We start from the raw sequence: 141869 nt of genomic DNA, 5'->3' as shown, positions 1-141869 counted from the left end.
CCACAAGCCAGGCATGGTAGTGCATCCCTTTAATCCCAGTACTTGAGAGGTAGTAGCAGACAGATATCTGTGAGTTCAAGGCCAGTCTGTTCTATGTTCCAGGAAAGCCAGAGCTACACAATAAAATCCCATCTCAAAAAGCAACAACAACAACAAAAGAGGCCAGTTGTTCGATGATAGAATGCTTATTAAAAAAACACAAAGCCCTGAGTTCAAAACTTAGCACCAAAAAAGGAAAAAACATAACTAGAAAATAGCTATGAGGAAATCTGGTAAGATGAGAAATTAAATCAGGAAGGGAAGATTAAAGCCAGACATGGTGGCACACGCCTTTAATCTTAGCACTTGGGAGGCAAAGGCAGACGGATCTCTGTGAGTTTGAGGCCAGTCTAGTCTTCAAAGAGAGTCAAGGACAGCCAGGGCTCTGTTACACAGAGAAACCCTATCTCAAAAAAAAAAAAAAAAAAAAAAAAGAAAGAAAGAAAGAAAAAGAAAAAAGAAAAAAGAAAGAAAACTCTCAGCTGGGTATGGTAGTGTACGCTTTTAATCCCAGCACTCAGGAGGCAGAGGCAGGTGGATTACTGTGAGTTCAAGGCCAGACTGGTCTACAAAGCGAGTCCAGGGCAGGCAAGGCTATACAGGGAAGTCCTATCTTGAAAAACAAAAACAGAAGGAGAAGGAGAAGAACGAGAAGAAAGAAGAAGAAAAAAACAAACAGAAAAAAAGAAAACTCTCGAACTAGGCATGTAGCTCAGGAGTAGAACACTAGACTGGCATCCATCAGACCTCAGGTTCATTCCACAGCATCACAAACAGGAAAATCTCATACAGGAAGAAATACCTTAGAAATCTAAGAATTCCCCCATCAGCCTTTATAAAAACAGCCTATATAAATAATGTATCATGTAAATGATACCATGTATAGAACACAATTAAACTCACATACCAGCAAAAATAATCTTTGCTTTGTATTTCTGGATGCCTTTCACAGTGTAGCCCCAACGACGAGCAAGCTTACAGGCAGTCTCTCCAGCCTCCACTCCTATTAAAGAAAAAATACTCAGATTTGTCTCATGCTACAAATTATTAAAGAAATGAGATCAGCATGCGGTGCACAACTTAAACCCAGTTACTTGAGAGACTAAGGCGGGAAGATTGTAAGTTCAGGGCCAGCCTCAGCAAATAATAAGATGCTAAATAGTTATAAATAAAGAAACAAATGATTGATTTATTGGGAACTGAACAAAAATGGGACTGTTTTACCTGTATTCATAGGAAGAACTTTGTTGTAGTTGAAAAGCTTGGTAATGTACTCCTCATATTCACCAAGGACATTGTTATAGAAAGCCCGAGATGTTAGCGTGAGTTTGTCCACCTGGCTCTTCATGGCATTTATGATCTTGGGGTGGCAGTGTCCTTGGCTAACAGCACCATAAGCACTCAGGAAGTCGAAGTACTGCCTGCCTTCTACATCCCACATGTAAATGCCTAAAATAGAGAGGGAAGGAAAAGAATTTGAGTCTCTGTATGCCATAAGACCCCCAAAATGAAGCCTGATTTTTTAAGCCCTCTAAAAACCTACATATGATACTCTACTTGGTATACCTTATGCTTAAAACTTGGCTTCATACAAGCCTACTGAGCTCTGATTTAGGAAGAGGTATTAAAGCTACATTTTATCTGTCTGACTTTTTTTTAATCTGTCTGACTCTTAAACATATTTAACACAACACTATAAAAAGACTGTAATTCTGTCATGGGTTTCTTTTTTGCAGGGTGGGAGCTAGTGGTGAATAAGCACATAAAAATATACTCAATAGTGAAATTCAACATGATGCTCCACAGCTTCCATTCCAAATGGCTAGTCTAATGGTATAGAAGTTTACTGAGATATATAGACTTTGGGTCTAGTTAATTTCAGAGTGTGATGTTATTTTTATTTGCAAGTTTTCTATAATAAGTTTATTTAAAAGAAAGCAAGAGGGAGGAAGGAAGAAGGGAAGGAAGGAAAGAAGATTGTAAACGCTTTACCACCTTTAATTTCAGGAGCCAAAAATTTGAATTTACAAAGAAGTTACATAAAAGAGACAAAAGTCTTGTAAAGTAGAGACTACACCTAACAGGAGTATTTGCAAACCATATGCCTGGGAAGGACTTAGTGTCCAGAACTCAATGATAGCAGCAATAAAAACCTCCAGGCATGGTGACACACCTATAATCCCAGTGCTGAGGGAATAGAAGCAGGAGGATCAGGAATTCAAGGTTAGCCTGGACTAAGCAAGACTCTGTTTTTAAAAACGGGCAAATAACTTACTAGTGTTTCCTTTAAAGACACACAGATGCTAATATGAACATGGAAAGACATACAACCATCACCAGGCATTAGAAACATGCAAATCACAACAAGGGGATACTAGTTCATACTAGTATGGTTATGGTTTGTTATGGGAAAAATGGGGCAAAAATATAAACAATTTGGAGCTTGCATACAGTGCTAGTGGAATGTAGCAGGGTGAGCACCTGGAACTCTAGCACTTGGGCAGCTGAGGTTGGATGAACACAGGTTCAAGAGCAGCCTGAATGACACAGTGCAAGCCTGTCTCTCCACCAGTACCAAAACAGAAACAGAAACAGTACAGCTGCTCCAAAAAAGAGTTAGCAGTTCTCAGCTGAGGAGATGGCTCAGCTCTTGCTACGCAGGCATGGCAAAAAGACCTGAATTTGAGTCCACGTCCCCCATTAAAAAAAAAAAAAAAAAGCTGGACATGACCACACATTCCTGTAATCCTAGTACTAAGCACAGAGACAGGCAGATCCCAGGAGTTCACTGGCCAGCCAGCCTAGACAAATGGTGTTTTTCATGTTCATTGAGAAACCCTGCCTCAGGGGAATAAAGCAGAATGTGAGTGAGTCAGACACCTGACTTCACACACACACACACACATGGTTTTTTAAGGTCGGCAGTTCCTCTACAAGCTAAGTATAGAGTTACTACATGACCCAGCAATTCCATTCCAGAGATCAAGCAGTGCCACACTTTAAGAAACACTGGCAGCTGGCATGGTGGCGCATGCCTTTCATCCCAGCGCTTGGGAGGCAGAGGTAGATGGATCTCTGTGAGTTTGAGGCCAGTCTGGTCCACAACATGAGTCCAGGACAGCCAGGGCTACACAGAGAAACCCTGTCTGGTGGTGGGGGAGGGGGAGCAGACAGGACAGGACAGGGACCCACACAGTTAAATGTCTAGGAGTAGAAAGAGCTAGAAAACAAGGTGTACATGGTACCTTAGTCACTTAGTAATGGCTGAGGGAGCCCTAACTGCAACAGACATTCAATGAGGCTTGGACACAAGAAAATACAACTAATTCTTGTAACAAATTTCAAGCAAATGCAGGGTGGATTAATCCAAAACATACCTTTTCCTCTCTCCAAGGCTACAGGTAAAGGATGGTAATTGTGTGCGCCATACTTAGATTCCCGTTCAAAAATGTACTCGGAGGATGGCGGGCCTTGCTCGGTCTTCTTAGTTGCAACAGATGCAGCAGAGGTGACTGAGGCGTGGACTCCTCGCCGCAGAGCAGCAACGGTCTGCAAACTTGCTAGCTTGGAAAACATTGTGTGGGTCCTTCAGGAAGGGAAGGGCACAGCCTGTCCAAAGTAAGGAGACGGCACTGGGTGAGAACCTTTCCAGTTCATCTCATGTCTGCTCATTTGTAACTGCCGAGCATCCAGCCAGGATCCAGCCTTAGCCTATCAGAGGGTGCAGAGTTCAGGGCAGATAGCAGAGACAGGGTGCTAAGTCAGAGGCCAGAGCTGCTTTGCTGGGTGGCCGTGAGTTGTCACGGGGTAAGAAGCATGGGCTATAAACCATCCTTCACTTTTTAAAAGCTCAGGCTGATCTTTAACTCTAGGTTCAAATGACCTCTGGAGCTAGGACCACAAGCAGCACTTGCCTTAACCTCTCTCAGCCCTACCCTCGGCCCTCAGGACCCCTACCTCTATTCCCTATTTTATGTAAGTAGGGAAACAATTAATAACAAATGTGGTGTTAACCTACGTGAGGTAATCCCAGAAAATGATCACTACAATTTCCAGGCTAGCCTGGCCTACCTAGTAAGCTCCAGACTAGCCTCAGCTTCTGTCTCAAAATAGAAAGAGCAAGGCGCAGGATGGGGCTAGAGAGATGGCTTAGTGATTAAGAAGATTGCTGCTTTGGCAGAAGACCTGAGTCAGCACCCACATGGTGGCTCACAACTGTTTGTACCTCCAAGGGATCCAACACCCTCTTCTGACCTCTGCAGGTACCAAGCACCCACATGGTACACACACATACACACACATGGCAGGCAAACATTTAATACATATATAATAAAATTAAATAAATCTTTTTGAAAAATAGAGAGAGATAGGAAAAAGAAACTTTTGGAGGCTGGAAAGAGTTTAGCACTCAAACTACACAAGATAAAAATCTGTCATTTATCATAAATACCTAAAACAACTGTAAGTCAAACTCAACATAAACAAAGGCAAAAAGACTTGTTTTGTACTTTGTTAAGAGTCTTAAATTCAGGGCTGGAGAACTGGCTCAGTGGTGAAGAGCGCCACCTGCTCTTCCAGAGGTCCTGAGTTCAGTTCCCAGCAACCACATGGTGCCTCACAGCCATCTATAATGGGATCTGATGCCCTCCTCTGGTGTGCATGCTACATGTAGGCAGAACACTGTATACATAATAAATAAATCTTTAAAAAAAAAGTTTTAAAGTCCACGCCAGGCACGGTGACACACACATCTGTAATCCCAGCACTCAAGGAGGCAGAGGCAGGTGGGTCGCTGTGAGTTTGAGGCCAGCCTGGTCTACAAAGGGAATCCAGGACAGCCAAGGCTACACAGAGAGACCCTGCCTCAAGAAAACCAAGAAAAAAACATGTTAAGTAGTTATGGTAACAAACACAAATACGCAAATATAACAGATGAAAGTAGGCAACTCATAAAGAATCTGTTTTGCTAGGATGGCTCTTTCTATAACCCCCACACATACACACAACATATTAAGAAGTATCAAAAAATCAGCTGTTCAAAGAAAAAGCAATTAAGACCAAGAGAACATCAAAGTCCAAGCAGCTAAGTTAGGTATATGAATTTCCCGAACATACTGGTGCCTGCTCACATTATTTACATTTTTCAGAATCGGCTACTCTCTCTACACCAGTTCTAAAACCAGCCCCCAACAGTGTCCCCCAACTTCTGTGTGCTCGGCTCACCACTCAGATCATGGTAAGACCCTGAAACAAAGACTAGAGTAAGGAAGGAAATTCAATAAAAAGGAAAATAAAGGCGTGCATAGGTATCATGTCTGGAAGCAGAGAGGGAAAGCAGTTTAAGATATTCTAGATTAGGGGAAAGTTACTAAAAGTCAGGTGTGCTCGGAACATCTACATCTCCTTTTTTTAAAAAGACAAATAGCTAATTCATGTTTCAACAGAATTCTCTAACAAGTCAAACCATGCCTAATCTTAACATTCTTGACTGAGTTGCCAAATCAGCCGATCACGATCATGGGGCTTGGCTAACTTCCTTTTCACCTTGGCTCTCGCTCCACACTAAAAATCCAGGGAGGTTCAGGAATTTGCAATTACTAATCAAATGCCAGAACTTTTCCCACGGTTCAGACCAGAGTACAGATTTGAAACTCAAGATCTAAGGACTGTCTTGAGAGGGTCCCAGTGACTCCTAAAATAAAATACGCAATTATATACAATGATACATTTCCCTAAGGAAGAGGTCTGCAATTTCCACAGATTTTCTCTCAAACTAACAAAAGCAAAGCAAGAATCACTAGACTGGAAATGGTGACTAGCAAAAATGTCTAACTGTACTAAAAGTACCAGTCTCCAACACCACCACTAAATCTAAGACACCGATACATCATTTCGTTCTAGGCCCTTTACAGTCTACAAAATAAATCCTATTTGAACTATTAAAAACTTAAAGTGGCATTAATTTCTGCCTAGCAAATAAGACTAAAACATGCTGTCTCAGATATTCCTTAGTGGATGCACTTAGATACATACAAGCAAAACATTCATACACATAAATAAAATATGTTTGGTTGGTTGGTTTGGTTTTTCAAGACAGGGTTTCTCTGTGTATCCTAGGCTATCCTGGAATAAATTCTGTAGCCCGGGCTAGCCTCAAACTCACAGTGATCCACCTGCCTCTGTCTCCTGAGTGCCGGGATTGCACAAATGCGCCACTATGCCCAGCTAAATACATTTTTAAAATAAACTTCTATTGACATGGAAAGATGTTTTAGGACATGTTTAAGTAAGGGAAATAAAATTATATACACCGGATGTTCAACTATGCAAGGAGTAATAGGGAAAACTGTTAAGGAAAGAAACACAAAAGTCACTCTACTTTAAACATGACCATAAATTGTATTTACAGTCAGAAACACTGAGAATGAACTTGGACATGGGTCTGAGTTCTTGACAGAGACTAAGGCAACAAGCAAAATCTAATTAAAAGAAAGGGATCTGGTAAGGTTTGAGAAAAGAATGTGCTTTAAAGAAAAGTACAGTCAATACTCCTAAAACATGGGCAGCCTTGGATCCACCAGGTCACCTGTTCTTAGGAAAAGGTTCAAACTTTAAAATATGAAGTAATCTTATACTTTTACTACCAAAGTCTACAGCTGTGATTTTTCAATAGGCAGAAAGACACCTGGTTACAGGGGGGAAAAAAAGTCCTAAAAATGCTTTTAAAGGTGTGTTTTTACAGGTTAAAATAAGACTGCAAGTGACTGCAGAAGGGGGCTGGGGGTTTGTAATCCCAGCACTTGGGGGAGCTGAGGCAGGAGGATTTCCAGTCCAAGGCTATACTCACCTGACCCAAAACAAAATAAAGACTGAAAGGGGGAAAACAGATTATCTAAACTCATGTTATCTCAATTTACACAATAATTACCTGCTCAGCTAGAGTATAGATATCTGCCGGGTCCCCTCAACTTTACACAGAATGATTACAGTCAGTAGCCTAACAGAAACATTCAAAACATTAGTAACACTCTCAAGTTCTCAAGGTAGATCTCAGGGGTATTTAACCTAACTGGGGAAGGTCCCAAGCTGCACAGTCCATCACATACCAGAATCTAGTGCAAACATTTCTATTAAAGCGTCTCTGTGTTCAAGTACTGAGCTTAGTACTGTATAAGAAATATTAGAACAAGCCGGGTGTGGTGGCGCACGCCTTTAATCCCAGCACTCGGGAGGCAGAGGCAGGAGGATCGATGTGAGTTCGAGGCCAGCCTGGTCTACAAAGTGAGTCCAGGACAGCCAAGGCTACAGAGAAACCCTGTCTCGAAAAACCAAAAAAAAAAAAAAAAAAAAGAAAAGAAAAAGAAAAAGAAAGAAATATTAGAACAAAATGAAATCAGGCTTGAAAGTAGCCATCTTCTCTTTCAAAGGGGCTTGGGAAATGGGATTGAAACCCTATCCGTGAATCTACGTGAATGTGCCACTTTTTCTGAACTCCAATTTCCCCATTTGTGAAATGAGGCTGAAGCCATTGCCGGGTGTCTGGAGGAGTTCATGGTAAAGGCCAGGCTCAGCACAAAGGAGTCATTCATTAGGTTCTCTTCTGCTCTAAGTTCACAGGAACACTAGCCAAGTTCTACAACTTAAAAAACACTGCCACGGTTTCTTTTTCAAACTGGAAAAGTTTTCTTTAAAACAATAAAAGTGAAATCTTCTGGGGCTGAGGATCCGTTGGTAGTGTACTTGCCTAACATGTAGGAAGCCTTGGATTCCATGTCCAGCACCAAATAAACTGAAGAAGCAGAGGCAGGGGGATCAGGAGCTCAAGACATCCTCAGATACACAAGAGGTTAGAAGGAGTCAGGCATGCTGGCACAAGCCTTTAATCCCAGCACAGGGGAGGCAGTGTCAGATGGATCTCTGTAAGTTTGAGGACAACCTGGTCTACATAGGGAATTCCAGCCCAGCCAGGGCTACAAAGTGAGACCTTGCCTTAAAACAAAAAATGTTTTAAAAAGATAAAATAAATAGAAATTAGACAAGAAAATTAACTACTTACAAGATTACCATTAGCTGGGGTTGAAGAACAAATAGTTTAGTTTCACAATTAAGCTTAGTTGTTTAGAGGTTAAGATGTTTTTATGTCTAGATAGATGTTTTAAGTTGATAGAGATGAGATGTGATATTGAGTTACATTCAGAATTTTAGACTCACCGAGATCTGAAAATGTTTTCTTCACGGTTGCCAAACACAAACAACCAAAACACTATGAATGTAACACAAATATAATTCCTGATTGTTCTCTGGTTCTTCTTGCTGTATGTAGTTTATCTTATATATGTGTAATAATATAAATGTATTATGTACAAAGTAATAATAAAGAAAAAATTTCAGGCCAACATTGCTCCCTTCCCTATCAGCCCAAAGGAGTATTTCCACTGTACAGGTTCCACTAAGGGCTGCATTTGGAAGAATTTGTTTAGTCTGCCTTATTAAATAACATTTTCTTAAATTACTCTAAAATAACCATCACTGTGAAGTCATCCAAAGGCTATTGAAAATACTCAGCTTGAGAAGTAAATTTGGTTTAGCTATTGTCAAATATTTACTTTCCTACGGTAACCATTCACAAAGACAGGCCTTAGTTTTTGAAGTTCTGTCAACAAAAGCTTTGTTTTACGTAACCAATATTCTGGCTAAAATTCACCTCAAGTGCGTCACTGGCAAACAGCTAAAGTAATACTACTGGAAAATGATTGGACCAACTACACCGCACCCTCCACACACCTCCAAATCACTGCCCATTCATTATTATTTTTTAAAGTATAAAGTTTGGCATGTCCTCTAGAACGCAGCAAAGAGCATGAAATACACACCCAAATAATCATAAATAAAAGTAGACTGGAAAGAAAAGATATGAGGCAGGAAAAAAATACCTTTAAAAGATATGTACTCGTTAAAGTTTTAGGGGCAGGATGAGATGGCTCAGCAGAAGACCAGAGTTTGTTTCCCAACACCCATGTGGCACAACCACGGAAAACTCCTGTCCCAGGGGCATTGGAACCCTCTGGCCACGGAGGGCAGCTGCATTCCTGTGCACATGCACACACACTTTAAAAAATAAAAAAAATCTGAACTACGCTTCCAGGCTACATAAAATTAATTTACCTACAGAGTCTCTGTCAATCTGACAGAGAATAGTTAGGATGGGGCAATCGGAGGTTACTCAGTTGTCAAAGCCACTTCATTCCAAAAGCACTCCTTCTTGACACATCTACAAGGTAAATGCACTGCCAGACATGATGTAGGCCTGAGGCAAGGCTTGCTGGCAGCAAGAGTTCTCCAAAATTAGACTGGAATTTACTGAGGTTCAGCATCTTCTGCTCAAGGCCTAATTGGGGGGAGGGGGAGGGGGGTCTTCGTACTGAGAGCCCTGTAGGCCAATCCCTAGCCACCATCTCATTATAACCTGCACGTCACTTCCTCGATTCTCTTATTTGGTTTAAGGCTGGAGAGAAGGTAGGGAGGGGATGGACAGGATCTGCCACGGGGCACAGACGCTGCAGGAGGAACTCAGTCTTGGTCCGCACCAGCGCCCCCTCCCGGTGTCGAGGCCAAGCGTCCGTAAGCCTATCGCCAGGGATCGGATCCCTGGCATCCAGGCTCCTCAGGTGTCGCACGCCCTCAACACCGCCTTCTCGAAAGCCGATGCTTCCAAGACCTTAGGCGAGTGCCCCAAGGGCGGCGAGCCCGAGCCTTCCCTGGCTGGCGGCCGTGCCACAACTCCGGCCTCTCGCCGGGCCCGCCCCGCCCCGGGGATGCGCCGCGCCCTAGACCGGTACAGCCCCGCGCAGCCCCGGCTGAGACTCCGGAACCCCGAGCCGGTCCCGAACCGCTTCCGCCCAGCCCCGGCGCGAGCGTAGTACCTGACAGCGTCCGCTAAGCTCGACCGAGTGTACTTCAGCCACGAAGCCTGAAGGAACCGCCCGGCGCGTCACGCCGTTTAAGACGACGTGTCTGCCCTGCCCCCGCCCGCTCTCGCAGCTCATTGGCTGTGGCGGAGGGCCGCACACCAATCACGCAAGGCTCTCCCTCGCCCCACCCACCCGGCCTTGAGCCATGGGGCACCCAGCTCAGCTGCCCTCTCTTAGTGAACTGTCTGCCTTTGCGGTTGCGGCGCCTGAGCTCTGGGACTGGATTTAATAGCAGTCCGCTTATTTTACAGGAAGAGAAACAGAGACCCGAAAGAATGCTGGCCTCTCGCTGCGTTTCCCTAGCCTAGGGACAGACGCTCCAGAGCCTTTCCTAGTAAAGCCCCTTGGGAGCAACACAATCTCTTAAATGCTGACCTTGAACCCTCACGTGCCAAAATGGCAAACGCAGCTTACTGGTGCTTCTAGAATCTTCTCTGCAGCTGTAAAATACTGCCCAGATGTTAGTACCTGTTGTTATTAGTGGTTGGAGTTGACAGCTACACGGTGCAGACTTGCCAGCAGCCCCTCCATCACTGTGGTTAAAACTCAAAACCCAAAAAGGATATTGCAGAATAAATAGAATTAGAAGGTGTGTAGGTATCATCTTGTTTGTAACAGTCGTTATAAGTCAGAAAACATGCAGAGAGGGACCAGTGAGTCAGGGAGAGCCATTATCAGTCTAGGTATACAGGGCTAGAAGTGGGGTTTCTAGAAACCAAAGAGGAGAGACTACATCCAGGAAGTTGGGAGCTAGGCATTGGATCTCCTGCCTGTTTTTTTTTTTTTTTGTTTTTTTTGTTTTTTTTGTTTTTCGAGACAGGGTTTCTCTGTGTAGCCTTGGCCGTCCTGGACTCACTTTGTAGACCAGGCTGGCCTCGAACTCAGCGATCCACCTGCCTCTGCCTCCCGAGTGCTGGGATTAAAGGCGTGCGCCACCACCGCCCGGCCTCCTGCCTGTTCTTATGTGCTGAAGCTACTAAGATACCATAATCCTAAGGAGTCTGTTTAAAAAAAAAAAAAAGCAGGTATTGCACACTTTTAACCCCAGCACTCTGGAGGCAGAGGCACAGGCAGTTGGATTTCTGTGAGTTCAAGGCCAGCCTGGTCTACAGAAGGAGTTCTAGGACAGTCAAACTACACAAGAGAAACCTTGTCTCAAAAAAAAAAAAAAAACCAAACCAAAAACGAACAAACAAAGACAATCCCTACAGTCCAGCACCGCTGGACACATAGCAAGATCAGAAAGAGGAAGTGGAGCAGGATGTGTAAGGGTGAGGAAATCACTCAGCAGGCAAAGAGACTGTTGAGCAAGCATAAAGAGACCAGAGACAGGTGCCCCAGCACCTGCATGGATGCAGGGTGGACAAAGAGGCCCATTGGAATCCCAGTGCTCAGGGAGGTAGAGACAGAAAAATCCCGAGAGCTCTGGCTTCAAATGACAGCCGTTGTGGAAAACACCAGACTTTGCGCGCCCACACCCACGCAAACACTCGTACACATACACATACAAAGACTAGCTAAAGAAGATGGTGATGGAGAGACAAATGGAAAACCTTCAAAAGCTGTAACAGGGCGTGTCTTAGCTGACAGGCCAGTGGGGGCAGGGAAGTAGTGTGGGCTCAGAGAAGAGCTGTGACTGGCAACTTCAACATCTACAAGAGCACAGAGCAAGCCTCAGAAGGGCTGTGGCCTTCCTGGGCTCATCCTGTGCTTGGCCAAGGTCATTTTCCCAGATCATGACCCTCTTGGGCTATCCTTATGATGGCAACGTTGTCTTTTAATTTCTTCATTGCTCTCACACCACTTACTTCGGTATCATCAACCTCCTGGGGCAAACTCTGGGCTCAGAAAGGAACAGTCTGCAAACATGGACAAGTGTATGAAGCCAGAGTCCAGGAATCTCGTTATACCTTGGCAAGCAGGAGCAGATGAGCTAAGTGGAACATCAAAACATGTGGCAATACTCACGGGACGGTGCTCTTTGTTGAAAATGTTTTCATAAGCACGGAACCTCTGAGAATGTCTGGGTTTTATCTCTTCTCACTTATCAGAGAAAGGCATTGGGTACAAGGAGCATGATAAAAAAAAAATTTATGATTTTCCTCCTGCCCGGTTTTTTTTTTCCCCTTCTAATCACTAACGGTAGCCAAGAAAGAACAACCTGCACCTCAAAGTTGCCTTTTCTCACCAGGAAACAGAGCTGCTCTGAGTGCATTTGCACAATCGAAAAACATGTAGGAACAGAGCACACACAGCCGGGATTGTTGAGCCTTTAGCTCTACCAACAGATCCAAGCAAATGATGCCACAGGAACTGTAAAGCCTAGCGATGAAGGACAACTCTATGCTCACAGAGACGGAAGCCTGCATGGGTCTGCACCGGTCCCCTGCTGGTATGATTGTTAGCTTGGTGTTCTTGTGGGACTCCTAGCAGTGGGAGTGGGAGGTGTCTCAGACTCTTTTGTCTTCTCTTGGGACCTGTTTCTTCCTACTGGGTTCCCTCAACCAACCTTGATATGAGGGTCTGTGCCTAGTTGTTTGGTTGGTTGGTTGGTTGGTTTTTGGTTGTTGTTTTTTTGGGTTTTTCGAGACAAGGTCTCTCCGTGTTAGCCTTGGCTGTCCTGGACTCACTTTGTAGACCAGGCTGGCCTTGAACTCACAGCGATCCGCCTGCCTCTGCCTCCCGAGTGCTGGGATTACAGGCGTGCGCCACCACTCCCGGCCTGTGCCTAGTTTTATTACATCTTCTTATGCCCTATTCTATGGGTCTTCCTGGGAGGCCTGCTCTTTTCTAAAGGTGAATGGAAGAGGAATGGATGGGAAAGACGGGAACTGGCATGAAATACAGGGGGTGGGAGGAAAGGAGGGAGGGGAAATGCTTTTAAAACAAAACAAACAAACAAATAATTAAAAACAATCCTACAAGCAGATACCCAAGACCCATGTTATATCCACAAGTTAATCTGACAAGTGTCCCTTGAATGCCATAAGTGTCTGGCTCTGTGAAGTTTCATATCAGATGAACCAATGTGAGAAGGGAGGGTAAACAGACCACTGAGAAATGCTCCTTCGATAATTATGAACAGAAATCTTGCAATCTTGATTGCATCTCACATGGAAAAGGAATGAATACTTTGGCTTCTGAATAGACAATCCTCAGTATTTGTTGACTAGAAAACCAAGTGTGGTTTCCAGGCATGGTGGCACATCCTGTGGTCCCAGCACTGGAGAAGCAGAGGCAGAAGAAGAAGAGACAAGTTTGAGGCCAGCCAGGGCTACACACACACACACACACACACACACACACACACACACACACACTCACAGTCACACAGATACACTCACACATACATAGAGACACATACACTCACAGACACATACACACACTCACTCACACTCACACACAGACACACACACACAGTCACACAGATACACTCACACACACATAGAGACACATACACTCACAGACACACACTCACTCACACTCACACACAGACACACACACACTCACACACAGACACACACACACTCACACACAGACACACACACACACTCACTCACACTCACGCCCAGACACACACACACAGAGGCTGTTATAACACAAGAATTGCCACACACAACACCGGGGCACCAATCTGTAAGATGTTGATGGTTATGAGGATGTCACACCCAAGACTGGTCAAGGCCAAGGACACAATGGACTTGGGAGCCTAACTGTGACATTGATCTGTTTCTAAGGCAGGCTTTTTATGGAAAAAAAAAAACCCATAACCAGATAACAGCCAGGTAACCAGGTGGGAATAAAGGGGGAGAGCAGCATTACATCATTTTGACCAGTTAAGCACAAGAAGAACCGATTTTGTCCTAAACACAACGTCCAAGCAGCTAAACAAAGCATTTTAAGCTGATTGGCTAGAACCTAGGGTAGGAGAGCTCTTGCGGGTGTTCCAGCTCTCTGGGGGTAAAGAACACAGCAGGATGCTGCGGCCTTAACTCTAAAAGAAAATCATTTATCTTTAACCCAGGTAGAACGTGCATTTATCATCTATTGTTTTATTCTAAGCAGCAAGCATTGAACCTTCCTGGTTTCAGGCACAGCCTGAGAACTTGAACTGAATTTCACCTTATGATCAACATCAACATGGAGATTTGGAGTCACAATAGTTTGTTTGTTTGTTTGTTTGTTTGTTTGTAATGAATTTATTATTGTGTATACAGTGCTCTACCTGCATATAAACCTACAGGCCAGAAGAGGGCACCAGATTACATTATAGATGGTTATGAGCCACCATGTGGTTACTGGGAATTGAACTCAGGACCTCTGGAGGAACAGACAGTGAGTGAGTGAGTGCTCTTAACTGCTGAGCCATCTCTCCAGTCCCTCAAAATAGTTTCTGATAGGCTAAGAGTTAGTGTTAACAGAAGAGCTACAGTCATGCTGGGAACTAAAGTAGGTCTCAACAGAGAGTGTAAGCAGGTGTTATCAGGTGTAAGCAAGTGTAAGCAGGTTACAGAAAGCAACGTGGAGACACAGCTCAGCAATTAAGAGCATGTGCTGTGTTCCATTCCTGGCACCCTGTTCAGATAGCTCACAACTGTCTAAAACTCCAGCTCAAGGGGATCCGACGCCTCTGTCCCCCCACGTGTACCTACCCACACACATGTGCACATAACTGAAAAATAATAAAAATATATTTTTTTGCTGGGTGTGATAGTGCATGCCTGTAATCTCAGCACTCGGGAGGCTGAGGCAGGCTGATCACCGAGTTCGAGGCCAACCTGGTCTACAAAGTGAGTCCAGGACAGCCAAAATAGCACAGAGAAACCCTGTCTTGAAAAAAACTAAACAAAACAACAACAACAAATTATATATATAGAAAGACAAAAAGAAACAGGTAAAAGAATATGTTATGAAGGTGCCCCTCCACCCCAGTATTTCACTGTTCACCTTATTACTTGCTATTAGTATAGCCTACATAGACTTGGGCTTCAAACCTTTTGAGGGGGGCGTTTCAAGACAGGGTTTCTTTGTATAGCCTTGGCTGTCCCAGACTCACTTTGTAGACCAGGCAGGCCTCAAACTCACTGCAATCTACCTGCCTCTGCCTCTCAAATGCTGGGATTAAAGGCATGCACCACCACACCCGGGAGTCAAACTTTTTTTTTCCAAGACAGGGTTTCTCTGTGTACCCCTGGCTGTCCTGCATTCGCTTTGTAGCAAATTATAATCATGCTAAAAAGATGTCTTCTCAAGGCTGGAGAGATGGCTCCGCTCCCTCTGAGGTGGGGGAGGTATTTATATCTGGAGGTGAATGAGTGTCCTCAAATCCACTACACCAAATCCAGCCGGAGCAGGGACAGCCAGATAGGGGCAGCTGGAGAAGGCGGTTCTTAGCCTACGTCTGAACTAGAAACTATGGGCAGACTGAGAAACTTTGCAATTCAAATGTCAATCTTGACTTTTAAGAGTGCCTGTCTGAAGTATCTATCCATCTCTTTGCCCCATAGCTGAAGCTAGGGGTCAGCCTACAGTGCCAATCCCTCCCATTGTAAGACCCTCCCCAACTCCGCAGCCTGCAGGCATCTTCTCCTCCTCTTCCTCTTTCTCCGTGCTTCCTGTCTACTGTTTTATTTTGCTCCTACATTGTCTCTAGTTCACTGTCTATGTCTGATCTTCCAGTATTAGACTACTTTGGTTGGTTGGTTGGTTGGTTGGTTGGTTGGTTGGCTGGCTGGTTGGTTGGCTGGTTGGTTTGAAGACTCAGGATCTCACTATGTAGCCCTAGCCAGCCTTGAACTCTTACCTCTGTCTCTCAACTTCAGGGATTACAGGTCGGGACCACCACTCACAGCTCTGTGCTGTCTTACCTAGGAATCATTCTTTTAGATCTATCGCTGCTCATCTTTATGGCCCTGGGCGGCAACTAGAGGCAGAGCAGGTGGCCATTTATAAAAGGGTGGGTCCTGGGGCCCGGAGCTCTTCCAGGTACAGAAGAGTAACAGCTACTCAGACCAAAGTCCTAAAAGCCTGGCTTGAAGAAAAAGTGAGGCAAGTGTTTCTTACCCATATGTCTCTGCTGGCCTTGTTAAAGGACAGTCATGTGCTGAAGAAATGCCACATGAGTCTAATTTTAAAAAAAAATGTGCCAGGGAGCTAGAGAGATAGCTCAGTGGTTAAGAGCGCTGCCGGCTCTTCCTAAAGGTCTTGAGTTCAATTCCCAGCAACCACATGGTGGCTCACAACCATCTGTAATGTGATCTGGCCTAAAGGTGTACGTGCAGGAAGAACACTCAATACATAACAATAATAAATAAATATTTTTTTTAAATGTGCCAGGTCTCATGTATCTCATGGCATCTAACTGTATGCAGCTAAGAGCAAACCTGGACTTCTGATCCTCCTGCCTCTACACAGCTGGTTAATGCCGGACTGAAACTCAAACCAGGAGCCGGGCGTGGTGGCCACGCCTTTAATCCCAGCACTTGGGAGGCAGAGGCGGGCGGATTGCTGTGAGTTCGAGGCCAGCCCGGTCTACAAAGTGAGTCCAGGATAGCCAAGGCTAACACAGAGAGACCCTGTCTCGAAAAACCAAAAAAAAAAAAAAAAAAAAAAAAGAAAGAAAGAAAGAAAAAAAAAAAGAAACTCAAACCAGGACTTGGCACATGCTAAGCAAGCATCCCCACATCCCCAGACTGCTCTGAACACATTTCTAAGATGGATGAAAGAGAGCCATCAAGGCACAGATTCTTCCCATGGATGCTGAAATTGGGAAGGGAACCCCTGAAAGAGATTCAGAGAATCCCTATCCACAGAGGACACACTGTATGCCTGGAACACTGAAGAGAAGAGAAACTTCTAGAAAAAAAGATGGAGGAAAAGCAAATCAATTCAGGTCACTGAATAAGAAGGAGGGCCTATTATTTAAATCAGTTCAAAAGCAAACATTTAGAGAGCCAGAAGCCCAGAAAGGTGGCAAACTTCTGTAATTACAGCTTGTAGGAAGTTACCTAGGAACGACTGCAAGTTTGAGGACATTGTAGGCTGCAAACATATGTGTGTGTGTGTGTGTGTGTGTGTGTGTGTGTGTGTCTATACATATATGTATGTATAGATACACATATACATGAAGACCCTGTTTCAAAAAAATAAGTAAATTTAAAAATATCCGTAGTAAGCCAGGCGTGGTAGCGCACACCTTTAAGCCCAGCACTCAGGAGGCAGAGGCTGGCGGATCGCTGTGAGTTCGAGGCCAGCCTGGTCTAAAAAGCAAGTCCAGGACAGTCAAGGCTACACAGAGAAACCCTGTCTCAAAAAAAAAAAGGGAGGGCTGGAGAGATGGCTCAGTGGTTAAGAGCACTGTATACATAATAAATAAATAAATAAATAAATAAATAAATAAATAAATAGTTTTTTAAAGGAAAAGAAAAAAGTGATATGCCAGCTAGGCATTATGGCACATGTCTTTAATCCCAGCACTTGGGAGATAGAGGCGGGTGGATAGAGCTACACAAAGAAATCTGTCTCAAAAAAATCAAACATACACACACGTATGTACATATGGGACATCATCAGAAGAATTGGAAAAAGCAGCAGGAGTCTATACGTTTGAGGCCACACTCAGTCTACACAGCAGGCTTCAAGGCTAGGTATTGAGAGCCTGTCTCCAAAAAAAAAAAAAAATAGAAAGAGAGAGAGAGAGAGAGGAAGACAAAGAAGAAAAGAAGAACGAGAAGAAGAGGAGGAGGAAGAGGAAGAAGAGGAGGAGGAGGAGAAAGGGAAGGGAAGAGAAGAAGAGCTGGAGAGATGCCTCCATGGTTAGGAGTACTTCCTGCCAAAAGAAAAAAGAAAAAAAAGAGCACTTCCTGCTCTTCCAGAGGACCCAGGTTCAATTCCCATTCCCAGTACCAGCATAGCCGCTCACTACTGTCTGTAACTCCTGTTCCAGGGGATCTGACTCCCTCACACAAATATACATGCAATCAGAACACCAACACACATAAAATAAAAATAAATAAAAGAAAGAAAAAGGAGGGGATGGAATTATTATTTAGACTAGGAATAAAACAGTGTGAAGTGAAATGTTTGGGGAAATTTGGGGTTGTTTGTTATTTTGTTTTTTGAAACAGGGTTTCTCTGTGTAGCCTGGGTTATCCTGGACTCACTTTGTAGACCAGGCTGACCTTGAATTCATAGAAATCTGCCTGCCTCTACCTCCCTAAGTGCTGGGATTATAGGCATGCACTTCCATGTTTGGGGAAATTTAAAGAGTGCACTAGTTTTGAAAATATCACATAGTTCACAAGTTGAAGAAGAAGATAAACCTCAAATACTAGTTAAATATTTACATACTTATCAATTTCAATACTAAAACACTCAATGTATTTTGCAATAATTTTTTATGGATTCCACAAAGGCTGCCTCTCAGGGTTGAAGTCTGGATAAGCCTTTATGGCTTTTCTTTTGAGGACTTTGTCTCTGTAGCTGAAACTCTGATTAGAAACAAGCTTAAAAGGTCATGATTTATTGTTTTTTTTTCTTGATATTATTAACTGGAATATAGGTTTAAATTCTTTTTTCTCAGCATTATTACAGTATGATTGACAAGTCATAATTTCAATTTGTAGTTGATCAACGTGCGCATTGTAAAAAGATTACCATAGTAAGCTGACGCCAGGTCCAATGTAGTCCATTTTCAGATTCTTGTTCTGTTGTGCTCTGCACAAAGTCTGTTTTGTGTTTTTTTGTTTGTTTGTTTGCTTTTGTTTCCCCCCATTTATTGTGTGTGTGTAGACAACCTTTGGGAATCAGTTCTCTCCTTCCACCATGTGGGCTCCAGGAATAAAACTTAGGTCTTGAGGCTTTACCCACTGAGCCGTCATCTTATTGGCCTGGTTTAACATCATCATTAGTATTGCATTTATTTATCTTGTGTATATACATGTCAGTGCACACGGTCCGTTTTTTTGTTTGTTTGTTTGTTTTTGTTTTTTGGGTGGTTTTTTGTTTTTGTTTTTTTTTTGAGACAGAATTTCTCGGCGTAGCCTTGGCTGTCCTGGACTCACTTTGTAGACCAGCCTGGCCTCGAACTCACAGTGCTCCACCTGCCTCTGCCTCCTGAGTGCTGGGAGCCGTACTTTATGTGTGGCGTCAGAGGACAACTTTTGAGAGCTGGTTCTTGCTTATCCACCTTACTGAGGCAGAGGTCTTTCTTGGTGTTGCCCCTTTGTGGCACACTGCAGCTGGGCTCTCATTTTTCTGCCTCCCATCTCCCTCTGGGAGAGCCTGGCACACCATCGCTACCTCCAGCTCTTCTACAAGGAACACCTGCCTTTTGCTGCATTGCTTTTTACCCACTCAGCCATCTTGCCATCTCCAAATACTGTTTACCTCTGTGCACTTTGGAAATCACCTCATGGATAGCAATGCCAGCTGGGACACCGAGTCCCTGAGAAAATCTACGGTGGTGGCTGTGTCCTGGCCTTGGGAGCAGCGAGTGCTTCTCTTTTCCTTTGAACTGGATTGTCTCCAAGAGTATTTTAGAGGTAATTGTGACTCAAATCCTTGCATTAGAGGTGAGATTTACACCTTGCCTGCCACATTTTATTTTTATTTTTAGGCTTTTTGAGACAGGGTTTCTCTGTGTAACAGCCCTGGCTGTCTCAGACTTGCCTTGTAGACCAGGCTGGCATCAAACTTAGAGATCCACCTGCCTCTGCCTCACAAGTGCTGGGATTAAAGGTGTGTGCCCCCACGCCCAGCTCTGCCACCCCATTTTTAATTGAAAAAAAAAAAAAACTTCTCAGACATGGTGAATTACTGTCTTCCTGGTTGCCGTGGCAGAACACCTGACAAAAGGAACTCGGGAAGGGAAGGTTTATTTTGGCTCCTGGTTTGAGGGGACAGTGCGTCACGGCAAGCACGAGGCCGCTGGGCACATTGCATGCACAGTCAGGAAGCAGAGAGAGACCTGGTGCTCAGTGAGCTTTCATCTTTTTATGCAGCCTGGGATCCCAGGCCAACGATGGTGCCCTCCGCATTCCAGGTGATAACCCTAACCCACTTAACCTAAAAACTCCTTGATTGATATACCCAGAGATTTGTCTCTAAGGTGGTCCCAGACCCTATAAGTCACATGCAGTCATCGATATAAAATGATATATAAATAAATCATCAATATAAGTCACATAAATCAAGATAAGTCATCACACACGGTCTTACTCTGTGGTCCGGTTTGGCCTTGAACTCACAGCAATCCTCTTGTCTTGTGCTCCCGTGTGCTGGGATCGCAGGCATGTTTTAATTTATGAGTGTGCAGGGCTCACTGATGGATCTGAGGGACTGAGTAAATCCTGAGTTGAAGGAGGTAAAACTGTGACCAGCCTGCTGGTGAGTCTGTATGTGGTCAGTAACCTGAAAAGCTGGGGGAGGGGAGGGAGAGAGAGAGGGGGAGGGAGGGGGAAGGGGAGAGAGGGGGAGGGGGAGAGAGGGAGAAAGAGGGAGGGGGGGGAGAGAGAGAGAGAGAGTGCTGTCCTCTTACTTTACAAGGCATCAATATAACACAAAGATCTGTCTGCTTGAATAAACTGGAGAAAGGCGACTTTTTTCTACTGAGAAGGCTGTACCGCTCCACCACTAACTACATCTCACTGCTGCTCCTTGCAGATTACATAGCCCCCATTGCAGACTTCACTGAGCTAGCTTTCTCGGGCCACTAACCATTGCTCCCATGTTATTTTCCCAAAGGACACTTGTGACCAACCCAGGGAAGTGGCCCAGAGCCTCACTGGACAGATCACCAAAATACAACTTCAGTTCTTCCCACGTGTCTAAAGACATGCTAAAAGGAGACTTGGAGACCTCTAAGTTCTGTAAATTGGAGAGCCTGAGTCTCTTTTGAAAAGAAAGATTTATTTTAAATTTTTAATCGTGCGTCTATATCTGTGTTGGGGTCTGTGCAGGTGCCTTGGATGCAGGAAGTATTGGATCCTGCTGGAGCTGGAGTTACAGATGCTTATGAGCTACCTGATACAGGTGCAAAGAACCGAACTCTGGTCCTTCGTAGGACTATGTTCACCTAACTGCTGAGACCTGCTCTGTCGGGGGTGGGGGTGAGGTGTTTGTTTGATTTTTTTTTTTTGAGGTTTTATCTTTTAATTCTCCTATGGTATTTTTCTATCCTCAGCCAATCAATCCTTTTAGTTTGGTAGATAACATATTTGCTTCATTTACAAATCAAGGCACACACACACACACACACACACACACACACACACACACACACACTGCCCCATTCAGCCATTTCCTGGGCAACCCTGTATGTAAATTCCATCAGGATTCTTCCAGAAAGTCTTTTTTTTTTCCCCCGAGACAGGGTTTCTCTGTGTAGCCTTGGCTGTCCTGGACTCACTTTGTAGACCAGGCTGGCCTCGAACTCACAGCAATCCACCTGCCTCTGCCTCCCGAGTGCTAGGATTAAAGGCATGTGCCACCACGCCCAGATATAGAAAGTCTTCATGTAAATAAAAACAAGCACAATTCATTGTTTTCTTTACTTTGAAACAACTGAGCTAGAAGGTAAGATGTGTCCTTTGTACCCCCCCCCCTTTTATAATTTATCTCTCTTGGGTGGAGGTTGGGGGATGGAGGGGGGGTGGGTAATTCACGGGATATCACGCATGCTAAGCATATGCTTTACTGCTGATCTACTTCCCAGTCCTTGCACTTTGCCTTTTAATATGCTCGGAGTTCTCTCTGGGTCAGTGTGGAAAAGAACACCTTCATTCTTTTGCTTATTAGCCCTTGATTGTTGGACATTTGGATAGTTTCCAGTTCTGCTGTGACAAACCGTGTCATAAGAGATAACCTTGTCTCTGACATTGCCTGCAGGTTATCTGCAAGATTAAAAAAACAAGAAGCGCTGTCGTAGGGTCAAAGAACCTGTCTACAGTCGCAGTTCAAAGCTTTAACATTTCAATCCAGGGTTGGAAGGAGAACAAAGCCAGCCATTCAATAAACAGTTTGTGAACTGGGGCCAGCCGCTCAGAGACGTAGAGCAGGAACTATTAGAAGTTGGAAAATGTAAAGGCAACAATTTTGCTGTGATCAACATTTTCCTAAATAACTCATTTTTAAATTTTAGTCTGTGATAAAAGAAAAGGGAGAAATCCTTTTCACTTTTAATTTTCAGGGGTTTTTGTTTATTTGTTTGTTTGTTTTCTTTTGTTTTTGAAACAGAGTTTTTCCGTGCAGCCCCTGCCTGTCCTGGAATTCACTCTGAATCTTTTCCCTGGAGCTAAGAGAGCCGCCTGCTTTTGACTCCTGAGTGCTGGCGTTAAAGGCATTTGTTACCACACCTGAAAAGAAATTACTTCAAAGTCCATTAAAATTTACTAGAAAAAAAAGATGTTAGAATTATTCATAAAAATATTAATATTTCTAGTATGCCCAGATCACTAGATCCCCCAAAGACCACCAGGAGTCCGAAGCCGGATGTAAAAGCAAGGGGTCTTTATATAAACTCAAGCCTGACCTCACCAAAGCAGCAGATCAATAGGAGAGCCCTGACATAAGGCAGGGTTCTACCATGGTTATGGCAAAGAATAGGAGTTTCCAGTTTGGCAGTTACAGGATTGGTTGACGTTTAGCAAGGTTGGGTTGCCTCTAGGGGATTGGTCGAGCCTGACCTCAGAATGCTTAACATCTGGGCACCTTAAGTACTTTCCTCCTGTCCCCTGATTGGCTTAAGCCTAGGGGGGTTCTTTTTCTGGAACAGTTTGTGGTTTTTACAGTAACTGGGGTGACCTTGAGGACAGGCCTAAGATGAAGTCTAGAGACAACATGGAGTCACAGTGGCTGGGGTTCGGCACTTCCGTTATCTGTAAACTCAGCAAAAGTAGGAAAATCGGGACATTGAGGCTACCCCCTGCACTACATGGAAAAATTGTCTCCAAAAGGAAAAAAAAAAAAAAAAGCCAGAGAGGTAGAGGCAGGCAAATCTCTGGCTTGAAGGCCAGCCTGGTCTACAGAGTAAGTTCCAGGACATCCAGGGCTACACAGAACAACCCTGTCTGGAAAAACAAACGAATTTAAAAAAAAAAATGAGAGAAAGAACTTAAATATTTAGAGTTATAAACTGCTTCTTTATTAATGATGTGAGATGTCCATTCAAATTATTTTGAACATTTCGAACTTTATTTAGTGTGTGCGAGCTCATGGTATACGCTACTGCAGACATGTACAGATCAGATGGCGACTTGGTGGCGTCAGTTCTTCTCCTTCCACGTTTACATGTATTCCTGCACTGCAACTCTGGCCATTAGACTGGAACAGCAGGCACTTTAGCTGCTGAGCCGTCTCACTGGCCCTCAGATGATTTTTGCATCTAGCAAGGTTTTTTTGTTTGTTTGTTTGTTTGTTTTTGTTTTTTGAGACCGGGTTTCTCTGTATAGCGTTGGCTGTCCTGGACTCACTTTGTAGACCAGGCTGGCCTCGAACTCACAGCGATCCCCCTGCCTCTGCCTCGAGAGTGCTGGGATTAAGGTGTGCCCCACTGTGACAGTTAAAGAACAAAACCAAAAAACTAGACAAACCAGTAAATGAAAGCAAATTTCAAATATTTAACTGTGATTGACTGAATATCAGCATATACTGAGTTGAGAGAGATGAAAATTTGGCCAAACACATAAATGAAATCCTGAGGACAATAAAACTAAAAACCTTATCTCTGGTGAATGAGGAGACTGTGCCTATCCACAGAGGTGCTAAGAGGTAGTGAGATCTCACTTGCTACAGAGCTGGAGTCTATGCAGCCAAGTGTCAGTGATTACCCTGTGTGCCAGGGAAGAGGTTTAAACTGAGATGGGAACACACAGGAAGATGTGTTAGACATCCTGCATACTCTTTTTGTTTTGTTTTATTTTTTGTTTGTTTATTTGAGAAAGGATTTCTCTGTGTAACAGCCCTGGCTGTCCTGGACTCACTTTGTAGTCCAGGCTGGCCTCAAACTCACAGAGATCCACATGCCTCTGCCTCCCGAGTGCTGGGATTAAAGGCATGTGCCACCACGCCCAGCTATATTTATCATCTTGTTATTCTACTCCAAGCAGCAAGCATTGAATTGTGCACTAGGGAAGACAAAAAGGCCTGGACGTGTCACCGTGTTGGTGGGCCTCAATGGTGGCAGCCCCAATCCTTGGTTGTTTAATCCTTTTTTTTTTTATTGCTATGAACCTATGGATACATCATGGCAAGAAGATGTAGAAAAGGAAACCAATTCACTCCATCGGAGCCAAGAGACAAGAAGGGAGGGCCTAGGGCAAACTTTAAAAACTAGCTTCCAGCTGGGCATGGTGCCACATGTCTTTAATCCCAGCATTTGAGAGGTAGAGGAAGTCAGATCTCTGAGTTCAAGGACAGCCTGGTCTATAGTGAGTTCTAGGACAGCCAGGGCTACACAAAAACAAAAACAAAAACAACAGCCTAACTTTCTCCCACAGGGCCCCACCTACCCCCTGAGTACCCTCCCAGCTCCCAATAGCATCTCAAGCTGGTACTGAGACTTTAACAAGTGGCTTATGGGGGACATTCAAGATGCAAATTATAGACAAAGGAAACTACAAGCTAAGGAGAAAATAACAAGTGTTGCCAGCATGAGAAGAAATCATACCTCATGTGCATTGCTGGCGGGAAAGTGAAATGGAACAGAGCATGATTGAGTCTGTCAGCTCCTCACAAAGATGGTCTAGGCATTAATATAAGGACAGGGGAGGAGCAAGGGGACACCCTTTCATTCCAAGCTGACATTTTACCGTAACTTCAGAATACTACACAGCTCTTGAGTTATTTCAAAATATTTCAACTGCCAGGTGTGGTGGTGGCACATACCTGTAATCCCAGCACTCAGAGAGGCAGAGGCAGGAGGATCTCTGTGAGTTCGAGGCCAGCCTGATCTACAAAATAAGTCCAGGATAGCTAAGACTACACAAAGAAACCTTGTCTTGAAAAAAGCAACATATGTCTGTCTGTATGTATGTATGTGTATGTATATGTATATATATGTATATATACACATGTATATGTGTGTATATAAATATTTCAACCACAATTTGTTTTCCTATACCAAGTACTAAGCCTAGGGCTCCATGCATGTCAGGCAGGCTCTCTCCTGGCTGTATCCCCAGCCCCTTAATCAAATTCTGTATATCATTGGCAGCCCATGCATAGTTTAGACAATCCTAGAGTCATCAGGCTCACTTCTGATCTTTCTCTACTAGCCATGCTACCTTGGACAAGTCACCTCCTGTCAAAGATTCAGTTTATTTTACTAATAAGTGGGGGAGGGAGTCACCAGTTAAAGACTTGACCAGGCACTTCACCAGAACAGATATACAAATGGGCCAAAGGCATTTTTGATCATTTTTCTCCAGGAAATGAAAATTAAAACCAAACAAGGCACCTGTCTTTACCTGACAGAATCAATAATCAGTAGAATGGAAAAAAAAAAGCAATCCGCAGTGTCGGGAGGGGCACAGGGCTGTAGCTCAGCAGTAGAGTGCTTGTGTAGCATGCATGTGGGAGATGAGCGTGGGAGTGCGCAGTCACTGACTTCACCCACACAGGAAGACTGATGGTTTTCACTAAATCTAGACTCTGAAGTTACGTGTTATCAAAGGACTTGGTCTACATGTCAGCCTCAAATTGGAAAGTTGGCAATTTTCTTCTTTTTTAATATTTTAATTTTAATGTGCCTTAGTATGACAGTGTCAGATCTTAGAGTTACAGACAGTTGTGAGCTGCCATGTAGGTGCTGGGAATTGAACCCGGGTCCTTTGGAAGAGCAGGCAGTGCTCTTAACCACTGAGCCATCTCTCCAGACCTGTTGGCAATTTTCTTAATAATAGTAGAATGGTACGTAGCTAGGTGTGGTGGTGCGAGCCTTTAACCCCAGCACTTGAGAGGCAGAGGCAGGCAGATTGCTGTGAGCTCAAGAACAGCCTGGTCTACAAAATGAGTCTAGGACATCTAAGGTTTTCTCAAAAAACAAAAAAGAAAGAAAGAAAGAAAATGGATAACTTGAAACATTCATCTAAAATAAATCACCAACACTTACAAAAGTGAAAATCTATAGCTACCCAAAGCAACATGGAAGACACTAAAAATGTTGAACATAAAGAAGCCAGGCCGGACACACTCAAATAGAATACTAACTGTGTGAGTCTCGCTTTATTTATTTATTTATTTATTTTAGTTTTTCAAGACAGGGTTTCTCTGTGTAGCTTTGGCTGTCCTGGACTCACTTTGTAGACCAGGCTGGCCTCAAACTCACAGCGATCCACCTGCCTCTGCCTCCTGAGTGCTGGGATTAAAGGCGTGCACCACCACTGCCCGGCTGAGTCTCGCTTTATAATGAGAAGACGTTCAAAGTCATTATTTTATACACATCTTGTTCCAGGCCAGCATAGGCTATACGAGACTCAGCTGATGAAGAGGAAGGGGAGGTGGTGGGCTGGATAGATGGCTCGATGGTTAACAGTACTTGCTGTTCTTCCAGAGGACCAGGGTTTGATTCCCAGCACTGTTTGGCAGCTCACAACTGTCTGAAACTCCAACTCTGGAGGTTCTGATGCCCTTTTCTGGCCTCTGTGGACACTGCACACATGTGGTTCATAGACATACATTCGGATAAACACTTATACACATAAAATAAAAATAACTGTTTTCAAGTACTTCAATTTATACACATCTGCTATATTCACTTTCCTGGATGGTTATTACACAACAGAGTAAATAAGCAAATGTTTCATAAACAAATGGCAGGATTAGGCATATCAGCGCTGGGTACTGAACCCTGGGCCTCACATATACTGGGCAACCTCTCTAACCACTGAACCACATCTCCTCCCTTAGGGCCAACATTGTTTAAGTCCTTTTCAGCTAGAATGACATTCTACCAAGTACTAAGTTAAGTGATTCCCATATAATTTTTCTTTTCTTTTTATTCCAAGACAGGGTTTCTCTGGGTAGCCTTGGCTGTCCACATTTTGTAGACCAGGCTGGCCTCGAACTCAGTGATCTGCCTACCGCTGCCTCCAGAGTGCTGGGGTTAAAGGTGTGTGCAACTACACCTGGCCCCATATAATTTTTCAAGGCTCCCTTCTATCACCTTCTGTGAAAGACCTTATATTGAGGAAACTGAGGCAGGCACAGGCCACAATTGGCCAAAGTCATGTTTTCGAAGACCTAGTGGCCTTAAATCCAGCCTGGCTGCATTCAGAAGCCATGATTTAAACTATGATTTCCCACCTTAGATGAGACCCTGCTGAACCACAGCGTGAGAGAACCAGCAAGGGTTCTGGCCCACGTGTGTCCTCTAGGCTGCCTACCTTTGGCATCTTCAAGCTTTCCCTCACTCTGAGGACCTGTGCTTCTCACTGAATCTGTGTAACAGACCGTGTAATGTCAATTTCCTCTTAAGTATATCCAGCACTTACTACAGTGCTTACGTTATTCTCCCCACAGGAGTAAATGCTAGGCAGTTTAGAGATGGTTTTCCATTTCTTTTTTCTTTTCTTTCTTTCTTTGTTGTTGTTGTTAGTTTTGTTTTGCAGATAAGTCTAACTCTGTAGCCTAAGATGGCCTGAAACAGCCCAGCCTAAAGTTAAACCCATGGCTGCTCCTGTTACTTCACCCTCCCAAGTGCTAGAATTACAGCTGTACGCCACCAAGCCTGGCTGACGCAGTTCCTAAAAAGCTCCCACACACAGCTGAGAACCACAGTGACTCCTAGGCCAGCCTGGTTTACACAGTGAGCTCCTAGACAGGCAAAGCTACATAGTGAGACTCTGTCTCATCTCTTTCTTACAAAAGGAGAGAGAGAGAGAGAGAGAGAGAGAGAGAGAGAGAGAGAGAGAGAGAGAGAGAGAGATTTCTCTGTACCTGTCTAATGGACCAGGACTCTCTTAACATGAGAAGTGTTCCCTACTTATTCCCTTTTAAAAAAAAAAAAAAGTCTCCCTGAGCTGGGCAGATCTCTGTGAGTTTGAGACTAACCAGGTCTACAAAGTGAGTCCAGGACATAAGACTACACAGAGAAACCCTGTCTTAAAAAACCAAAACAACAACAACAACAAAACAAAATAAAAATGGTTCCCTGGTTACATGGCTTCAAAAGTGAATCAAAAACTGTCACTTTTGCCGGGCGGTGGTGGCCCACGCCTATACTCCCAGCTCTCAGGAGGCAGAGGCAGGTGGATCACTGTGAGTTTGAGGCCAGCCTGGTCCAGGACAGGCAAGATAACACAGAGAAACCCTGTCTCAAAAAACAGTTACTTTTACCCATAGGAAGCTATAGCCAGTAAATGGTTAAGACTTTTTAAAAGGTGTCTGCCAGGCTCTTGGGTTGGGAGTAAAATATTAGGAATTTACATCCTAGAGACCTGATGAGTAGATGTTGATAGAGTCAGTAGATCAGAAATTTAAAAAATTTTCAAAGATGTATTATTTTTCCTAGAACATCCCTGGATGAGTCTTTAAATTTTTCCTACAAATGTACTTAGTTTATGTACATCTAGAGTTAGGGATCAGTAGGGAAGGATCATTATTATTATCTGTTGAGTGTTAGCTGGTGGGAGAAATGGAGTGGGTACACACACACACATGCACACACACACACACACACACACACACACACACACACACACCCTCTGATGATTATAAAACTGCTTAAAAGCGTTGTTAATAATGAACAAGGACTAATTCATCAAACATGATTTCAAAAAGAATTTATTTGGCCAACACATCAATAGAAACGATTCTGAGGGGTGAGTTGGAACATTACCGGGCCTTTTAAAGCAAAAGTCCAAAGTCACACACTTCCGGCATCACTCTTTGACCACCTGTGGAACCTCCTCTGAAGCCTGTGACTCTGGCACCTGAGAGGGCTGGAGTGAAATGTTTCCCACATAGTACAGAAGCCTGACCTCTTTGTTCAGATCTGATCCTTGCACATTTGAAGTTATCTGTCCACAGACATAGAATGTTGCTGTTGAGAGCACATAGTCACTGAAGGAGTGTTTTATCAGCATGTACAGTGAATAAAACGGTGTTCATTTCTAATCTCATCTGGCACCAACTGTCCTTTGAGCAGTTACAGTGTAGTGTTTGGAGGAGTTATTTTTCAGAATAAAAGGAAAAGAGTCTTAATTACCAGTTATACTGTGAAGGAATGCATACGAACCTTATTAGCGAACCAGAACATGAAATCTGCCTTTCAGTTGAAAGGGAACATTTCCTATCATTCCTCATAATAATAAAGCTATGTTTCATGATTATAATGTTCATAATTCCAGTGTGTGTGTTTAATTTAAAGCTATTGGTCATTAAGTTTACTTTTTTTTTTAATGTAACAGGCTGCCAAGGATTAATAGTAAGGAATATAGTACCCATTTTGGCATTGGCTGCCTTCAAGCCATTAAGAAAGTTAAGGATGTAACACAAAGTGGGGTAGGTGGGGTCATCTGGGTCTCTGAGGTGTGACTGCAAGACCAAGTAACACAGAAAGCTAGTGAGTACTTCAAACAAAACTGGCAAGGGGAAGCAGGGCGTGGTGGTGCACGCCTTTAATCCCAGCTCTCGGGAGGCAGAGGCAGGTGGATCGCTGTGAGTTCGAGGCCAGCCAGGTCTACAAATTGAGTCCAGGATGGCCAAGGCTCCACAGAGAAACCTTGTCTCGAAAAACAAAAACAAAAACAAAAAAACAAAACAAAACAAAAAACTGGCAAGGGGCCTTGCGGAGTCCCGTAGCTAGAACGTGTGTACCTTTGAATGCATTCCCAACAAGGTTTGGGCTCCACAACAGCTCTTCACACTTGGCAAATATTTCTTTTCCAGACCGTTACAATTTTTGCTTGTTCACCATTGTGGGGCGGGGGGGGGGGGGGGGGAGAGGAAAATCTATTTAGAATAAGAATTGTTTTCAAGTCAGAATATCAGGTAATCTAAATGTTATGTTTGTGCTTTCAAAAATATAGTCAAATGTCTGACGGCAAATGCTTGCAGCTGGAGCGTGCTTTGCTCCAACTTGTCAGTTTGGAAGTCCACGAAGGTATAGTAGGATGGATAGATGAACACCAAGCTCTGCGCATCACAACAGCTCACACACGGACTTCAGGAGAGCCTTTGGGTCACCGCCACCCTTTACTATCCTTTTGTGTGTGTGTGCAGTTCCGCCACTGCTGTGGTCTGTCCAAACTGTTCTTAAAACCTACGAGGCAACAAAGTTGTGTCTTTTCCGGGTCAGTCTAGGCACAACGCTGAACAACTTCCGGGCACACGTAGAGTCCACACACAGAGAGTAAGGTAAGTCACATTCTGAAGAACAAGCTGGGTAGTCCGTTAGTACCAGTCAGTACCTGGTTCAAGTCTGAATCTCAAAGGAGGAGTCAGAAAGGCTGAGTTATGCATCTTAAAAACAGTCCGCTTGATAGCTGCATCTGTTTTGGGTCCAACTTGCCCAGGCTTTGTTTAGCATTTGGGAGAAGCACTGTGTTGAGCCAAGTCCACCTCCAGGAAGGAAAATCACTCCTCTGTGTATGTACTGCAACCTTTAAAGACTCAGTCCTCGGTGCTAGTAGCTGGTGCCCAGGGCATCTTGGCTCCCTCTGGTCTCCGTCCTGGGAACCCTTATTAGCCTGGGAGTGGATACCCGGATACTTTAAAACTAGAGCCCCTGGAGTAAATGAAGAGAAGAGCGAGGTCCAGAAGCTGGAAGATTTGAAGTCAGCCTGGTCTGGAACACTTTCTCCACCCTTCAGTGGCCTGTGTGGTTGGAGTCCAGCAGATGGCTTCTCCTCGCCCTCTGGTGGCGTCACCGGCAGCTGGAAGGAAGAGGTACACAGACACCAGCACACCAGGAGGGGGCGGTCAGTGCCTCTCTGTAAAGCAGTGACCCACTCCACCATACTGGTCACGGTTAAATCCCAACTGAGCTGCAGTCCCGGGATTCATAAGTGTGGGGCATAGAAAGGGGTCAAGTAGGAGGGCCCAAGGAAAGGACTGAAGGGACTTCCAGTGGCGGCGGTCGTCAGCGGGAAGGAGGAGGCGGGGAAGAGAACGTTGGTCGCGGGATAGGTGGGGAAAGTCTGGAAGGGCAGAGTTCCAGGAACCGGTGGGCCAGGACTGCTCCCAGTGCCACTGCTGCAGGTTCCCGCCACCGAACCTGGTGTCCCAGTCTGGGGCGCACCGCCTCCCGCCTGCACCGCGCCGTCGGCCCCTGGGTTCTGCTTCTTCCACTTGGTCCTGCGGTTCTGGAACCAGATTTTGACCTGCGTCTCCGTGAGGCTAAGCGACAGCGCAAGGTTCAGACGTTCGCACACCGATAGGTAGCGCGTGGCTCGGAACTTGTTCTCCAGAGCCACGAGCTGCTCGTAAGTGAAGGCGGTGCGCGCTCGCCGTGGCTTGGTGCAACTGGGCTCCGCTCGCCGGCGCCGGGGCCGGGGGGAGCCGGGAGAGCCCGGGGACGCTGCGAGGCCGTCCGCGTTGCTCTCCTCTGCTCCCGCCGTCACCGCCCCAGCCTCTCGAGAGCCCGCGTGGATTCCCTGCCAGCGTTCCGGCCGCTCCTGCCTCTGCACTCGCTCGGCATCCTCTGCCGCCTCCTCCTCCTCTTCCGCCTCGGAGCCCTCCAGGGGGGACGCGGGGCCAGTGCCTCGGCCCGCAGCATCTAAGAGAGAAGTGGGAGATGACCAGAAGCCCGAAACAACTCTACCAGCCGCGTCCCTAAACCTTCTTGTCCTCCTCCAGAGCGCTCGGCTTTGTCCTTGATCCAACTCCCAGTTTCTTCCCTCTTCCCACTTTGCCCTCTCCGGTCTCCAATCCACACACCCTAAAGAGCAGATTCAGGAGTACCATGTGCTCTTGCCCTTTAGAAACCTGCCACTAACTAGGCACCCAAGAAGTATGTTGGATGGCACCCGACATCAAGAAAGTATAGTGACTTTATGGAGGAAAGAGCGGAGTCGGTGCCATATGGAAATGTCAAGTGCATTTACTATAGAACTTCCCAGTCCCTAGAAGCCTATTTTGGTGTGCGAATCCTAGCAATTAAACAAGAAGTTATTAAGCTCCCCTCCCCCCAAAAAGAGAAATTCCCCTTTTCCCATCTTCTCTCTCCGGCCGTGTTAATAGAGTTTCAGATTTGTCCGGGGCCTGATCGATAGATGTCATCTATTAAAGGTAAGTTTTAATCGAACAATATTAGGATCAGACAGGGAAAGGGGGTTTGAAGTCAGTACTGCAAGCTGTGGGCAGGAGATATGCAGGCGCCAGTAATAGAATATCGATCAAGGAGTTAGGGGGAGGGGGGCGCGGCCCCACAGAGAGACCATGCAAACAATTCATCCAGGCCCGCGGCCGGGACCCAAGCCAGGCCACCAGAGGCTTCCGGAGCCCCAGACAATCTCTACCAAACTTAGAAAAAAGGAGCAGGGGACTCTGCTCCATACAGCTTTCCCCAGGACCTGAGTCCCTAGACTTTTAGCGTCCGTCCCCTCCCCCCCCCCCGTCCCCCTGCAAGTAATAATGCCCACGTCCCACTCGGCGTGAATCCTGCTGCCTTAAGTCCTTTCAGACACAAACTTTCCCGATCCCTTCCTTGACGCCCACCAACTTCAGGTGAAAAGGTCTAGAGAAAGACACCCCCCCCCAAAGCTTCCTGTCTGCCCACCCCGAGTCCCTTGCTGGGTCCAGGAAAGGTGAAGGCACGGGATCTGCAAGTGTTTCCGAGTGGTTGAAAATAAGCACCTAATCCGGGCAAAGCCCAGGCCTCGATTAGCTCATACATAAAATGGGAGTGGTGTTAATGACACCATATACTTGGAAGGCGTTTTCATAACCTTTATCCCAGCTCCTCGCCCAGGTTCTAGCACGTGGAGAGCGTAATACATTTCCGTTAGCTCAGTGAGCTTGAACTACTTTATATGCGAGCCAGTCAGAGCTGTGGCGCTCGTCCATTGAGCAGGTCTTCAGGAATGAGGCACATACCTGCCCTGGAATCTCAGCCTCGTCCCTGCTTCTATCCCCTTCCAAGGAGGGATGCTTCACTTCGCACCTGTGCGGGCGCGCTTTCTCTAGTTCCCAGGACACACACACACACACACACACACACACACACACACACACAATCTTGGGTGAAATCACCTCGCATTCTTACCAGGTGTCTCCTGCGACCGGATCGGATCCCCGGGACTGCCGTCCTCCCCTGCTTCCACCTCCGCTAAACTTTTCTTGGCTTCCAGGGCAGCGAGATGCACCGGCGGGAGCGCAGCTCCCGTAAATTTCTGCGGATCCAAGATGTCCAGGACGGAGAAGGAGATCTTGTGGTGAGAAGGGGCCGCCTTGGCCCCGCCGCCGTCCTGCCATGCCAGCATGTCCGCCTCCCGCGGGCAGGAGGTCAGTCGCGCCGGGTACGGGATAGGCGTACGCGGCCTTATCTTCCGCTGTGGCCAAACCACAGCCCTCCAGCCGCGACCTGGATTTTCCCCGCCAAGTAAAGCTGGAGAGGGGGGCAAGGAGGCGGGGCGGGAGGAGAGCAGCGGGGGACTGCTCGAGGATTGGCACTTGTGCTGGCCAGACCCCTGCCACGTGCAGGGAGCGCTCGCAGTCGCCTCGGGACTATCCTGCGCGGCGCGGGGACAGCTGGTCTGGACCAGAGGGACCCTCACGCGACAATGCGCGCTCCCGGTTCTAAGGGTCACCGCTGCATGCTGCGTGAGCGTCCTCCCATGCTGCAGAGCCGCGTGAAAGACGCAAGGGAGGCTTCCATCTATGGCATCCCCTCTACACACACATCTACCTGGCTGAAGTTTACTTATTTCACTTGGGGCACTTGCCATCTGCCTTTCACCGGGAGATGCCATTGAGGCCAAGCCTGATCGCTTCGCAATGATGGTGGGTGCATCTCATACCCCATCTGTGAACTACCACAGTAACTGCTTCAGGCCCATTTACTTAGAATTTTAAAAGCTGTGTGTTTACAGTTTACAAAGCCCTGGGGCTTTCTCACTGGCTTTTGATTTTCTAAGCATCCCCCGTGAGGTGGGCGTGGCCTGAGACCTCGGTCTGGGTTTCAAAGACTGGGAAACAAGGTTCAAAGATGATTTGCCCAGGGTCACTGTGGGTGACAAGAGTCTGGACTGGGCCAGGGCTTTTTCAGCACACTCTACTGTCTTGGGATACGTAGGCAAAATAAATAAATAAATAAATAAATAAATAAATCTACATGAAGAAGAGACTTCTTTCCAAGCAGAAGGCTAGCAGGGCTAGAAGTCAAAGAGGAGTTACACGGAAGATGATTGTGTCCAGCCGGGGAGGGCTGCGTGCTCAGGGCCAGGTGGCTTGGCTGAAGGTGGCGGCCCTCCTTTCGGTGACACAGTGCCGTTTTCGTTGGCCACCAAGACTTCTTCACAGTCACAGAGTCCACCATTAACACCAGAAACTGATTCTCTGGGTTTCTGACCCCGCCCCCCATCCTCTCCCAATCCCAAGAAGGGAAAGGTTAAAAGATGCCCGCTGGTTTGAATTTAAGATCAGAGAAGAGAGACGATTAAAAATGGTCCCATCTGCCCTCAAATCTCCAGGGAGGACAGCCCGCCATCAGCCATGAGGGAAAGCCTGCACTAGCCACACCCTTGGGAACATTGCTTCTTTTGTCATCGCTACGACCTTTAGGCGTTTGTTTCAGCGGCAAATTCTGAAGCATCCCTTACTTAGAGCCACCTCCGGGCCCGCCGCTCCTTTCTTCTTTTGCCCCTTGCGGCTCCCAGACAATGTCTTGGCAATTAATATTGTCTGAGCAGGTAAGAAGTAGGAAGAGGAGGGGACTCTTTCTCACGAAAGTGCTGGGAGCTGCTAATCCTATCTGTTATTAAAGAGGTGGGGGTTGGGGGCATCTCCTTGTAGCTTTTCTCATTCAAACCTTTCAGCCCCTCCCAGGGGTGGCCACCATATTCCCCGCCGACTTTAAAGCCTTGCCGAAATTCAAGCCAGCTCCAGTCCTAAAGCTAAAAACGGATTGCGCATTTAAAGCGAAGGAAAGGAAGTGCCCAGTCCAGGCCCACTAGAACACCAAAGGGAGTATGTGCCATGTGAAACTCAGGAAAAAGACAACCCAGAAGCCGAGAGGCCTGGCTCAGGGACAATGCCTGTAAACCACAGCTTCTTCTGGAATGCACAGACTTTGTTTTCTGTTTGGATAACCCTTTCTCACTTAGTTCTCACATTTTTTTTAAGTCTTCCTAAGTTTTCTTTTTCTTCCCTTCCCTATTGACCCCAATTCCTTCTACCTTTTCCATTTATACACACACACACACACACACACACACACACACACACACACACACACGAGTGTAGTTTTTCAAGATAGGTGGAACAGATCTGCCTAAGGTGACTCAAGAATTGATAAAAAAATATTTGTGTTTTTCTGTGGTTCCCTCTCTTATCCTTTTCTTTGGGAGGAACATAGGAATGGAGAGTGGCATTCCAGAGAGCACTCACATCCCAAACCGGAGGAACAGGAAAAGCCCCAACCCCAGGAAAGCCATGATCACACAGAACTTGGATTATTTCATTGCACTGCCTTTTGTTGTTGTTGTTTAAATTTACATAAAGTTTTTTCTTTCATATGATTCATCTTTCATTTGAAGTCTATGGTGCTAGATACAGAAAAGGAATAAAAAAAAAAGGAAGTAACAAATTGGAGAGAAATTCCAAGAACAAGGAGAGGCCATATTCTGTAACCTGAAGACCCTTAGGCACACATTCTTTTCTTTTTTCTTTTTTGGTTTTTCGAGACAGGGTTTCTCTGGGTTAGCCTTGCCTCTCCTGGACTCGTTTTTTTTTTTTTTTAGACCAGGCTGCCCGTGAACTCACAGCGATCTGCCGGCCTCTGCCTCCCAAGGGCTGGGATTACAGGTGTGCGCCACTGGCTAAGCACGCCTTCCTGTGATGGTTTTTAGATTCCTCTCTTCATTTTTCTCACCATTTCTCCTGTGTGTGTTCACTGCAGATGAAACTCCAGGAATTCTGTTTAGTGCTTGGCTCTGGATACTAAATGAGATGGAAGCAGCACTGATGTGTCTTCTACAACACTGTCTCACTCAGCTCAGCTTACAGACAAAGACCAGAGCTTGTCCTTCTGCTGAGGGGAGTGAGGAGGCAGAATTTCCTTCTGAACACTTGTATTGCCTGTATGGCAGTGAAACCTCCCTTCAGGCACCCCTGGGAGATAAGCTTGACTCAGTAACGTTCTGACACATTCGTTATCCGGTGTGTTTCTATACAATACATATGTTTACATCTGGCAAGTCATCTTCCCTCTGTGCATGAAGTTGATTTTGGGTTTTTTTTCTTTTTCTTTTTCTTTTTCTTTTTCTTTTTCTTTTTTCCCCTTCCCCCTAGCCCGAGCATTAAAATTCTGCTTGAGTGCTGTCTTTAAATTGCTTTGATGCTAGGTGGGTTCCAACTCTGACCTGTCCTGATGGCAAGTGATGGCTGTAACAAGCCCAGGATCAATATTCATAGCGGGTGTCCAGGGCTGATAACGCTATCCAAGACAATGTTGGCTATCGGTGTGGACAGCTGAGATATTGCGCCATTAGGGATGTTGTGTTAAATAACCTGATCCATTTCTGGGGCTATTTAATGAATTTCACAGCTTAGATAGTATCTTTAAGGAGATGGCAAAAGGCTATTCCGGAGGCACTGATGCAAATCAATGGTGCCAGGCTTCTCAAGCGATTGCACAAACAAAGTGGCCTGTAATTCCAGCACAGCCTGGAGAGGCGGCCACCCATCCTGGGAGCAGGATTAACAATAGAGAGAATGTGCAGTTTATGCAGAGGGAGGGTGGGCGATATTGTGAGCTGCATTAAGGTCCCTGAGATAAAATCGTATGTTCTTGAAATAAATACAAGTGGAGTTTGCTGTTTGAGCCAGCCCACAAGTTAGGACATACATGCCAAAGGGACAGCTTCATCAAGCACAGGCCGAAGGGAGGTGCTGACTATAGAGACAGCCATGGGTACATCTACTTGGGTACTCAGCTGGCTTTCCCCAAGAAGTGTTTCTTCCACTCAAACCTCTCTATGAGGTGGGAAGAAAAACGACACTGGATTTTATTTTATTATTTTTATTTATTTTATTTTTATTTTTATTTTTTTTTTTTTTTTTTTTTTTTTTTTTTTTGGTTTTTCGAGACAGGGTTTCTCTGTGTAGCCTTGGCTGTCCTGGACTCGCTTTGTAGACCAGGCTGGCCTCGAACTCACAGTGATCCACCTGCCTCTGCCTCCCGAGTGCCGGGATTATAGGCGTGCGCCACCACGCCCGGCTTATTTTTATTTTCGAGACAGGGTTTCTCTGTGTAGCCTTGGCTGTCCTAGACTGACTCTCGAGGCTAGCCTTGAATTCAGAGAGATCTGCCTGCCTCTGCCTGATGAATGCTCCTGGCTGACACTGGATTTTAAAAGGAAGCTACTGGTAGCAGAATAAGGGTTTGTTTACCTGACCCCAGGCCCTCATTACTAGAATTTACAATTAAAGACTATTGTTTACATCCTTACTGGAGCTTGGAACTCTGATTGCCAAAGAAAGGCAAGTACCTCTTTAAAAACAAAACACCTCAGAGTGATGTGCAACACTAGCACTTGGAAGACAGAGGCAGGAGGATTGTTGCAAAATTGAGGCCTTTAAGTTCTATTTAGTCTGAGCCAGCCAAAGTTGCATAAGAAAACCCTGTCTGAATAAAACACACGTAAGTAAATAAAACTGAAAAACAGCAAACCCCACAAAAACCCTTAAACCACCTAGGAGACTTGAGTTGTGAGAGATATGTTCAGAATGTAGCCTTTCTAGGCTGGAATCATTGGAGCTCTTGGCTCAGCTACTAGGATGCGTGCTTTGCATGCATGAAGTCATTGCTTCTTAGAACCTTGTTAACTTGATGGTGCACACCTGTCACACCAGCACTTGGGAAGGGGGTGGGGGCAGGAGAATCAGGAGTCCAGGGTCATCCTTGGCTACTTATGGAGTTCAAGGCATACATGGCTACATGAACTGTGCCTCAAAAAATATTTTTTTTTTAAATTGAACAAATAAACTGGGTGCGGTGGCACATGGCTGTAATCCCAGCACTTTGGGGGGGCAGAAGCAGATGGATCTTTGTGAGTTTGAGCCCAACCTGGTCTACAAAGTGAGTCTAGGACAGCCAAGGATACAGAGAAAAACTTTATCTTGAAAAACAAAACAGAGGGAGGTATGTTTGTGTTATGGAGATCAAGAATCGGGGTAAAATTTTGCAAGCCCATAAACCACCTGTCTCTGGGCAAAATACAATCCAGTTAGGCAGTTTCTTGTAAGGCACAGAGGTCAAAGCCCTCTATCCCCTGAACCCGCACCCGCATCCCCCCCCACCCCGCCACACCCCCACAGGCCCTACCCCCCTTCCCCCCCCCAGCCCATCCCCGAGTCTGCTAGATTTCACAGCTGTCCTTGCTGTAGCCTAATAGAGCTGCTAAGCCAACTGAACAAGCAGGGCGTCTGTGAGACCAAAACAGGAACAATATACCTTGAAGGGCTAAAGGGTTTGTTTGCAATTAGAACAACTAAAAGGGCTTGCCTAGTGGCACAAGCCTTTAAGCCCAGCCCTTGGGAGGCAGAGGCAGGTGGATCTCTGAGTTCGAGGCCAGCCTGCCTGGTCTACATAGTGAGTCCAGGACAGCCAAGGCTACACAGAGAGACCCTGTCTCAGGGAGAGAAAGAAAAGTTCCTTCTTTGTCCTGTGTTGTCCCAAGTCCTTGCAAAATAAGGTTTCTAATTGTAATTAAGAATAAGCTCCTGGCCGGGCGTGGTGGCGCATGCCTTTAATCCCAGCACTCAGGAGGCAGAGGTGGGCGGATCGCTGTGAGTTCGAGGCTAGCCTGGTCTACAAAGTGAGTCCGGGACAGGATAGCCCAGGCTAACACAGAGAGACCCTGTCTCAAAAAACCAAAAAAAAAAAAAAAAAAAAAAAAAAAAAAAGAATAAGCTCCTGGCTGGGCAGTGGTTGCAGGACAGGAAGATCTCTGTGAGTTCGAGGCCAGCCTCTACAGAGTGAGTTTCCAGGGCAGCCAGAGCTACAAAAAGAAACCCAATTTAAAAGAAAAAGGAAGTTCTTGTTTCTTAGATTCTGATGCAATCCTTACCCTTGTTCTTTCTCTTTCATCCTATCTTTTTGTTTGGTTTTTGGTTTTTGGTTTTTGAAACAGGGTTTCTCTGTGTTATCTTGGCTGTCCTGAACTTGCTTTGTAGACTAGGCTAGCCTCGAACTCACAGTGATCTGCCTGCCTCTGCCCCTCAAGTGCTGGGAATAAAGGCGTGGTCCACCACACCCAGCTCATTGTATCTTTCTAACAATATGTAACAACCAACCCTCTGACCCCTGTGAACATCTAACCCTGTGAATGTACAAACAACCCCACCCTGAAACCTGACTTCTTTGTTATATAGGCAAAGTTTTAGGCTGGCAACCAATTCAAAACGTTGGGAAACAGGTTCTCAGAGTGGGTGGGTACACCCCCTGGGTTGTGAACCCAGACTGAAACTAGCTCTCATCTCTCTGCTCCCTAATTGTAGATTGTGGTTATAGCTGCCCCAGGCTCCTGCTGCCTCCACACCTCCTCTTTTTCTTCCATGACAGACTGCATCCTCAAACTGTGAGCCAAAGCAGACTGATTTTTCCATGAATTGTTTCTTGTTAGGCAATGAGAAGAGAAATTAAAACTATTTCTATGGTATTTCCATGGCTATTTTGGTTCAAGAGATGCAAACTAAAATCCCTGTCCCTGATGTCAAATGAGCCATGTGTTGGTTTCCTGTCCATGCATGCTACCTTCTGAAAGGCTCCCCATCAATGGGACAGATAGTAGGGAGGGGGACATTTGGGCTATATGACCGCCTATTCCTGGCCTGCCTAATAACTAAATTGGGTTCTGTCAGCTCTAGCAAGTGTGCTGGACATCCCAGTAACCTCAGTCTCCCAAATGCTGGGATTATACCTGTGTACCCAATGCCTAACTTCATTTTGTAAATTACAGTATTGTTTCAAACTCTCCTTCTAAATGTTGTTTGTTTTTGAGACAGGGTCTCCAAAACCATCATCATAACCATCCAGAATGAGATCTGGTTCTCTCTTCCTGTCTGCAAGCAGAACACTGTAAAGATATTAAATAAATAAATCTTGTGGGTTTTGTTGTTGTTGATGTTGTTGTTGTTGTTTGATTTTTTATTTTTATTTTTATTTGTTTTGGTTTTTCAAGATAGGGTCTCTCTGTGTAGCCTTGGCTGTCCTGGACTTGCTTTGCAGACCAGGCTGGCCTTGAACTCACAGCAATCCACCTGCCTCTGCCTTCCGAGTGCTGGAATTAAAGGCGTGTGCCACCACTCCTGGCTGCAAATAAATAAATCTTAAAAAAGAAAGAAAGAAAGAAAAGAGGTGGTGCTCGGATATGTTGTGGGTGGAGGTGGAGAGATGGCTTTAATGGTTAAGAGCACTCGCTGCTCTTACAGAGGACTTCAGTTTGATTCTCAGGACCGACACAGTGGCTCACAGCCACCTGTGCCTTCAGTTCCGGTGTATACAATGCCTTTATCTGGCTTCCTTGGACACTGCACACATGCGGTACAAATACATACACACAGGGATACATTCATACACATAAAATTAAAAAAATAATTTTTTTAAGAAGAAAGAAGTAGGACTGGAGAAATGGCTCAGCCATTAAGAATACTTGCTGGGCTGGAGAGATGGCTCAGTGGATAAGAGCACTGTCTGCTCTTCCAGAGGTCCTGAGTTCGATTCCCAGCAACCACATGGTAGCTTACAACCATCAATACTAGAATCTAATGCCCTCTTCTGACCTCATGCAGGTGTATATATAGATAGAACACTCAGACATAAAATAAATAAATAAAATATTAAAAAAAAAAAAAGAATACTTGCTGCTCTTGAAGAGGCCATAGGCTCAGCTCCCAGAACCCACCAGGCAGCTCATAACAGTCATTAACTCCAGAGCAATGTTTTGGTATGGACGTGGGTTTATAAGGGATCCAACGCTGCTCAAATGCCACAACTCTGTGGCACAAACTTATTCTCTCAGGCAAGTCATCCACAGGAGGCAACTGTGCTCTTTCAGCGGCAAGAATTTAACCCAGTGTGGTCTTTCTGGCAGAAAGATGTGGTATCTATTCTCCAAAGATCACCCTGACTATGCCCAGTGCTCAACATGCTTGACCTGAGTTGCCCATTGTGTTGCGTAAGCAAGTCCAGAAGGCTGAAGTGACCGAGCTAAGTCAGAAGAAGCTCACAGCCTCTGCCTGTTCTGTCTCTTTCTCAGGAGACATTTCTGCTTTGTCTCTGGCTGCCGTGCTGTGTGATACTCAAGTCACAAGTAGAAGCTTTCCTCGACAGCCTGAGTTTTCATAAGGGCTCCAGGCTGTGTAAGGTATACTAAAGTTTGAGGACTGTTCTAGATCAGTGGCTGTCCCAATCCCCCCAACGCCCACTGTAGCCCACCTCAGAAGACAGAAGATGCCTTTGTTCATACGGGCATCCTTCTGTTTGGCTGTCTCATTTTCAGGATAGGTAGGATTTGATAATAAGAATTAAGAGTCCTTCGGTTAGTGGGTGCCTGCTGTTTGTTCCTAAACAGGATTGTCACATTTGCTCTGCTCTTTCCTGTGGCGGTTACTTCTGCACCCCCACAAACATAATACCGGCCTGGAACAACTTTGAGGACAAATTTGTTTTGGCTCACAGTTTCAGAGCTCTTCAGTCTGCTGTGGGAGGGAAGGTGTGACAAAATCTTCATGTTAGAAATGCACATCAGAGGCTGTTAATGTCACTGTTGAACAGGGCAGCAGAGGGCAAGGGTTTTTCGAGACAGGGTCTTTCTATGTAGCCTTGGCTGTCCTGGACTCTCTTTGTAGACCAGGCTGGCCTCGAACTCACAAAGATCCACTTGCTCTGACTCCCGAGTGCTGGGATTAAAGGAGTGCACCTCCACCCCCAGCCTTGAATTTCCTTCAAATTTAAGCTTCTGGGATTTGCTTTCTGTCACTGGCCACCAGAATCCTAGCTAGTACGAGTAAATCTGATAGAATTATACACACAACCAATATAGTAACCAAGGATTGATGGATTCATGTGTGAGCTGAAATTCAGCCATGGCTGTATATTTGCTATTGGAGAAGAACTAAACGCAAAGCATCTGCTGATGGAGGGCGCATCCCTACACACTTCAGCATCCCTGGACCACTGGAGCTCTGGCCCAAAAGGTACAAACAAGAGTCTTTTGGAGTTAGGAGCCTGGGAAGCCTTTGTTTCTACTTTCCCCACCCTCTCTGTCTGAAATGCAGAAACTGCCTTAGGAGTGCAGCAGGCATTTGCACTTTGATTTGAGGGTCAAGTCTCCTGCTGGACATGCAGGAGATGGTGGAGAAAGATGGGGAGAAGCTTGCTGCCTGCTGCTGCAGGAAGTGGTCATCCTGGCCGAAGCTGCCTTGCTTTTGTACAGGAGAAAAACTAACCCTGTCTGGTTATTGTGTGCAGCCAGATGTGACTCTGAGTTAGACAATACCCTTTGCCCATTATAGCCAAAGTTATTGTTTGTTTTTTGTTTTTTGTTTTTTGTTTTTTGGATCAGGTGGACAATTCTTGGAGACTTGCTGCTGTGGACCAATCAGGTCTGGGCTGCTACGGCCGACTTGGACCTCTGGATCCATTCCCTACCTCTGTTGTTACAGTGCACATTCAGCGGCTTCAGACGACAGATTTACTAGATTGTACACATTTAGATATCAGAAATCCCCAAACCAAGGTCTCAGCAGAGCTGCTTTCCTTGCAGAGGATTTGGGGACATCCATTTTGTCTTTTTGAGTGTCCAGGGGCCTTCTACTTCTCTTCATCCATGCCCATTTCTTATTCAAGGTTGGCACTGTAGTGCGCATACACACACACACACACACACACACACACACACACACACACAAACACACACACACACAAACACACACACACACAAACACACACACACACACACACACACACACACACACACACACACACACACACACACACTGCTGTTGGCATATTTCCTCTGTTTCTAACTCCCCTGCTTCTTATTTTCTTTAATGATAACATTTGTGGTTATGTAGCATCCGCTAGATCAACCAGCCTAGTCTCACCACAACACGTGTATCCCATCTGCAAAAGCCCCCTTTTGGCATACAAGCTAATGTGTTTGCCAGTTCTGGGTATCAAGATGTTGACATCTCAGCCAGGCGTGGTGGTGCACGCCTTTAATCCCAGCACTCGGGAGGCAGAGGTAGGCAGATCGCTGTGAGTTCGAGGCCAGCCTGGTCTACAAAGTGAGTCCAGGATGGCCAAGGCTACACAGAGAAACCCTGTCTCAAAAAACCAAAAAAAAAAAAAAAAAAAAAGATGTTGACATCTCAAGGGTTCCCAGGCCTTTCAGCGTTTTTTTTTTTAAAAAAGGATTTATTTATTTATTTATTTATTTATTTATTTATTATGTATACAGTGTTCTGCCTGCGTGTATGCCTGCAGGCCAGAAGAGGACATCAGATCTTATTACAGATGTTTGTGAGCCACTATGTGGGTGCTGGGAATTGAACTCAGGACTTTGGGAAGAGCAGCCAGTGCTCTTAACTGCTGAGCCATCTCTCCAGCCCCCTTTCAGCATTTTTATGTCTACCTAGAGAGTGACAGCGACTTGTCTGGGTCCCACACGGAGCTGGCTGAAAGGACAAGTTACACGGATGCGGTCAGTACTGGCAGAGGTTGGTACCCTTTGCCTTCCAGGGCATGGTTCTAGGGTCAGATATTCAAGGTCCACATCAGAGTGCCCATCTGTTGCTACCCACGGCCAGGTGTCCACCCTCTTGTCACTCATTGTCTCATCAGTCCCGTTGTCCTAAGGGCGCTGTCTTAATCCTCTGACCATCTTGATTTCTGGAAGCAAAGATGACATCTTAGGCCACTTTGCACCACAAGAGCCTCCTGCATGGGGCAGAGGCTTCTGGCAGAGTAGTCGTCAGTCAGACCCAGCTCCTACTCGGCAGTCTGCAAAGACCCAGAGTCCAGCGCAGATTAGACTGGGCGCTGTCCAGCTAGATGTTGAAAGTGAAGTGGTAGGCACAGGAAGGCAGTGCTGAAAGGGTTTGCTTCTTCTGCTTCATCTGAGGCAGAGGCTATTCTTTTTGTTTGTTTGGTTTGGTTTGTTTTTTTTTAAAGACAGGGTTTCTCTATGCTATCTTGTCCATCCTGGACTCACTTTGTAGACCAGGCTGGCCTTGAACTCACAGCGATCCACCGAGGCAGAGGCTATTCTATTAGGTTCCCACCATCTTACGAACAGGCGAGAGAGTAGGACCATCAAAGAAGCGGAACTCGTAGCCACTTCTCAAAGATGTATAATTCCCGGTTATGCAGGACTCCAGCCTGACTTTTCAGCTTCCATTCCCTAACCCCCGAGTCTGTAAGCTTTCTCTTGCCTGGTGCAAGCAAGCCTTCTCTAGCTGGTGTGGCTTCTCTGGCCTCTCTGTATAGTAAGTTACTAGTCTCTGCATAGGAAACCTACAAAGGGCATTTCTCTTGCAAATAACATCTCCAGTAAGCTCATCAAAAGCATAATGCACATTTCTTTGAAATGGGTTAAAGTTCTAACGTTCTGCTGGCTGGAGGGATTGCCCAGTGGTTAAGGCTACTGGCTGATCTTTCAGAGGACCGGGGTTTAATTCCCAGTACCCATGTTGCCACTCACTATGGTCTATAACTCTTGATCCAGAGGATCTGGCTCTGAAGGCATATTAAATTTACTATCAGTCTTATTTTCTTCTCACCTTATTACAATGGTCTTTATTTTTGCAAGGCTGCTGTCTGCATACAACTTTTGTTTTTATTTTTCAAGCAAGGTTTCTCTGTGTAACAAGCCCTGGCTGTCCTGGACTGGCTTTGTAGACCAGGCTTGCCTCTAACTTACAGAGATCTGCCTGCCTCTGCCTCTGAGTGCTGGGATTAAAGGTGTGTCTGGCTGTTACCTGGTCTTTCTTTCCTCCTCTTCTTTTTGGTTTGTCAAGATAGTCTCTGTGTAGCCCAGGCTGTCCTGGAACTCACTCTGTAGACCAGGCTGTTCTCAAACTCAGGGAGATCCACCTGCTTTTGCCTCCTGAGTACCGGGATTAAAGTCGTGGGCCACCATCGCATTGTTGGTCCCTCTTTTAATGACACATTCTTTCCGCATCCTAGATATTCAATCTGTATCCTCTACATTAATTTTCTTCCAGTTTATCTTGGAATTATCATTTACACTTAAGTCATTCTGTTTTGTTTTGGTTTGGTTTTGGTTTTTCGAGACAAAGTTTCTCTGTGTAGCCTTGGCTGTCCTGGACTAACTCTGTAGACCAGGCTAGACTCGAACTCACAGAGATCCACCTGCCTCTGCCTCCCAAGTGCTGGGATTAAAGGCGTGTGCCACCACCTCCCGGCTCACTTAAGTCATTCTGTTTGCACTCATTCCTTTAGTGTGTTTCCAAGGAGTGGCACTGTGTCAACTATCCAACTGTTTTCAAGATCTCTCCCTCTCTCCTCCAGTCCACTTTTGAGACAGAGCCTCACACTATTGGGGCTAGGCTGATCTCCAACACTTAATAATTCATTTATTTAATTAGTGTATGTGTGTGCATGCACTAGTGGAGGCTGTGGGGACAATATACAGGAATTGGTGAACTTTTTCTGAGGGACTTGTTTTCGGCTTTTCCTGCCATGCCCTTAAGATTCCTGCCAGGGAGAAGAAACACAGCCAAGCACCATGCGGGTTCACGTGGTTCCTGGTTTGCACCCGGCCCGCTGACCGCGGACTACATTTCCCAGGCAGCCTCGCGTGGTAGGCGTGGCTGCTGGATACAGGCGGCAGCAACGCCGGGTTCGGGTGTACAACAGGACGCGATGGCTACGTGGGCCGAGCGGCTGGCAGGCGTGCGGGGGGTGCTGCTTGACATCTCCGGCGTGTTGTATGACAGCGGGGAAGGCGGTGGAGCCGCCATTGCGGGCTCTGTGGAGGCGGTGGCGAGGTTAGTGAGCGCTACGCAGGGGGGGGGGGTCTAGTTTTTTCTGCTGCCGGGGGCGGGGCGTTCGCGCTGCCCCGCCTCCTCGCGCGCTGGCCCCGCCCCTCAGGTTGGCTAGGAACCAAGGTAGGGAAGTTTGGGTTGGCGCCAGGCCAACACGATTTGGAGTTGTGCTTTGGAAGTAGGTGAGCTGTTGAACTTGCTTAACCTGCAAGTAAAATACAAAATCAAAAAGTGTTAACTCTCTCATTAATATTGCAATATGTTAGGCCAGTGAGGTAGTTCCATGGGTAAAGGTACTCATGGCCGATTGTGAAAACCTGAGTTCAATCCTTGGGACCCAGGCAGATCTCTGTATCTCTGTGAGCTCTAGGCCAGCCTGGTCTACAAAGAGTGTCCAGGACAGCCAGGGCTCTGTGTAACAGAGAAACCCTGTCTCAGAAAACCAAAACCAAACCAACCAAACAAAGAAAAGACAGTGTTTCTCTGTGTAGTCTTGGCTGTCCTGGAATTCACTCTGTAGATCAAGTTGGCCTTGATCTCACAAAGATCCACCTGCCTCTGCCTCCGGGGGTGCTAGAATTAAAGGTGTGTGCTGCCACCGCCTGGCTTGGGTTGGTTTTGATCTGAGGAGAAGAGGGGCCTGGTTCCTGAAGCCTTGCCCTTGCAGGACCCTACCAGGGACCACAGTTGGGACTCATCCTGGGCTGTTTGGTTTTGGTACCCAAACAGCAGCACCATGTAATGTTGATGAGCAGTTGAAAGAACTCACTGTCCCGCACTCAACCTCCCAGTGTGTGTTTGTGCCTGGGACAACAACACTCACTGATGAGGTAACAAGGACACAGGACACAAAACACAAATCGTTTCATATCAAAGTAACAGGGGCTTGTGAAAGGCACCTAGTCCTAGGAAACACCTAGACCCTCTGTGTGGGTGGGGGTCCAGGCTTGCCTGTCTTTCTGGCCTCTGCATCTTCTCGGCTATCTCCAGAACTTAGGACTGGCTGTGTCGCAGTGTGCCATGTGTGTCAGGCATCACATGGAGGCTCCTCTTAGAATGTATTTGGGGCTCTGGATGATGTTTTGAAGTGAAGTTGCCTCGTGTAGTCAGCCACGGCCTTATGGGGAGCTCATCTGGAGGGAAGGTAGACCATATTTTGTGCTCAAATGGATAAACTGAGTCACCATAGATCAGTAAGTGAGGACGGCTCCAAGGCCTGCCTACAAGGCAGGGAGCGGTACCACCCACACTAGGTGAATCTTCTCACTTTAGTTAAACAAATGAGAAGCCAACCACAGACATGCCCAAGTGCAGGTCTCCTGGATGACTCTTGATCTCATCAAGTTGACAGTTGAGATTACTTTTGTCATACATGCATATCCACACACACGTACATGAGCATGTACACATGTACAAATAAGTACAGTGAAAATGAGTTTTTCTTTGGCATCTTGGCAAGAGAGCCTTTACATCTGTGCCTCAGAATATATAATTCAAAAAAGTCAGCAACTGAATGGTAATAAGGACAAATGACATAATCATTCACCAGGAAAGAAACACCAGTGACCTTCTAAGCATATGAAAGATGTTCCACCTGGCTACATTAGAAATGCAAATTAAACCAGACGTGGTGCCCCATGTGCCATGTGGGTACTGGAACCAGGTGTTTTTAATTGTTGAACCATCTCTCCAGCCCCTGATTTCAAATTCTTTTTACCTTCCAAATATTTTTAAAAGATTTATTTATTTTCATTCTGTGTGTATAAATCTTCTGCCTGTCTGCATGTGTGCACACCATGTCCAGGCCTGTTGGATCCCCTGAACCTGGAGTTAAAGATGGTTGAGGGCTACCATGTGGATGCTGGGAATTGAACCTCAGTTCTCTGAAAAAGCAATAAGGGCCCTCAACAACTGAGCCATCTCTCTCCAGCCCCTCAAAAGATTAAAGAAAGCAAAAACAATAACAACAAAAACCATTCTGGATTAGAGTTCCAGGACAGGAGAGCTAAAGAGTGTTTTGTTTGTCTCCGACTCTCACTTGCTCTCTCTTTATATGCACGTGTCTGTGCTTGTGAACATGTATGTGTGTATGTGTATGTGCATATAGAGGCCAGCCCTGGGTGTCATCCCCAGGACCACTGTCCAGTTGCATATAGACAGGATCTCTCATTGGCCTCGATCCCACCAGTTTGTGACCAGTGACACAGGGACTCTTCCAGTTCACCTTCCTAGTGCTGGCATTACAAACATAGGCTGTCTCGCCTAGAATTTTTAAAATTATGTTTATTTATCTCTCAATTAAAATAAGATTATAAACTGGCATGGTGGCACACACCAGTAATCTTACCACTCGGAAAGACAGAGGCAGGTGGATCTCTGTGAGTTTGAGGCCAGCCTGGTCTACAAGGCAAGTCTAGGACAGTCAAGGCTATAACAGAGAAACCTTGTCTTGAAAAACCAAAATAAATAAATAAATAAAATAAGATTATGATCCAGTCATGGTGACGCAGGCCTTTAATCTCAACACTCTGAATTTGAGGCCAGGACAGCCAGAATTCAGTTACACAGAGAAACTCTGTCTGAAAAAAACAAAACAAAACAACAACAAAAAGCAAATTAAAACTATACCAATAATTTTTATTTGTTTGTTTTTGTTTTTTGTTTTGTTTTTCGAGACAGGGTCTCTCTGTGTTAGCCTGGGCTGTCCTGGACTCACTTTGTAGACCAGGCTGGCCTCGAACTCACAGCGATCCGCCTACCTCTGCCTCCCGAGTGCTGGGATTAACGGCGTGCGCCACCACGCCTGGCACCAATAATTTTTAAAATGATTTCTTTCTTTTAAATATCATGTGCATTGGTGTTTTGCCTCCATGTATGTATATATGAGGGTGTTGGAATTAGAACTCTCTGGACTTACAGATACTCGTGAGCTGCCAGGTGGGTGCTGGGAATTGAACCTAGGTCCTCTGGAAGAGCAGCCAGTCAGTGCTCTCAACCGCTGAGCCATCTCTTCAGCCCCTATACCAATAATGTTTGATAAAACTGGCAAGAATCCAAAGCTTGGGGAAAAGTTCGATTGCTGAGACTTTGTAGAAACAAACACTGCCACATTACATAAGACACAATTGGTACTGCCCGGCAGTAATGGGTACACTTCTGGGTAATTGTCCTGACTTGTTTACAAGAAATAACTAGCCGGGCGTGGTGGTGCACGCCTTTAATCCCAGCACTCAGGAGGTGGAGGCAGGCGGATCGCTGTGAGTTTAAGACCAGCCTGGACTACAAAGTGAGTCCAGAATAGCCAAGGCTACACAGAGAAACCCTGTCTCAAAAAAACCAAAAAAAAAAAAAAAAAAAAAAAAAAAGGAAAGAAAGAAAAGAAATAACTGAGCTAGGCAATAGTGGCACACACTTTTAATCCCAGTTCTGAGGAAACAGAGACAGGAGGATCTCTGTGAGTTCAAGACCAGCCTGGTCTACAGAGCAAGTTCTAGGATAGCCAAAGCTACAGAGAAGCCCTCAAAAAAATAAATAAATAAATAAATAAATAATAAAATTAAATTAAATTAAAAAACCAAAAGAAAAAAGAAGTAATTTGAAATATAAGGTGTCTTTGTCTTTTGAAATCATAAAAGACCCCAAAACAGCCATTCTCCATAAACAGAGAAGTTACTGTCCCTCTGTCCACAGTGGACACCATACAGTGTAAGGAAGCATTTTTTTCTTTAGGTATATTGTTAGTGAGGGCGGCCATTATGTGTCTCCTTTTTGGGGCAGAAAAGGCAGAAATGCACATATGCCCCAGCTTCCTGTTTGCAGAAACCCAGGGAAGACACGTGCTACTGTTTTGGAGTCTAAATGAAGCGATGGGGGTTCAGGAAGAGAAGGTTCAGCCAGGGGTGGTGGCACACACCTGTAATCCCAGCGCGGGGGCGGGGGTGGGGGTGGGAATTTGGGGGCGGGGGGTAGAAGAGAAGAGTTGGGTGTGGCGTGGGGAAGGGTACAAGAAAGCCCTTTCATTGCCGGACTTTGTATAGCAACATTTTTAAAGGTTGTCTTTTTGTTTGGTTTTTGGGTTTTTGTTGTTGTTGTTTTTGGTTTTGGTTTTTGGTTTTTCGAGACAGGATTTCTCTGTGTATGTAGCCTTGGCTGTCCTGGACTTGATTTGTAGACCAAGCTGGCCTCGAACTCACAGAGATCTGCCTGCCTCTGCTTCTCAAGTGCTGGGGTTACAGGTGTACGCCACCCTGCCCAGCCTATTTTTAAAGCTTTTGAGCCATTCAAAAACAAATAAAATTATAATATGTGGCTTTCCTCATCTTCAGGGGGAAGAGTGGTTTTACAGGGGGTGTGAAGCTGGGGGCGAGGGAGGAGCCATGGTGGGCAGTTTGGACACACACAGTGGCTAATGGAGGAGGCAGTTGAGTTGGGAAAAGAGGGTTAAAGAGGTATTTTTAGAAGAAGGTCTAGGGAGACTTGTCCACAGATGATGACACAATTTGTGCATTCCTCTATTTCCCATTTGGGTTAGTACAGCCGATGCTGCTGTGAATATTCTAGAACACGTGTTTGGTAAGCACGTGAATGTGTTTCTAGGGAGGGACATGGTATCAGAGCGGAGTGGCTGAATTTCGAGGCAGGAGTGTGTTTGGCTTTGATAAGCGCTGCCTGGGAGTTCTCCAAAGTGTTTGTGTCATTTGTATTTCAAGCCAACAGTGTACAAAAGTCCTGGCTGTTGGTTGTGTCCCATCCCGTGTCCGGGGCCATGTGTCATCCCCCCGCCCCACCTCCCAGTTTGTCAGTCCTTTCCTCGAAGTGAGGCAGGATAGAGTACAGGGAGAATCCTGGGAACCTGAGAGGTGAGGGGGGCTCTCGCCCACAGCATAACTCCAGCATAATTAATGACTGTCTAAGGCCGTCATCCCTTCCCACCCGGAAGCCTGCAGTTTTCTAGGGATCTCACCAGAAGCCCCTTTTCCGGAGACAGGATGTGTACTAAACCCCTTGCATATGTAATGTTAGTGGTTCCTCATTTTACTTTATCAGATTTTAATTCCATCTAAGGCATATTCCAAAGCCTGCCATCTCTTATCAAAAGAGGGAGAAAATGAAGGAATAAAAATAAAGTGAGAAACCCGGGCGGTGGCGGCGCGTGACTTTAATTCCAGCACTCGGGAGGCAGAGGCAGGTGGATCGCTGTGAGTTCAAGGCCAGGCTACACAGAGAAACCCTGTCTCAAAATAAATAAATAATAAAATAAAATAAATAAAATAAAATAAAAAATAAATAAAAATAAAGTAAGATTTCTTAACAGCCATTTGAGATGTAATTGACAGCTACCAAAATGGTTATGGTTAATGCTAAGACAGTTAATTGTGCCTCGCTATTGAGGATCCCTTGGGTATGTTTTAATGTCCTGTGACTCCTGGAGAAGCCCACCACACCTGTGCACTCCACGTATCTTACATCCTTCTAAGGGCCTCTTTCTCTCTTAAGCCTGTTCTTAAGCCTATATTAAAATATCTTGAATAAAACCTCCAATTATGGTTCATAATCTGACTAGTCTGATGAGAATTAAAGCCACAAATCCTGTTTTGGCCTGAAATAAAAATAAGGTCTCTGAAAGTCTAGGGGAGTCCTCTGGCTGCTGAGGGTAGCTTTGTGAAACTATATCTTTGTCCCCTTCATCACTGACAGTAGCAGGGTCTTTTTTAAAAAATTTATTATTATTATTTTTTTTTTTTTAACTTTCAAGCCTTGTGAAAAGTAGTGTGCAGATATGGAACCTCAGTCCCTCTGTATCCATCTTTTCCCCCCTCCTTTCAGGAGCACAGATGTTGTTGGCAGGGACTGGCAGGAGGAGGTGCCCCTTGATTGCGAAACAGTAGTGTGGCTCTGGGTAGCGTACTTCCCAGGCAGATGGTGGCCCCAGGTGGCTCCCAGTAACAACAGCAAGGTTGCTGGCCTTTGAGGGCAAACGTTGGCTACCCATAGGTATGTCATTAATGATTTCTTTTGTAGCCCTCTGACCAAGGTGAGTGCTGTTACCTTTCTTGTTTGTTTGGGTTTTTCTGTTTGTTTGTTTTTCGAGAGAGGGCTTAGTTGTGCAGCCTTTGCTGTCCCGGAACTAGCTCTATAGACCAGGTTGGCCTTGAACTTAGAGATCCTCCTGCCTCTGCCTCCCGAGTGCTGGGGTTAGAGGCGTGCGCTGCTACAGCCAGGCTTGTTGTTTCCTTCCTTAAGTAACAGGCGTCCTGGAGACTCAGAGTGAGAGGAGCTCACTCTGTACCTGAGCCGAGATAGCAAAGAAACCCTCTGAGCCCCATTTTGCCAGAGGCAGAGCAAGCTCTTAACTGCCGTCCTAGACGCATGCTTGGATTTATGAGGAGGAAAGGGTTCCGGGATTGGGCAAAGCTTCCCTCTAGATCAGTGGTTCTCAACCTTACAATCCTTTAATATTCCTCATATTGTGGTGACCCCCAATGTCATTACTGTAATTTTGCCCCTGTTAAGAACAATAATGTAAATATTTTTGGAGATACCATATTTTTTGGACCATATAAAGGTGCCCCCCCCAAAATTGGGGGTGGTGGTGGAAATTAAGGTGTGTCTTATGGTCCAATTGCTGTTTTTACTGTTTTTCTTTCCTAAAAACCGGGTGCATCTTATGGCCAGGTGTATCTTATAGTCCAAAAAATACGGTAGTGGTTGGCCAAAGTGTCTGCAACCCACAGGTTGAGAACCACTGCTCCATGTGGTTGCCTCTGAGCTGATGTTCCTAGCCTGACACAGCACTGTCCAAGAGAAGGATGCACAGAGCTGGGGTATCGGGCAGGACTCTGTGGGTTCTGATTTGAGGTCTTCAGACTAGACCCAGGAAAACTTTTTAAAGATGTGCTCTGAGCACTGGAGGGATGGCTCAGTGGTTAAGAGCGCTTGCTGCTCTTGCAGAAGACCAAGGTTCAGTTCCCAGCATCTACCATACATTGTGGCTCAGTTTCAGTACTACCTCCTGGCTCACAGCCATCCGTAACACCAGTTCCAGGGGCTGTGGTGCCCTCTTCTGACTTCTTCAGGCACCAGGCACATGTGTGATACACAGACATACGTGCCAGCAAAACACTTATGCACATAAAATAAAATACCTCTTTTTAAAACATTTAAAATATTTTTTTTGATCCCTGTGGGCTTGCATAGCTTGGGTGTCTCTGGTGGTGCTGTGAAAGGTAGCAGTCTGTGACAATAGTGCTAAAACACGCCGAAGGCAGCTGTGGAGCTGGTAAAAGGGGAAAGCTCCCTTTCTGGAAGCCTGTGGGATTGTTCCTGGGTTAAGGAACCCAGACAACTGACACTGGTCTCTCTGAACTCCCTGCCTCCCTTGCTACTGGACCAAATCCCTAAATCTCTACCTGGTCCACTGGAGCGTCTCAGGTGACCTTTGGCTCTTGACTGACTGGCATTTCTTTTCTTTCTTTTTTGTTTTGTTTTTTGTTTTTTTCAAGACAGGGTTTCTCTGTAGTCTTGGCTGTCCTAGACTCACTTTGTAGATCAGGCTGTCCTTGACCTCATAGCAATTGGCCTGCCTCAGCCTCCTAAGTGCTGGGATTAAAGGCATGTGCCACCATGCCCAGCTTGGCATTTCTTTTCTTACCTCATTTCTGCTGTGGCCTTTGCTGAGAAGGCTTCCAAGGAGCCCTGGCATCTCTATAGGGCCAACCCTTCTGCTCAGGCCTAGGGCAGCCCCACAGGTCCTTCCTCCCCTGTGTCAGGTGCTGAGGCTTGGGGTAAGAGGTTTGCCCTCTGTTAAAACATACCTGCTCTTGAAGTTTTCTGGTTTTGTTTTTTCCTTCTCTGGGTGGCTGAGCCAACACTAGTCCTCCCAGAATCCTTCACAGATGGGTCCAGCTTGCCAGGCCAGGGTACACAGCTGGGCATCCAGCTGGCTTGTGTGGCTTTGGCGGTTCTTTGGGTCTTTCCACCTTTCCCTCTGTGACCCCTTGAAGTGCAGTACTCCCTTTGAAGTTCCGCTATAGCTCAAAGGAAGTTCCTGGGGTAAGACCCACTGTCGCAGGGGGACAAGTGTGATGGGGGTGGGATGGGACCCTGGGGGAACATGCGCCTCCCTGGCAGCTCCCCAGCACTGTGGTCCCCAGGCAGCATCTTTATTCTTTAAGCCTTACTGTCTTCCATGATTCTCTCTGGGTTTTCTGTGGTAACACATGTTTTTAAATTTTTATACTTTCTAGAAAGTTCCCACTTACGGGTGGGGGTGTGTGTGTGCAGAAAGCACAGGAAGCGGGTAAACAGTAACCTTTGAAAGTGAGATCAACTCTCTAGTAGAGCTCACCTGAAGGAGGCCTGTCTTGAGCCAGGCAGGTGCTCGCTCCCTACCTCACCTTCACACCTGCCAGGTGAGTCCGTAGAGACACGTGAATGCATTGGTCCACCCACACACCCGGCAAACATTAGCTGGACACCCACAGTACCAGGAACCCTGCTCTAGACCCAGAGAATTTGTGATTGTGAGCCAGACAGCCAGGAACCAATGCTCTGGTGGAGCCAGTGCGGCAGTGCCTGGAGACCAGCAGTGAACAGCGTGTGCTGGGCAGGCGGAGAGCCTGGACTGTGTGGGTGGAAGTCCAGGGCTGCAGGTGCTCACGGGGCCTCACAGGTCCCCACAGGTCCCATGCGTATTGAGTTGAGATCCTGAGAGGTGAGCCTAAGCGGGCATCCTAGATGGGAGAGTGTCTTCGCCCTTCCCTTGTCTTGTCATTTTCACATCCCCCCACCCCACCCCCATCCAACCCCCTCTTAATCCTGGAAGCTGCTGGGTGGGACCCACTGACTGCTGTTGGACCTGTGGGCAGGTGTGGACATCTGTAACCCGCCTGGGTCCCCCCAAGAGGCCTTTATTGGACCCATTTGTGGGCGGATTGGGCTCCCTGATGGGGTCCCATTCAGAGGCAGGCTGGGCACAGCAGGGGCTGCAGCACAAAGACCCTGGCGGCTGGGCAGGCCCTGGTGATGGCCCCGGGGGCATCTGCATGTGAAAGGAGATGAGCATTTACTGCATCCTGTCGAAGGCCACTAAAGCACATCTGGGCCAGCCTAGGCCAGACTGGCCTTTTTGGGGCAATCAGGAAACAGGCTCAGCCTCAGCCCAGGGTAGTCTCATAAAGCAATTCCCACCCAGGATGGTGAGCCAGGCCCACAGCTCCGCTTTCCAGGTGGCCCCTCTCAATTCTCAGGGTGATCACAGAGTCTTGGGGACCCTATGGGAACCCAGATGCCGTACAGACAGACTTGGTGCAGCAGCAACTGACCAGGTCTGGGTAACTTCGAAATGTGGCTGGTCCTCCTCACCTCTAGGGCTTCCTCCGTGCTCAGCTGCCAGGACAGCTTCCAGCCATGAGGACACAGTTCCAGGAGTAGCCATAACCATACTGTAGACCATGGCCCAGGCCAAGCTGCTTCCTCTCCGGCCCCACCTGTGAGCCAGGCTAGACTTGGGAGAGGGACAGCAGTTGGGGAAAGCACCAGAAACTCGGGTGGTTCTAGTCAGGCCTTGGGCAAGGGGTCTCTACCCTGACTTTGGGCAAGCGCTGTTGATGCTACTTGAGCTGTCCTATCCGGTGGCCTTTTCCTGTCCACAGGTGAGCCATGATGGAGGAGGGCACAGACCAGAGCAGCGTGCTCTTTATCCTGGTTTCTGGGTTTTCTGTTTTGCAATGTCAACACTTGAAGTTGCATAACACAGGTGGCTTCCTTCTGTTAAATGTTCCTGCCAGCACTTGATTCAGAGAAAAGTCCAAGGCCTTTGTCGTCAGCCCTCTCCCCCTGTAACTGCCTCGGACTGACCCTGTGGGTCTCCCAGCCCTTTACTTTTTGTGTTCCCCCAAAGCAGAGAGGACTTGTGACACAGCTTTCTCCCTCTCCTGATCTCTATTACACACCTTGCCCTGTCCCCCCAACTCTGTGCTCAACAAAAGAGTGAGCTTTTAACTTTTTATTATCCTCACGAGCAATTTTTAAAAGTTGCATTTGGTTATTTGTGCATGTGCACATGTGGGAAGGTCAAAGAACAGCTTGAAAGGGTTGGTTCTCTTTCCACCCCGTGGTGCCTTTACCGCTGAGCCATCTCACCAGGCTGTATCCTCACAGAGCATTTGTTCATCTACATTTCATTTGGGGAACGAAAACCCAAATCAAAAAGGAAGTCAGAAGAGCATTTCCTGTGAGATCAGTCAGGGATGTTTCCAGAAGTGATGGTGGGAGGCTCAGGGCGCTGGCTGCAGGCATCTGAGTTGCAGGCCAGCGGCTGCCCAAGTGTATCAGGAGACAGAATGGCCAAACAGTGCTCTGTGCACACTGCAGGATCCCTGGACGGCACCTTGACCGGACAGACCGTAGACTCTGTGTAGCTGGGAAAGAGGCATCAGCTCTTTTGATACAGATGTTAGTTTATTTGACCTGGATGGTATATAAATGAAGAAACTATAGGATAATGTATGTATATAGAATACTAAAACAGTCGCTTCTCGGCTAAGATCAAGTGTAATATCTGTTCTTATCAGTTTAATATCTAATACGTCCTGTATCTGAGCACAACATATTAAATGGATTTTTTTGGAAGTAGGAGTTGGAAAAGGAGCTTGCTCCGTCCACTCCACGCATCGACCTGGTATTTCCGTACCTTCAGGAACGGTGCACCCCCCTCGGGGGACTCACTAAAAAAAAAATACTAAAACAGTGATTTCATGGCCTTATTTATTTAGTTTACTCTGTGTGTGTGTGTGTGTGTGTGTGTGCGCGCTTATGCTTATGCTATTGCACACATGTAGACGTTAGATGGTAATTTGCAGGAGTCTGTTCTCTCTTTCCACTATGTGGTTCCTAGGGGTCAAACTCAGGATCAAGCCAGCTCACTTTGTTTTTTGCTTTTTGTTTTTTGTTTTTTTTAATTTTAGAATTTTCAAAATATATTTTATTAATTTATTCATATTACATCTCAATTGTTATCCCCTCCCTTGTATCCTCCCATTCCTCCCTCCCTCCCATTTTCCCCTTACTCCCCTCCCCTATGTCTGTGACTGATGGGGGCTTCTTCCCCCTGTATATGCTCATAGGGTATCAAGTCTCTTCTTGGTAGTTGTTTTGTTTTTTAAGTTTTTCGAGACAGGGTTCCTCTGTAGCCCTGGCTATCTTAGACTCACATTGTAGATCATGCTGGCAACTCATGAAAATCTGCCTGTCTCTGCCTCCAGAGCGCTGGGTTTAAAGGTGTGTGCCACCATGCCCGGCTTATTTGTTTTATTATTTTTTAAAAGATTTGTTTATTTATTTAATTATTTTTATATATGAGTGCTCTATTTGCATGTATAACTACATGCCAGAAGAGGGCACCAAATCACAATGTAGATGGTTGTGAGCCACCATGTGGTTGCTAGGAATTGAACTCAGGACCCCTGGAAGAGCAGTTAGTGCTCTTAACCTCTGAGCCACAGCTATCTCTCAGTTTATTTTTATTTTTAAGATGAATATTTAACTATGTTGCCCAGAACATAGGGAGACCTGAACTGCTGGGCTCAGGAAGAGTATTGGCCTGCTCCTGTCTCCCAAGAACAGTGGTTCTCAACCTTCCTGATACTGCGACCCTTTAATACAGTTCCTCATGTTGTGGCAACTCACAAACCATAAAATTATTTTGTATCCTCTCCTATTCCCAGCAGTCCAAGAGCCAACTGGCACTGAGGGTCATAGGGTCAACTGGGGATCTTTTAAAGGGCCAGGTACATGAAATAAATCACACCACACTATTTCATAGCTGTGACTTTGCTACTGTTATGAATCGTAATGTAAATAGCTGGTATGTGACCCCTCCCCCCGCAAAGGGTCATGATCCGTAGGTTGTGAGCCGCTGCCCTAGAGGTTAGGATTACAGGTGTTCACCAACCACTGTGCCAGGCTATTATGCCATCTTTTAAAAGACAAACACAACAACCCACATCTTTTTTTTTTCTTTTTTTCGAGACAGGGTCTCTCTGTGTAGCCTTGGCTGTCCTGGACTCCCTTTGTAGACCAGGCTGGCTTTGAACTCACAGCGATCCGCCTGCCTTTGCCTCCCGAGTGCTGGGATTAAAGGCGTGCACCACCACACCCAGCTTTTTTTTTTTTTTTTTTTTTTTTAAAGACAGGGTTTCTCTGTGTTAGAGTTGGCTGTCCTGGACTCGCTTTGTAGACCAGGCTGGCCTCGAACTCACAGCAATCCGCCTGCCTCTGCTGGGATTAAAGGCGTGCACCACCACGCCCGGCTAGCAACCCACATCTATCTGGGCTGGTGTCAGAATTGATTCGTGAACTTGAACTTGGTGGAAGGAGGGCTGAGAGTCTTAGGTGGATACAGGGGGCTGTAAGATTTGTTGTCTGGGTCTTAGGCGTGGTGGGCAGGGTCACCCCTGGAAGTCAAGGCTGCCAGTGTGGGTGTTCCAGGTCAGTTACTGATTCACCTTCAGTGTGGCACAACTGACCGTGACGGTCACTTACGGTCCATGGCCCCAGGACAGATGGAGAAGCTGATTGGCAAAGCACTACTCAGACACTGCTCAGTGTTGTGAGAGGTAGGAGAGTGATTTCTCTCTGTCCTGGTGCCTCCAGGATACCTATCGAGTCTTGACGCTTCTGCCCTCCCAGCCTCCCTGTCCCTCCACCTCACCCCCACCTCCCACTCCCCGGTCCCCAGTAGAATGCCCTCTCTTCCTACAGGTATTCTGGCCAGTGCACTCTGGGCTCCTGTCCCTGGTTCTGCTTTATGGAAACCCTGGCTTCCTATTGGACAGAACCTGCCTTGAAGGCTGAGATGCCCAACCCCAGCACAGGCCACTGTTTAGTCATCACTGTCACCTACTATTGAGTATTTGCAATTTGCCGAATACTTCCCACGTGTCTCTTTAAACACTGAATCAACAGCCCTATTGGTAGCTGCTGTCAGTGCCTTGCTGCAAAGACGAGGAGCCTGGGGTTTGAGAGGATTAGGCAGCAAGCTGCAGGCCACATAGGGAGGCATGTCTACTTTCTGAGCCCATCTTCCACCTTGCCCATGGGATGCTTGGCACTAACTGGTCTAGCTTGTTCAAGGCCACTGGTACTTGGGGATGACTGCCTGCCTGCTGAATTTGCAGGGCTGCAGAGTGGGACTTGTGTCCACGGCTGTCCCCAGCAAACTCCATGTTCCTCAGCCTTCCCTCTGTGTGACCCACTTAGGTCTGAGGGTCACCAGGATCTCCCTGGCTACCAAGTCTCATGCACTTGACTCGAGTGTTTGTCAGTTGTTATGAAATCGATGCTCTGGCCTTGGCGTGTCCCTGTGATCTGAGCTCAAGCACGTCATAGACAACACAATGATTGGCTGTTCTGAGGGCAGGTTAATGTGGGCACCAGCACAGGGAAGGTGTACTATGTGTTCTGTAAGGGCCCTGGCTAGGGTCCTGCCTAGGTCCTGCCTGGGTCACATGGTCTCCCTGAATGCACTTGGCCTACTGGCCTTCACCAAGAGGAGCCAAAGCCTGGCCAATGTGCACTGCTGCTCTGCTCTCTGCCCAGAGTTTGGACTCTGACCATACATAATGTGCAGCTGCCCAGCTGGTGCCTGAGGAGGTCTGGGTGGGCCAGCAGATAGCTATCTGTCAAGTGGGAAGGCCTGGCAGGTTCCGTCAAGCCTGTGGCCATGCTGCATTTGGTGTCTTCCTCCATTTAGTCTTCTTTTTTTATTTATTTATTATTTATTATTATGTATACAAAGTTCTGCCTGCATGTACAGCTGCAGGCCAGAGAGGGTATCAGATTACATTATAGATGGTTGTGAGCCACCATGTGGTTGCTGGAAATTGAACTCAAGACCTCTGGAAGAGCAGTCAGTGCTCTTAACCGCTGAGCCATCTCTCCAGCCCTAGTCTTCTGTTGATGTCAGTGAGTGAGGAGTTCACGGCCGAGCGTCTCTTCTGTGCCTGTCTTGATAGCGTCCCCAGTAGGTAGCCCTAGAGAGCCTTCTGAGTGACAGCCCTGAAATTGTGCGGTTTATAATACCAGTTTAGGAGGAAACTGGAGAATCAGGGGTTCAAGGCCATCCTTGGCTACATATTGACTTTGAAGCCAACTTTTTATAAACAAACAAAAATGAAAAGCATTTCAGGAGCTAGGCATGGTGGTGCCTGCCTGTGATTCCAGAACTCAGGAAGTGGAGGCAGGAGTGGTGGTTTGTTTGTTTGTTTGTTTGTTTGTTTGTAAGTTAAGGCCCTCTTGGCCTGCTCTGTCTCAAGAAACCAAACCAAACCTCAAAACCATTTTGGTACCCCTCTGGCTGCTGAGGACCATGGGGAGCTGCCTGCATTTCATTTTCAGACAACCCCAGAGGCAGTGTTAACATCTTTCCCCCTTGTGATGGTTTATGTAGCATATTAGCTGGACAGGGTCTAGAATTACCTTGGAGACAAATCTCTGGGAAGGTCTGGGAGGGATTTTTTTTTTTTAATTGAGTAACAGAGATGGAAAGACCTGCCCTATATGTGGGTCAGATCATTCTGTGTGCTGGGGTTGCAGATGGAATAAAAAGGAAAAAGCTAGTTGAGTGGCAGCGTTCATCTCTCTGTGCTTCCCAACTGTGAACACCATTGTGATCAATTGCTTTAAAATCCTGTCTCCATGTCCCCCCTGCACCCCCTAACCCCATGAAGGACTGTCCCCTCGAACTATGTATGATACAAAATAAACCCTTCCTTTCTCAAGTTTGCCCTATCCAGATATTTTGTCACAGCACAGAAAAGCAATGGACGGATGGATCCCTCTAGGAAATTGCGTCTCGAGACCCTGCTTCCTATTTCAATAGTTTGTGGGGCTCTCCATCCCGCCCTGGGTGAGGTCCAAGTAGGACTGCTGGTTAGAGCGGTGGAAGACAGATGAGGACAAGGACTTCCCTGTCTCTGCCCCAGGAGCATCTCTGGTACCAGGTGGGCCTTGGAACCAGACTGGAATTTGAGTCACTTAGGTTGCTCCCAGGAAAGGATTTGCAGGGCTAGGTTAGGGTGCCACATCCGACTCATTCAGGACAGGAACCTAGAAGGCTTCAAACAACCCCTGTGCAGGAATGGGCTGGTCACTTCTTATCCACCACAGACCCCAGTGAGCCTTTGAATGGCAATTTCCCAAGTGTGAGCTTACATCATAAACATTTAGCCTGTCAACACATGCTTCAAACCTTTGACAGTCCTGTCCCTTAGGTGCTCCATGACCCTGCTCAGTAGTTTCTTAAAGTTTGTGGTCTCTGTTGACCTCTTTTGGTTTGGGGGATCCTGACCCCTCCCACAACCCCACATTACCATCTAGTTGCCCAAGGCTTTCGCCGCTGGAGTTGTCCCCAAGGCTTCTCTGCCCTGTCTATTCCTGTGACACCCACTGAAGCATAGGGCGTGGCACATTGGAGTGCCAGGAGCCCAGAGCTGGCTGACCGGCAGGAGGAAAGAGGTCTTGGTGACGCACAGAGCAAAGGCGAAGGAGGATGGCCTTTGTGTGAACAGGGTAAGATGGGGGCTCTTGGAGGAAGGAACACATGGACCTGGCCTTAAGGGACGATAGGATTCCAGCGCAGCGGATGACGAGGGCAGAGCCACTCACGATGAGAGGACCTCCAGGCAGATAAAGGCAACCGAAGCCAGGGGAGAAGAGGGGACCCATTGGGAGAGACCCAGGCTATCCTTTCCCTGGCAAGCTCGGGGCCCTCTGAGGGGAGCTCCTGACTCACCAGCTTCTCAGCCCTTGGTAAGCTGGAGAGGGCAGGCTTTGAGCTGTCCCAAGGTCACTCAGGATGTCCAATAATTGTCCTAACACTTTACCTGCCATGGAACAGTAATGAGAGGGTTTTCATTATTTTCGGGTGAGCGCTCCTGGCAGATGCCCGACAGCCAGCAGATGTGTAAAGTCTGAGGTGATTTGTAAGGGACCAGCTCATCTGACGCACGGTAATTGCACAGGGCGATGTTGTCACTCAGAGGAGCATCCTGGCCTGCTGGGATGAGGTTAAGGTCAGTTCAAAAATTCAGTTGGGTCATAGGAAGTGGGGCTCCTTGGGGAGTGAGTCAGTGGCCAAGACCCTGGCCACAGTCTTAGTGGGGCTTTCAGGCCATCCAGGGACACCCCCCCTAAGGCTTTTGAGTGTTGGGGTGGACCTGCAGCCACTGCCCTACATCAGGGTCTCTTCTGCAGCTCTCTGGAAGCTGCACCTTTTGGAGCTTTTCTCATGATGTGGGATCTGTGTTCCAGGCCTCTGAAGGCCAGATCTGTAGTGTGTGGCATTGACATTCACAGAGAGATGTAGATGTGGTCCCTCAGCTCCCTCTGCCTGGGTCGCTGGAGCAGACACTAACTATCAAGCGGCTTCTGCACCATGCATTTCTTTCTCCCAGTGCTGGAAGCACTGAATGCCAGTGACCAGGGTGCTAGCACAGTTGGGTTCTGGTGATGTTTCTTCCTTGTTGATAGGTTGACAGACATTTTACTGTGTGTTCGCATGATCTCTTGGCTGGTTGTGCACTGAGAGAGATGGGGGAGCGAGGAAGAGAAGTGAGATTGCTAGCCTCAATAGGCTTCGCGGGGGTCTTTTTGTTTGTCTTTGGCATAGGGTCTCCTTATGAGTCTCTGGCAAGCCTGATACTTGATGTGAGAACCAGGCTAGTCTCAAACTTACAGCCATCCTCCTGCTTCTGCCTTCAGTGTTGGAATTACAAACAAATGTCACTATAGCCAGCCCATGGGATCTCTGAGGACACCAGTCCTATCATAGGAGGACCCCTGTCTTGTGATGCTCCTTGATCCTAATTGGCTGTTTGTATGCCTTGTCTTCAAGTACAGACACACGGGGTGGGGGCAGGGCTAGGGTTTCAGTGTAGGAATTTGGCTCAGTTCAGTCCATAGCACAGGCCATCCAGGGGCTCACATTGGTATGCGGCTTCCTGCCCATCTCAGTTTCAACCCAGGTGCAGACACTAGTTAGGCCCACACCTGGTCTCATCTCTCTGTAGAGTAGGACACCCCAGAGCAGAGAGCTGGGAGTGCTGCACCCTGCCCAGGGCAAAGCAGTACATTTGAAGGTCCTGGGGATTTTTTCCTTTCTGCAAGGACCTGCATACACCATAGGCTTTGTACTCTCAGGCCGGATGACCTGGGTCAGGCCTCTTCTAGAAGACTTCCCTTCTTGTCTCCTGAGTGGGGAAGAAGTTTATTCAGTTTGCTGGTCCAGAGTGAGGGCCACCTGTGAGGAAGACCTGCCCTGGCTGTGAAGACAGCAGCAAGCCATGGACACTCTGCACAGTGACAGTGTCTCCCCAGAGCCAAGACTCCCTGAAAACCTGCATTAGTGCTTTATTAGCTTTGAATATTTTAAGTTAATTTTTAATTTTATGTGCATGGGTGTCTATGCAGCATGTATGTACAGGTCCTGCAGAGGCCTAGAGAGGCTGTCTGATCCCCTGAAACTGAAGTGATGTGTAGTTGTGAGCTGCCTGTGGGTGCTGGGAACCAAACCTGGGTCCTCTGCAACAGCGAAAGTGTTCTTAGCTCTTGAGCTTTCTCTTCAGCCCACATTTCACTGTCTTGATAATAGTGACTCCTGTCATTATTTTGAACAAAGAGACCTCAGGGACTGGCCCCTGGAGGTCACAGGGCCGGTGGTGACACATCCAAAGGGGGCACGTTCAGTGGCATAGAGGGGCAGGACCCAGAGGGAGGCTCTGCATACACAGTTCCAGCCACATTGTCCCTGGACTGATAAACTAGCAAAAAGAAAACACTGATTTCTGACCAACCCCTGTTGGTGTCTCAGAGGAGCCCATGAGTTCCTCCCTCCCACCCTCATCAGACACTGTGTTTGGAGTGACAGATGTGAGGCTCTGTCACCTCGCTGTCACAACGATTGCTCACTGTTCTGAGAAGGTCACATCATCATTCATTAGCTGTAATTAGTCCCTGGAGACCCCTGCACTTCTTCACTCAAGTGCTCCATTAACTTGGGTGCGAACCACACATTCTAGGCACCAATCAATGAAGACCCATCCGTAATACACAAGGTGATGCTATTAGTTACAATATATTAACTGCCTAATTTAAAAATAAAAAAAAAGCCATCTTTATGAAGGGCAATTAACCACTGAGTATAATTGGTCATTCATAAACCTCTGATTAGGAAAGACAAATAATAAGAAAGGGATGAATCACCTAGGTTGTGGAAGATGCGCTCTGTGCGCTGAGGACTGCAGAGCTAGAGTTCTTCATAAATGGCACCTGGTAGCCCCAGGGTTGGCTAGTCCCTGAAACTCACCTGATTCTGTGGGAGCCTGGGGGAGGGAGGGGAGGGTCAGAGACAGCCTAAGATAAATGGCAGTTAAGGTGTTTTAGGCTTTTCCAAGGCCCCCCTGTGTGCCCAGCATGGAGATGCCAGGCAGAACCTAGCAGATGACATTGTTGAGTTTCCAGCGTATGTGGGCCGGGGAGAAGGACAGTAAACACATAAATTGGAAGACTTAAGATACTTGGTGTCATAGAGAAACAGAGGCAGTACTAGGGACAGACTGGAGCGGATATCACAGAAGTGGCAGAAAGAAGGACCTGCTTTCCCCTTGTGCTGCCCCATTGCAGGCAGATGCCCGGCTCATCCCTGCCCTCTCCACCTCCCACCGCCCAGGCTGATCTTCCTGACTCACCTTCCATTTGCTCAGTAGAAGTTGCCAGCCACCTGTCTCCACACCTGGGAGGGTGGAGCTCCACACCTGGGAGGGTTTGGCCCCACACCTGGGAGGGCCACTCTTCCTCAATTCATTCAGCCTACAAGACTCTACTATATCTGGGTATTCCCAGAGTCTTCTGTAAGATTGGACCATGGGCTTTGTGAGAGCTTGGGGAACATCAGTGTGTCCTTGTCCCCAGACTGTCTGCCTCGGGAGGAGGGACCGAAAGCCTTGGGCCTTTCTGGGACTCAGTTTCATCACCTGTGAAATGAGAGCACTGGCGTGAAGGCAAAACTGTGGCTGGTTGGGTTGCTTTACCCTGTTGGCCATCAATGGATGTTGGCTACAACCCTCGCTTTCACATGATTGGTTGTGTCATGTGACACCTCTTTGATTAGGGCCACATCTGTAAAGAGAGCACTGAAGCACGTCCCTTCATCACATGTACGCTCGTTATTAACTCACCCGTTGTGCATTTAACACCATATTGCATAGACTGTAAAAACAGCTCAGAGGATGTGTGAAGACAGAAATATCTTAGAGTCCAGTGAGATGAATGTGTTTAGGGACATGCGCAAGAGCGGGGCCTGGGGACCATTGGTAGAGTTGCTTGTTTTTGCTAGAGCATCTCTGTTTACGTTTTTAAAGTTACATTTACTTAGTTTGTGGGGTGCACGTGTGCGATGGGATGTGTGGAGTTTAGAAGATTCTGTCGTTCTGCCTTGTGGGCCCCAGGGATTAAACTCAGGTTGTTTTCGTGCCCTAGACTGAAGCAGTCCCCGCTCAAGGTGAGATTCTGTACCAACGAGTCCCAGAAGTCCAGGAGAGAGCTGGTGCAGCTGCTTCAGCGGCTAGGATTTGACATCTCAGAAGGAGAGGTGACAGCCCCTGCACCAGCCACCTGCCAGATCCTGAAAGATCGAGGCCTGCGGCCGCACCTGCTCATCCATGACGGTAGGCCTGCGTCAGACTTGGGCTTTTTTGTTTTTTGTTTTGTTTTGTTTTGTTTGAGGTGAGGGCTGGGGAGGCCTCTCCCTCCCACTTGGGCCAAACCACAAGAAACATATGCAGGCCAAGCCTGACTTCTTTCAGACACCTGTGAATCTTCAGGGTCCAGAAGTCACGAGGCTTCCTGCGAGGGGATGAGGAGGTAAGGCCAGGACCCAACCAGTGCCCTCCCACCCCCAGCCTCAAGGCCAGCTTCAGGATGATGATCCTGGGAGGTAAGCCTGAGGTGGGGCTCCTTGATATAGGTGGGAGGTCAGGGCTTATTGAGAGAGGGAGAAGAAGGGAGGGAGGACATGGGAGTCAGGTGGGGGTGGATAGCTTTCCAACGTCTGCCATCCCGTAGCCTCGAACTGCCTCCGCGATCCCTAGTCCTGCTCTTTGGCGCAGTTTGCAGATGGCTGTTGGAGCAGGGTTTGAGTCCAGATGATTTTGGTCTGAATGCAAGACCAGAGATCCTTGAGCCCTCAGTGCCGTGGGAGCTTTTGTGGAGCAAGCCGAGGGAGCAGTACTCTCTGTAAATTATTTAAAAACAGGGTTCAAGTACTTGAGAACACTTTTGTCCATCTGTCTGTCCTTATTCCCTCCTTCCCTCCCTCCCTCCACACTGTTTCCATGTTGACAAATCTCTGGGCAGAGACGGGGTGTCCTGAGGTGCAGAGTGCTCCATGGAAGGCTGGGAAGGCGGAATCCATCATTCTGGCTCCGATTAAGGGAATCATGGCCAGCCTCTAAAAATCCTCTTTCTGACATCCTTTCTCTGTAGTTAGGAACCCTGCCAGTGTCTTTAGAAATTCTGTCTCCAGTTCCCCGGGAAAAGGGTTGCTAGGCATGGAGGAGGGGGTGGAGGAAGTGAGCGAGGGGAGTGGCGAATACAGCTCGTTGGCTCTGCTCGAAGGTGGTGTTAGCCAAGGAATCCAGGAGTGCACTCAACAGAAGCTGAGTAGGCTGGAGGGAGACGGCTGCCCCTCCTTGGCTGTCGTGGCTGCAGTCTCAGTAAATGTACCTGTATTTCAGGCTTTGACTTTTTTCCAGGTTTTATTATTGGTGTTTTCCCCCTAATGTTTTTATTATGAAAATCTTCAAGCATATAGCAGACCTGAAAACCTTTTACGTGGTGGAATATGGAGATGCCTCAGTCAGCAGTGCCTGCTACACCAGCGCTGGGACATGAGTCGGATTCCCAACAGCCATGCGAAAAGCTGGGCATAGCGGTGTACCCCTATAATTCAGGCACTGAGGATTGAGGGCACAAGGATACCCAGGGGCTCGCTGGCCACCAGTCTGCCCCAGTTAGCAAGCTCCAGGTTCAGCGAGATACTCTGTCTCAACAAACAAGGTGGAGAGCCATTGGGGAAGACACCGTTATTGTCCTAAGCTCCATGTGATGTAAAATTAATATGCAGTGAGGAGCTCAAACTTCTGTTGCACTTTTGCTGGCTTTAGTTTTTGCACCCCTGGAATCCCACACCCCTGGAGGTCTCACTATTAGCACACTGAAGGTTCCTGAATACTCTTCCAGTCAGTCCCTACTCTACCCTCTTAGTGACAGTGTAAAGAGCTACTATTTAGAACTTCATATCAATAGAATTATATGATGTATAATTGTATAATTATCCAGGGGCCCCAAAACCCCACTTTAGGTCACAGTGATGCCCTGGAAGGGCTCCCAGGACTCAGGAGACACTGTACCCAGGATTACAGCTGGCTGTAGTGAAAGACTACAGCTCAGCTCAACAAGGGAGGAGCTGCATGGGGCAAAGGACAGGAGAAACCAGGAGTGGCATCCATCCCAGTTGCCCTTGCATTGGATGTGCTTGGCTGTCTCAGCAGTGATGTGTGACACAGCAGGTTGGCATCAGGGACGTTCTCTGGGGCATCTGTGCCTACACTTCTTTGAAAAGGGCTGGTCATCTAAGTACACAGTCCCCATGTGACTGACCTTAGGGACTCCACCTCCATCTGCACATTTCACTCAAGATCACACTGACCCAGTCTGACCCAGCTCCTCAGGTGTGTGAACCCCTCCTATCAGACAGGATTTTATAGGGGCTCAGGTGCTCCATAGAGCGGTTGGAAGACCTGGGTTTGGTTGTTTGGTTGGTTTTGGTTTTTTTGAGGCAGGGTTTCTCTGTGTAGCCATGGCTTTACTGGAACTCTGTAGATCAGGCTGGCCTAGAAAAAGGTTTTTAAAGACATGCCTTTTTCTGGAGTGTACAGGACTTGAACAAGCCAGGCCTGCTGAGGTAGGCCTCTCTGTCACAGAAAGTAGTGTGTGTGTGTGTGTGTGTGTGTGTGTGTGTGTGTGTGTGTGTGTGTGTGTGTAAATGTTCTCCTACCAGCCTAGAGGCCCATCATGTGGTTACGCGTGTACCACTGTGTTCTTGCTCTTTGCCATGGAGGGACTATACCACGGGATATTTATGCCTGGATGCTTCTCAGCTTCAGGCTCATCTCAGTTAGGGTTTCCATTGCTGTGGAAGAGATGCCATGATCATGGTGGTTCCCATCCTCTTTCCCACCCCAGAGTTTCTCTGTGTAGCCCTGGCTGTCCCAGAACTCACTCTGTAGACCAAGCTAGCCTTGAACAGAGATCTACCTGCCTTGCCTCCTAAGTGCTGGGATTAAAGGCGTGTACCACCCACGTGTAAAGGAAAACATTTGATTGGGGCTGACTTACAGTTCAGAGGTCTAGTCCATTATCATCATGGTGGGAAACATGGCAGCGTGCAGGCAGACATGGTGCTGGAGGGGGAGCTGAGAGTTCTACATCTGAACCTATAGGCAGCAGGAAGAGAGAATGACGCTGGGCTTGGCTTGAGCATTTTAAACCTCAGAGCCCACCCTCAGTGACACACTTCCTCCAAGGATGCCACACCCACTCCAGCAAGGCCACACTCCCTATGAGCCTGTGGGGGACCTTTTTTATTCAAACCACCACAGGGCTGTTATGAAATACATATTCCGCCAGGCAGAATATGACAGGAAGAAAGTGCCCCTGTTAGGAGCTGGGAGTAGGCCACGTTCTGGGCTTGAACAAGGCTGTTTGTCTCTCATGCCTTTCCAGGAGTCCGCTCAGAATTTGATGATGTTGACAAGTCCAACCCAAACTGTGTGGTGATTGCGGATGCTGGTGAAGGCTTTTCCTATCAGAACATGAACAGAGCCTTCCAGGTGCTCATGGAGCTGGAAAAGCCTGTGCTCATATCACTGGGGAAAGGGTGAGTCCGAGGCAGGGGGTTCGTGCTGGGCAGCTCTGGCGGATGCTTTCTGAGTCTCTCCTATGGGACCACATAGAGATGGATGCAGACAGGTGGGGTGGGGTGAGTGCAGGGACCTTTCCTCCCTTTCTTGCTTTTTTCTCTTCATTCCTCTTTTTTTTTTTTTACCCTTTTAATAATCTTTCCAGAGCTGTTGGACCAAGTTTCTGTATGAATCTTGGGCCAGGAGGTGAGTGGGGGCTTCAGTGAACATCCGCGCCCTGAGGAGATCTCAAAGGCCAGGTGTTGACTGTCCAGTGTAAAGGAGGCAAAGGTTCCCTAGCACAGGACATAACACGAGATGGTCCTGAATGGTTTCTAGGGATACTTGATGCAGTAATAGGTGGACTTGGGGTCTGGGAGGATGCTCCGGGCTGGGTGCTGGGTCCCAGGTGCCATCTCTGTAGCGTTGGGATTTGGCTTCAGCTGTGCTTCTAGCATATTCCTCAACACCATGTAGTCAGCTCCCATTGCGCCAACAGATACCTGAGGTAAATAGCTTAAAGGGAGGCTCACAGTTTTAGAAGCTTCATGGCCCCTTGCTTTTAGCCTGTGGTGAGGGGGGACATTGAGGTAAGAGTGTCAGTGGGAGGCTGGGAAGCAGAAAGAAAATGAGGAGGAATCCCAGTATCCCTCCCCCCCTTTAGATACCTAACTTATTTTTTACTGGACTTCACCTCCTTAAGGGTCTATCACCTCTTAACACTGCCACTGGCTGAAGACCAAGCTCACACACGGTCTTGGGGCACATTCAGGATGCAAACTCTAGCACCATCTTTTTTTTTTTTTAATGAAATCATTGTTTACTTAACATCTTTCTCTCCCTCTTTTCTTCCTTCCTTACTTTGTTTTGATTTTTAATTTTATTTATTTATTTACTTATGAGATAGGGTTTCTCTGTATAGCCCTGACTATCTTGGAACTCACTCTGCAGACCAGGCTGGCCTCAAACTCAGCCTGCCTCTGCCTCTGCACCACCACTGCTTTTTAAAACTTCTTAAATATATATTAGTGTTTTGCCTACATCTAAGTATGTGCACTGCATACGTGCCTGCTACCCACAGAGGTCAGAAAAGGTGTCAGAGTCCTTGGAAGGGGCGTTACGGCTGGTTGTGAGCTGCCGTGTGAATTTCTGGAACTAAACACACGCCCTCTGTAAGAACAAGTGTGGAGCTGTCTCTCCAGCTCTGGTTTTTGTTTATTTGCTTTTGAGATGAGGCCAGGCATACCCCCACGGCTGGCCTGAAGCTGGTTATGTTCAGTGTAGTTGAGGTTCGTTTTCAACTTCTGGTTTCCTTTCCTCTATGCCCTGACCTTTGAACTGTAGGCATGTGCCATCATAGCCAACAAAGCATTTTCCCCCTTCCCCTTCAGTACTGGGCACTGAACTTAAGGCTTTGTACATGCTGGCCAAGGCTGTATCCCAAGGACTGCAAACATCTTCCCTTGCCACGTATTCATTGCCAATACTTAGAAATCATCGAGCCTAAGAAGAAAATTAAAGTTATTTGCAGCCTCAGTGCAGAGCACAAACACCAGCATCTGGGTGCATGTGCTCAAATGGATGCTTACAGATGCATGCATTCATCTGATGCTGTGACCATGGCTGGGTTTAGAACTACCGAAGGCGCACACCTCTCCGTGTACCTATAGATACCTGAGGTACACAGCTTAAAGGGCAACATCCCATGTGCTAGTGTCCTGGAGAAAAGAGGGAAAAAGGAGGGCGCTGACTCAAGACCAGCACTCGCCTCTCTCTGCTTCCTAACTGTGGGTGCAGTGTGACCCAGCTGCTTCCAGCCTTTGCCTCCCGGGTTCCTTCCTTTCTTAAGTTGTTACATAGTTGCTCACAGCAACAAGAGAAGGAGCTAATAATGTAGGAGCCAGGCTTGACATCGTTTTTGTCAGCTGTGGGTTTTTTCTATTTTCATGTATGCATGTACGTGTGTGTGTGTGTGTGTGTGTGTGTGTGTGTGTGTGTGTGTGTGTGTGTGGTGGTGGGGGGGAAGCACTCCTCTGTCTCTGTCTTCCAGAGCTGGAATTACAGGCGGCTCACCATGTCCGGCAGGCATTGATGTGAGCTGGGGACCTGAGCTCCAGTCCTCACATTTATACAGCAAAAGGGTTTAAGCACTGAGCTCTCTCCCCAGGTCCCTGGGCCTGTTTCTTCTTGTCAGTAAACAGCATCTTGCAAACAACTTTGTACCTAGTGACCAAATATCTCTGTGACCTACTTATCCATCTTGTGAGCTGATTTCAGAAGGATGTGCACATCTGTCCTGGCCAAGAGGAACAGTACTGGGAGTTCAGAATCTCACACTCTTGAGGTTGCATGATGCCTTGGCGGTCTTGCCCAGCTTGGTAGGCAGCAGGGCATCCTGCTGGAAGCATTTCCATCCAGTACTTTGGTGACTGGGCCCTCATGCCCCTTGATCTAGGCACACTTGGCCTGCCTAACTCATAGACCTAAGCCCTGCCCTTGGATATTTGAGTTGGCAAATCTGTACTAGAAAATGTGCATAATGAGAAAGCAATATTATAAGTCATTTATGTCGATGCATTTTTCTTTGATGAAGTCTCATCATTGCTGGAGGTTATTCCAGATTATGAGTTAATGGCTTGAATAAGTACATTGGTGAAAAAAAAAAGATGAAAACAGGAATTGTTTGCTCTTGCCTGGGTGAGAACTTTGACAGACTCAGTAAGAGGTGAGGGTTGATTTGATACAAGTGGGGCCTTCAGCCCTCTAGATTCCGACTTGGGTGAAGGGTAAGGTGTTCAAACCCCAAGAAAGGGCTCAACAGCCCCTGACCCCCCTCCCCCCAGGGTGGCAGCTTTTCTGGGCAGCCCAAGGGCCGAGGAAGAATTCCTATCAGTACAGTCAAGGCTGGGGTGGCCTTCCTGAGGGTGCAGGGAGGCAGGATGCCCCTGTCCTCAAAATGGAGTGATTTACATTTGGCATCTGTGTGGACCGAGAGAGGGAATTGGCTTTGTAATTTCTGCTGTCATGCCGCCATCAGAAAATTAAGCTGTTTACTCCGCAGACTATGGAGGTTAATGGCTCTTCTGGGAGAGGTCAAGTGGTCATTTTGCAGGGAGGCTGCACCGAGGAATCGGAAACGGCAGGAGCGCGAAGCATAAAATCAGATGTGACTGCTCCTCTGGCCTGCATCTCCCAGTAGCCACAGTGGCCCTCCGTGGCTGCAGGGACCAGGGCCTTCCCAGGGCCTCAGCAGGCCACACTGTGCCAGAAAGGAAGGAAAACTACACATCCAGTTGCTAGTGAAGGGATGTAAATCAACCGCTGGCTTCAAGTGGGTTTTTGTTTTCCTGAATGAGTAAGAAATGCAGAGGAATTGTGGGCTCTGTCAAAAGCAGCCTAGGACTTCAGCTGGGCATGGTGGTACACACCTTTAATCTGCCTTTAATCACAGCACTTAGGAGGCAGAGGCAGGCAAATCACTGTGAGTTCGAGGCCAGCCTGATCTACAAAGTGAGTCCAGGACAGCCAAGGCTACACAGGGAAACCCTGTTTCAAAAAAAAAATAAAGAAAGAAAGAAAAAGAAAAAAAAAGAAAAAGAAAAAAGCAGCCTAGGTTCAATGAAAGAGAGAAACAAAGAAAGTTGGGAGGGGTGAGTGGAGTGTAGCAGGCTGGTGGAGGGCTTGCCTAGCACGCATGAAGCTCTGGGTTCCATCCCCAGAACCACATAAACTGAGGTGGTGGCGCCCACCTGTAATTCCAGCGCTTGGGGCGTGGAGGCAGAAGGATGTCTTGAGTTGGAGGCCAGGCATAAAGAATGCCCGGGCAGCCAGGCTACATAGTGAGAACCTATTGCAAAAACAAGTCTCTGTTTCTTGAGAGAAGAAAAGAGATGGGGTGGGGATTAAAAGTTCTCATGTTGATTTCTGAGGATCAGGCTCAGAAGGTCAGGCTCTGTCTGTGTATTTCCAGGCACCTAGAGAGTCTGAATACCCAGAAGTTCTTACTTTAGAATAAACCTCCGAGCCAGGCATGGTGGCGCACGCCCTTTAATCCCAACACTTGGGAGGCAGAGGCAGGTGGATCTTTGTGAGTTTGAGGCCAGCCTGGTCTACAAGTGAGTCCAGGATAGCCAAGGTTACACAGAGAAACTCTGTCTAGGAAAAAAAAAAAAAAGAATAAATCTCTGGATCCGAGGCCAGCAGAGCTGTGTTTCCAGGACTCATTAGGGGTGAGATTTCCAAATGAGAGGCTTTTTCTCATCCACCCAGTCTCCTCTGTGTTCTCCAGCTGTTCCTGGGGCAGCCCGGAAACCCCCAGAATCCTCAGCTGCACACAGCTGCCCCTGTTACAGTTTTGTTTTGGAAGTTTCCGTTTGCTCCTGAACCCAGTTAGGTCTGTCCCTGCTTTGTCCAACCCACTAATACTCACCCCTTATTTTGGGAGACTCCTGATAATCCTCTCCTGGCGGCTTCCTCAGGCCGCCCATTGGAACAAGGCTTGTAGCCTCTGGAGCCTCCTGAGGGCCCTTGTCTAATTACGGTGGCCCAGCTGTGGGTTTGGAGATGGCCCCCCCATGCTCTGGTGATCTCAAAGTGGGTCTTTGGGGCTTCACACTTCTTCCCCTCACAGAGTGGCCTGCTCTCCCTCAGGACACAGCTTAGTTATCTCTTCTCTCAGAAGGTGCGCCTTTGTCACCCATGCACCTCACCATGTTTGTTCTGTGGGTCTGTTTCCATCTCCTCTGCACTGGGAGTCCAGGGGTGCATGCCAGGTCTCGGCATGTCCTTGGCCCTGCAAGAGAGTCCTGTACTGAGAAGGATAAACTGCCTGCTGCCCAGACAGCGCAGCCCCAGCACCAGTGTCTCCCTCTGCTGGCCAAATTCTGTTTATCATTCAATAGTTCCTGAAACTCTGGACCTGGCTAAGGAAATAGTCATTAACAGTTTATTGTGAAAATAGAGAAAAGAGCTGGGCATGGTTGTGCTCACCTTTAATCCCAGCACTCAGGAGGCAGAGACAGAGGAATCTCTCTGAGTTCAAGGCCAGCCTGGTCTACAAAGCCAGTCCAGGACAGCCAGGTCTCTGTTACACCAATAAGCCTTGTCTTGAAAAAAAAAATCAAAGAAAACAAACAAAACAGAGAGAGAGAATAAAGCAAATAGTGTGTGTGTGTGTATGTGTGTGTGTGTTGTGAGTGTAGGAATGCTCATATCAGGGTGTGCATGTGGAGGTCACAGGTGTGTGTTTCTGTGAGTATAGGTGTGTGTGTGTCTGTCTGTCTGTCTGACTGTCTGTGTTTGTAAGTGTAGGTGTGTTCATGCCAGGGTGTGGAGGTCATAGGACAGCTTCAGGTGTCACTTCTTCACCTTCCACTTTGTTTGAGACAGAGTCCCTTTGTTGTTTGCCTCTGTGTTTGCCAGGCTAACTTCTGGGCCTTTTCTGTCTCTACCTCAGGAGAGCTGGGATTGCAGACGTATGGTACCATGGTTTCATGTGTGATCTGGGGATCTGAAGGTCCTCATGTGTGCTACTCAATGAGCCACCTCATCAGCACCAGGACAGTTTTTTTTTTAAATAACATTTTTTAAAGGCTTTGGAGACAGTTTAGTGGCTAACGCTGTTGGCATGCAAGCAAGCAGGCTGGAGTTTGGATCCCCAGAGCCTACATGACCGCTGGGTGAGGCACATTGCCTGTGCTTCCAGCCTTGTAGAGACAGAGATTCCAAGAGCAAGCTGTGTGGCAAGACTGGCTGTATTAGCATGCCCTGGATTTGATTGCGAGACCATTTCTCGCAAGGTGAAGGAGTGGGCCAAAGAGTTTCCTGATAACTAGCATCAGGCCTCTGCAGGCACGTACACTCACATCGCACACACATACATGTCACCGCTATAGAGGCCGTGGGGACCTCGGAGAATGGAACTGACAAATGAGGTGGACTGAAGTCTCATGAAATAGTCAATTTTATGCAGAACATCAGACAATTTATACTTGGAGGGTTAAGAGAAACCACACGAGTAAAGTGCTCATGATGAGTTCAAATTATATACAAAAGGACAAACTGCATGTGGCAAAAATACATTTTTCTATAGAGGCATATAAAGCATAATTTAAACATTTAATTGAATAACAGCAGCAAGCACTAATGAGTGATCTGAAGTAAGCTCACTCCCATCCACTCTACCTGGGAGGAGCAAAAAATACACCCCAAGAACAATTCTATGTTTTAGAGAAACGGAGGTCACAAGACTCTTGGTGTTTTGGATTTTTTTGTTTGGTTTGGAGTTTTCTCACAAGCACTTAGAATTCTCCTCACAGAACTCCATTCTTAGACCATGTTCTGACACATACACATGAAAAGAAGAAAAAGAAAAGAAATTCTTGAGATGGGATCTGTTATGTATCCCGGGCTGGCCTAGAATTCACAATCCTCCTGCCTCAGCTGCCTGAGTGCTGGATTACAGGCATGCTGCCACCACCAGGCCTGGGAGCTTGTATTCATTTTTCCACTGAGCTCCTGTCTCAGGGCCTGTGTCTCAGCTCCAGTGAACAGCTACTTACAGGAACATTCTCCAGCCTTTTGTGGAATAGTATTTGTGTTCTGGACATCATGTAAGGAACTTTAAGTGTGTTATTTTATCCAAGCTCCACAATGGCCCGAGATGTAGGCGGTTCATTTGTTTTGACCAATTTACAGGTGAAGAAGCTGAGGGCTAAAAGCTTACATAGACCAGAGTCACTGTTAGAAAGCAGAGAAAGAGCCGGGTGTCATGGCATGCTCCTTTAATTCCAGCACTCAGGGAGGCAGAGACAGGCGGATTGCTGTGAGTTCGAGGCCAACCTGGTCTACAAAGCAAGTCCAGGACAGCCAAGGCTACACAGAGAAACCCTGTCATCAAAAGAAAAACTGAGAGAGGAGAGAGAGGGAGGGATGGAGAGAGAGGGAAGGAGGGAGAGAGAGAGAACTGTTGAAGCCACCCTACGTCCCTTTCTATGCATGCTTAGTTAATGTGCCCTGCTGAACATAGAAGGAAGGTGACAGTAATTCCAAACTTAGTTCCCTGTACTGTTCCTGGGTCTCAGGGAACCTCATCTCTAGAGCATGATGAAGAAGCCACTTCCTTGCCTCTTTACGGTCACATGACTTTGCTCAGAGAGCTCCAGGTGTGGATGACTTTGCCGTCAGGACGCCATGTACCTCGAAGCCTTGGCCTGACGTGGGGTGGGCCTGTGGGCGCTTGGAAGAGCAGTGAGAATAAATTGAGGAGCCCTCCCAGGAGCTGAGCCTGCACTGTCTCTGCGAGGCTTAGAAGGCGGTCTTGTCTCTTGGAAGCAGCCGGTGCCCGTGAAACCTGGCACCTTGCCTGACCCCGGCCAACAGGAGACGTGGCAGGCTGCTGTGGAACTAATGGAGTCTCCTCCTCGGGCAGCAGTCAGGGGTTAATCATTTGCGATTAGGGAGTGCAGCACATGCTCCGGGGGCCTGCCATCCCTTCCCAGAACACGGGTCACTTGTCTTCCTCTGTGTGACGAACTGGATCCATCTGTCCCCCTTGGGTCCCTGGTTAATCATTGTGGTAGGGTCCCAACAAGGCCATCAGCAGGGGGCTGCCTAGCTGAATGACTCACGGTTTCCTAGGGCTGCTGGCCTTCTGGTTCCGCCATGTGGCCTCCATCGGTCACTCTCAGCATGGCGTTGGTGCTGACCTGCACCTGTGGCGCTCTCTTCACCTCTTCCCTTCTGCCCTCTTGCAGGCGTTACTACAAGGAGACCTCCGGCCTGATGCTGGATGTTGGATGCTACATGAAAGCACTCGAGGTACCTGCCCCGGTTCTGTCCCATGCCCTCTGCAGGCTTTCTGGAGGAGAGGGTGTACTATACATGCAAGTAGCCTTTCCTGTTTCCGAGCCTCCTGTGTGGGGACTTCTGGCCACATACTCCCTTCCTCAAGGTCCATTGCCTGGGTCATCACACAGTTGCTACATGTGTCGTTCCCCTTTCCCCCCACCCCCCACCCCCAGGCCAACCTCCCGGTGCTCTCTGGCAGCATGCTCTTTTACCACTCTTCTCTGACTCACGGTGTCTGTGCAGATCACCTGCCTCCTTCCTGGCCTTGTAACGCCCCAGGCTTGGTGCGTCCTCCCCGGCCTGCTTCTGAGATGTCCTTCTAGGTTACAAAGCCACCTGTGGGACCCAGACTCCTTGAGTCCACTGTGACTGTGGCCTATCAGTTTTCCCTGCCTAGACTCCTGCTATACCCCATCCCGTGCCCACAGTGGTAGCAGCCCCTGCCCAGGGAAGGGTGAGTGGAGTGGGTGGATTGAATCCTGGACCCTCTTAGGAGGGCCTGGGCAGAGCGGGTGGGCAGAGACGGGATTGTAGCTGAGCAGGCAAATGAGAACTTTGGTATCCTGTCCCTTGGGAGGCTTGTGGCTTTGCTCGGTATGGTATACCACTTGCTGTGGGCAGCCCTGGAGTGCCAGAGCTGGAGGTAGTTGCCTTAAGCATTCTGGGCTGCAGCCTATTGTGAACCCGTGACACACTTGCCTGTGATGTGTTTTTGAGGCCCATAGCATCCTGCTTTGTGAAGGGCCCTGATCTCCATGAGACAGTCTTCCCGTGTGTGCTCAGGCTCCTGTTCCTCATCTCAGACTCATGCTGTGTCCTCTCTTTGCCAGTACGCCTGTGGTATCGAGGCTGAAGTGGTGGGGAAACCCTCCCCTGAGTTCTTCAGGTCTGCCCTACAAGCCATAGGGGTGGAAGCCCACCAGGTAGGCATAGCAGAATGTCCTTTCTTCTTTACGTTTTAAAAATAACATTTATTTATTTACTTATTTCCAGTGTGGGCTTGTGTGAATTCATTCTCTCCTTCCACTGTGTGGGTTCTAGGGTCCAAACTCAGATTGTCAGGATCAGGGGCATGTACCGTTACCCACTGAGCCATCTTGCTGGCCCAGAGCCTTTCTAACTGTGAGGAACGAGGCAGTTACTCATCCCAACAACTGGATTGCACATATTCCCCTCTTAGAATATTTTTTTTCCTCTTAAAAAATAAATACTTTCCTTTCTTGTTTTCTGTGTCCGTGTACATGCACATGCATGCACAGGTATGTAAGTCACCCGTGCCACAGTGTGTGTGTGCAGGGCAGAGGACAACCTTAGTTGTTAGTCCCTGTGTTCCACTCTACTTGAGACAGGGTCTCTCTTATCTGCCACTGCGCATGTCAAGTTGACAGCCACTGAGCTTCCAAGGATCCTCCTGTCCCTACCTCCCAACTCAACATAGGGACCCTAGGACTACAGGTGTGTGCCCACCTTCCCATGGGTCTAGGGATTAGAACCTAGGTCCTCATCCTTGCACACAAAGCTCTTTTCCAGCTAAGCCCCAGAACTAATTTTTTTACTATCATGTTTTCTGTGAGGTTTTGTTTGGTTAGTTGTTTGTTTGTTGGTTAGTTGGTTTTGGTTTTGGTTTTTTTGTTTTGTTTTGTTTTTGTTTTTGTTTTTTTGAGACAGGGTTTCTCTGTGTAACCCTAGCTGTCCTGGAACTCATTCTGTAGACCAGGCTGGGCTCAGCCTCCTGAGTGCCGGGATTATTATTGTCTAGCTTTACCATCATGTTTTATTTTTTTATTTTTAAATTTATTTTTATTTTATATGCATTGTATGTCTACGGGTGTCAGATTTTGTAGTTACAGACAGTTGTGAGCTGCCATGTGGGTGCTGGGAATTGAACTTGGGTCCTCTGGAAGAACAGTTAGTGCTCCCAACTGCTGAGCCATCTCTCCAGCCCCACCATCATGTTTTAACGCAAATCTTAGACCTGTTGCATCCTTTCATGTTGTATTTCTTTTAAGACGTGGCATTTTAGCACTACCACAAAGCAGTAAAATCCCAGGCAATGACCAAAGAGTCTATAACAAGGTGGTCAGTCTCCTGGCTCATTAGGACCACAAGTCCAAAAAAAAAAAAAAAAAAAAAAAAGTCATCTAATATGGCCGCTAAAAGAGAGAAGTAGTAAAAAATTGCAAGTGTTCACGCGGAGAGTCTGGAACCCCTGTGTTCTGCTGCTAAGACCGTGATGAGTGCCCCCACCGTTTCTGGGGAGTCTTGGGTGAGTCTTCAGTATTAAATGAGTTGCTGTCTGCCCCCATGACTGTGCTCCTAGTAGACGCAGATGAACTGGTACCAGTATTCAGATGACAACAGCAGCAAAACCCACGTAGGGTCTGAGGGTGGCTGAGAAGTTGACCTTTTGCCCTGGGTTTGAGTCCCAGCACCACAGAAACAAACAGCCCCCTAAAACCATTTACAGATGTTCATGGAACCTATATCCATTTACAGATGTTCATGGAAGCTATATCCATTTACAGATGTTCATGGAAGCTATATCCATTTACAGATGTTCATGGAAGCTATATCCATTTACAGATGTTCATGGAAGCTATATTCGCAGTAACTAGAAGGTTAAACAGAACTCAGAAGCCTGCCTATCCCCTATGAATGGGTCGGCCATTCGTACAGGGAGGTATTATTGAGTCATAATGTGGAGGGATGAACTGTGGACACGGTCTGCCAAGGACAGGAAGCTAGGTGCAGAATCACGCATGGAGTCCCTTTATAGGCCTTGGCTAGGACACGCATGCCCACCGATGCCGAGAGTGGACTATCGGTTAACAGCAGTTGAGGCACAGGCACATCAGGAATGCCACTTCCTGAGTACCTACCTGCTCTTGTGTGGGTTCTACAGCTTGGGCTGACTTGATAGCTTAGTGGGCAAAATCACCTAGAGCCAGGCCTGGTGACCAGACCCCCAGGGTAGAAGGTGAGAGCTGACTCCTGGAACCTGTCCCCTCTCCTCCATATGTGTGCTCTGATGCACACCTGTGCTTTGTGCCTGGCATTTGGTGGCCCAGTCCAGTCTAAATGTAAATGCAGTACTGCAGCCGGCATTTGCTGCTTTGTGGGTTCTTTTCTCTTCCACTGTTCTCTACTCCTTCTTTTTGAACCCCCTGACAAGAGGGGGAAAAAAGGATGGAGAAGAAAGGGACCATTGTTCTCATTAGACTACTTCCTGCTGATTGGGGGTCTCCAGCTCTTTGGGGGCAAGTTTGGCTATCAGAGTATCTAACTGCTGCTGCTTCTTGTTTTTTTTTTTTCTTTGTACAAGACTACTGAATAAACCACAGCCAACAGCATCCAACCAGCCACCCAGCCATCGAGGCTCTAGCATTTATATGGTCTCTGAAAAGTTCCCAGAATTCTAAATGTCACACACTTGCAGAAACTATCTGCAGCTGGCAAAATCACACCCCGCCAGAGCAGGAGGCAAATCATAGTCAGCTGCTGCAAAACAGCCCCATATCCCCACACCTGGGATTAAAACAAAAACATGTTCTTACAATCTTACTATGTGTTTTAAATTTTTGATTTGTTGATTAATTCATTGATATTACATCTCAATTGTTATCCCATCCCTTGTATCCTCCCATTTTTCCCTCCCTCCCACTTTCACCCTACTCCCCTCCCCTATGACTGTGACTGAGGGGGACCTCCTCCCCCTGTATATGCTCATAGGGTATCAAGTCTCTTCTTGGTAGCCTGCTATCCTTCCCCTGAGTGCCACCAGGCCTCCCCATCAAGGAAACGTGGTCAAATATGGGGCACCAGAGTTCATGTGAAAGTCAGACCCCACTCTCCACTCAACGGTGGAGAATGTCCTGTCCATTGGCTAGATCTGGGTAGGGGTTCAATGTTTACTGCACATATTGTCCTTGGTTGGTGCCATAGTTTGTGCAGAACCCCTGGACCCCAGATCTGCCCGTCATAATGTTCTACTTGTAGGTTTCTAGGACCCTCTAGATCCTTCTATTTCCCATTTTCCCATACTTCTCTCACCTAGAGTCCCAAAAGGATGTCCTCACATCTATCCCACTTTCCTGGTAGGTGAAGACTTTCATGGGACATGCCCCTTGGGCTACTTACTGTGTTTTTTGAAGAATCTAAAATTCTCACTACACAGTACCTGTGTGTCTTCCTCATTGTCATCCTCTCCTGGCTCCAGCCTGCTGTTCTACTGAAATGCTCACTAGAGTTAATTGAATCTCGAGATCTGTACACATCATAAAACAGTTTCACCTAACTATATGCATGCACAAGCAATAATCCCTGGGTCTGTATTTTGTTGTTGTTGTTGTTTTAAATATTTATTTATTATTATGCATACAGTGCTGAAAAGGGCATCAGATAACATAGATGGTTGTGAGCCACCATGTGGTTGCTGGAAATCGAACTCATGACCTCTGGAAGAGCAATCAGTGCTCTTAACCGCTGAGCCATCTCTCCAGCCCCCTTGTTGTTGTTTTTTAATGAAAATAGCCCTCGAAGGGCTGCAGCCTGCTCAGGTGCCAGGTCGAGGCGCACCTTGACTGTTACAACCTGTCCTAATCAATACAGCCATCACTGCCATTCCCTCGGTAATGGCCCTGCAGAGGTGTTTTGAGCCTGAGCTCCAAGGGTGGCAGCCCCCAATCCAGTTTCCACCTGATCTTTCCCAAACAGCCTAGAGACAGCAGAGAGCTGGGGTTACCCTAGATGACAGGTGCCGAAATCTGGAGAAGACCAGCACTCCTTACCCATTACTTCTAAGAATACCTAAGGCCATGGCAGAAGCTTGCTGTACACTGGGCATGTATTGCAGCCTCCCTGGCCTCCACCTGCTGGCTATGGTAGCACCGCCCCTTCCCCCCATTTGCAAGCTGTGAAGTCGCAGATGTCTTCAGACACTGTCCAGGGGGAGAACCTCTCTGTACAGTGGGCACAGTCATAGAAAAGCCTAGTACCAGACTTACGAAATGGCTCAGTGGTTGAAAGTGCTTTGCTGTGCACGCATCGGTACCTGACCTCGATCCCTAGAACCCACATGAAGGTGGAAGGAGAGAGCCGACTCTTAGAGTTGCACTGTACCACTCACGCACTGACCCCCATCGTACACACACAAGGAAGAGCAATTGAGGGCTGGTGATGGACTCCTTCAGAAAAGCACTTGTTCAAAAAAATGATGATTTGAGTTTGATCTCTGGAACCCACGTGATGAAAGGAGATAGCTCATTTCTGCAAGTTGCCCTTTGACCTCCATATGCACACAGTGTCAACGTTCCTACCCACTGCTCACCATAACATAATAAATAAATTAGTGTTAAAAAAAAAAAAAGCAGTTGAGGGCCAGGCTTGTAGGCTATCCACAGGAGACTGAGTGTAAGAACTGAGCTGTGACCTACAGTTCACTCCTGTTTCAAAGGTCAGACCTATAAGGTTTGGGGGATTCTGTGCTTCTGGTGAGAGTGGCTACTTCTCTAAAGCCATGACTTTACATATTTCCATGGAAACCTTCCTGCTGTGGTCACTGAGCCCTGCTCCTAGCTGCATGCATTTTCTTTAGGGATGGTGTAACCTATGATTGGGATAAGGAGTGTGTGTGTGTGTGTGTGTGTGTGTGTGTTTATAAAGCCAGGAGAGCAAAAACCAGGAGCAGGTCTAGTGCAGCTGGACTTGAGTGCTTTGGCCAAGCGTTGAGCACCCAGCCCCACAGAGAAGCAATGGTGGAAGTCCACGCTGAGGCACTCTTTGTGTGAGTCAAGGTACTGCTAAAGCCTCCTGGCTTTGGTTTCTTACCGTTTCCCCCCAGAGCTTTTTCTAGTAGTTAATTCCCTTCTCCTTAAAACACAAGTTCAGGGGCTGGAGAGATGGAGAGCGGGTAAGAGCACTCACTGGCTGCTCTTGCAGAGGACCAAGGTTTGGCTCCCAGCAACCATACAGTGGCTCACAGGCTTCTGTAACTCCAGTTCTCGGGGATCTGACACCCTCTTCTGGCCTCCTTAGACTTCTGCAGGCACATAATGCATATAAACGCATGTAGGAACATATACACATTAAGAAAAAAATTTATTGTTTATCAAAGGAGATCAAAAATTTTAGAGAAGTATCAAGGGGGAAAACCCATCATTCCACCATCTTAGAATAATACAATCACACTTAACCTTTCTAAATTTTTTTCCACTCAAAATAAAGACAATCCTCTGCTATTTGAAACTTGATTTCCCCCTTAATATTCTGTTGAGAAACTGGGTGTGGTGGCGCACGCCTTTAATCCCAGCACTAGGGAGGCAGAGGCAGGCAGATCACTGTGAGTTCGAGGCCAGCCTGGTCTACAAAGTGAGTCCAGGACAGCTATAGTGACACAGAGAAACCCTGTCTCAAAAAACAACAACAACAAATTCTGTTGAGAAAACTTTCTTTTGTGCTTATGTAAGCAGTTTTGTGAAGTACTTTTTGTGACTATGTAGTATTTTACCATATGTTCATGTATACTTACACACACACACACACACACACACACACACACACACACACACGCATACACAGACATATATTTATATATTTTCCAGACTAAGCATATAAGATGACTCCAATTTTTCCAGTTTAAAATATACTCAGCGTATAAGACTACCCCTCTTCCAACACATTTCTGTGTGGCAGACTCAGGCATTTGTCTATTCGCAGGCAGGGCACAGGCAGCCAGGTGCTTTATTAAATGCCAGCAGACAGCCAGTGCCAGCCTACACTGTCCCTTTAAGGTGTGCTCCACACCCAACCCAAAGACACGCAGCCCTCCAAGCCAAATGGGCGGGTTCTGGTGATGAGCCAATCCATGCCCACATTCTCCTCAAGGTACAGGAAGATGTGTGCAGCTTGCTCCTCCCTGTTCCATACTCCATGTACAGAGCAGGGAATCATCCACAGTCCCCCCTCCCCCACTATATGTGCCAGACATATGAAGCTAAGTACCAGGGCCAAAGTTGGGGTCGTCTTGTATGCCAGAAATATTCAATCCTCTGTTATTGGATATTGGGCTGCTCCCTCATTTCCTCTTGTATATACTCTGGTATACACCTTCGTATGTACATAATGTACATACTTTTTTTTTTTTTTTTTGGTTTTTCGAGACAGGGTCTCTCTGTGTAGCCTTGGCTGTCCTGGACTCACTTTGTAGACCAGGCTGGCCTTGAACTCACAGTGATCCACCTGCCTCTGCCTCCCAAGTGCTGGGACTAAAGGCGTGCGCCACCACGCCTGGCATACTGTACATACTTTTGTGTCATTGTTATGTTCCAGATGCTGGAGGTGAGGTTGTAGTGCACATCATTTATCCTAGTTTGGAAGGTTTATGTCAGGTTGCCCATTTCTCTACATCTTTACCAACACTATTATTTTACTTTTGTTTTTGCTTTTGATGCTGAGTTTCACTATGTAGCCCTAGCTAGCTGGCCTGGATTCTCTTAGTAGACCAGGCTGGCCTTGAGATCCACCTGCCTCTGTCTGGTGTTAAAATGTGCCATCATACCCAGCTTCCACCTTCCAGGTTCTGGGATGACAGAGGTATGCCAGTTTTGTCCAGTGCTGGGGACAGGACCCAGAGCTTCTCTATGCTAGGCAAGCACTTTCCTAAGCAAGCCACATCCCTGACCCAATTTTTCCTTTAAAAACCAGTGATCTAGGGCTAGAGAGATGGCTCAGTTGTTAAGAGCACCGACTGCTCTTCCAGAGGACACAGGTTCAATTCCCAGTGCCTCTATGGTGACTCCCAACTGGCTGTTACTCCAGTTCCAGGGGTCCAGCACCTTCTTTAGGTACCATGGGCACCAAGCACAGGGACACGTAGACATTCATGCAGGCAAAACACCCACACACACTAAAAAAAAATCAGTGATCCTTGCCTTTTCCCATGTTAATGTTTGTCCTTATAAATGTGCTAACCCATGGTAGAAATGGCTTAGCAAGTGCCACATCCAGGTTTCTGAGGTGCCTGGAAGCTGAAGGTGTAAATATCCCCTGAGGACTCTCATTATGGGGGTGGGGTGTCCTCACTCTCTGCTATGGGGCTATACTCCCTGCCCAGCAGAGTCTAGGGAGAGCCTACAGCTCAGGAAACACAGGGGAAGCCCTTAGGCCCTGAAGCCTCCCAAGCATGTCACCTGTCAGGCTCCATTTTTCTGTGCACCTGGGCTGGTGGAGGGGAGACCCTCAGGGAGACAGGATTGACAGGTCAGAGGACCTGCTCTTTAAGCCCAGACTGGCTTCTGCCTCGCTATATGGCCAATGATGACCTGGAACTTCTGACCCTCCCGCTCCGGCTCCCAAATTCCAGGGTCTCAGGTATACACTGGCTCGCCAGTTTCATGTGGTGCTGGCGGATGGACTGCAGGCCTCATACACTCCAGACAAGTGCTCTGCTGACTGACCTGGTTACCAGCCCCAGAGTGGGCTTTACAGATCCAAGCCACAAAACCTGTCTTGGATGGTGACAGGCCCGTGCAGCTCTCCATATTTCTGGCTTCTCTTGGAGTCCGGCCATTCAGGTTTGAAAGTCTGTCTCCCCTCTCTCACATCATAGTCAGAAAGGAGTAAACGCCAGGCCTGACAGGTAGGGATTTTTTTTTTTATTTCCCCCGACAGTGCACCTCTTGACCTCCATCTTCTTGCCAATGATTTTTTAAATCCTAAATGATTTGGCAATAATTGCTCCTCTTGGTGTGATGATTGCCCTTCACTGATGGTAAATCTGTGCAGTCCCTGGGGGCCTGAGAGCATTTTGGTATGCGGAGTCCACAAGCTGGCCCAGACAGGGCTCACTGCGCGTCCCGCTGGCTGCCCATGTCTACTCCTAGCTCCCTGCCATCATCGTCTCCGCTTCCCGAGGCTCTGCCCCGTGCTGGCATCATGTCATCGTCCAAAGCGTCCATCGTACAGATGGTCTTCCAAGGGTGACAGCACCTCCTCCAAGGGATTAGTTCTTTCCCCGATACCATCTCCCTGGGCCACATCAACAAAGGCCAGCCCAAAAGTCCATTGTCTAGTTTTGTATGTTTGTGTGTGCCATAAGTAACAGCTGTTTTGAGACAGTAACTCATGTATCCAGGCTGGCCTTGAACTCACTATGTAGCTGAGGATGACCTTGTAATTCTGGTCTTCCTGACTCTATTTCCTGGGGACACATATGCAGTGCTGGGGCTCAAACCCACAGCCTCGTGTGTACTAATCAAGAACTCTACTGATGCTGGGCATTGGTGGCGTATGCCTTTAATCCCAGTACTCGGGAAGCAGAGGCAAGGTGGATCTATCTCTGTGAGTTCGAGTCCAGCCTGATCTACAAAGCGAGTCCAGGACAGCTAAGACTACAGAAGAGAAAGAAAAAGAAAAGAAAAGAACTCTACTGACTGAGCTACAGCCCTAGCCCACATGCACACATTTTTCTGTTCTCGGGGGCATGGCAGGTACCAGGCATGACCTGCAGTAGTTGGAACTGATGTTCCGTTCCTAGGGAGCCCAGTCATACAAAGGTCCCAGCACCCTTGACAGCAGTAGATGCCTGACTTGGAACCCTTATGTGTTTAAAAGTTATATCAACGGTTTTAGGACAGCTGCTTGAAAGGGGCAAGCCAGTCTAACATGAATTGTCTGGCTACCTGTACCTGAGGCCACTCTGTGCAAGCTGCTGGAAGACTTGAGGCTTTGGAGTCCACCTGAGGCTTTGGAGTCCCCTGTCCATGTGGGGAGTACCCCCATGGTGTCACACTATAGAGATTAGATGCTACTGGCTGGTCCTCCCAGGTGGCTGGCTGGTTTCCACACAGCTGCACGAGAGTTGGTAGATACAGAACAAACAAAAGACTCCATTCGAGCTCTTAGCAGTGCCCTCCAGCGCTGTTCTAGAAGGCTCCATGTTTTGTTGTGGCTGGGCACATGCCACGGGGACTATTATTTGCTCAGGATTTCTTTAAAATGGCTTTTAAAAATATATTTTATTAATTTATTCATATTACATCTCAATTGCTATCTAAATTGGCTTTTTAAAAATTGTGTTTTAAAAGGAACTGAGGTGTGTTACTGTAATAGAAGACCAAAATGTGTTGACTTCCCATAATAGTCTGAGTAAACACCATATGATTATCTAGGGACATTGATGGGAACCAGTTTGTCACTGGTATTTGTAATATAGCTGGGAGACACCAGAAAGAGGTGGAAGAGAGATCACAGAAATCCAGGGAGGACTTTCAAGTGTGGCCTGGCCCCTCGCTCCCCTTTGCCTCCGACTTGTTCCCTCCCTTTGCTAGGCAGTCTCTACTTTTCTTTCTGTGTAATCCATTACTGTTTACTGTTTGCTGTCTACTTCCCACTGCCCTGCGATTTACTCCTTTCTCCACATGATTACCTTCCTAGTTTCAGGACCCATAGCCATACACATATATAAATGCACCCATGCGTGTGCACAAAGCACACACACACACATACACACACAGAGTTTCAACTTCAGAGTCAGCTTATGAGAGAAAGCTATTTGCCTTTCTAAGTCTGGTTTGTTTTGCTGAATGTAGTGATTCCTGGTTACATTTCCTACAGATTAATACTGTTACCATTTTTACCGTCACACTGGAGACCAAGCCTCCAGCACACACACCTTTAGGAGACACCCTCAAACCATATCCAAACTGTAGTGGTTGCTTTTTTTTTTTTTTTAAAGATTTATTTACTATGTATACAGCATTCTGCACCAGATCTTGTTACAGATGGTTGTCAGCTACCATGTGGTTGCTGGGAATTGAACTCGTGACCTTTGGAAGAGCAGTCAGTGCTCTTAACCTCTGAGCCATCTCTCCAGCCCCCAGTGGCCCTTGCTGTGCTTGTATGGAGACAGCTGTAGGGTCCCTTTCTCCTCCATTAGGGACCCTAGTCACACTGGTCAGAGCTCCACCCTTACCTCATGGAATCTGTTACCTCCATAGTAGCCTCCCCTAACTCCTCACACCTGGATTTAGGCCTTGCTGACTTCCGGAGGAGACAACCCAGTCCACACCTGCACTGTGAAAACACTGAAGGCAGGGGGCTGGGCTAGTCACGGAGCCACCTCACTCACTTCCTGTGCTTTCTCACTTGATGCCCAGTGCCTTGAGAACTGTTGGTTCTGAGAGTTTGCCTGGTTGGAGGGTTATTTCAGGTGTGGGGGAGGAATCTATCCCACAGACTGCTGCTGAAACCCTGTCCATTATGTGTGCATGTGTATATGTGTGTGCATGTGCGCCCGAGCGCGTGTGTGTGTGTGTGTGTGTGTGTGTGTGTGTGTGTGTGTGTGTGTCTGTGTGCAGGAACTCTCAGGGCCATGATTCTGCCCTAACCTTGTATCATTCATTCATAAGCACTCGTGGATGTTCATCTGCACGTGTGTGTGTGTGTGTGTGTGCGTGTGCGTGTGCGTGTGCGTGTGTGTGTGTTTAGGTTTTGGCTTTTATAAGTAGTCTCTTCACAATTGAAAGCAAACCTTTTGAACTGGGGACTGGAAAGACTTGCCAGACACCGAATTACTGTTCACAGTGCAATCACGTGGTCACAGTGTTTAGCATCAGGGACGATACAGCCCGCCCAGTGGAGAGGCTCCTCATGTCCTCAGGGCACCAAATCACTTTGACAGTAGCTGATTGATTTCACATTGAATAAATATATACTGGTCATGACCCAGGGGAAACAGCCGGAGATATATTCAAGGTGGGTTGACTTTAAATCAATATGATGACAATATTATGTTGTTTAATTTGGACGATAGTGGCTTTAACATCAAATCAAGCAGTTTATTATGTCAAGAAAAAAAAAAGAAGAAAAAATATATGAAAAACTGAAGAATAAAACTCTCCTGACATAACTTGTGAGCATATATCACTATTGACAGGCCATCATGATTGGCGATGACATCGTGGGTGACGTTGGCGGTGCCCAGCAGTGTGGAATGAGGGCATTGCAGGTGCGGACTGGCAAGTTCAGGTCAGTGCCCACGGCCGCTTCGTCTTCTTGTCCTTCTCTGTACCTTCCCAGGGTGGCTGCCTTCTTGTTTTTGTTATGTTTTCCAAACAAAGGGGCTTTTCATTACAAACAAACAAACAGTATGTGGACATTTATGGCTTTGTCTCTAGCTGGCCCCGGGGGGACCAGTGTGGCTGACCTTTGTAGCAGAAACCACTGTCCTTAACTGTGTGATGGAGGTGAGGCAGAGCGACCCTTGATGCAGAGGCTGGACCTTGAGGCAGATGTGAATCTGTGTGGAGTGAGGGTTAAGACGTGAGGCTTCGGCCATCCCAGTGCTGCGGCCAGGAAATCGGGCTGAGTTTGTCCACATTCCTTTGGGGAGTGTGCTCAGAACCTTTGCAGCCATAGGTTACAACTGGCCTCACCCTGTCTGGCTACTTTCCTTCTCCTTTTGTTCCACCTTCCCCAGCCTGGGAGAGGCACAGAACCTAGAGACACAGGCAGCTGTCAGGGATACTCTGGGTCTGAAGTTCATGAACAGTTGCTAAGGATTGGGCAGTTGGGTTTGCCCTGCGGTGACTGGGATGGCCTTGCTTAGCCATTGAGAGTGTCTTATGCATAAGGCAATGTCTTGCTCATTTACTTACATATATTTATTATTTAATAATTTTAATTATACTTATACAATTATATTTTATTATTTATTATAATACATGATACATACTATATTATATAATGTATTATAGTTTATATTTTATAAATATATATGTTTATAATATATAAGATATGGTATATCATATAATTATAATATATTAAAATTTATTAATGTATAAATTATAAATGACACAATTTCTCCCCTTTCCTATTTCCATCCCCTATTTTATATTTTGAGATGGGCTGGCAGATAGCCCAGGCTAGTCTCAAACTTGCAATGTGTCCAGAATTGATCTGAAATGTCTGAGCGTCCTGCCTCTACTTCTGGAGTGTTAGAATTATAGGAGTATGATACCATGCCTCATTTATGCTGTGCTGGGATCGAACCCAGGGCTCTGTGCATTCTAAGGAACCACTCTACCTATCGAGCCGCATCACCAGCCCCTGCCTTGCTTGTTTTCAGTGGCTTCCACTGAGACCAGGCCATTCAAACAAAGCACTGTTTTGTCAGTGCTAGAGAGACTTGGTGACGACAATTGGTCGGCCTATCCCTTCCTGGTCTGTTGGCACTGATGGAATGCAGTGTCTCACTGTGAAGACAAGAAATAGTCTCTCATAGTTCTGGAGACTGGGGCGAACAAGATCAAGGGGCCAGTAGGTTCAGTGTCTGATTCCAGGATGGCCATGGATGTGTCTTCCTGCATCCACAAAGGAGGGATAGTGAATCCTAACCCGTGATAGGAAGCAGACAGCCCACTCCCTCAAACCCGTTTCCAGGAGGTATCAATCCTCATGACCAAACACCTCTCAAAGGCCCACCTGCCAGTGCGGTTGCACCAGGAATTACGTTTCCAGCACCAAAATTTGGGGGTTGGGGGACATATTCAGGCCGTAGCAGACCTTAAAGTCCCTGATCCACACTCGCCAGCATTGCAGAGCCTGCTTCTGCTATGCTCCTGGTTAGAGGCTCCTCACTGGGTAGTGGGGCTCAGCACACCTCAGTGGCTGTTCTCTGTTTATGGTGATGTCCCATGCCTCTCAGCAGTGGGAGCCCAGCAAGCACATGTTCAGTGTGTGTTTCAACTTAGTGGCCAAATTTGTGAGCGGCGCTTTTGTATTTGAAAAGCCAGAAGTATAGAGCTGCTCTAGTTATTAAGGAAAATATGTCCTAGTTGAGTAAATGTGTCCTTAGTTGGGGCCTATCTGGCCAGTCTAAAACTCATGAGTCCCATGTACGCAGACTCTACTGTGGCTTTGCTCTTGGCTGGAGCAAGCGTTGAGGCTGCCGAGTCTCTGAGGAAGACAACCCCCTTCCACCCCCCCCACACAGTAGGGAGGCCTATACACAACAAATTGGATTGAGGGCACACCCACTGTAGTGCCTCAGGTGTGGGCCCTTAGCACAGTATCATCTGCCTGCCATCAGAGGGAAGTGTCCACTGGGTGAGGTGCAGTTCAGTGGTCCAGCGCTTACTCAGCATGTGTGAGGCCCTAGAGCCAGTCCCCAGCCCCGTACAACTCAAAATCAACAGAAGGGAAGTGATGTCCACCTGATGGAGTGTGCACTGGAGAGAGAATTCTAACAGAGGAAGACCGCCCTCTCAGCACAGACAAGCACGTGGCTAATGTTTTGGATTTTCCTTTATTACAAAAATGGGATTGCATTATGCTACATGCTTTTTTCTTGACTGTTTTCTAGCATCTTTCTATAACTATGAAGTTTCATCTGGTGCCTGGCACATGCCAGGTTCTCAGCTGGCAGCCAGGGGTGGTGACCGTGCTGCTATGGCTAATCATCACCAGGTTTCTGGAAACTGACCCCTTGCTCTGGTTCTACAGGGCAGGACTTGTTTGTCAAGAGGCAGCTCCTCCTTCGCTAGCTTGGAAGATGGTGAAATAAGAATCTTAATTGTGGGCCTGGAGAGATGGCTCAGTGGTTAAGAGCACTGGCTGCTCTTCCAGAAGTCCTGAGTTCAATTCCCAGCAACCACATAGTGGTTCACAGCCCATTCTGATGTGCATGAAGACAGTGCACTCATACACATAAAATACATGGATTAAAAAGAAGAAGAAGAAGAAGAAGAAGAAGAAGAAGAAGAAGAAGAAGAAGAAGAAGAAGAAGAAGAAGAAGAAGAAGAAGAAGAATCATCATCATCATCATCATCATCATCATCATCTTAGTTTTTATAGGGGAGTAACTGGGCCACCCACGCTGAGGCCACTCCAGCGTGAGAGGCTCCTGCTGTACGTTAGTGCTGAAAGGACAAGGCATAGAAACTCTGCCAGATACAAAAGCCACAAGTGACTTGAAAAGTGACTTGTCCCAGTGGGAACATGCAAGAAACACTGTTTTCAGAGACCAAGTAGCGAAAGCAAGCCCGGCACTGATTTTCTACAGTAAAGACAGTTTGAAATGTTGACACTTCAGTACACTACTGTTAGTGGCCTAATAGGATATCAACCCTGACCCAGACTGCTAACTCAACTTCTTCTTTTTTTTTTTTTTTTTTTAAGATTTATTTATTGACTGTGCGTATAGTACTCTGACTGCATGTGTGCCTGCACACTAGAAAAGGGCACCAGATCTCATCATAGATGCCTGTGAGCCACCATGTGGCTGCTGGGAATTGAATTCAGGACCTCGGGAAGAGCAGACAATGCTGTCATCTCTCTAGACCCCCGTCCCCCCTTCACTAACCCTAACTTTTTGTATGTTACATTACGATCAGTGGATGACCTAGCAAATCTTAGGCTAACCCTAACCCTAAGCCGAAGCTTGTGTGACTGGAGGTGTGTGTTCCCGCACGGCCCTGTCTCACTGCAGATGACACTCTCAATTCCCAGATGCACCCTCAGGTGATCTGACTGCATACTGGTGGCCAAAGGGGTCCTGTGTTCCTGTCCCTAAAGGAAAGTCCCTGTGGTGGCTGCTGGGAATCCAACAGCCTCTCTGGCATCCCACACTCTGCCCCCCTGCAATGCATGTGCTCAGTGTGTGCCAGTGAGTGGCCTCTGAATTCAGACAGACTGAGGTCCCTTTCTCTCCTCATTTTGTTCTTCCCATACATATCAGGTAGTGGGACCAGCTACTGACGAGCTGGGTTTACAGAAAGCCTTGGGGAGCCTCTGGCCCAGAGCAGGTCCTTGACCACATCCTTACACCAGGGAACTTTCATCACTGTGCCTTTGCGTGATGCACCTGGGCCTGGTTTCCAGCCTGCGCTTTTCTGAAAGGCAAACAGGAATTCTGCGTAGCTTTTAGCTCCTGCTGTGTTCACATGGAGTGCTACAAGGGCCCTCACAGAATCCTCAACGAAACTGCACCCAGGAGAATATATCAAAGCCGTCCCAAACTAGACCCAACTGCCTGGAGTGGGGCGAGTTCCCTTACCTAGGGTAGACCCCAGAGGTTGGTGATTGTCTCATCCAGAAGACCAGAGAAGGACTGAGTGCCAGAATCCTGAGTAAAAGGCACAAGGCATTAGGCTGACACTGGCGTAGACCCTGGCTCTGTAGCTTCCGACTCTTTCTCTGTACTCCGGCTCCTAGCACAGCGCTCAAGGCTGGTCTTATTTCCTGCTGATGAAAGGGGAAATGGAACAGAGTCTCCAAGGGGTGGTAGAGCCCCCAATATCATGTGCTATCTCCATTTGCACATGCAGAAACCGAGGCCCGGATAGAGCAGGGACATTGGTGTTGGGCTGTCCTGCCACTCAAGCCGCCCGCTCCATGGAGAAGCAACCTCATTTCCTCTCATGCCCAAGGTCCACGTGCCAGCTAAAAGCCATGCATCTGGTCAAAGCCCGCTTGCCTTGCCCTGGTCTGCGCAGTATTGGGGAGGGTGGAGCCCAGGGAGGACAAGAGGCCACCAGGGAAGGGGTCAACATCCAAGATGCCTTGGCCTTCTCCAGTCCTGGCCCCGCTCCTCGCACTCTCCTTTTCTTCCCATCCCTCCTCAGCTTTTTCCCCTGGGCCTCTTTCAGGACCTCCACAGTCAACTTTCCTTTCTCTCTTTCGTGCACTGCCTCCTGTTCTGGCCACGAGAGGGCGCTTTGTCACCAGGTTCTGGGAGAGCCAACCCTTCCTGAGTTCAGGACTTGAACACACAGACCACAGGCAGCACGTCAGGCCCCAGTGCACACTCAAAAGCACTCACAGCCAGCCGCCCCCTTCCTCTCACCCCCTCCCACACCACCCCCACCCGCCTCGCACACTCACATATTCAAATTCATGCCCCTGAACTCCAAACTCTGTCCCATGCATGCTCGCCCCCTCTTGCTCCCCTGCTGTTGCGCGTCTTTGTCACATTTGGGGTCAGGCTAGCTTGCTGGACTCAGGTCAGGCTGGGGTCTCAAGAACCAAAGCGGGTTCTGTGACCCATGGAGGCTTCCTTTTTGTTCTTCTCCAGGTGGTACCATCACAGGGGGAGAATCCTGAGGAACTGTGCTCAGGGCCTGGGGTCCCTGTGTCAGGATCGTCCTTGTCTACTAAGTCCCCTACTGTCCCCTCCTCATTCTTTCCTTGAGCCCTTTGTCATGCCATGCCTCTCCGCCCCTGTTCCCATGTGTCCCCACCCCACTCCGGAGTTTGCCTGGGTCCTGGAAGGGCTTCTTTTATGATGGATTCTCAGAGGCACTTCAACCAGCAGGGGGCTCCACTGGCTGTAGCTGGGCACTAGAGCAGTATGGTGACTTTCCACAGCATGTGGCAACACTAGCTTCCACATGCTTTGACCTGAGTTCAAATCCTCAGGACCCACATAAAGCCAGATGTGTCAGCATCTGCAAGCCCAGTGCTCCCTCAGTGAGCTAGGCAGACATAGCTATGAGTGTCATGAGAAGTGTACAGGCCAGCTAGCCTGGTGTCTGCAGCAGCAACCCTGTCTCTGGTGGCCCTCTGACCTCCACACAGGCACACCCACACTCTCACAGATGAATGAACAAACACATACACACACGTAACAAAGAATTCCCCCAACCTTCTTAATTCAACACAATCTTAGAATGTTCCAAATAGATATCTTTCTTTATGCACTGTTGCAGAGACAAATCCTGTTCAGATCTCTCTGATGACTCAGGACACTAGAGAGAGCCATGAAGTCCCATGGTGGCCTCCAGGCTCCCTCATGTCGATGTCCCACCCTGGCCATGGCTTTGTCAGGATCGGCAGTCATGACACTCACAGGCAGCTGTTTCACGTGCTTTTCCCTCGTGATGCCATCCAGCTCCCTCTGTGGGGCTAGCAGACCAGGGGTAGTGCTCCCAGCGTGCCGTCCTCCCAGCGTGCCGTCCTCCCAGCGTGCCGTCCTCCCAGCGTGCCGTCCTCCCAGCGTGCCGTCCTCCCAGCGTGCCGTCCTCCCAGCGTGCCGTCCTCCCAGCGTGCCGTCCTCCCAGCGTGCCATCCTCCCAGTGTATAACCAGTGATGCCCGTTACTGATGAGGTTAGCATTGATTGCTTGATTAGGATGCTGACCACTGTTGGAAGCAGGAGTTCAAGACAATCATCTGCTGCATAGGGAGGTCGGGGTGTGAGGCCCTCACCCAAGCAGAAGCAACCTTAGGTATCAGCTGCCATCCATTTCTACTTTCTCTTAATATCTGTGAGGAGACACTTGCCACTCACCAGCTTTCACCTACTACTCTTTGTTGACATTTCTGGTTTGAACTGGTCTTTTCTTTTCTATTTTTAGATTTTTTTTTATTTTTTTAAACGATGTGCATATGGTAGGACTGGGATATGTACGTGAGTGCAGGTGCCCACAGGGTCTGGAAGAGCCACAGGCAGTGATGAGCCCCTTGATAAAGGTGCTGCGGACTAAACTGAGGTCCTCTGCAAGAGCAAGGCACACTCTTAACCACAGAGCCCTCTCCCAGCCCGAGCCTGTCGCCTCTATGATGGTGGTGGGAAAATTTTGTCATTTGCCCTCAGTTGAGTAAATGTGTCCTTAGTTGGGGCCTATCCGGCCAGTCTAAAACTCATGTGTCCCATGTACGCAGACTCTACTGTGGCTTTGCTCTTGGCTGGAGCAAGCGTCTAAGCTGCCAAGTCTCTGAGGAAGACACCCCCTTCCACCTCCCACACACAGTAGGGAGGCCTACACACAGCAAATAGGATTGAGGAGGGTACACCCACTGTAGTGCCTCAGGTGTGGGCCCTTTGCACAGTTTCATCTGCCTGCCATCAGAGGGAAGTGTCACCATTTGTGTCTAAAAGCAAGTGTTCCCTTCCCTCAGGCCTGTCTATGCCACCGTGAGGTCACAGCTTTCTATTTGCCCCATGAGATTGTGATTTCACTGTTCAGATGGTCCCCAGTCCCTCCAGCTGGCTCCGCCTCCTTCTTATGTCTTCCCCATTCCCTGTGCCTTTCCTGGGTTTCTGGTGTAGAAAGCTCTTTCACGTTCATCTTCTGTCTTTGCCACAACCCAGGCACCAGCCCATTTCTCCAGGTAGACTCTAATCCTAGGGTGAGAGGTGCCCTCTGGGATGTAGCTGTTTTCACCACCACCACCCCGCCCCTGCCAGTTACTAGTGGAGGGGAAATGTGCATGCGTTCCACAACCCTGAACATGCACCTAAGCAGGCGTGCTTATCGCTGCGTCTACGTGCATTGTGAGAAGTGTGAGGTACTCATCAGTGGCACCTGGCTGCAACCTTCCTTTCTCCCTTCCTCCTCCAGCAGGGAGAATTTGACTCCCACTTACTCACTCCCCACCGGCCTTCTTTGGCCTGGCCTGGGGAGCATGGACTGTGGCCATCAGACTGAGCAACAGAGGACCCCCCCACCTCCGGCCGCCCCATTCAGGCTTCTCACTGCACATCCGGGTGGGCAGAAGCCCGCCTTCCTGGGAAGGAGCTGACGTGCCTGGGGTTGGCCTGATGGTAAAGGGTTGGCAAGGCTGTTGTCGGTGTGTGCCCTTGTGTCCTCAGTGAAGGCTTAGCTATGAGGAGGATTCGGTGTCCAGGGGAAGGGCACTGTGGTTGGTGATAATCTTCTGTGGCAGGGTGTGAGCTCTGAAGTCAGGGGATCTCAGGTTCAGGACCTGGGCACTAGTGATGAAGAAGATGGCTCCAGTGATGGGTTTGTAGGGGGGCACCTGGAAACTTGGAGCCCTTTGCTGGAGAGGAAGCTCCTGGACACCCTTCTAGCCTGAGGAGGGGTGGCAGAACAGGAGGCTCCAAGGCCCTGGGGCACCCAGCTTTAGAAGTTGGTATGGGGTGACGTTACTTCAGGGCATCAACTATACACAGCCGCAACAGAATGCTTGGTTTCTCTCTCATTTAATTTTGTTTGGTTTCTTTTTTTTTTTTTTTTTCTCGCTCTTTCTTTCTTTTGTGGTCTAAATTATACAGAGAGCCATAGCAGGAAGAGGGCTCCATGGGAGGCTAGGGGTACTGTCAGCCTGCAGGGTACTGTGGGGCTCCAGCAGGTCCCCACCCGTTCAGTGTCTGATGTTTCTGAAGAGAAGGTGCTTGCTGTTGGCAATGGGGCTTGGACTCTGTGTCCCACTGCAGTGTGGCCCAAAGGGTTCAGATTACAGAACCAAGACCAGCCATTTCAGGGTTTCCCGGGCTATGAATGCCAAGGCCCAGGTCTGCCCTGGTCTCTCAGAACCTGGGGACCATGGTAAAACTTACAAGCCCTTACCCATAGTCTGTCCTAAGCAGTTCTTTTAACTTTCATTCCTTGACTCCTCTGGACCACGGAAGGTAATATCCTGCCTTGGAAACAGAGCAAGGTTGGTGAGCTCTGAGCTGACCTGTTAAGGAGTGAGACTAAGCTTAGGGAGTCTGTGGATAGCAGGCTGCTCTGCCTGCCCTCCCCCCCACCCCACCCAGGTCTTCCACATCTCTCTGTTAGGCTCCCCACCTTTACAGTTGCATGGGCTTATTCCAGGGTCTCGGCTCCCAAGGATTCAGGTGCTCATGGGCAATAGGCTTTCCAGTAGTGTTTAGAAGGCAGTCCTTGGTTGTTGTTGTTGTTTTGGGGGTAGAGGACGGGGCAGGAGTCACAGAGCCTGGAGAGGAAGGGGTTAACCCCTCTTGGAACCCACCAGTAAAGAGGAAGCTTAGTTTTTCCACGTGAAATAGTTTAAAATAAACTTGGAGGCCGCACTCAGACAGCAGCACTGCTGCAGCCAGACTGAAGGAAACGCACAGAAGTGCTGGGGGTGGGTGAGTGTCCCAGCTGCTGGGCGGCTGGTGTCTCAGCTCCTGCAGCAGCCTGACTGAGGAGTCCCCCACAAGTCCAGTGGGCTATGGACTGTCCGTGGGCAAGCCAAGGCGGCAGGCTAAGCCTTGGAATGTGGCCCTGGCTCTGCTGGAGACCTCCAGGTGCCTCAGACTCCTTGACTTCCTAATAAAAACAATAGCCATCTCTTCAGTACGCCAGGAGACAAGCCCCTGTTCTGTTTCCTGTAACAACCCTGGAAAGTAAATAGAGTAAATTATTTAAACTCAGTGGCCTCTGGGTTTAAATAATTCAAATTCAGGAGCAGTAACAACTAGTAGACCCTAGAGTCCACATCACCGTAAAGTCCCCACTTTCCCTGTCTTCCCATCACTGTCTAGCTGCTGATAGCAGTCCAGGGCACATGGCGCTACAAGGGACTCCTGGACATCAGACCATTGTCCACATGGTAGGGTCCTTTTGACTAGAAACAGCTGCTGGGACCGAGGCTCCAGTGGTGTCACAAGTCAAGGCCCAGAGAGTGGGTGGCAGGCATGCCCAGCCTGAAGCAAGCTGTGCAGTTGGAAGGTAGTGGGTAGCTGGTGCAAGGCACTGGCTGCCACTGGTACCTCCTCTAACTGGATGCTCAGCCCAGGGCCTGCAGCAAACTTGCACTACCCCAACGCTCCCCGATGCCCGGCTGTAGCCCTGGCAGGATGCCATCCCTTCTGTCTCACCAGCTAGTAGAACATTATGCCACTCCAGCTAGGGCACTCAGTGTAGATTGGACCCCTCACTCCTGGGCCTCTCTCAGGTTGCTGTCCCGAGGGCAGCTCTGGAGCAGCCCTTTCCCAGGCACTGTACACCCTGGCAGTGCGCTCCGCTGGCCGCCCCAGCCCGGCCCAGCCCAGCCATGCTTCTCATTTGTCTTGGTGGCTCCTGTGGGTTTTCATGCTGGGGCCTGGGGCTACATGGGCTGGGCTTGCCATAGTTTAGGAACTCATAAAGATGTTTTCATTTCTTTTGAAACCAGAAGGAAAAAGTATTTGTAGTCATTTCAGCTTGAAAAAAAAAAAATGCCCGAGCACAAGTCTGGAGCCCTCGCTTGCTGACTGTCTGCTCTGCCCTGAACCTATCAAGCCGAGGCACTCTCCCCACGCCCTTCCCTCGCCATCCTTGGGGGTTTCAGAGGACGTACCTACCTGTCCTCACAGCTGCTGTCCAGCTGTGTCCTGCACATCTGGACCTCATCACACTGATCCTTCTGGCCCTCCTATCCTGTAGCTCTTACTGCAGCTACGATGTGGACACTCTGTGACCAGTGTCTTCTGCACCCACGGTGCCGCACGCGTCCTAGGAACAGGGTCTACCTAGGGCACCCTTACTGCCACCCGGGACTCAGCTCAGGGTAAAGTGCAGACCAGATCCTCTGTCAGGACCTGTCGGAGGGACAGATGCCCAGACACAGGTCCTTGTCTGAGATGTGAAAAGGAAGGAGGATATCTTCTCCCCCCAACCCCCATTCCAGCCAGTCCTCTGCAACCCTGGGATCAAGGCCGTATGTTAGGTGGACAAGACATACACCCAGTGAGACAGGAATCCTTGACTGGGGTTTGTCCTGTCTTCCCCTAGGCTATAGGCTCCTAGTTGGCCCAGGGGACCCCAGACCCTACCATCCTCCCCTCAGACTTATGCCATTCCAGGGCTGACATTCGTGTGGGCGCATAACAGGTGCCTGTGGCTGCAGCTGCTGGGAGACTCCAGGAGGGAGGAGATCTGAAGTTCTACCAAGGCTGAGGCTGGGGAAGCCTGGGAGCAGGGAGCCCTTCCTGGGTTCAGCACCCTCCTTGAGAAGGGAGATCTGTGTAGCCAGCCCTCGGCCACAGTGATGCTATGCTGTGCTCTGTCCTCCCTGTCTCATCAGGTGGGGGAGCCTGTGGGGGCCAGCCTAGGCCCAAGCCAGCAGGCTACAAAAAAAAAAGCCATTTCCTGCCCTCAAGATTCCATTCGTCCTTCCTGTTTTTACGTGTTTAATTGAGGCTGCGTTTTTTTCTTCTTTTTAAAATGAAAGCGATTTTCCTAATTCTGCGAGAAATTGCCTGCCCTTTGGAGGTGAGAGAACAGAAAAGCAACCGAGAGAGGAGATGGTTTGAAGCCTCTTCATAAGTAACTCAATGTCATTCACTACTGGGGAGGCCTCAGGGCTTTCTTACCTCCTAAAGGCCCCAGCTCTTGAAAGCAGCAGGTGGCCATGCCTAGGAGGGAACACACAAACCTGGCCACTGAAACCTGTAGAGCCCACCTCCTCTGAGGATGCATGAGGATAATAACACTTGTCTAGGCTGCTGAGGCTCAGCAGTAATATTCATGCATGGCCCACAACCCTCCCTGTAGGGGCTTGGTAGCTGCTTATAGCTCACCCCCATATGGTTTTGTACAGTTCAGCCAGGAATGAGTGTAGGGCCCTGCATAGCATCCTTACTGTGCTGGGGATGACGGTGGCTTGTTCCTCAGGGTCTCACCTCACAGGTCATCCAGAGTTAAATCCTACAGCAGGCATTATGAATGGATACCCAGCAGGCCTGAAGTCAGGCTGTGGCTGTTTCTGGAACGTCATGGAAGGCAGTCTCAGTGGAGTGTACTGATCCATGTGGGTGTGCCATGTGTGTGCTACATTGTAGCTAAAGCTTAGGGGACCTTCAGAACAGAGAGTGGGTCACAGCCTCAGCCCCTGCAGGCCCCTCAGTGAGGAAGGTCCTGGGGAGAGCTGTATCCTTGCCAGTTTGGGGTGCTGGGGCCTTGGCTTAATCCTCCCCATCGTGAAGCCTCCTCCTCTCCTGTGGTGGACAGGATGTTTGACCATGCCAGCTTCTGGGAGCATTACAAGCCAATAGGAACATCCCTGTAACCTGGTTAGAATTGCTCCCAAATGTGACGAAGGTTCCACAGTGGTGATGACAGTGTTCAAGCGATGCTGTCTGTCACCTTATAGGCATGCCCTTCAATCCTACAGTCCCCTGAGAATGACCAGTTGAGCTGTTTCTTTTAGTGGGGTGGGAGAGGGCTTTCCACTAAAACCAAACAAACTGCGCTTTCTTATATTGTGTTTTACTACCATTCCTAATTTCTCACTTAAGTGTTTAAGACTTAAGATTCATTAATGATTCTTTTAATTCTGTTCATGAATGTCTATGGGCAGAAGGCATGTTCTAGAAAAGGCCATCACCTGTCCTCCTGAATGTCCACATGTAGAGTTTGAACAGGCAGAAGTAAGCCCCTCCCCCCCCCTTAGAGGGGTGTTATCATTCCTGACTGCCTTTGGCCTGGGCTGAGGTGCTCAGGCCCTGGCCCACTGCTTGGCCAACAGGCTTGACCTCTGAGCAGAAGCAATCAGGCCGAGTGGGCAGTACTGGGCTGGGCTTAGGAACTGGCAAGGGAGGCAACACCTGGAGAGTTAAGAGCTTACAGTACCTTCATGCCCCCCTCCCCCCCAGGGAGGACAGTCTAGGAGCACTGTCTCTCAAAGAGACAGGGATACATCACAGTCCATTAATTCGCAGCCCACCAAGCAAAGATGGCTTTTTCTCCTGATTTGGGGGTATGTAGGGAATAGCATTAGCCCACTTTCAAGCTAAGTGTCATGGTGGAAGGGTGGGGCACCCTGAGCACCAGGCCCTCTGCCCACTGTGCCCTGTTGCGATAGGTGGGCATAGGAGGAGCATATACATGAGAGAGAGGGGAGGAAGGCAACAAGGAGGGCCGAGGCAGCCAGCCCCACAGTGCCCGAGGCAGGGAGAAAGGCCAGGTGGAAGCCTCTGGGAGTCCAGGGCAGGTGGCAGTTATAAGGCACAGCAGGAAGCCTAGCTACAGGGCCTCTGGCCATATTTACTATCTCAGTGACAAGGCCAGGTAAGAGGGAACTGGATGTTTCCGCAAGCTCAAGCCAGCTGGTCACCCCCTGAGCCCCCAGACTCTTACCTTCTGACCCCAGGCACTAAGGTGGAGAGCACATGACAATGTGATTTGCTCTGTGGCTTTTCTTCCCGGGAGACTAGCCCAGCCCACAGGGACACAGAAGCCACTGCTCTTCTACCCAGTCTGTCAAAGACATCACTCTCTGTCCTGGGGACTGTGTCAAGTCCCAGCTTGATCTCCTACATATCTGATCCCCTTCATTACGTCCTGTCACTCGAGTCCTACCTAGGTTTCCCCATCAGCCTCAACTCTAGTGTCCCTATAAAGAGAGAAGGGCAGGTGGGATGCTACATGTGGCATGAGAGGACACAGCCCATGGGCCGGGAAGGAGGGGTCAGAACCGAGTGGGAGTAAGGCTGGTTTGGAGAGGCTGGGATGGTGTTGGTGTTGTAGGATGACTGCCATGCAGGGGGCAAAAAGGCTCGAGGACCTAAATTCAATCCCCGAAAATCACATAAACAGATCTGGATATGATGGTGTGTACTTTTAATCTCAGCAGAAGGGAGGCAGAGAAAGGAGGACTCCCTGGGCTTCCCTGGATTGCCAGCCTAGCCACTGGGTTGCTGGGGGTGGGGTGGGGGGGAGCGTTGGGGCCAAGTAAGAGACCTCTCACACCAAAGTGGGAGCACACTGAGGGTAACTCCTGAGGTTGTCAAGTGTGCACTTACACATGAGGTGGGGTGGGGGGAGGGCATGCATACAACACACACACACACACACACACACACACACACACACACACACAGTTCCTGGGTAGAGGTGAGAATCCAGGGTTCATGGCACCCAGGTGGCTTGGGCTTCCAGGGACATGTGGCCTCTTCTTCCTTCTCCCTCCCTCCCAACTTCAAAGCCCCTCCATCTGTATAGCAGGGAGCAGCCTTCAGGATAAAGCCCTGAAGAGCCAGCATTTCAACAGTGTGACCCTGAGGAATCAGAATGGTCCCTTGGCTAATTGATATGCTATACATTTGGGGTTTTAGTGGAGCATAATTGTAATCCATATGCCTGTTAAGGTAATTACACTTATAAACCTAATATAATCCATAGATCAATGGGTTTGGAGCTAATTAAGGCAACCGTAATTAACATTTACAAAACCCTTGCAATTACTGGATATCCTCTAAGCCGGCCTTCCAAGCTGGTAATGAGCGCCACTCAGCACTCTTTATTCTGCACATGGGGCTTCTGGGTCCCTCTGTGGGGAGGGGTCAGCACCTGCTGTTACCATCCCCAGGGCTCCGAGGCAGGTCCCTCCTAGGATAGTGATTGCTGGAGGAAGCAGGGTCCTGTGCCTTATCTTCCCTCAACAAATGGCCTTTTGTAAAAAAAGGAAGGGGAGACGGATGTACTAAACTCTCAAACCCAAAGCAGAGTCCTCTTCTGGGAAATATGGAGTTTCTTCAGGCTCAGGAGGATGACCCGAGTCTCCCCTTACTACCCCCTGCATCTGCCCACAGTACATGGTGTCTGCCCTGAGTGGAAGCAGTAAGGAGAGGCCTCCTGGAAACCCAGACAGCAAGCAGAGGGTGATGCACTGCTGCACCTAAGAGCCAGGCAGAGGCTCTCTGTCAGCCCCACCCTGTCTGGAAGAGCAGAAAAGCCCCAGCCATCCAGGCCCCTACGTTAAAAGATTCACTGCAGCTGCTCCATGTAGGGCCCAACTTTTCTCTGATTGGGGAGAGGTAGTGACTAAGTGACTGTTCTGGAAACATGTCCTCTGGGTCCATTGGCACTCCTCTGGCAACATCCTGTGGCCCCTGTGTAAGCAATTCTAGTATAGAAGGGAGGATTGGGGAAGGGGTTATTGGCTTGAGCCACCTGATGTTTTTGTTTTGGTTTGATTTTTGTCCTCTTTTTAAACTTTGTACACAGTAGAGATATGAAGATAAAAGCAGTGGGCTTAGCTGAGTCATGCTGCACACATCCAGTCCCAGCACCCTTGAGGCAGAGGGAGGTGGATCTCGGTGAGTTTGAGGTCAACCTAGTTTACAGAGTGAGTTCCAGGACATCCAGAACTATACAGAGAAACCCTGCCTCTGGTACCTGGGAATGCTGAGATTCCCAATGGAGGTTAAGTGTGGCAGGGGCCCCCTTCCCTGCACAGGGCTGCTGTAAGGCTAGAGCCTCACTGGGCTCCTAGATCCAAATATCATCCATGGACATATTTCATCCCCTTTTCTACTTTCTTTCTTTTTTAAAGATTTATTTATTTATTATTATGTATACAATGCTCTGCCTGCATGTGCACCTGCAGGCCAGAAGAGGGCATCAGATCACATCATAGATGGTTGTGAGCCACTGTGTGGTTGCTGGGAATTGAACTCAGGACCTCTGGAAGAGCAGTCAGTGCTCTTAACCACTGAGCCATCTCTCCAGCCCCCTTCTACTTTCTTTAAGGCAAGAGAACCTCTCTGTTGTGACCATTATCCTCCTTATTAAAAACAAAAACAAAAACAAAAACAAAAAACCAATAGCAATGGGCAGGAAAGATGGCTCAGAGCTTAAGAGCGCTGCCTGCTCTTCCAAAGGTCCTGAGTTCAATTCCCAGCAACCACATGGTGGCTCACAACCAACTATAATGAGATCTGGTGCCGTCTTCTGATGTGCAGGTGTACATGCAGGTGGAACACTGTATACTTAATAAATAAATAAATCTTTAAAACAACAACAAAACCCAACCAACCAAAGCACTGTAGCTGGGCAGTGGTGGTGCGTGTCTTTGATCCCAGCACTTGGGAGGCAGAGGCAGGCAAATCTCTAAGTTCAAGGCCAGCCTGGTCTACAGAGTGAATTCCAGGACATCCAGGGCTACACAGAGAGAAACCCTGTCTTGAAAATAACAAACAAACCAAAACATTTTTTTTATTTAACTATTTTTAAATGTTTGTGTATGTGTGAATTTGTGTACACCGTGTGCAGAAAACTTCAAAGGCTAGAATAGGATCTCAGATCGTGAACATTGGAGTTAAAGGCACTTGTGAGCCCCTCTGTGAGTGCTGAGAATTGAACCTCGGTCCTCTGAAAAAACAATAAAAGTAGTCCCGTCATCTCAATTAGCAGTTTTCCTTATAGATCATAAAACTGCTAACACAGCAGAGCTCTGAGGTTCTGGACCAAGCTCGGCCTGAGCTATTCCCACATGTTGGTTCTCTGGATCCCGGATGTGGGCGCATCACTTATCCTGTTTTGGGATGAGTAAAAATCCTTGGCTGTAGTTGTACCGCTATGACACATTGGAACCAGGTTGAACAATAGCTGGCTTGCCCCCAGTACCCAACATTCCTCAGTGCTTACGGGCAGCAACTCATTTTGTCCCTGCAGCCACCCGGAGGCCACTACTTTGAAGTGACAAGGTTGGTATTTTAAACTCAAGCAGTCTGTCTCCCAAATCTGTACTTGTATTCGCTGTTGAAAATTTAGGAAAACTCAAAGAATAAGGGATTGACCAGCTCCTGGGATTTCTGATAGCATCTGCTCTCCACCCCAGACCTACACGCATGTGCAAGAGCACATGTGTTCTGTCCTGTACACACACATGCGGAGGCACATGGCAAGCTCTGTGCTCTGTCTGAAAATAAGGTGAGGGTTTTTTTTGTTGTTGTTGTATGGAAACACTCTTTCCAGTGATGGGTGAAGGGCATCCTCTCTACATCTTTGAGCCTGTTACCATGGTGCCTTCTCCTGTGTGGCCACATCAGTGGCCAAGTCCAGCTCCTCTGTGGGGCCACACCATTTCCTGACTCTTTTGTTTGTTTGTTTGGTCTCATTCTGTGTAGCTCGGGCTGCCCTGAAACCCATTCTGTAGTTCAGACTGATCTTGTACTCACAGCCTTCCAAGCAGTGAGATGACGGGCATGAGCCATCATGCCTGACACAGCTCTTACTTATTGTAGACAGGGTGACCATGGTCATCCTTGTGAGCGTGGCCTTACACGTATTTGTAGTTTCTGCATTAGAGTAAATTCTTACCTGGGAAATTGCTGAGTCAAAGGGTGTGTAGAATTCCAAGATGTGGGTGTTTCTGCAGAATTGTCTCTCCCTTTGCTGTTACCCTGCGTGATGGACATCTTTCTTCTTTGTAGCCATGACAACAAACAATGCCAAGGCCCAGTGGTGTCGTTTTAAACAGGCCTTCACTGATAGGGGAATGGAGCCCTCTTTGATGGCTGATGAGACCTTTTCCCGCTATAAATTGCATATTCATTTCCTTCCTGGGCCTTTCTTGTGTTTGTAGATGAAGGCTTTCCCTTAATGAGAAATCTGCATTTCATCAAAGATGGAACGCACAATCTGTGGCTTATTTATTCCCTGAAGAAGATGCCTCCTTTTGTTCTCTAAGCCAATCAGATACTATGACTGAAGATGTTGGCAAATTAATTTCAGGCATGCGAGACTGGTGGTCGGTGCAAATACGGCTCCTGGCCAAGAAACTACATTTTAGTCATTATTCAAAACGGTGAGGTTGTATGAACTCAGCACAGACCAGGGTTCAATTCCCCACTTAGCCATTTTTTTTTTGTTTTTGTTTTTTTGAGACAGGGTCTCTCTGTGTAGCCTTGGCCGTCCTGGACTCACTTTGTAGACCAGGCTGGCCTCGAACTCACAGCGATCCGCCTACCTCTGCCTCTCAAGTGCTGGGATTAAAGGCGTGCGCCACCACGCCTGGCTCAATTTAGCCATTTTTTATCAGGAGACCAGACACCCCATCGAATGACTGGTAGAATGTAGCCCTACCTTCTTGTTTGGGGAAAGCCACATGGCGTCCTATGATGGCATGGGCTTAATATGTCCAGTTTGGAAGCAGAACCTTCTGGAAGGTTTGTAGTAGATGGCTGGGTAGAAATCACAGAGGCAGAACCAGTAGGCAGGTGACACTTGCCATGTTGCCGCGCCCCCACAGCCTGCCCTGCATCTCACAGAATGGGTTTCATGTCCGCTTTCATCACTGGGCAGTCCTTTAGTGTTTTAGTTGTCCCTCTGAGGCCCAGATGTTGAGCATGAGTGTATCAGAGGTCCTGCTGAGGAAAGATGGATAAGCCACAGTGACACTTGACAGCGACAGACAGCTGTGTCCTCTGCTGGCCAGCCCCCGCCTGGCGCTCTTTGAGAGAATGTTTGGCAAGAACATCAAGTCTCTCAGGTTTTTTTTTTTTCTTGACTTTTCTTGTTTGGACTTGCAGGGCCCTTAAGACAGGAAACAAAAGAAATTCTAAATAAAACCTTGGCCATCTTCCTGGGCTTGGACAGCCCGATGGCCAGACATGGCCCTTCCTCCTCTCTGACCCTTGCTGTGTTCTCCTCAGATGATTCTGAGCACAAGCATCTCTCTGGGCCTCACTGCCGAAGGGCAGTTAGCCACGGTGTCAGAAAAAAAAGGTGTCCACACGGTGGCCAGAAAGAGAAGAGGGAGACTTGAAGAGCAAGGGAACTGTGGTGAGCACTTGAACAGCGTGGCTTCTTTCCAACAGGATGGAGCTATCCAAAGTGGAATCTGGACTCCCCAGCGTTCACTAGCTCCCCCTGGACTTATTGGAAGTATTGGGCCTCTGTGGCTCCCTGACCCTTGGGAAATACCGACCGAGTGCTGAGGGAGGCTGGGTGACATCCAGGTGCACCTGCTAGGACGTGTGTTAGTCGACGTCAGCTGTATTGTGCCCTCTGCTCCTTTAGCTGTGGGTCCCAGGCTTCCAGCCAGGGACCTGGCTAGCTTTCCTAGGGCCCACACCCTTCCAGCCAGGCCAAAACCCAAGCTGTGTTGATAGGCCACCCACCAAGGCAACAGTGGAGCGGTGGGGGGGTGGGGGGGGAGGGAGGCGGTCTAGTGGAAGGGCACTAGACTGGAAGTGTTGCACGCAGGGACTTGAATGGGGATCTGGAGGCTGCCCTCAGTAGCTCTGGAAGGTTCTTAGAATGCTGGCACCCACTGTCCCCTGCACTGTCCTCAAGGGCACCTGTTTGGGGTTCGTAGTGCCAGCTCTGGATTCTGTAGACAGTGGGTTCCATGTGTCAGGCTCATCCATAAGAACCTAGCACACGGATTTGAGAAGCTGCCAAACCCTTAGGCCAACACGAAGCCCGTCTTTGCATGCCTGCATCCAGTCACACGAGCCCACGTATGCACGTTGGTGGAGACCCTTTGTGCCGAGCACCAAGCTAACGTAGTTAAGGCTGACAACAAGAAACTAAGGGGGGGCTGGAGAGATGGCTCAGTGGTTAAGAGCACTGCCTGCTCTTCCAAAGGACCCGGGTTCAATTCCCAGCACCCACATGGCAGCTCACAACTGTCTGTAACTCCAAGATCTGACACCCTCACACCAACACACATAAATTAAATAAATAAAAAATATTAATTAAAAAAAAAAAAAGAAACTAAGGGAATGGGCCTCTGTGAAACGGATCAAGGGGAGAAATCTTGTAAAGTGGTTGGTTGCAGTTGCGTAGTGGTTAAAGACTGTGGCAGAGACTCTCAGGCTAATACGTCATCAATGAGAGCTTCAAATGCCAGAAAGGAACAAGTTAAAAAATGTGACTCAAAGCCTAACCTCACAAGCAGATGAACCACCCTAAAAAACCCTGGTGGCGATGGAAGTATTTCCACTGCAGTGAGGTCGGCCTGTTGACTTTAACAGTGCTGTGTAGGTTTTGCTGCCGTTAGGGGAAACTGAGTAACTTCATATTTCTTACAACTCCACGTGAATCTCCACGTATTTTGAGAGGTTTTACTGGCAGGGTGTCAAGGGTTGATGAGCAAGGCACGCATGCTCCATGGGGAGGAAGTCTCAGAGCACCAGGGCTGGAGGCTTGGGATCACCTGCCTGTCTGTTTGGACGTGGACCTTAATGGAGTATCTGTTAGGAATGAATGTTGGACACAAGTCCTGCTTCCCCAGTGGGAGGCGGACAAGTGTAGAGTGATTCTGGGCTGGGAGGTTTGCCCAGCACTGTGAAATCATGGGGAGTTTACTTCCCGTTTCTAAATTCCAAAGTTTGGTATAGTCACGTTATTGTTTATTAAGGAAAAGGTTAGATATTGAAAAAGGAAGCCACCTGGCCATCCTCGGAGAATTGCTCGGGAGCACGGGGGCCTGGGAAGCCATTTGGCTGCTGTGTGCTGGAAGGCCTGACCTGCCAGGCTGTGGGAGAGCTCGTGACTGCTTCGCTGTGGGCTCTGCCCTGACTTCCCGGACACGCCCTGTTCCAGCCTGTACTCCCATCAGGCACCTGACCAGAGAGCATCTGTGGGAGTCTGCAGCTTGTCACAGGAGACCGTGCTGCTCCAAGAGCAGTGCAGTCACCCTGCAGTATGGTTTGTGTCCTACCCTGTGAGCCTGTAGTACTCTCCAGAAGTGTCAACGAGTGAGGCCCACCCGAGGCTACGAAGGGACTTCCTCCATGAGCCCTCACTTTCCACAGCCCGTAGCATGCTGAGAAACAGTGTAGGTGGGGAATTTCCTTCTTTGAGATATGTTTTGGTTACACCAGAGGGTTTTGTTTGTCTCCCTTCTTGCTCTTTATCTGCCTGCCGAAGTGAGAGCCAGCCTCCCTTGTTGTCTTTTAGTGGGAGTCTATAAAGAATGAAGACCCTTGGGCCAGTGATGGTTCACTCAGTAAAGTCACTTGCCACCAAGCCTGACAGCCTGAGTTACATCCCATGGTGGAAGGCGAGGACCACTCTTCAAAAGCTGTCCTTTGAGCTCCACACACATCCTTGGCATGGGTGGGATGGCAAATGCACCGCCTAATAAGTAAAAAAATAACATTTTAGGTATTATTTTGTTTTTAAAATTAAAATATAATTGTATCATTTTTCCTCTTCTTCCTTTCCTCCAGGCCCTGCTATGTACAGCCTTCCCCTTGCTCCTCTTTTTCTTAAAAAAAAAAAAAATATGTTTTTAAAGCTAGGCGGTAGTGGCGCACATCTTTAATCCCAGCACTCGGGAGGCAGAGGCAGGCAGATCTCTGAGTTTGAGGCCAGCCTGGTCTACAGAGTGAGTTCCGGGGCATCCAAGGCTACACAAAGAAACCCTGTCTCAAAAAAAGCAAAAACAACAACAACAAAAACATGTCTTTAAAAAGAATACAGGCACCTTGCGACTCTACATTATAAGCAGTAATCTTCCAAAATACAACCACCGGTGTGCCTCTGCTGCAGATTTTATTTAGGATTATGGCTTAGTTCAGGGCAATATTTTATAAAATCAGTATCCAGACATCCAGGATGTCACTCTGATGTTGTATCCATTGGGGACTTAAGAGAGAGTGTTACCAGGTTAGGTAACAGGTACCTGTAATCTCAGTACTGAGGAGGTGGTGGGCTGCATAGCAACACCAACAATAATAGGCAAGAAGGGAAGGAAGGAGTGAGGTCACGTACAGCTCGTTGGGCACCTGGCTTGAAGCATCCCTCTCGTCTCAGTATGCCAAGACCTTGCTGGAGGTCAGGAGGCAGCTAAGGAGGATGGCACACAGAGCCAGGACCCTGGCTGCTAACTCCCAGCTCCGACAGACCGACATGATCTGGTTACAAGAGTGAAGGGGAGAACCTTTCTGCCTTCAGAAGCCAAGAAAACTAAGGCAACAAAGCCAAGGGCGACCCCTGCTGTCCTCGGAGGGCCTCCCTTACCGGGCTTGAGAGGCCTTTCCTGTCCCTGGGTGGCCTGCAGCTCTAGCCTTGGCAGCTGCACAGTGTTTGTTGTGGGCAGTTACCATGCCACCCTCTGGTATCTCAGTGAGAGAGGCCCAGGGACAGGTGTGGCGGAGCACAGAGATTCGCAGTCTGGCCTGGCCTCCCAGACATACCTTCTCCTCTTACCCTAAGGGCACGGAGCCTCCAGACGACTACGGTATTGAATACTCTGTAGTTCTGGCACCTTCTCTATGCCAGCAGTCTGGTTAGAAGAGCTGGGTCCCCGAGGAACTTACCCTCGCCTCCCTGTGACACAAGGCACTTGTCCCCCCAGAGGCCGCTAAGCTGAGAGACCAGGGAGGTCATTCCTGCTTCTGCTTGCCCTCCCTGGTGACCCGAGTGGTGTGTGAGTGACTGTGGTAGACCTGAGGGTGTTGGGAACGGCTTGGTGGTACTTTACCAAGGGTCCTCAGAGACGTGGCTCATTTATAGCTTGGAGCATCTACCATGGAAACATTTATATCATGAAAACCGGCTACTGTGTGGCAGGGACCCCGATCTATAGGAACAGTCCATGCCTACTTGGGGTGGGGGTCTTATGTACAGGGTTGATAGGCCCCCTGCAGAACTTGCTTGTGAAAGCTGGGCAGTTAGTTCCTCAGTTACGTGACGGAGGCAGAGCCTGGTGAGCAGCTATCAAGACGTCTGTTTAGAGTTCATCTCAGCCACACTTACTGACTCTTTCCAGTGTATTTCCAAACAGTGTCCTGCTTACCAGGTTAGGGCTGTATTTCTTCATGGTAGGCACAGGCCTAGAGAAGTGCACCCCAGGAGGCAGCCAGAGCCTGCATCCACTCCTGCAGATGGTGCTTGCCGGGTGCTGGAACTCCTAGCCCCAGGCAGAGCTCTCTGTGGTCGTTATGTCCACGCTCCGGCCAAGGGCAGTACAGATGAGGTTGGGGCCATTTCTCTGGGACTCCGGAAGCTCAGGGCTGTGGTTTGTGCCTTGGTCTAAGGATGCCAAAAAGCATAGACCCCTCCCTGTAGCTCCATCTTCTGTCTACACCTGCCTCTCGTCCCGTCCTCTGTTGTTACTGATTATATTTGTATTGATTGTCCCTAAGGAGGACTTCAAGATCTCAGGCAACCTAGGCCTTCCTTGTGTTGCTCTGTAGCCACAAGTCTGGGTCTAGGCAAGATACGGATTGATAAATAAGAGAGACAGCTCAATCCAGGGAATGCTTGCAGCTCTTGGACTAGCCAGAGGACTCCGGTCATCCAATCCTAGCCTTCAGCTGTCCTCTCCTGGCTCCCCCATTTATAGATGGGCACAAGGAAGAGAACAGAAAATACAAACCGAGTTCTTGGCCCAACACCCAGCATAGAACAATGCTTGTAAATAACGAATGTCAGTGAAAATGGCCTTTGTCGTTTATTGTAGGTCACTGACATTCCCCAGCTGACCGCAAAACACGTGGCTTTGACAATGGACAGCACTGTTGACAAACGACAGTTGACCTCTTCCGTTGCTGGCTGTCGCTTAGGACCACTTCTGCTAAACTGCATTGTTACTTACCATACGCACACACAATCACGTGTCTACACAGGTGCATGTGAATCCACACAGTACACTCGGAGACATTTCAGCATGCACTTATGTAAATGCACACACTCACACAATGCTCACGTGCCCACACCCATGTACAAACAGCTGTTGGTTGTGACTGGCTCTGACGCACATGGTAAGTAGCTGCTCTTCTTCTTTAACTTATTTTTACTGAAGAGCAAGTGTCATGAGGATACCGTCCGTCTTCTGCCTTCCTTCTAGAAAGACAGGATCTCACTATGCGGCCCTGACTAGCTTCCAACTCTCTATTCTCCAACCTTGGTGTCTCCAGTGTTGTGAGCTACCATACCTGGCTCTAGTGGGTGTGTCTTGACAGAGCAAAACACATCCCTGTAACCAGCCCCAGATAAAAAACAGGACGCGTCCAGCTTCTTCAAGACCCCTGCTTCTGCCTGGGGTACTTGCTGTACTTCTTCCACAGGGATATTATGGGTACTTTGGGGTGTGGGGTTTTTTGGTTTGGTTTGGTTTTGCTTTGCTTTTTGAGACAGGTCTCCTATAGCCTAGGCTGGACTCAGACTTACTTTGTATCAGTGGATGGTTTCGAAACCCTGATCCTCCTGCCTCTGCCTTCTCAGTGCTGGGGCGACAGTTTATGTAGTGCTGTATAGATGGAACCCAGGCTTACCGCATGCTAGGTAGGCAGGCTGTCGTCTGAGTTACAGCCATAGAGGTCTGAATTCTTTGACTCGGTGCTGAGTTTATAGGATTCTCCCTGTTCCTGTTGTGGTGTGGAGACCAGGATCACTCACACGTATCGTAGAGCAATTTTTCAGTCTTTCAGCAGTATACTGATACAGACTTACAGATTTGTTTGGGATGGTGTTCTGGAATGTTCTCCTCTAAGTTCTGTCATGCAGTAACCAGCATGCCTTTTGCCTTTATTTTCCAAGTGCTAGGATTGTCACTATGAGCATTTGGCAGCCATTTTTAAAGACTGAGTATGAATACATGGGGAAAAGGGCTGGGGAGGTGACTCTGTGTCAGTGAAGTGCTTGTTGTGTGAACATGAGAACCTCAGTTTAGGTCCCAGTATCTGTGTGAAAAGCTGAATGCAGCAGCACACACCCAGAGTGATCCCAGCTCTGGGGAGTCAGAGGCCGGAGGGTCCCTGGGGCAAGAAGATCCCTGGGACTTGCCAGGAAATCTTGCCAATTGGTTAGCTCCAGGTTCCATGAGGGACCCTGCCTCAAAACATCAGATGGATGAGCAGTGTATCAGAGCACCAGCCTCTGGTACATGTACACACACACACACACACACACACACACACACACACACACACACGAGCAGTGTATCACAGCACCAGCCTCTGGTACATGTACATACACACACACACACAAGCACGCACGCACGCACGCACGCACGCACGCACACGAGAGTATATAAGGAAAATTACATTTATCCACTTCAACTCATGAGCCAGCCAAAAGCAACATGGCGAATATGAACCTTTGGTACCCTGGGCCAAATGGCCCTCCTGGAGCAGTGTTCTTATCATGGGCTATTGGGAGCATTAACAGATGAGTGGCACACAGCTCACAGAGCAGCCTTGTCATGTTCTTCTGGTATACGCAGGAACTGTTCCCTCCTGGGCAACAGTCACTGGGTGGCCACACTGCGTGTGCCAGCATTGCAGGTGTGCTCTGTCATGCCTGGCTGCACTCTCTATAATACTATTTAGCCCTGGCTATCCGAGAGCTCACTATGTAGACCAGGCTGGTCTCGAACACAGAGAGCCACCTGCCTCTGCCTTGCAAGTGCTGGGATTAAAGGTGTACACCGCTATGCCCAGCAGTAACTCTGGATTTATAGAAAGTTCCCAAAGTAGCCATCAAGTCCATCATGCCTTTTCCTAATCTCCAGCTCACCCCTCACGTGCCCTGGTACATTTGTCCCAACCAGGGGGCTGACCTCTTTCACTTGGGCTTACTGCAAGTTTTTTCATATACTTTGATTATTTGTCAGAAATGGATTCCCTAAACTGGGCTTGCTGGCTATTCTGTTCTTCACACCCTTTTCCTTATTGCTTCCAAGAAAGGGAGGGCTGTGTCACTAGACAGAGCGAACAGGGGTCACGATGAGATCTCCTTTATTGGCTTCTCTGCATTGTCACCAGGCTGAAGTAGTACTCTGGGACCTGGGTCTCCTTTTTTTGGAGACAGGATCTCATGTAGCCCAGGCTGGCCTTGAAATTCTGATCCTCCTGCCTCCACTGCCCAATCTCTGAAGTGATAGGACTATGCGGCTTCTCCCCCTTTATGTGGGCTTTGAGCATGTGCCGTGTGTGTACTCTTGTCAGCTGAGCCACATTTGCAGCCGCCCCCCCCCAACCCCTTTCTGTAGACGGGGGAAAGTGAGACTGGCATTTTCCCAAGCCATTCCTGACCCAGGAGATCCTGATCCTCAAAAAGTGGTGTCCCCGACCTGAGATTCTGACAAGTTTCTGGTTTGTGTGTCATACCTAGGAAACACAGAGCTGTCCTGTCCTCACGGCCTCATAAAGCTACCATACTGCCCTGCAACTGTCACGGGTGGTCATGCCAGCCTTGGACCCTGCTCCTAGTACAGCAAGTTCAGGGGATCGGAGACCCAGTGCTGGTGTCCCCATGGCATGTGGTCCATCCTCTACCCAGTAGAGTGTGTTGTCTGTGCGTGCTTGTATGAAACCAGAAAGACGAGCAGGTGAGATCTGTCTGCCAAAGTATCTGATGCCACACAGAGCAGGAAGTCATGTTTGACACATGGCTCTCAGCACGCAGCCTTGGCAGACAAGCAGGCCCATGGGGGAGTACACTTGCTAGGCAGAACATGCCAGAATCAGGAAGCCAGATAAGCAAAGGACTCCTCCATTGCTTGGGATTGTGGCCCAGAGGGAGACGCTCAACCCAGGCTGCTCGAATCACCATCCTTCCTACACGGCCTAACTTTATCTTCACCGAGTGTTCGGTCCTGTTTATAATGTGCTAGGTTTGGGGACTGTGGAGCATCAGCCCAAGTTCACAGAGACTCATAACCACACAGGTATGCAGGCTCGGGGAGGGGAGCGGCCACATTCCGCTGGGTACCTGGGATGGCTCTGGGGAAGGAAGTAGATGAATGGAGCCAGGCAGGCAGTGAGGATCACTTGATGGCTCTGGGCAGCGGATGGGGTTGGGGGAGGGGTACCATTTTGACCTGAGAGGGGCTTCGTAGTCTACCCTCTGTCCTCCAGCCCCTCATAGTGCAGCCTTCAGTCTTCCCTTCCGATCAGGTCTGCCATTGCTCGAGCTCTTCCCTCAACCCCAGCCGCTGCTTGGCCTGGGCCCCCTGGCTTCCTCTGTCTCCCGAAGGGGCCTAAGGGCGTAAGCCCGGCCATGTTATGCTTCTGTCAGTGACTTCTGCCTCCAGCTAGCCCCTATCCTGAGTTCAGGAAGCATTGCCCATCCTCTTACCCACCACAGAGCCCTTTGGAATTTAAACAGAAATGAAAAATGTGTATAACCTTTAAAAAACACTTGCCGCATGACCAAATATCTAGCCGTTACAAGGAGAGGGAGGGGCTGGAGAGATGGCTCGGTGGATAAGTGCAGGTCCCCTCTTCTAGAGGTCTTGAGTTCAATTCTCAGTGACCACATGGTGGATCACAACCATCTATACCGGAATTTGATGCCCTCTTCTGGCGTGTAGGTGCACATGCAGATAGAGCACTCATACATAAAATAAATAAAGTCAAAAAAAAAAAAAAACCAGTAGAGGGAAACAAGAAGTTTGTAGCAAAGAATGCTAGAGGCTGTACGTGGGCCAAGTTGATGACAGTCAGCGAAGAGGGAGACTTCACCTCATGTCAGTGTCCCTGGTGTAATGCACAGTTTTGGTCTAACACAAATCATCTTGAAGAGGTACCCAAACTCTAAGTCTGGCCTTCATCACGAATGTGGGGAAACGGTTGAGACTAACCTGCCCTCTACCTAGGTACCTGTCTATCTCCCTAGAGGGCACCAGCACCCCCACCTTCTAGACAGTGGTTCTCAACCTGTGGGTTGCAACCTTTCCGTGAGTCGAATAACCCTGTCACAGGGGTCGCCTAAGGCCACTGCAAATATTACATTAGTATTCATAACAGTAGCAAAATTATAGTCATGAAGTAGCAACAAAAATATTATGGTGGGGGTCAACACACCATGAAGAGCTGTGTTAATGGGCCACAGCATCAGGAAAGTTGGGAACCGCTGTTGTAGACAGTTCCCTCTGTCATTTGCTTCTCGTCATGTCATAGCTAAGACCTCTCAGGGGGACTCTTGTGGGTCCCAGGCCATGCCACAGCCTCTGGCCAGCGCTCAGGGTAGGCAGTCTTACTTAACTTGCTTTTGTTTGTTCTCTCACCTGCAACTGTCTCATCTACTCCCTCAGCCCCTCCCCTCCCCCACCCCTCAGCCCCTCCCCTGCTCCACCCCTCAGCCCCTCCCCTACCCCACCCCTCAGCCCCTCCCCTGCTCCACCCCTCAGCCCCTACCCTACCCCTCAGCCCCTCCCCTATCCCCCCCTGCCCCTCAGCCCCTCCCCCTCAGCCCCTCCCCTACTCCCGCCCCCTTGAACCAGCTGCCATCCATTTCACTAGGAGCCTACTGTATCCCTGTGCTGTCACTCAGGCGCAGGTCCTGTTCCTCTGCTCCCTGGCCCCTGAAGGTCCTGAGCTTGTAGATGAGTGAGTAAAATATCTAATGTACATAAGGATACGCTAAGGACAGGAAGACAGCTCAGTGGGTTAAAAAAAAAAAGCGCTTGCTTCACAAGCCTGACGATCCAAAAATTCACCTGAAAAGGTGGCACACGCCCCAGAATTCACATGAAGAGATGGCATGCCATCTGTAGTCCTAGCATTCCCATGGTGAGGTGGGAGGTAGAGACAGAATCAGCCCAAAGCTTGGGAAACAAATAGTTTGGAGTACACAGAGCTGAAACGAGAGACTAAGACTCAGAAACAAGGTGAAGGGAAGATGGGGGTGGGGGTGGGGGGACAGAAGGAAGGAAACAAGGACAGTAGCTGTGCCATGCTGAACACTTCAGTGGCCGCCTCCCTACCCCTCTCCAACCCTCTATGCTGGATCTTCTGGACAGTCACTCCTTTGTGAAACCGAAGTGCATGCCAAAGGCACGTGTGGGTTCTGGCACGGCCGGTCATTTTCCACCTTGTCCAGAGCATTCAGACCTGGTTCTCTCTCTCTCTCTCTCTCTCTCTCTCTCTCTCTCTCTCTCTCTCTCTCTCTCTTAGGACTAAACAAACGGCTTTTCTTCCAGATCAAAGATTTTGGATTTGATCATATAAAGATGAAGAATCAAGTTTTGCAACCTAAATTTTTTTTTTACTTACTAAAACTATATTAATACTTTAGTAAACTATACAAAAAAAGATAAGGAGACAAACATGAACATTTATAGAACTGCATGCCAGTCAGGCCAGATCCTGCAGAGGGAATTCCCAGCATGACATCATTCATCTGTGAGGACACAGAGCAATCCTTGTTTACACGTACGCCATTTTATCCTGTCTTCACCTCTTGATGGCCTCCTTCCACACATGTGCATGTCTGGTTGTCGGCTTCCTAGAGTAGACATTTATTTACCTTCCTCATCCACCGGCCATTGGAGGACGGCTGGGGCCACGAGATGATTGATTCCACCCATTCTTGGTGGAGCGTTTCCTGGTGGCCATCATCAAATCTGGAATCAGAGGAGCTCCCATAGCCTCTTCTTTTTTTCACATCTCACTGAAGCAGTTTTGGGGAACCCCTCCCCGCACCCCCACCCCCACACAAATTCTGCTACTCCTCAGAAGAAATCTGTTATAAAAAGACAGTCTCCATGGGGACTGAGTCCGGCTGCCTAACATTTGTCCATCCGAGATAGAAACCACCTTTCCTCCGGTTGTCTGCCTCCAAGCGACTGACCAGACCTGATTTTCTTAATCACCCCTTCCCTGCATGCCCAAGGTTTTAGTACTGGTATAAAAGGGTGACTTCATGTGGAGTTCTCACTGCTTGATGTAGCACACCCACAAACAACAAACAAACAAACAAACAAACAAACCCCTGGAAGAGCAGAAGTGAAAACACAGCTTTCCCAGAAAAACTAGTAACAAAAAGAATGCTGAGAGCTGGCATAACGTGAAGGGCTAGTGTGATGGGATGGTGGGCACCCTGGAGAGTTGGACCTCCTCAGCCTGCCCCCAGGGACCAAACTCCACCCCAGACCCCCACTTCCCCAGATCCTACACAGATCCCACTTCAAGCCTCTCTTCCATGGTCTGCTTCTGTATTCTACCCCAGACCTGCAGGGGTACGGGGACTTCTGGTGTCCCTACTGTGTACCTGCCCACATAAGTCTTTCCTCCTTAGACAGGGGACAAGCAAAGGATTAGAGGTGCAGTGAGGCTGTTCTAAGGTTTGGCTACCACTGATGGAGGCCTGTCTTCCCAACTCCTTTTATGTCCCATCCCTTCAGCCTTCTTCCTCCACTCCATCAGTTTATGCCTGGGTAGACCGAGGGATACCAACCACAGCCGAATCTCAGTGTGCTAGTGTCCCAGGGACTTGGCCAATTGTGCTCCATTCTGTAAAGGGGATTAAACAGATCTGGTCCTAGGTTTTGCGTCTTGCAGATAAAGCAACTAAATGTCATATCTACTGAGCACCAACTGCTGGACACTGACTGCCTTATTTAGTGCTCTCTCTCAGGCCCTGGGCAGAAGGGACCACTGTCCTCCCCAGTTTGGGTCCACAGACTGTAGCTTCTAGACAGAGGGCAGTCTTTGCTGTGCCACGAGAGGAACTGGATGGGCCGGTGGGTCTCTTGCTCCCAACCATCACAATCATTGTGAAACCTCCAGGCAGCCTCAAACTGTGTCCCCGAATAATGGCCAGCTATCCCTCTTGGCATAGGTAGCACCTCCCATCCCCAGTCTACCCACTAGCCTTGCTTCCCTGCTAACCTTTTCTGTATAGCAGGCCATCTCCTGGAATGAGCTCATCCTAAGATTTTATTGACCCAGAGAAATAGTAATTAGCTTCATAAATGGTCACTTGACACTCCCCAGAGAACCTTCTCATGGCATCCAGGACCCCGAGGGCTTCTGAAGCCCCAGCACAGGCAGACAGACCAGGTGGCCTGTCACCAGTAGCCATCACCGTCCCTGTGTGGCCACTGAGTGCTGAACTGAAGAGGGACTTGGCTTTGCTCACCCTCATATGTGTGTATGAACACAAATCCACGTGTGTATGCACACACATATAGCTCCCTGCCGCCTCCTCAGTGTGAGCATTTCCTCAGTGTGCGCATGTCTCTCGCTCTCCCAGTATAAACTGTCCTGCTCCCATGCCACCATTGTACTTACTATCCTAACTGTGTGTGGTGATTGGCCCCAGGCGCTGAGCTCCCTGAGAGGCGCCCATCCCTTCATGGTCACAGCCAGACACATGGAGACATCTTGGCTGCCCTGATGCCACCAGGACTCCAGGAATAAGTCACATGGCTCTTACCCACCTGCTTTTACCCATTCCATCAGACCTATCCGGAAGGCTAGAAGATGGCCAGTGTCCAACGGAAGCCCAAAGGCCTCACTAGAGTAGCCTCTGCTCAGAACTTGGCCTCTAAGCCTTGAGGCAGGAGACCAGTCTGTGCCCAAGTTACCCTTGTTCCTCTAGCCAGAAGTCCGGGTTCCATTGCCTTCTGGACTGAGCCAGAGGCCACCCACCACCTCTATCTGGCCTGACTCCAGGGGCATCTGTAAGGGGAGCAGAACACGTCCTGTGTAAGCCCCCACCTGATAGACAAGCAGAGCTCAGAGCATCATTCAACAAGGTTGAGGAATGGATCGCATGCCAGGTACTGCGCTAGTCATGGGCACGCCCTGTGAGCAGGCTTCTGCATTCACAGGCCCTAGATGGTTACCAAGATTCACAATGAGGTAACTGCTAGGAAGGGCCCAGGGGTCTGGGGAGCTGTAGGGCAGCAGAGTGGTCACAAAAGACAGGCCCAAATCTACTCCGCACTACCTGTGACCTTTAACTCATGTCCTAGGAGCTTGGTGGCACAGACCAGAAGGCTCTGCTTCCAAGAGGTCAGAGCAGCGCCTGTGCAGCCTGGTGGCCAGCAGTGCTCACTAGAGCACTGTACTCTGGTAGTGAGCTTAGAGTTGCTGGCATTACCAGGTGCTGGCACAGCACTAGCTTTGCCTACTCTCACGGTGCCAGAGGCCTGGAATGTGGACCAAGAAGGCTTCCAGGACTTGGGTCACTTGGACAAGGCTCCTGTGGGTAATACATGAGGGACATACTGGGCACTTTAGGCTAATGTGCCCGAGAGTCCTTCCTCCCATCTCCTGCTCCTAGGGCTGTTCTAGTCACTGTCACTGTCACTGTCAACATCAGGATCTCCACAGTATGTAACAGGCAAGGTGATGAGCAAGACTGGCTGTCTTGTCCTACCCTCCCTACCCTATCCTGTCCAGCCAAGGAATGTGTCCACTACCCTTTTTTCCAAGGGCATGCATGGGGCCCCCTCCCCTGTGCCATCTGCTGCCAGCGGCTCCTGCTACCTCAGCTCTGGCAAATGTGAGTCACCCTGCAGACAGTCAACTTCTAGGGAGGGAAAGGCAGTGCTTCTCTGAACACCAGCCAGCCTCCCTTAGTTATTATATTCACCCGGCATGATGCCAACAGGGGAAGGCCATACATAGCACCTATTCATCCCCAGGCCTGGCACGCCTTGAAATCAGCATCTCAGCACAGCCAGGAAAGAGGCCAGAGTAACACCGGAGTGTTGCAACGTGCTGCTGCTGCTCCACAGTTTATATTCCGGGCTCTCATGGATAGACATGTGGGTGGATTCCAGGCTTTCATTTTTCATAGGTATAAAAACATCCACAAAAGAAAAGACACCTAGAAGTTAGGCTGTAGTGAGCAGTGTGGGACAGGTTGCATTACGCACATGCACGCACGTACACAACAACAGTAGTCAGTTGGCCCTCTGAACATGGTCTGTGTAGACTCCGGCTTCATGTGCCTGTACAAGCACAGCACTGCGCAGTCACTGTCTGTAGGAAGTTTCGAAGTTGGTGAGCATGAATCTCCCCGCTTTGTTCTTTCCCTCAGTTTTGTATCTGGTTTGGGTCCTCGGCGATGTATGGCTTTTAGAATCAAGTTGTCAGTTCTGTGAGTGCAGCTGGGATTGTATTGAGTCTGTAGCTTCAATTGGGGTCCGTCTTGGTTAGCTGTCACAAGACACCTAACACTGAACAGTTCATAAAGGAAAGAAAGGAGTCTCCTCGGTTCTGGAGCGTGGAAATCTAAGATTGGAGTGCTGGCAGGTCCAGTGTCTTCTGCGGCTTGTTCTCTGCTTTCAAGAAGGTGGCCCTGTGTCCTGGGGGGGGGGGGGGGCGGCGGGGAGGGGGAGAAGGACGAAAAGGGGAGAAGGGTCTGGGTGCCCCTCCTTGTGTTCTCGGGGAGGAGAAGGAGGAAAGAAAGGTCTGGGTGCTTCCTTCTAAAGCCTTTTTATAGTTTAGAGTCACTAATAGAGCTCCGAGAGCCCCGCCCTTTAGTGCTATCACATTGGCAAGTGGGTTTCAACACAGGAAAGTGGGGAGGTACAGACTATAGCGTGTTTTGTCTTTAATTTATCTTAACAATGTTTTGTGCACTTTAGAGGTAAGCTGTGCACTTTAGAGTGTAAGCTGTGCACTTCTGATGCTAAACTTGTTGTTTTGCTATTTTTAAGTTTCCCATCAGGGTGTGTATGTGTGTATGTAGTATGTGTAGGTGTGTGGATGGGCGTACACATGCCTGTGCATGTGAGGCCAGAGGCCAGAGAAGGACATCAGGCGTCCTGCTCTATCATGGCCCACCTTATTCCTCTGAGACAAGGTCTCTCAATGGACCTGTAGCTGTGCTGGCATCCAGCAAGTTCCATTGGCTTTCCTGTCTGTGCCCGCCGCCGCCGTAGCACTGACGTTACAGGCATGCACAGCGCACTGAGTTTTTAAGGTGGGTGCTAGGGCTGTGAGTTCACTTACCGTGCTATCTCCCCAGCCCCTATCTGCATTATTTCTGATGCGGCTACCAATGGAATTAGATATCTGTTTGACACGTTTCTTTTTAAAAGAGACAGAATAACACTTTACAGTTGCTTACTGGTTTTTGGGGAGGTACATAGGTGCCACAGTGTATGTTTAGAGGTCAGAGGACAGCGTCCAGGTGGGTTCTCTTCTTTTACATGATTCTCAGGGGTCAAACTCTGACTGTCAGGCTTTGTGACAGACCTTTACCCTCTGAGCCATCTTGCTGAAAGTGCAAGGTAGTGTAGTGGACGAGTGACACAGGTTTCTGCCTGCCTCCGTTCCAGGCTGCTTCCTTTCTATATGTGACGTATAGAGAAGGAGGGGACATCTGTGAGACAAGCCACAGTGTGCCTGCGGACAGCTGGCTATCTTGCTCTTATATATTTTAATGGCTCAAAAAATTCACAAATTAAAAGTTTTGTTTTTCCTCTCTGGGTAGCCTTGGCTGTCCTGGACTCACTTTGTAGACCAGGCTGGTTTTGAACTCACAGTGATCTCCTGCCTTTACCTCCCCAGTGCTGAGATTAAAGGCGTGCGCCACCATGCCTGGCTCAAATTAAGAGTTTTAACTGGGCTGTAGTGGTGCATGCCTTTAATCCTAGCACCCAGGAGGCACAGACAGGTGGATTTGTGAGTTCAAGGCCAGCCTAACCTACAGAGTAAGTTCCAGGATAGCCAAGACTACGCAGAGAAATCCTATCTTGAAAAACAAAAAACAAACAAAAAGTTTGCAACCCTGGGCATAGTGGACCACACCTGTACTCACAACACTAGCTTAGACTACCAAATGAGACCCTGGCTCAAAATATAAATTAATTAATTTAATTAATCAGTTAGTTTAAAAGGCTTGCTCATTTGAAGAAGCCTTCCCTGGATCACTTATTCTGTTTTATTATCATTGTCTTGGGTCTTGGTTTGCTTTACACCTATGGGCACAGCTGTATTTACATGTGAGCACATATAAGTCACTGTCCTATGGAGTCTTTTTACCAGTAAGAGGAAGTTAGGGGCTCTCAGATTAAAGTGGTACCATGTCTGAACTGTGTCAGCCAGTTCTGGGGTTGGAGAGGGGAGCTACCACTACCCCAGATGTTAGTGCCTCCCTGCCCTGCTTTCCAGATGTAGCATCAGGTCACTCCGTCACCACATGTACAAGTGGGGAGAGACAGATAACAGCTGGTCCTTGCTAACTGATACCACTGTGTGTGCCCCACTCAGTGTGTGTTCTAAGGAGGAAAAAGTGGTCTAATGACTTTCTGAAGGTGAAACTGGCTTCAAGAATGGAGACGGTTGCAGGTGGATGGTGGTGGCACTCTGGAGGCAGAGGCAGAAGGATAGCCACAAGTTCAGGTCAGTTAATCAGTAAAGAGCACAACAGTCCCAGTTGCACAAGAGGCATCACCATAAGCTGGGCATGGTGGCACGTGCCTGTAATCCCAGGACTAGGGAGGCAGAAGCCGGCAGATCGCTGTGAGTTCAAGGCCAGCCTGGTCTACAGAGTGAGTCCAAGATAGCCAAGGCTACACAGAGAGACCTGTCTTGAAAAAACTAAAAGAGGAGGAGGAAGAGGACAGAGGAGGAGAAGAAGGGAGAGGAAGAAGAGGAAGAAGAATAAGAATAAGGAGGAGGAGGAGAAGGAGAAAAAGAAAGAACAACAACAGCCACCACCATGAAGGGACACGCTCTGGGACCCCACAGCTCTCAGGAAGGCTCCAGGGTAGCCTTGACCTCCATCTCAAAGGGAAGTCAAGTGTCTGGACACAAGCCTGGGGAGATCACAAGGTTTGGGAGGGTGGTGCTTATCCCAAACTGGACACATACTCCTGGCCTCTCTCCGTATTGCCCCCAGCACTGGTGACTGCAAAGCTGCCAGTGGCCCTGCTCTAGCTAAAGGCCATTGCACTTGGCACTCAGAGTATTTGTGCCAACTGCCACTCCACCAGCCGAACCTAGAAGGGTCCAGGGGTAGTCCCCATCAGCTTGTTGACAGTGCCTATGAAGACCTGAAGACAATAAGCCTTCCTCTCTGGAGAAGCTTCCATGTTGCTTTTACACAGATAGGTTCACAGCTGTTCACAGAAACGTGCCTGTACCTGAGGGCTCCAGTTCTGCAGAGACAGCAGCTGCTACAGCTTAGGGCCCAGCTCCCTAAGGCTACCTTCTAAGAGACGAGCCCTGCCCTGAGGCCACCTTGTCTGCTTCCTCACTGATTCTGAGTGTACTAAGGAGGGAGGGGTAGTGCTGGCCATCCTCCACTGAGGGTGGGTGGGTGGTCACACTACTCTGTATCCTAGGCCGAGGAAGGAAGAGCAGAGAGATTAGGGAAACCTAGCTGTCATTCCCTGACCAGCTGGGTTGGTTATTTATAAGCACGGCCTGGGCATATACCGTGCTGTCCCCTAGCAGAACAACTGATGGGGGCTCTGCAGTGATCTCATGGTGCCCTCTGGGAAACAGTGAACGAACAAGCCTGTCACTCTTAAGAACCAGTGTGCTTAACAGCTTTGGCCAGACCCTCCCAAAACCCTATTCCTGCCACCACAAGGCAGTCTGGTGACAGACACTCCATGAAAAAGCTCATGAACTCTTCTACATCCAACAACTCAGAGATTAAAGATAGCGCTTGTTAGTGGAGGCTGTTTACCACCTACAAATGGGACCTCTGTCTCTGTCCCAGCATGCACACCAAGTGCCAGCTTCTTGTCTATTCTATGCACAGAAGCTGTGGCAGTGGGCCGGAGACTAAGCCACCTCTCAGCATAAATGCAAACTTGACATTGACAAGGTGACATGGTGTTGAGCACAGGAAGCTCATGGCAGCTCCACAGGGGGAAGGTAGGGCTGTGCGCACAAGGAGGGCTGTGCAGGCTTAGGAAGGGCGTGGCGCAGGAGCCCTGACCGGCTCAATGGCCATCACGGATGGCCTAAATCTCTGTTCTCAGGTGGTTCCTTCAGGGGTTTGTTAGTGGCTCAGTGCAAGACTATCCTGCCTGTCCTCAGCCTGGCCCATTGGCTTCTCTGCCTCTGGGGGAGACCCACAGCGTCAGAGCTACAGTTGGCTCTGGGTCAGACCTCTGGGGTCCCTGGTACCACGGCCTCTCAGACTGGAAGGCCCCTGCCTAGCTGAGTTATGAATGGCGCCATTGTGCCACAGCCTGACCTGCCGCTGAGCCACAGTTCTTCAGCCTGGTGGAATCCGGAGCTGTTTGCCTGCCAGTTCCAGTTGTTTGACTTCACACTTCAAGGCCAAGTCCTTTCAGGGAAGTTTTCTGTACACCCCCCACCCCCCGGCTTAGGAAAATAGATGTGCAATTGACAGGCTTTGCGAGTTTTGAAGCTGTCATTCTTTCCAAAGACTAATGTTAAAAGCATTAATTCATTTATACTCTGCCTTCTACTGTCTCCCTCCCTCTCTTGGTCTGTCTCCCTCCACCCATTTCTCTCTCTTTCTATTTCACCTCCCACCCACCCACCCCACCCACCCCCGCGACCTCCAGCAGCAGGAAGATGTGGTGCATTTTGGGGTTGGGGTGCAGTACAAACACTGGCTTTGCCTGCGGCCTGCGGAGGAAAGCATCCTACCCACACATCCATGGGAAATCCCTGGGACCTTTCTTGTGGCCTGTGCTGCAGCTGGCTGCCCTCATTGCCTGTGATGTTGTGGCTGCCTATCCCTGTTACAAACACTTCTTTGCACATATATGCCCTGCTGTGCGGTGGTCTGGAGACAATGCCATGCTGCCTTCGGGATGTGGCCTTATGCCTTTTGGAGATGGGTAGAGGAAGGTGATGGCCAAGGGAGGCTTTCCCTCAACCCAGGCGCAGGAACACTACCAACCCAGCATTCTCAGTCAAGGTCTAATTCTGGTGTTGGTAATGCTAAGTGTCCCCAGCCTGCCCAGAGACAACCATCAGGGGACTTGGTTTCCTTACCCAACACATCCATAACCCACTTTTCTCCCCACTATCTCCCTCTTTGCAGGGGACTCATGTCACCAAGGCAGTAGCTTCAGGAGGCCAGGCATTTGTCTGTCCCCCAGCACTGTCGCTTCAGGCTCTATATCAGAGAGAAGGTTTGGCTCTCCAGAACATGCCTCTTTCTGGCAAGGCAAAGAACAGATCACACAGCCAGCTAATAGAGGGGCAGGGTGCGTTCCCAGCCCTAGCTGGGCTCAGCAAGGCAAGGCAGGGAGCTGGCTCTAGGTAAACAGCCTTCGTCCTCCTTGAAGAAAGTAGGCTCCTTGCCCTAGATAGAAAAGGCCTGAGGTCATCATTCTTTTCTGAGCTTTTTCCACCAGCCCCCAAACCAGGAAATCCCTGTTTCCATGCCTCTGTGTGGGGAACACAGACTGAGCCAGAGTAGTCCTTCCAAGTGCTGGGGGAGGAGTTTGCCGAATAGAGGGTACCCAAGTGCTGTGTGTGGGGTCCTGGTGTGTTGAGATGGGCTGTTGGGGTACAAGACAGTGGAAGTGTTGGCACTCATGTCACTTAGTGGGGGGACCTGCAAATACTTCTTAGTGCTTTATAAGAATAGCAGAAAAAACAAGGCCCAGTCCAGTACATGGTGAGGTGTCCCTGTAGGTGCTGTAGAGCTGGTGTCATTCACTGCTATAGTCCAGGGCTGGAGGGAACTGTGTTAGCCACCCCCTGCGGAAGGAGACCCAGAGGGTGAGGCTCCTACTCTAGCAGTCTCTTCTACCTGTGCTGCCCCTGGACTCTTCTGGAAGCTCCAGGCTCTAAGCACAGGAAGCTCTAAGCACAGGACTCTTCTGGAAGCTCCAGGCTCTAAGCACAGGCCTATGGACTGTGAGATCTAGAGAGGGGAAGGGTACACAGGAGCAGCTGGCGCTGAGTAGACTCCGGCCTCTTCCTGCACACTCTCTCTCTCTCTCTCTCTCTCTCTCTCTCTCTCTCTCTCTCTGTGTGTGTGTGTGTGTGTGTGTGTGTGTGTGTGTGTGTGTGTGTGTGTACGCATGCACATGTCTTCCTCTATCGCTTTCCACCTCATTCCACTGTGGCAGGGTCTCTCACTGTCTTGCTTGCTGGTTTTGCTGAGTAGGCTAGGATCTGCCTGTCTCCGCCCACCACCGCCAGGGTATAGCTACGCCCTGCAGTTTTATTTACATGGGTCCTGGCGATTCAAACTCAGGCCCAGCGCTTGCAAGGCCAGGTGCTCTTACTCACTGACCCATCCCTCCAGCCCTCTACTGGTTTTTATTTAAATATTTTGGGGGAATTCATACATGAATACTATATTTACATCGTTTCTACCCTATTTCCCTCCAATTCTTCCCATGTTCCCTTTCCTTTTCAAATCCATTGCCTTTTTCTGTAATTATTCTCTCTCTCTCTCTCTCTCTCTCTCTCTCTCTCTCTCTCTCACACACACACACACACACACACACACACACACACACACACACATATACACACACACACACACACACTCATAGCCTACTGAGTCACTTAATGTTCTAAGGTATAAGTTTAGGGCTGGCCACTTAGGATTGGATAACCCATTAGGGGGCTCATCCCTTGAGTGGGGGACTTGTCCTTCCTCTTTTAACCATCCACAATGGGGGAAGCCTTGTGAAACTCCCCTCCCCCCATGTTGGCATGATGCAGTCCTAGGTAAGCAACTCTATTGTTGAGACTTCGTGAGTGCAGCTTCCTTGTCACGTCTTGTCTAGCAGTAGACGGTCTGGTCCTCGCGCCATTAACGTTCTTTCTACCTCCTGTTCTGTGATGTTCACCCGTGTGTGAGGCACAGGGGTTGCACTGTGGATGCATCAGTTGAGTCTGGGCATCCAGTGGTCACTTGTCCTCTGCGTGTCGTGGCTCTCTGTAATCGTCTCCTGTGCAGCAAGAAGGAGCTTCTTTGATGAGGGCTGAGTATTGCATGTCACCTGTGGGCACAAGGATGCACATCAGAATGAAGTTAGACCTATACTGCTTTAAGAAAATGGAGCTGGGCGGTGGTGGCGCACACCTTTAATCCCAGCACTTGGGAGGCAGAGGCAGGCGATCACTGTGAGTTCAAGGCCAGCCTGGTCTACAGAGTGAGTCTAGGACAGCCAAGGTTACACAGAGAAACCCTCACTCATAAAAAACCTCTCCCGCTATATTTGGCTAGGTTTACAATACTGGCTTTTTGTTTGTTTGTTTGTTTGTTTCCTTTATGCATTTTTGAGGCAGGGTTTTTCTACGTAGCCCTGGCTGTCCTGGAACTCACTCTGTAGACCAGGCTGGCTTGGAACTCAGAGATCCCCCTGCCTCTGGCTCCCAAGTGCTGGAACTATAAGCATTAGCCACCACTGCCAGGCCAATCCTAGGTGCTACACAGGGAACGGACCCTCCACTGGTCTCTCTGTCCAGGAGTCCACTGCTGTAGTTTCCCTCTTCACCCCGCGGCAGCTGCCGCCCACTTTGATGCTGGCAAGAATGTTGGTCTGGGGCTGGAGAGATGGCTCAGAGGTTAAGAGCACTGACTGCTCTTCCAAAGGTCATGAGTTCAATTCCCAGCAACCACATGTTGGCTCGCAACCATCTATAACAAGATCTGTATCCATAATAAATAAATAAATCTTTAAAAAAAAAAAAAAGAATGTTGGTCTGGGCTCTACAGGGGCTACATAGGGGTTTAGGCTCCACCTAAACCAGCTTTTTCCTCTCACATCTGATCTTGGGCTGACACACCCTTCCCAAGAGTCCAAGAGTTCCTGGAAGTAATTAGTCTCCTGCCAAGGAACTTTGTTTAGGGACAATTTAAGATAACCACAGGTGCATGCTGCCCTCCCCGCTCCTCCCTACCAGTGACTACACCTGAGGCCAACACACTTATATGGGAGAATAAGCAAACCAAATGAGCCAGGAAGTCAGGTGGGCAGGGACTGGGAACAAGCCCTGTGGCATGTTAACCCACAGTAGAAAGGCTAGTGTGCTGAGGACCTGACTCATAACAGGCCGGAAGTCACTAAGAGATGGTGTGGCCATTTCTCACTCAGAGCTAGAATGGGAGACGTGCCTGGGTCCTCTTCCCAGTGACACCCCCCCCCCCCCGCACCCTAAAGAAGGTGTCACCCAGCCCCCAAGAAGCCCCGTTTGTTCTCAGATCTCAGCACAGCTGATCCCTAATACAGAAACTGAAGACTAAAGAGGGCCTTCCCTTGTGAGACCCATGGAGGGGAGCTGTGGGAGTAGGGTAGGGGTGGAGAAAGAGGGAGCCAATCACTAGAACCTTCCAAACCCAGCGACAACCTCAACCTTGAACCTCAGGCCTTTTGCACCAAACCCTTTTGCACCCTTCCATTTCTCCAGCACCCTTGTGAGGGTCACTGAGTCCTGCTGCTGTCATCCCCTCTGGCACAAAGCTGGCAGTGGGAGGTCCCAGGGAAGGTTCCTTTGGGCTCCGTAGGCTCCGTGGGAGGGTAGGCCGGGCTTTGAGGGTCAAAGTTGCATTGAGTAAATGCTCCTTCGAGGGGCTCAGCCTCCTGGTCAGGGATGAAAACTGGAGAAAACAAGATTCTGTCCAGGAGCCAGCCAGGCAGCCAGCCAGGAGCCCAGGCAGCTTGGACAGGGTCCCCCATGGACACAATTGGCCCAGTGTGGGGCACACTGCCTCAGGCGGGCTGGCTTCCCAGCCTTAGCTGACCAGCCCCTCACCGGACTGCTCTGCTGAGTTACAAGCTAGCCTTTCTGGCCTGTGACTAAGGGGGTGATTTAGTTAGCTTTTGGGGGGAGCACAGTACAGGAGGTGTCAAGTAAATTTAGACAGTATGTGGCCTCCTATCTGCTCCCTCTGGGGTCACCTCAGTTTCTTCATTCATACAGAGCAATGAAGGTAACATGCACTGCTCTACCCAGCCTCCAGTACATCCAGGAGGGTGGCTAGGAATGGGACAGGGAGCACCCTTTCTGCTGAGGTTTCTCATCTAGGGGTGGCAGGGAGGTTCTCAGTCTTCTTAGGAATCCTCAGCAGTACCTGTCCTCTCTTGGTCTTAGTTTCCTCACTTAGAACCTAGGGGGCTACACTAAAGACCCTGTCAGGTTTGGGGACTTGATAGATTTTTCTGTCTGCTGCTCTTCAGTATCAGGGCTGTGCTCCCTGACCTGAAACCTCTAAAGTACATTACCCTGCTTCTCTTTAGTGCGTGACTTGAGGTCTCCTGGAGCTGCTATGGTGTTGGGCATGCCCCTCCCTCGGACTCTATCCACAGGGTGGTGGGTTGGGAGCCTGTGACACCTGCTGCAGCCCGTGGCCTGTGTGTGCTTGATAGCATATCCCCAACTCAGGGTTACCTGATCTGACCCTGTCTGTAACAGTTGGATATGGTCTGCAGAGCACATGGCATGTGTTGTGAGCCAGGCAAGTATTTGCCCTCAGGGCCAGCACTAGCCAGTCTTGTTCCTCCTGTTGTCAGGCCACGGGTTCAGCAGGGACTGCCTTGGCCCTGGTTGAGGCTCAAGGACAATCTTGTTAGGTGCAGTAGCATACTCCTTAATTCCAGCATCCAGGAGGCAGAGGCAGGAAGATCTCTGTGAGTTTGAGGCCAGCCTGGTCTACAAACTAAGTTCTAGGCTAAGACCCTGTCAGTGATGCTGCTGCTGCTGCTGCTGATGATGATGATGATAGCAGTAGTAGTAGTATACCCTCCACCACCATCATCCCCATCACTCTTCAGCCTGGCGCTGTTTCTGGGGAGCAGTGGCAGTGCAGAATAGAATCACTGTTCTCATCATGCGCTTTCCCAAGACAGTACCACTGCCACCTCCAAGGAGCTTAAGGGTGCCTTCACAGCGGCCTCGCTGGGACACTTGTTAATTTCCCAATCTTTGTAACTGTGGCCCTGTAATACTTAACTCTTGCCTGCTCGCCCTGATCCCTCTTCAGAGTTGTGTAGTATTCTCCCTAGCAGGTACACCACACCGGACTTACTCTGCCACAGGCAGGTACCCTCTTTGCTGTGGACTGCGGTGCACAGATGCTCTAAACATCCCTTAGCGCACGCGTGCTTTAATTCAGCAAGCGTTTACCAAGAACTTTCCACAAAACAAACTCCCATGTTGCTTTAGAATTGACTCTTAACAAAGATGTCCAGGCTCGAGGTAGAAGGACAGTGTTTCTTCAATGGATCTGAATACTCAAGTCATCTGTCTCTCTAACAGAGATGGATGCTCGTGCATCTGAAATGAGAGAAGGTGAGCCATCCGGCAGTCCTTCCTCTGTCCTGCTATTCAGTGCTGGTTCAGCCTGACACTCATGGGCAGCCTTAGTTATTTATTCCTGCACCAGTGCACTTCAGAGGGCAGTGTGCAAGGGCGGGGGTTGGCCCAGGCTTTGCGGAACATGCTGTTGCCTAGAGCAGCTGCATCCCCGTCAGGTGCTCTGGCCACCTGGATCCCTGTTTAATGCTTCCCAGTGGAGCAGGTGTGCTAAAGGCAGAGGCTGTTCTGGAAGAAGTCCCTGGAGTGTCACGAGGTCAGGAAGTCAATTTCTAAGCTCCAGTCACACTTGGATGGAGCAGGAACTCCCAGGGAGCAGCTGGCTCACCAGCCCTGGGCATTGTGAGGGGAGGGGGGGTCACTCACTGGGAGTAGAGAGATCAGCATGGAAGTTCTAAATGCAAGCACCACCCTGGCACCTGGTAGTCTGGGCAAGTTGTTTTTAGGAGTGCCCATGCCCTCCCACACCAGGGTGCCAGGCCCTCGGAGCCTCATTTCTGCCTGCTAACAAGATCGCTGGCTCAGTCCCTGGGCTCTGGCCATGGGAGTAAAGATAGCATAGGTCCTCAAGAGGCAGAATTCAGTGATGCCAGTCAGCTACAAGGCCAGCAAGGGTACCCCTTCTCCATGTCATTGGTCTCCTGGCACCCCTGTGACAACTCCGAACATAGGGGTGCAGCCTCCGAAAAGCTGGCTTAAGGAGAGGGCAGAATGGTTTTTCTGAGAGGCCCTGAGTGGGTGAACACCTGGCCTTGTGCCCTGGGTGTGGCAGGTACACATCTCTCAGGGACTCAGCAAGAGGAGGGACCAACTTGTTTAAGGCCAAACACACATACCAGGTGTTTACCATGTTTTTTTTTTTTTAAATCAAAACAGGAACAGCTGTCAGGGGCTCCTCTATCCCAGCCCAGCTGCCAGCCCCCAACAGGCCCTGCCTTTGCCAGCCTTTAGGTGACTGTTGTTCATCACCTGACGGCTCAGCGCTGGGTCCCCCATGGGATCTAGATCAGGCTACACATGTTTCTAAAACAACCTCCCAACACCCTGGGCAGGCCGCTCACCCTTTCTGACCTTCGGTTTGTCAGATGTAAGCGGTGATAGCATCTCCTTCTCTAACTGCTGTAAAGACAAGAGGAGCTGAGCGGGGCAAGTCCTCTTGCCAGGTCCTCGCAGGCTCAGGTGGCCAGGGTAGACCTTGCAGGGCAGTCACTGTCACAGATGACTTTGTGAACAGCACTCTTCCTTGGCTTGGGGACCCAAGAAGGATTCGTTGCTGCCCTTTCTGTTTGAGAGGAGTTCAGAGTTCTTTGTTGCCTCTCGCCCGGCACGGCTACACAAATCTTTGCAGGACCTGAGTCTCTGCTGCCAGAGGCTTGCTTAGAAACTGCATTGCAGCCTGGTGGCCCCTAACCCCTGGTGTGACAAGCATATAGCTTCATGGTTCTGTTGAGGGCCCCTTGGAGAAAATGCTTGCCCCTGAAATATGTGGGCCCCGGGACCTGGCTACCATCTCTTCTGTTGGTCCACTATGAGTTCCCAAAAGGCCTGGAAGCTATCCCTGCCCCCTCTGGCCAGAGCCAGCTGAGAGACCACAGACAGCAGGGGTACATTTGATCAACCACCTAGTCTAGCAGGCCCACATCAGTCTATCTGGGATCAAGCTCCAACTCCGGGCCCCTCTGTCTGTTCGCTCCACCCAGCCTGTCCACCTAGGTCAGGCACTGGCTGTGGGCACAGCCGCTCTCAGCCGCTTCATCTCCTCACTTCCCGCTGCAGCCTCGGGCGGGGCTCTTCTCAGCTCGGTTTCATGGACAGAGAAAGGAGGCTCTGGGTGTCCGTTTGCCTAAGGACACATGGATGTCAAAGCCAGCCTTCTCGCAAGTCCTGTGTCCCTATGTGCTGGTAGAGGACGGACCGCAGGGCAAGGCCATGACTGATATAACAGTTGCAGAAGAGTGGGTGGTGCTCAGTTTGGGAACCACGGGGCTTAGACTGGCTACCTAAGGAAGGAGGCCAGGACTGGGCATAGGAAGGTGACAAGGAAAGCTACCTGGTGGATATGTTTCTTGGGGATTAAGTCTCAGCCAACGTTTTACAGTGGTAAGCTAAAAATACACTTGATTGAAGGGTGTCTATCATTAGGAATGAGCCGTAGAGCCAGGCGATGGTGGCGCACACCTTGAATCCCAGCACTTGGGAGGCAGAGGCAGGCAGAGCTCTGTGAGTTCAAGGCCAGCTTGGTCTACAGACCGAGTTCCAGCATAGCTGGGGCTACACAGAGGAAACCCTGACTCAAAACAAAACAAACAAAAAGAATGAACAATAGACGGTGGAGATAGGACAGGAGCCACTAGCCTTATTCCCTTGAGGCTGCTGGTGGGTCCACCAGATTGCTCAAGAAGCCAGACTGTAGCTTCTAGTTTTATTTTTTTGTTTGTTTATTTTGGGTTTTTGAGACAAAGTCTCATTTAGGTAGCGTTGGCTGACTTGGACCTCACTGTGTAGATCCCGGTTGGCCTCAAACTCAAAGAGATCTTCCTGTTTCTCCTGGGATTACAAGTGTTTGCCTCCATACTTGGCTGGCTTTTAGGGGTGTTTGTTTGCTTGTTTTTGTTTTTTGAGACAGGGTTTCTCTGTGTAGCTTTGACTGTCCTGGACTCACTTTGTAGACCAGGCTGGCCTGGAACTCACAAAGATCTGCTTGCCTCTGCCTCCCAAGTGCTGGGATTACAGGCTTGTGCCACCACGCCCAGCTTGGCTTTTGGTTTTGAAGGGCTCTGTGAATACTAGCCAGAAACTCCCAGGATGCTCATTAGGTGTGTGAATTCAGGGCACAGGCTCCCTACTCCAGCCATGGTCAGGGACGTCAGAGAGGACTCCTATGAGACCAACGTCATCCCAACAGCGGGTTCCTGCTCACCATGCAGCCATCTGTGGTGTGTGGGAACCTCACAAGAAGCTCTCCACTGTGTGGACTGGGTTCAGGTGGAACCACGGGCTGAGTTCTGGTTGATGGTATCACCAGCTGAACTAAGTCATGAATAGGCCATAGGGTGATCCTGGGCGGTAGGTAACAGTGTCCATTGTAAAAATCCCCGCTGGCTTCCATGGCCAGCTAGCTGCCTGCCAGACATGACCTTGCTCAGACCTGGTTCCCTGGTCCTGATGACTCTAAGCTGCTCTCAGTGGCCTGCCCAGAGGCCCTCAGCCTCCTGTCTCATCAGCTTTTATGAGCTGTGGGCTCTTTTCACCTCACAGTCAAAGCTGCAAACACTTTAAAGCTGAGATTTGATCCTGAGGCAGAAGGAGGGCAGAGGTGCCCCTGCCACAGACATCAGGGTCTGGCCAGAGGTCACCAAGCTCAATGGCGACTCCCAGAGAAGCCTGTCTCTAGATGAGGTTGAAATGTCGCAAACTTACTCCGCCATTACCACTGGGGCTCTGGGATGTCTCCACCTGCGGACTGCTCTTCCTTGGCCCTGGAGACACCAGCCACATTTGTGCCAAGTGCTAGGGAGAGGTCATGGGGATGCTACACAAGGCTTGTACCCACATAGGTGGAGGACCTTGACCTAGAGGGCAGCTCACACACTGGCTGATAATCTTCCGCCCACAACTCAGGCCTGTGAATGTCATTTCATGGGGTCAGAGGTAATGAAGCATCTGGTGTGGGGGGTTGCAGGCGTCTGAGACACCAGCAGGCTTGCCTCCCACAAAAGCCAAGAGAATGGGGCTGGGAGACCTCCCTTCTCTGGCTATAAATCCAAGCTGCTCTGAAGCCATTGGGAAACACCCCTCCAGCAGACACAGCAGAGCTTCCGCTGTCTACCTGTCCTCTTAGAAATCACTCAGAAGTCCTAGAGCCCAGCAGGGCAGGCAGGAGGCCAGGATGTTACATGCCCAACCAGCAACCATCCCCTTGGCCTGAGTCTGTGGCTCCTGAAAATGTGTGAGACCCTGCCTCAGTTTACCCATCAGGGTTCAGCACCCTTGAAACTGGTTTGAACACCACCACCTCCTACTAGGGGAGACCCCTGATTCCTCCCAGTTGGAGGACACATCAGCTTGGGATGGGCCTCCAGATCCTTGAGGCCCTGTCTGTGTCAGGGAGTTTAGTTAGGTGAGCCCTGCCCTACCATAGGCCTTCAGCTATAGATGGGGCTGAGGCCACCAGGGATGACCTCAGGGAGCCACGGGACTAGAACAGACAACATGCCCCCCTCTGCCTCTGAGCTGCATGCCCCGCCTCCAACATATGCTGCCCACATGCAGGGAGGGTGTGTCTCAGCTGGGGGCACAGGTCCCCACCCCACTCTCAGCTCTGCTGACATGCTGACAGGTTTTTGTCCGGGTGGAATAAGTGAGAACAGCAGCCGGAGCCCTGGTAGGGGGATGGGAGCTGGGGCGTAACAGTATGGCGCTCATCTGGGTAGTGCACAGAGGGCCAGCTGGGAGCTCTGCCGCCCCCTTCAGCCCCCTGACTTCCATGGAGAACTGCTGGGGTTTGGGGTTGGAGTTTGGGCTGGTTGACCCTCAAAGTGCACAGCATTTTCAGTTGCACGGCAGAGCCAAAATGGCAGAGCATTGGGCAAGACACTAGACCGGACCCTGGCCACATTCTTACTCTGTTGGGCTGTCGAGAGATGGAACTTTTTGGTCACCTGTGCTGCCTAGAACTCTTGACTCCAAGGGAGGCACCAGCCAGAGAAGATGTGTCCACTCCCTTTAGTGGGCAGGGAGCCACAGGCCTAATGCAGTGGTTTAAGTGAGAGCGGCCCCCATAGGCTCAGATATCTGACTGTCTAGTCTCCAGCTAGTGAACTGTTAAGGAAGGATTAGGAGGTGTGGCCATGTTGGAGGAGGTGTGTTCCTGGGATGGGGTGTGAGGTTTTAAAAGCCCACCCTCCACCCCAACTCCCCAGCCCTACCTCTGCATGCCTCAGTCTTGCTGATATGTAAGCTCTCAGCACTGTGCCTGCATGCCTACGGCCATGCTTCCTTGCCATGGTAACCTTCTGAAACTGTAAGGAAGCCCCCAGTTATATGCTTTCTTTATATGGTGTCTCTCCACTACAGTAGAACAGCAACTAAGACACCTCAGTAGGCGACTCATGAGGACTCTTTCAGGCCTGCCTTTAGCCAGCCTCTCTCACTGGAGCTTGGAGCTGGGGGATGGCCCTGATCCCTTGACTTGTGGCCAACCTTCAGATTGCTCCAGGCCAGTGACGACTCCTAATGAAGCCTTGTTCTGTGATGGCTGCAGCTGGTCTCAGGTAGGGACCCAGCTGGAGAGCATGTGCGCAGGTGCCCGAGGTCAGAGTTACCCTCCGAGGGCTGTGGCAGGAATAAATCCCTTTGTATGTCTCTCAGCCACCAGGCCTTGAATACAGTGGATACCGAGAGGCCTTGGCTGAACAAGGGAAGGATGTCTACCCATACATCTTCATAATCAGTGGGACCCAGTGTTTTCCCCCAAGGGACAGGGCAGGGAACCCCCCAGCTCCAGGCACGCTCTCCCCACCCACCTCCAGAACCTAAGTGTAGTGTTATAACAGAAATTAGGAGTAGGAGCATCTGCCTGAGGATTGTGTGCAGTGCCAATCACCCAGCTACACTACTGGGTGGTCACTGACCCACAGGCACCCGCCAGCATCCCAACACAGGCTACACAGTGCTTGGCTACTAGCTGGCTATAATGTAACCAGGTCCCTTGCTTGCTCTCCTGGGACCCAGGAAACTGTGTCTTGACCATGTGTGTTCTGAGATAGAGGAGTCCTTTTTATGAATACGTGCTCAGTGGAAGGGGTGCCCCCTGTAGGCTTCCTGAACAGCTTGGATTTATAGCCTAGAGGAGGCCCATCTTCCAGCCCTGTCCACCCGACCTTTGCAGGAGCCATGCTTTGCTTTCCAGGCTCCTTGGTGGTTCAGAGTCCCATGGCACCCACACTCAGATGTAAAATTGCCCTTTGCATCTGGCCCCTGAAGCAATACCCTCTGTCTTCCCACTGCGTCAGTGTGGCCTATAGTTGGCATCACTACCCCAATGCCAGTTCCTAGTTCGCTGAATGTTCTTTCCCTGGGCAGGCCCAGGATCAGGCCTCAGCCACCAGGGGCAGCCAGCCCAACTGGTCCAAAGCAGTGGACAAAAAATGTATGCCTCCTTATAGTCATGAGAGCCTTGTCGTACCCTGTTCTTGAGGAGCAGGCAGTGACTGGGAAAAACCAGAAGGATAGCAGAAGTGCTACCCCCGAGGTGGAGGTGGCGGGAGGCAGCCCTTTCTGGGCTCCTTTGCTTGGGGCCCTGTGCCATTCTTCTTCGCTGGGTACAAAGCCCATGCCTGTGAAGCTGGCCCGTGGGCCGTGTGCACAGAACCGCCTTGTTCCTGCCCTTACTCAGTGGTTCCCTGCACTCAGCTCTCAGGGCATGTGGGGGAGGAATAGCTAATGACAGGCAGCACCCTGCCTCCCAAGCCCTTTGTTCATTCACTGGGTGACACTTCCTGGGTGCTGCTGAGGGCCAACCACGCTCTGGGGGACACAGAGGGGAAACATACCCAGTGCCACCATTGGCAGGTGGGGAAGCAATGTGTCCAGCTGCGGTGGGGCAGGGGACGAGCTCTGTATGTTCAGAGAGCACCGGGCGCTATAGATAGTGCCGAGCCGGAGGCCGGGACTGCAAGTGGAGTCTTTCTTGATGGGTGTGTAGGTCTCAATCGAGCAAATTTCAAGAGCATTCTAAAGAAAGGCATAGTGGTTGACAGTCAATGCAGGAGGATTGCTGTAAGTTGGAAGGTAGCCTGGGCTACCAAGTGAGACTGTCGGAGGAAGGAAGGATTCTAAAGCTTAGCACAGACAATGGCCTGTAAGTGTGGGGACTGTCTGAAGCTGGTGGCTGTCACGTGGAGGGATCTAGGCAGGATGGAACTCTGTTCTGCTGAGGATCCAGGCTATGGGCATTTGGGACAGTCAGCAGTTTATACCGGGGAGAGGCCAGAGCAGGTGAGCATTTCGGGGGAACATCCATGGCTTCAGGAGAGAGGGAAGGGGACCGGACTGAAGGGGACTCCACTGGATCCAATGGGAGGGGCAGGGGCAAGCTGGAAGGAACCAGTCTGGCCTGGGTAGAACATGTCCCCTTTTCCCTTGTGAGGAACCCACCAGAGGACAGGCTGGCAGCCATGCTGGTGGAGGCCGACCCTGATCCTGCAGATTTTGTGGGACCCACCACGTACTGCTGTGCAGGGAGAGAGGAAGGATCTGAGAGGAGCACCTCCTCCAAGGAGGCCAGCAAGCCCCAGACTCCAAACAGTATCCAGGTGAGCCGGACGGATGCCTGGCAAAGCTGCTTCTGCCCCACTTCTGGCCAGGACCCGAGGGTTAGGGCTGCGACTATGAATAGACATCCCCAGGACAATGGTGAAGGCTGGGCTCAGGCCTTGGTCCTTTCACAGACTCCTTCTGGCCACTCGTAATGCCCTGGCTGTTTCCTATCTTGCCTGCACAGGCCTCACCCATGAATGTGGAGCTAGGCTATTCCTAGCGCCCTTCCCTGTGAGGAGATGCTCCCCTGGTCCCTTTTGTCTGGGGCCTTAGCAGGTAAGGGAGGCCTCTTCCCTCCAGGAGGTGACTTCCTATAGGCTGCCCAGGCCAGCCATCCTATAGTTGTCAGAATCCAATATCAGAAAAGGACAACATGGACTTTAGCTGTTGCCAGGCAACAAAATCACTTCCTCCAGGCTGGGTGAAGTCTTGAAGGGGCAATAATACTGCAGGTAGATGTAGTTCCCAGGAAGTGTGAGTCAGGCCAGGGTAATCCCAGCAGTGGGAGAGTTGCAGAGGCTGGCCCTCCTCCCGCCACACCCTAGTTGACTGCTTAGTGTGACCCCATGAAGCCTGGGGGGCAATGGGAAGGGGACAGACTCTGGCTCACAGCCCTGGCACAGCTGCCCATGGCCCCTGGGATGAGGCACCCACGTGTTCAGAGGACTGTGAAGATGAGCCCACCCTGGCTCCTCCTGTGGCAGAGTTACCCTCTCTGGTCTTGTTGTCTATTTTTAGAGCCCATTCTGAATTCAGGACTCAGCCTCATCCAGAAGTCTCAGGCAGTGTCCAGCCAGACCGCAGCCAGAGAAGGGCTTTTCAAAGAGCCCCTGATGCCCCCTGTGAGGCAGCATGTGGCACCCCGAGCATCAGGGAAGGGAGGGGTTCTGATTGCCAGTGCCCTTGCCATCCCCACAAAGCACGTATATCAGGCCAGCACCCCAATTGCCATGCGGGGTGCTCTCCCTGGGTGGCACTTCTGCTTCAGGAAGACGGAGCCAAGGCCAGCAGGTACACTGTGGCAGAGTGGTATGGAGTGGCACTCAGGAGGACTGTGTGTGTGCCCTAGTAGGACTGCAGAGGAGGGCACAGTGGGAGCCACAGCCCTGGCTGTCTGGCAGGGCAAAGGGCACGGACACTGTTCAGAATAAAGGTAGGCTACATGCTGGAAGCCAGCTTACTGTAGCCAAATAGATGTGGCTTCAGGAGACCATTGTAGGGTCACTGGCTGCTAAGGTTTGCCTGTGGTTTGTGCCCCCAGGGCTCGTGTGACAGAGGCTTGGTGTCCAGTGTGACCATGTGGAAGGTGGTGGGACCTTGAAAGATTTGAAGTCTGGGGGAAGGACACTGAGTTACTGTTCTCAGGACGGTTGGGGGTGATTCTTTTTCCTTCTCCTTTTTTTGAGACAGGGTTTCTCTGTGTAACCCTGGCTTTACTGAAACTCATCCTGTAGATCAGCCTCAAAAATCACAGAGACCCTCCTGCCTCTGCCCCCCAAGTGCTGGGACTAAAGGTGTGTGCTGCCATGCTCAGGTTGGGGGTAGTTCTTGTGGACAGTGAGAGGAAGACCCTGTTCAGGAGTGAGTCCTTAAAGCTTAAGCCTCAGCCCTGACTCAACTACACATTGCTCTTATGGTCTGCTGTGATGCCCGAGCCAGGGCCTAAATGTAGGATGTCCAGCTTCTAAAGTTGGATCTACACAAACGTCTTTTCTTTATAATGTTACCTGGGCTCTAGTATACAGTAATAACAAAAATGGACTGTGTCCTGCTAGACTGACCTGTGGCCCTGTCTCCTCCAGGCCTAGTGATGAGCATCACCCAGAAGTGAAGGCGGATGGGTACGTGGACAACCTCGCAGAGGCTGTGGACCTGCTGCTGCAGCACATGGACAAGTGACGGGCCTTCAGAGACAGTGGACAAGTGCTTCCTGCTGCTCCTACACTTTCTTCCACCACTGTGTCCTCTCCCCCACACTTCCAGACCCCAGGCTGCCCAAGGCTTTGCTAGCCCTGCCCTCTGCCCACTGCTGGCCTTGGCAGGGTGCGGGCAGTTCTGGGGTGTTTGCCCATGGGACAAAGGAGGCAGCCGTCCCCTTCCTCAACCTCCCTCTACTGTCAACATTCCTCCCAGGCTCGGGGCAGAGGTCTGTTTCCTACCTGTGGCCTGCTCCTCTCCCTGGCCCATCCCATGTTTCCCATAGTGACATCCAGGATGGTGGAAGAGACCTATCAGGCCTTCATAAAAAGAAACCCTCAGGCAGGGGCTGGAAGGTCCCTCTGAGACTGTCCATGAATTCCTTTAGTCACCACTGGCACTTGGTCCTTTACTTGGCACCATCCGATTCAGTGAGACACACTGCCTCCTCATGAACTCTCTCATGTGAGTGAGGAACCTACAAAAACCCAGGGGCCTGCCCTGCATAGCCCGGGACGCACAGAGCTGAGCCAGCCTGTCCACCACCCACAGCCCTACCTGGCCCTAGGAAACAATGCCAGCTTACTATTCTTCCTGTCCCCATGAGTTCCCCAGACACGGGCTGGGCTAATCCCTGAGGATCTTTCAGGAAACTGAAGACTACCATCCCACAGAGTGGAAATGTCCACCTCTATAGCCAAGGACCTCGGAGGCAGGAGGGACAGACTTCGACTGTTCCCAGTGCAGAGAACAAGCTGATGCCTCAATAAATTTGGCCTCCACAGCCCACCTTTGACTCAGCCTCTGTTAGTAAGTGTCCAAAGTGCGTAGAGAGAGAATGGGGCCCCCAAACAGGGGCTTAGGCTCCGACCCTGGTCCTGCTGTTTGTGAGAGCCACTGACAGTGGGGGGCAAGGCTACAGCACTTCTCACCTGCTTGACCCCTTTTAAGAAATGGAGACTGAGAGTGGTCAAGTGGAGTTTCTTCATCCCCAGTGGAAGAAGACAGGCCAGGGCAGATACCAGCACTGCCTTCTTTATTCATTCATATATATATTTTAAAAGATTATTAAGTTCTATTTGTGTGTGTGTGTGTGTGTGTGTGTGTGTGTGTGTGTGTGTACAAGCGTTCCCTAGGTACACCTGTGGCAGTCAGAAGAACCGCTTGTTAGAGTTGGCTCTCTCCTCCACCTTTCCTTAGGTCCCGGGGCTGAGAT

At 48.8% G+C, this 141869-nt stretch overlaps 3 protein-coding genes, 1 long non-coding RNA gene and 1 pseudogene across 10 annotated transcripts in view; 2 read left to right on the top strand and 3 right to left on the bottom strand.

The window, feature by feature from the left end:
- The window catches only part of OAT (ornithine aminotransferase), a 21254-nt gene extending 11154 nt beyond the window's left edge, over positions 1-10100 (bottom strand). Inside the window, exons 1-4 of the mRNA XM_084772714.1 lie at positions 9963-10100; positions 3417-3648; positions 1264-1488; positions 947-1042 (exon numbers count right to left, since the gene is read on the bottom strand). Of these exons, the coding sequence (XP_084628840.1) occupies positions 947-1042; positions 1264-1488; positions 3417-3615 (520 nt within the window). The 5' untranslated portion in view covers positions 3616-3648; positions 9963-10100. The remainder of the gene's footprint in view (positions 1-946; positions 1043-1263; positions 1489-3416; positions 3649-9962) is intronic.
- An 18672-nt stretch (positions 10101-28772) lies between these two features.
- Positions 28773-34269, bottom strand: NKX1-2 (NK1 homeobox 2). 2 transcript variants are annotated; one of them, XM_084771895.1, is made up of 3 exons: positions 33214-34269; positions 31225-31725; positions 28773-30883 (listed from the first exon to the last, which is right to left on the bottom strand). In XM_084771895.1, exons 1-3 carry the CDS (start codon positions 33917-33919, stop codon positions 30786-30788), a joined length of 1305 nt encoding a protein of 434 aa, XP_084628021.1. In that variant the 5' UTR covers positions 33920-34269; the 3' UTR covers positions 28773-30785. The 2 variants fall into 2 exon arrangements, with proteins under 2 accessions (XP_084628021.1, XP_084628020.1); XM_084771894.1 differs by having other exon boundaries at positions 30792-31725.
- Positions 31719-40290, top strand: LOC311591996. Of its 2 annotated transcripts, XR_014777267.1 has the most exons (4): positions 31719-32237; positions 33299-33452; positions 34640-34858; positions 40176-40290. It is a non-coding gene; the product is annotated as an uncharacterized lncRNA (long non-coding RNA). The 2 variants fall into 2 exon arrangements; XR_014777266.1 differs by lacking the exon at positions 34640-34858.
- A 5704-nt stretch (positions 40291-45994) lies between these two features.
- LHPP (phospholysine phosphohistidine inorganic pyrophosphate phosphatase) lies at positions 45995-141442 on the top strand. 4 transcript variants are annotated; one of them, XR_014777548.1, is made up of 8 exons: positions 45995-46184; positions 65718-65905; positions 69024-69177; positions 76954-77017; positions 77878-77970; positions 88980-89071; positions 111916-112216; positions 140539-141442. XR_014777548.1 is itself a non-coding variant. In XM_084773861.1 (7 exons), exons 1-7 carry the CDS (start codon positions 46060-46062, stop codon positions 140633-140635), a joined length of 813 nt encoding a protein of 270 aa, XP_084629987.1. In that variant the 5' UTR covers positions 45995-46059; the 3' UTR covers positions 140636-141442. The 4 variants fall into 4 exon arrangements, 3 of the variants coding, with proteins under 3 accessions (XP_084629987.1, XP_084629988.1, XP_084629989.1); XM_084773861.1 differs by lacking the exon at positions 111916-112216; XM_084773862.1 differs by lacking the exons at positions 111916-112216; positions 140539-141442 and adding an exon at positions 91547-92475.
- On the bottom strand, positions 117713-125108 carry LOC311591354 (selenoprotein K-like; annotated as a pseudogene). Its single transcript has 2 exons — positions 125094-125108; positions 117713-118012 (listed from the first exon to the last, which is right to left on the bottom strand). The product of its transcript is annotated as a selenoprotein K-like (transcript).
- Positions 141443-141869: the final 427 nt, after the last annotated feature.

Source organism: Acomys minous, assembly GCF_964271855.1.
Source record: "Acomys minous genome assembly, chromosome: 2".
Taxonomy (NCBI): domain Eukaryota; kingdom Metazoa; phylum Chordata; class Mammalia; order Rodentia; family Muridae; genus Acomys; species Acomys minous.
Note: the sequence above shows the minus strand (reverse complement) of the source record. Positions and strands in the feature narration are given on the sequence as shown.

Excerpts from the sequence above, each read along its gene's own strand:
- NKX1-2 (XM_084771894.1), bottom strand. The coding sequence starts at position 33,919 with ATGGCATCTCCCGGTGAAAGGCAGATGGCAAGTGCCCCAAGTGAAATA. Across the intron at positions 31,726-33,213 it reads CCGGTCGCAGGAGACACCTG|ATGCTGCGGGCCGAGGCACT; the intron begins GTAAGAATGCGA and ends CTTCTCTCTTAG.
- LHPP (XM_084773861.1), top strand. The coding sequence starts at position 46,060 with ATGGCTACGTGGGCCGAGCGGCTGGCAGGCGTGCGGGGGGTGCTGCTT. Across the intron at positions 65,906-69,023 it reads GCACCTGCTCATCCATGACG|GAGTCCGCTCAGAATTTGAT; the intron begins GTAGGCCTGCGT and ends ATGCCTTTCCAG. Across the intron at positions 77,971-88,979 it reads TAGGGGTGGAAGCCCACCAG|GCCATCATGATTGGCGATGA; the intron begins GTAGGCATAGCA and ends CACTATTGACAG.